General features: G+C 34.2%; 1 protein-coding gene and 1 long non-coding RNA gene across 4 annotated transcripts; one reads left to right on the forward strand and one right to left on the reverse strand.

Annotated features, from left to right (window-relative positions):
• Positions 1-5756: 5756 nt before the first annotated feature.
• Positions 5757-48130, reverse strand: LOC149786102 (uncharacterized). Of its 2 annotated transcripts, none has more exons than XM_089976419.1 (12): positions 47857-48130; positions 43680-44292; positions 39749-39828; positions 37288-37418; positions 35306-35465; positions 34455-34525; positions 30896-30980; positions 29167-29310; positions 28224-28295; positions 24129-24197; positions 22048-22281; positions 5757-13070 (listed from the first exon to the last, which is right to left on the reverse strand). In XM_089976419.1, exons 2-12 carry the CDS (start codon positions 44288-44290, stop codon positions 11554-11556), a joined length of 3174 nt encoding a protein of 1057 aa, XP_089832545.1. In that variant the 5' UTR covers positions 44291-44292; positions 47857-48130; the 3' UTR covers positions 5757-11553. The 2 variants fall into 2 exon arrangements, with proteins under 2 accessions (XP_089832545.1, XP_089832544.1); XM_089976418.1 differs by lacking the exon at positions 47857-48130 and adding an exon at positions 47099-47193.
• Positions 48131-48242: 112 nt separating this feature from the next.
• Positions 48243-70013, forward strand: LOC149786103 (uncharacterized). 2 transcript variants are annotated; one of them, XR_016424877.1, is made up of 3 exons: positions 48243-48328; positions 50749-50867; positions 62527-70013. It is a non-coding gene; the product is annotated as an uncharacterized LOC149786103 (long non-coding RNA). The 2 variants fall into 2 exon arrangements; XR_016424876.1 differs by lacking the exon at positions 48243-48328 and adding an exon at positions 48531-48708.
• Positions 70014-144179: the final 74166 nt, after the last annotated feature.

Here is a 144179-nt window from a genome sequence, read left to right on the forward strand (position 1 = left end):
CATGATCTTGCATCAGATCATCTCTGCATTATATGCCATCTTGACGTATCAGTCCCTAACCCTCCACCTTTATCTGCCACTAAGAGAAACCTCCGTATGATAAATAGAACCAAACTAATGCACGACATCCAAGCTAACTTAATAACTTGCTTATCTCCTACCGCAGAACAACTCGATAACTGTCTGCGTTCATTGCTTGACAAACATGCACCAGCTACCAAGTGCTGAGTATCAATTCAAAAGTGTTCTCCATGGTATAGCAGTGTTAGGGACCAGCTTCGCACTGCTAAAAGAGGCTGACGTAAAGCTGAGAGGCTTTGGCTTTCCACCAGACTCACTATTCATAAGTAAATCTATGAAGCCTCTAAGACGAATGTCACAAATATAGTCCATGCAGTGAAATTGGCCCACTACACTACTAAGATCATGGAAAGTTCCAACTGCAAAGAGCTCTTCGAGATTACTAACAAGCTAATGTCAAGGAACAAATCAGCAACACTTCCAACTACCTTCTCTCCAGTCGACCTTCCGGACATGTTTGCAAATTTCTTCCTTAACAAAGTACAAACCATTAGAGATAAACTTGACACCACAATTTCAATTGACTCGTCGTCACCATACAGTTGGGATACATAATTTGAGCGGCAACCATTAGCAGCATTTGAATTTGTCTCTGTGGATTTCGTACGTACAATCGTGATGAAGAGTGCACCAAAGTCATGTGAACTTGATTCAATTCCAACATCACTGCTACTTGAGTGCTTAGATCCAGTATTGCTTTCACTAACTGATGTTATTAATACCTCTCTCTCATCAGGGGAATTCCCATCATTTTTCAAAACTGCCATTGTAAAGCCTCTGCTGAAGAAACCAACACTAGACCATAACAATTTAAAAGAACTACCGCCCAGTTTCTAATCTCCCATTCATATAAAAAAGATCTTAGAAACGGTTGTTGTATCTCATCTGAATTCAAACAGTCTTTTAGCAATGTACAATCTGCATATCGCCCTTGCAACAGTACTGAAACTACTCTTCTAAAAGTAGTTAATGACATTCTCTCTGCTTTGGATAGCGGAAAGATTACAGTCCTCACGATCCTTGATTTGTCTACAGCATTTGACACAATAGACCATGATATATTACTTCACCGTCTCCAGCATGTATTTGGTATTCATGATACAGTCTTACTGTGGTTCAAGTCCTACTTGGTAAACAGGACACAAATTGTATCTGCAAATGGAATACACTCCAGCCCAGTTGATATATGTTGTGGTTTTCCAGAGGGGTCTGTTCTTGGACCTGTTCTCTTCATTCTGTACACTCAGTCGCTCTCAAGTGTCATAGATCATCATCCAGTGTCTCACTAACTGTACGCTGATGACACCCAAATATACAAATCTAGCCACCCAACTGAAGTTGATGCTACCATCCAAGGTATAGAGAGGTGCATTTCTGATGTGAAATCATGGATGACATGTAACAAGCTGCAGACGAACAAACTTTAAGACATAATAATGTTTCCTACCGTAAACATTCTCAGCATATTTTTTAATGTTTTCTAATTTCATGGTGTTTGTTTTTGCAATGTCATTATGTTTTTTTTTTATCTTATCGGTGTTGTCTAAAGTTGTAAAGCGCTTAGAGCTTCTAAAGATTAGGCGCTATAAAAAGTCCTCATTATTATTATTATTATTATTATTATTAACAATACTTCAGTTTCTGTCTTGCTTGTATGGATTTAATAACAATACTCCAGTTTCTTGCTTAGAATTCTGAACTTGTTAACAGTGCTCCAGTTTCTGTCTTGGTAGTATGATTTAATAACAAAACTCCATTTTCTTGCTTGGATTTTTTATTTTAATTACAATTTTTTAGTTTCTGTCTTGGTAGTAGGATTTTAATAACAATACTCGAGTTTCTTACTTGGAATTTGAACTAATTAATAATACTCCAGTTTCTGTATTGGTAGTATGAATTTAATAACAATACTTCAGTTTTTTGCTTTGAATTTTGAACTTAATAACGATACTTTAGTTTCTGTCTTGGTGGTATGATTTTAAAAACAATACTCCAGTCTCTTGCTTGGAATTTTGAACTTAATAACAATACTCGTTTCTTGCTTGGAAGTACGATTACTCCAGTTTCTTGATTGGTAGTATGAATTTAACAGCAATATTCGTTTCTTGCTTAGTATTTTGAATTTAATAACAATACTCCGGTTTCTTGTTTGGTAGTTTTGCTTTACAATATCATTAATTGATTATCCTGTTATTTAAAAGTATGTGGTAAAAGATTTGTAATTTGCATTTTGCCATGATTTAGTAATTTTGGATGTTAAGGAACAATATTTTTCAAACAAAATCATTCCATCAAGCTTTATCTATTCAAATGGTATTAAATGTTCCTGATCACTAGAATTTATATGCCATCTTCTTCCAGACTTGTATTGATAGAATAGTATGGGAGGACACTATAACTGGATAAATATTTATGCGAAGATTGTGGTCCCTCTTTCCAATAAAATACTACCAAAATGACATTTACCAAAAAATTAATTTTGATGAGCTAGCCAAATCCATATGATCTCATTTTCTCTAAATTCGAAATGTCCTTATTTGAAGAAAAAAAAATAGTTGTATTAACTAAAATATGAATGCAATCCGTCTTTTAATCTAAGTTATATTACTGATCAAATGAATCAATAAATGTGAATACTTTTTTATCTCCCTCTCATAAAAAGGAGATACAAGTAGCTCAAATGTAATATTCTTAGGTTTACCGCCCCAACAAATTGACATAGAACACGAAGAAGTTGTTTCTATTCCTGCAGCTTGATTTACAAGTGCTAACAAAGATTCCTGACTATGCCTTATTTGACCAGACAACATATACACGATAGCCAGTGAAAACAGAACAAAAGATAACAAGATCCCCTCGATGAAAAAGTTTTCAGCAAATTTGAAAAAGCTGAATCATTTGAGATGGTAACCGTTATCAAGGACGACATTTGGAACCGTATTCCAATGGTATTATCTGCTTTATGTTTGTCAACATGCATGATAGATAGACGCTCGTAAAATTAGAGTTGTCACAACAACACATGTTGGAAGTCCCAATACATCAACATGTACACATTGATTAAAAGTCGGATACGTCTTGTGCTATGCAGTGTTCACCATTCTGTCTTGCCTACGATGTTGTTGCTTGCATCAGAAGAATTAAATGGTCTAATTATCATCCCTAACACCTCGAGGCTTTGCAAAATGTAGCTTTCAACGTTTTAAGTCAATTGACGGAACAAGTTTTCAATGATGTATGTGAATGTTAACCATCTACATTATTAAGTCAACTGATGGAACACCGATTATTTTTTAATCTGTATGTTAGTTGATATCAAACGTTTTTTGCAGACCACTTGGACATTGATGAGGGGCGTGGGGTGTTTCTAACACACCGTCTTAACAAATTACATTAAAATTTGGAGAAATAGGCAATAAAAGGAAGTACGCTGAACATCCAACTTATACATTGTGTAATCTGAGGGGAGAATATGTTATTCTCCATATGAATATAAACCTATCCTCCTAACTGCGAGCAATACAACCGGACATACTTGTTTTATGTCTGGAAAAAATAATGAGTTTTTCTTACCACAGAAAATTTACAGGCGAATCCAGAGAAAGATGTGCAGTGTGCTTTTCCGGAGGTTGTGCTGATATCAACTGGGTCTGTTAGCAGCTTGTGTGATTGCAACTGCGAACAGGCCTCTCAGTCCCAAAGTGTGTCGTTGTGGATAGAAGTATCGTAGATAAGAACTTGAGAAGGTTGATTATGCATGTCAACCTACTGCATCGACAAAATCTTTGACAGACATTACGGTCCACAGCATAGATTGCTCTATTTTTGTGAACGGAGATCTTCATGAGGCGAATCTGATATGGAGATATTTTAAGACGAGAAGGCTTGATGGTGTATGTCCTCCTTTAATTGGGAGGGAGAGACATCTTCGAGCTTCTATAATGGCCTCAATCCCCTTCTGATAGTCTGAGCGCACGTACCTGTTCCTTTTTGAAAGCCTCTTGGGATATGTCAGTATGGGAGATCAATCCAGCGCTGTTTTAAAATGAGTCTGGAGCCTACCAGTCAACAGCGAGAGAGCGGAGGTTTGGGTATTAGAGAAACTTCGTTTCCTATCCCTGTGAAATGACTGTTTCGGAGGCTGATCAGCGGATGGTACTTTTGAGATTGAGAAGCGAACGATCCGACATCCCCTCGTCGTCTGTCATCAGGTCTTCGAGGACGAGTCAGAGATGATTGATAAGGTGACTATTGGATGGAGATGGAGAGGCAGATGATGGGCTGCATGTCTCTATAATTCTGTGTTGCCACCGAACAGTAGAGGCGATCCGAAGGGTAAAAGTAAAACATGCATTCCACTGCACAAGATCAAGGTTGGAGGAAGCTGTTAAAGCGATCACCATTGCATGGTGTCCCACCAGGTTAATCTCCATTGGTATCATGTTGAATCTATAGATCCCGAGCATTTTCATTGCCGGCTTTGTAGTTCCATAACAAAGACGTGGCCAAGAATTTGCAGACGAGCTACGAAGAGGCGTACAGAATGCCTTTATCCATCTTTTAGTATGAAGGCGAAGTCATACTAACCACAACATAGTTGTTGCCTAACGCAGGGTGTGTGTGTGTCTGTAGAGAAGGCGTCAGAATAAGTATCATACCTGTGACACACAAAAGGCACTGATATTGACTTTCCGAGAAAAAGTTTTGCCTTGGGTCACTGATTGATATAAGATTAATATGTCCAAATGTAACATCCTCAAAGGATAGAATGAAAATAGCACAAATATCCACTTGGTTTCGGGAGGTAAAGTGAACTACTTTGTCAGTTCACATACGAAAACTGATCATAAGATTGCTTGGCCATTTCTATCAGGTCGTGAAATAACATCAGAAGTAGTTGTATGAATAACATCAATTGTATGTGTTTGATCTATTGGAGTGCACCGCATGTTACAAAAGCAATGGCCTAAGTTATTCTGATTGTGATTGTCTCCTTCCACTGCCATGTTCCATTTTAACGAACGTAGTTCAAAATATAGTTCTCGATGGCGACCAATTACATCCAAGGTTTATTTCACAACCTAAAGGAAATGGCCTAGCAATGTTCTGATCATAGCCAGAGCTTAAATATAGTGCCACCTGTGGGTGGCAATGGTAAGTAATGGGTATGAGTTTGCCTGTCTATATATTAAAGACAAATTTTTGTCTTTGGGAGGGCTGGATTCAGGAGGTAGTATGGTTTATATTCCTAATGTTAATTTGATTGGGGAACGTATTCAATGCAGAAACCGTATCAGACCATCCTAAGGATGGTTTATCTGAATTGTCCAATATAAACAATGACATGATCCTTGTCATAATATTGTGTAGAAAAAGGAGCAAATAAAACGTCAAGTTCAGCTAGGTATGAGATCCTGGGTTTGCATATTAATAGCCTGAGTGTAGTTGAGACACAGGTTGATTTACAAATTGTTCTGATTAAATGACATTGTTTCTATTACTGTATGCCATAAGTACAGCAAGATCTTGAATCATGAAATACAACAACAAAAAAACAAGAAAGACACAGTCTTGATGAATGCATTTCAAGAATGCATTTACCAGACATTTTAAACTGATCTTGGTAAAGAATGTAATAACAATAATTATTTGACAAATGAAGACAAATACATATATAAAAATAAGTTACATTTATTCTACTATACAAATTGATGATTTATGTACAATTGCAATATTTTTCTGGGCACCAAGGATATCATAGCATCTACAATACATTTTGACTGGCTCCCATAATAAAAAAAAAACCAACAACTTAACATGCAACAATACACAAGTACACTGTAACAGGGGTTACTATCAACAAAAACAATGAGTAATGTTTTGGAAATAAATTGCTGCCTCGAGTAAAAATGGTGTTTTACTACAACCAAATTTAAAAGAAAGACCCATTCAACACATTTCATTCATCAAATACAGTCACTTGAAATTTTCATAATAACAATGTCTGAGAAATTTTCATACTAAACAATGACCGTGCTTGGTAATCTGTACACAAAGGAAGGAGGCAGATGGATACCAGTCCTGCATTTGTAATCTTGGAAGTGCAAAACCCAAGCGAAATATCAACAAAATAATTCAAGTCTGTTTCATTACTTTGAATAAATACAAGTCTTAAACCTTTAAGATTTTGTAAGCAATGTTTACTTTTCTCAAATGCCACAATTTTGATGAAATGAATATTATTTAAGTGTCAGACCTATTTTTGTCGGTCCACATTAGAAACCTTTATATATGAAAAGTTAGAGAACCAGGAAACAAATATTTTATTACAAAAGAAAAAGAACCAGATATTTTATTCATTGTTTGACTTGAGTTCCTAAGATGCAAGGTACAACCGTTATCTAATCCATATGAAGTTGTGATCAAAATTTGCTTAAAGAATTAAATTATATATGCTTTTCAGAACATGATTTTTTTTCTCTCTACATTTTGTGATTTAAAGAATCTTTTAGATCTGAAAGTTTAATTTTTTGTTATTAAGACCAAGATGACTAGTTATTTTCCCAAACCACATACTCCAATCAACTTCAAGCAGTTCTAAAGATGAATTATTAGGAAAGCTTAGTATTTTCTTTAAACAAACGTCTTAATTTCTTCACATAAAAGGTTATCTTATTATGCTGTCAAAATGCTGTAATGTAACAGAATCATTTTTTTTGTTTCAATCTTTAAAATGCATGTTCTGCATAAATCAAAAGATTCATATTTTTAACACACATAGAACTAATTGTTTTGTGGCATAGTGTTTCCACACTAATAAAGTTTGATTTTAAAAATAATGAATATCTGAGCTAAATAAATGGCCAGAAAAGACAATGGTTGTTTATACAACTATATCCCTAAAATGTTTTCAAATAAATTAAAACTAATATCTACCTTTCATGTCATCCTAAATTTATTGACTAATCAAATACTGTGGTTTTAAATGTAAATAGCACTGTCATTATATAAATATTAAGGAATTTTGGTATCTTATGATGATGAACAAGCCGAATACCACAATTTAGAAAAAAATAAAATAAAAATGGTTAGACATTAGACACATTTCCCCCAAACTCTCTTTGCATATCAAAGCATCATCTGAACATTGTAGACACCATAAGGTGGCCAGTATATTCGGTGGAGGAAGAAACCCAGAAAACCCATGGACCTAGCTACTGGCAAATGTCCTCACTAATGCATCGTAAGCTGTGCTTTGGGTACAATATGAACTGTTGATAACCATTTGAAAAAATACACACAAAATCAAAAACAACCAACTACAAGCCCAATTCATATCAAAACTATTGAGATATAAACAGTATTGTATACTTCTCACCAACTAGATATATAACTTGTTGTAACCAATATAAATACACAATATCTATATGCAGAATCTGGTAGGAATCCTATACCATTTTTATCCGTTAAAGATGCAAGAAAATCGCCATAGCTTCTTTGCAACTATTATGTACATTTATTAAACAGTAAATGTCAATTTCTCCATGCTTTCTGAAGGAACTTTGGAGACAATGCCTTCTACATTTTAATTAACATTTCCTTTCACGAAAAGAAAGGAATTTCAAATTCTGGGACACAATTCATAATGGTTGGAATCTTGATTTTTTTCCAAGGTTTTCACTTATGTGTTGGAGATTTAGTGGTGGGTCAAAACAGGTTTTTGTTGATTTTTCAACAATTTTGTTAATTTAAATGCCAAGTTCATAGTCAAGAACCTAAAATAACCAACTTGGCTCAATTTCTTTCATCAGACCTAACTGGTTAAACTTAAATATTATTCACTCCAACTGATGATTGTAAGTTGCATCCAAACAACTATGCTAGTGATCAATGTAGTCATAAAGTCACAATGTTTATTTTCTGTCCTTCCTATGTACTACTTTAATGCTTTGTAATGCCATAATTTTGCAAACACAAAACAATAATTCTTATCTCTATTTTTAATATACGCTAATCTAAATCCTAAATCAAACACGCATTCACACACATAATTAAATGTCTGCATATTTCTTGTACAAAGACACACAGGTGCACCAAATCTAAGAACTTGTACATCTATAATTGAGAAATAATTTAATATATATATAAAAAAATCGTAAAAATTTTCACTCGTTTCACTCCATTTGTCATAAATATTACAGATAATCATAAATATGCAGTCCATTTATTTTCTAACATCAAAGCTCAGATATAAACTGCTTTAGACTGCATAGTCATGCACATCTGCAACAGTCACTTCAAAGTTGAAAGATATGAACAAAATATTACTGAAATTGTATTTCTGAGCAAATGAAAACAATTACAGAATATTCTAAACTCAATATGTCCCCTAATTACGATTGGCATGCTGAAGAAACTAGATTAAAATGAAATGGAAACATCTTGATCTATGGCAAAAAGAAAAAGAAAAAAAAAAAAAAAGAATCAAAATTCATTATACATATTTTAAAGAGAATAAAACTACTCCGAATGCAAAGTAGTTAATAAATAAATAAATATATAAAGAAAATAAAATATAATAGGAAAATAGCTGAAGAATAAATACATCTCACACTTCACTATGTAAATAATATTGCTTATAAACATAAATGAAATGACTGGAAAAATACCAATAATTACAGGGACAATAGTAAATTACATTCCAGCATTTGCCACTGATATTTGGAACCCAGTACATATTGTGATTTCACTAAATTATTTTCTTCCCCAGACATTATAAACTTCTAATCATTCAAAATCAAAATCATATATGAGGCATCTGTTAAAAACACTGCCGTACAAATGACAGCCATGTGCCTACAAAAAGGAAAAAACTTCAGAACAAAAAGCTTTGAGAGGAATGCATGCAGAAATTGAAGACACAATATAAAACCTGGACACAAGCAAATGTATTATGAGTAGCTTCAATGGCAGCTTGCTAAAAATATCTTAGCATAATCAGGGTAATTTTCTATACCAAGTGTCATGTAGATCACCGTAGTCATTTTTGGCATGTACATTTGGAAAACAATATCCTCATGCTATCTTACTTGAATTAATGACCTTGGACATTCTTTTTTTTGTGGAATTTTCTTCAAAAATCTGATTTATCTGATCATGTATTCCAGTGCAAATTAGTAAGTCCTTCTTATTGAAGTTCCACTTCAATACAATTAAGGGAAACGTTTAAACTGCAATTACTTTGTAATCTTTGGCAGCAGTTGTATAGATATTTTTTCTCTCTCACTTCTGCTATAACTACTGATTTAGCATATCAAACAACTTTTCTAAAACAGGACTGCAACAATATAATTACAGGAAAGCACTTGATATCTGATTTTATTTGCTAACTAAATGCTTACATCTTATATTACTCAGACAACTATGTGACGACTGCTAGACACCACATAAAAAATTCTTTACAAAGAAATGACTTTGCTTCTTACATATATCCACTATACAATTGCATTAACTTTTTACAAATTCAGCCCATTGTCTTCATGTAAAGTACACCTGTCAAAGAAAACTTTCACTTCATGAGCAAATATTTTTGGAAGATGTGAAAACAAGTTGATTACAATGCTGCAGAAGTATTGAATCTCTATAGACTTTAAAAATATCAGCCTGACATTATGTACATGCCAGCTATTCCTTTCATTATCAATTTGTAAGAGGGCTTCCTACTGACAATGTGTACCTTACACAAGCTGGTCAATATCTTCATTTTCTTTCTTTATGGTAAAAATTATATTACACACAGACATGAAACTTTCAGCTTCACTACCATATTTTTAACTGTACATGTGAAATTTTAAACTCAAATTTTTTTATACTAAATCAGTCTCACAAAAAAATCCCAATATCTTTTAGAGACTAATAAATTTCATGCCATACAGTAAATATCAAAATACTTTAATGATGAAAGCCCACTGAACTATTAATGTAAATAACCAAGTTTGTTGAGTATCCCGAGCAAGTAACAGAGAGGCACATTTATGGACACAAACTCTATACTCTTGATTGGAATTGTCAACTTGACTAGTATTGTTAAAGTGGAAAATCTGCAACAATATTCAGTCAATACTTTGAAAACAAACCTTAACAAAATGTGATACCACTACCTTATAAACTTTAACAAGTAACATGATATATATTGACTCTCTAACAAATAGCACATATACAGAGTTAGGATACCTATTCTGGCATGAATTTCAACCAGGATTTCATGGCAATAAAAATAATCAATTGAATTGTAACAGCTTAAACCCCTTTAGCACAATGTTCTGTGTGCCTGAGCTACAATGGGAGAACTGGACTTCATTCTATTTTTACAGATAGGTAAGACGGTGCCTTTTCATTTTCATCAATGAAGATCATGGATTTTATCTTTTTCCCTGGGGGAGAATAATCTCTAAAATTACAACACAACTATTATATTAAAAAATTGCAAATTATAAGCCATTACAGCCAAATATAATCCCTGTTTACAATGGTGAGAATTTAGATGAAAATTGTGCGTACAACGCAATACCATCACACTCCCACTCGAATCATTTGTCTGCACCAAAATCTGAATTGCATGAAATGAAAGACTTCATTGGTTTATTATGGACTGCCAACAACAACACGGGAAGCCCAATCCAATATGAGCACTTGACAAGTTGAAACTGCTAACCGGCTAGCAAAATGTAAGTATTTTCTTCTAAAATATACTTTTTAAAAACATTAGGATTAAAAAGTAAGAACATCCGGATAAATAACATTCTGATACTGCATAAAATAAGTAAATCTTTGTTCTTATTTATGAATGCAAACAGAGTAAAATCTAAAAGTTACAGCAAGTCTCTTAAGATTGTTCAAAAGAAATTGCATCGATTACTAATTAAACCTAAAAGCAAGATTTGTGAGTGTAGTATCCAAATATTCCAAAATGTAAACAAACAGGAAATAATTGCATGAAAATCTGATCAGGTCATATACATATGCATACAAACATGCAAATTAAATTTCATTTGTCTATCTGAGTAGGTTGTGCTTAATCCAAACCGTCAAAACGTGTTTGAAAACAACAACAAAAAGTAAATAATTCAGCATTGGCATGAAAAGGTTATCAGGTCATATATATTTATGTAAAAAAAAATTATTTACATAAAGTGATTTTTGCTTCATCATGATAACAAGGTTTTTGTCACAAAAGTCCACGACCTAAAAAATTCAAACATGTTTGGAGAAGAAAAAAAAAAAATGAAAATTTAGTAATGGCTTAAAATCAAATCTGGTATTCCAAATGTGCATACAAAATAAAGAAAATTTCACTTATTCAAATTGCAGTCTTGCTAACAAACTTCTCTAGATGGACAGTCACATAAACAGGACCAAACATTATGCAAGTAGGCATAAACAGAATGGAGGAAGAAAAAAAACAAGCTTGCACTAAGTGCTGATGTCAGAAAGGTTAAGCTTCCTTGCTGTTAGCAGTCCAACCTCCTTATTGATTGAATTTTTTACATTTACCCGTACATTTGATATTGAGCTATTGATTGGAACAAAACTCCCTGAACTTCCCAACACTGATGTGGGGTAGGGGACGGAAGTGGATGCTAATAGTTTTGGAGGAACGATCTGAGGTGTTTGGTTAGGTGGTGACACTGCCTTTGTTGCTATTGGCCTGATGATGGTGGTATTAGTGGCAGGGGACAACAATGCTGTCTTGGATGACTGGAGGAGGGGCACATTTGTGAATGTTATGTTGGATTGTGATGAGGGAAAGGTAAACATTGCTGCATTGGGTTTGGTTTCATTTGGGGTCAGTGGCGGACTAAAGGTGAGTGGGACCATGATCTGATTTAGATGCTGTGCTTTAAGCTGATGTGAGCTTGTAATGAGCTGTACATTTGGTGCAAAGGAAACTGTTGTATTGGGTATGTTCACAATGGGAAGCTGAATTATTGTTTGAGGCTGATTTTGCAGCTGAACAGCAATGGTCTGTGATGTGGAAGGAAAGTTCAAAACAGTCTTGACTTCATTTCCTGGAGTTCCAAATATTTTGATTCCATCTGAGGTCTCTTCAATTCTGAATGTCGCTTGTTCGCCAGACCCCTCATTCAGTTGTTTGACCAGGTCAATATCCTGACTACTTTTGTCTGGTGACACAAAAAGATTATTATGTTTTGATGTCATAGAGAATTCAGGAGTTAGGTGTAATGCTCTTTGTGGGGACGGTTTTTCTTTTGTTTCCATGACTCTTTTCAACTGCTGTGCACTTAGTTTTGTCTCCTGTCCACTGGCATTAGGGGATTTGTCATCCTCAGATGAAGAGGGAGAAGGAAAATCAAGCCGTACTCTTTTCTCTGGTGGAATTTCATCTGATACCGGGCCTAATCTTTTTTTAATGGTTGGATCATTGACAGTAATTACTGGCGTCGTCTCATTGATCTCTTTGGGTATAACATGCTCCATAACATGTGGTTCTTGCTTGATCTGTGTTACAAGAGAGGGTGAAAGTTGAGTTGGGCTAGTTGAAGTGCTAACTTGAGTTATAGAGATTGGGGATGCCTGGGTAGCAGTATCCACTAATTTTGTGTTAACTGGCACTGGTACTTTGAGGGACTTAAGAACTGCATTAATTTGCTCTTTACTAAGAGGGATCATGGTTGGCTGCTTGTTATTGCCTGGCATTTTCTTGACAATAATTGTCTCTGTTGGTGCAGAGGTAGTGATGACATGACTGTCAGAGCTAGCTGACACTGTTGAAGAGGTAATGGTTTGTATTCTGGGCTTCTTACGAACAAACCCTTTGGTAGGTAACTTAAGTTCTTGGTCAGGTCCATCAATGATATGAAACTTTCCACCTGAATGCATCAATATGTAGTGTTTAGCACTGTTCCCTTTCTGCTTAATGGCCACTCTTGACTTGTTATTCATATCCTTGTCCGTTTCCACAGACTGGTCTGAAATACAGATGTAGACATAAAATAAATAATATTATCTACTGAAAGTAATGTAAAAGCATACATTGGCTAGGTACCAAGATTCTACAAATCATGGTTGAATGTATATTTGGTCATTCATGCCAAATTACCCAGAGATCCACAAGTGATCATCTCAGATTTCCACGAAATTTTTCCCAGATGTATATCTATGTACATGATGGCTGCATGGAAACTTTCCATAATAAATTCCACTTATGAAATAAAGTTATGGCCAACCAAAGTGGGGAGTGGGTAGCATAGTTGTTTCACTCACAAATTCGTCTGTTTACAATGTTTCTTTTTCCAATATAATAACTTTATTAATCATAGAGCTATCAGGCTAAAATTGATATTGCATTTTTGTAACCTTGGAAATCTGAATCTGAGCTCAAATTTTCACTAACTCTGATATTTGCTGGGATAAACACCCGTAAAGTTTTTCTTTTCATAATGGATTTTTTCTTCTGATTTTAATGTAGCACTACTACAAGGTCATCTGTCACAAACACCAAATATGATTTTATTTGAAAACTATACATGTAGGGCATTGTACCAAATTAATCACATTCAAATCAAGTTCATTGCTGTACCCAAGACTCAAACAGAAGACAACTCACCAAATGCGAAAACTGTGCCCTCATAAGAGTGGTGGTTTGACCATGTGGGTAGTTACCTAACATATTGAATTCATTTATTTTAATATAATAAAAATGCATTATTAGCTGTAGTCATGCTAAATTTCCACTGCTTTCCAGGTTCTTTTTCCACTAGCTATTCTAGCCACCATGTATAGCCTATCATGAGCTTAAAATTGGTGCTAAACCCCAAAAAACAACAACGGTCCAGATTGATCAGCAAACTGAAGGAAGATCTTGCTCAGGAGGAAACCATTTTCTTACTGGACTTTGCTGAAAAGTAACGCTTTACTGTCCCTGATGTGGTTTTAGGTCTTTGGCTGGAACAACTCACAAGCAGCACCCCACACATTTGTGGTATATGACAGCATGGAGCTTCATTGTCCAAAGTGCAGTTCAAGGCCATCACCTCAAACAACACTCCACCGATTTGTTGTATATTACAGCATAGAGGGTGAGATAAAAAGCCAGAATGTTTCTATTATTTCAGAGTACCTCAAGCATGACAGTTGCTGTTTAATTCATTAATTTCAACCCTGATACCCGATCTCAGAAACATGTCACCATCCCTCAAGAAGATCGTATATTTCAGTGATGGGGTAAGTAGCCAACATAAACACTACAAGAATGTTACAAAAATGGTCATGGATTTGAAGCAGAATGACATTTTATTTCATCACAAACCATGGCTAGTGCAGCTGTGCTGATATCAGTGGTACAGCAAAGTGTCTATTTGCTTCAGCCAGCTTGCAAGCTACAGTAGAATATCACATTCTGACAGCAACTCAGATGTTCAACTGGGTAGCCAGCTGAAAACAATCATGGAGTGAAATTTTATTCTGTAGCTGCTCATGATGTCATAAGCAGTGCAGCAAAAGTTTCATTTATCTAAGTGCTTTGCTGAAGTAAAGCTTGTTGCAAGCACCTGTTCTCATCACTGCTTTATTCAAATCTCTCAGAAGAATTTTAGATGAAGTGGATCTATGAAGACTCATTTTACCATTTCAAGTCAGAAACAGACAACAGTGATTCCCAGTGCACTGCATAATTTCACACACCATGGCAATTTGCAGCCTGGAAAATATGTTGCATGTGTTTATGACATGGAATGGTATATTGCTTGCATATGAAAAACACTCCATGAATAAATTATGCTACCCCTGCTAACTTAAACTGGCCATAACCTTGTAAATTTGTGGCAAAGAGAGATGTTCACCCAAGAAGATTTTTGGATTCGGGTCATTTGGTATGGAATGACCATATTACTTGACTGGAAAATTGTAATGCAAAACTGAACCAGTGACAGTGCCATTATTGGCAGAAAAGCGACAACTTAATGGCACAATGGTTTCTTATGCAAAGAAGACAGAAGTGTTGAATGCGCAAAATGTAGGTAACAATAAAAAATCCAGTAAATTTATTTTAACAGGTTTGCCACAAAATAACCTATGTTGTTATGTACTTAAATTCATAGAATGGAACAGAGTCATATATTATAGATACATTGACCATGAAAGCCATACATATATATATATATATATATATATATATATATATATATATATATATATATATATAAGGGTATGAAACTTCATGGTCTTGGAACCAATGACAGCTAAAGATGAATGCTGGGCAAGCATTTTTTTGCTGTCCAGTGTGAAAGCATGGTCAGACAACCAAAAGTGAACCCTTCAAGGAACAAGATCTGTACATTTTTGTCTTTTGACAACACACCAACATATGTCAACAATATCTTCTTTGGCTTGACACTTAGTGATGGGTCTGTTTAAGAAATGGACCTCACTGTAAAGCAGTGGTTCCCAACATCTTTCAGTGTGACCCTAAATCGGCCACCTTCTAAAAAGCAGAGGACACGGTAGAAATAAGGAAATTGTTTTATTATCATTTATTACTTGATCTCGGACAGATTAAGTATGTGTGTAAACTTGCATAATACTTTCTATTAGCACAGCTGATGGGTTGAGTTACAAGTCTTGTGTGCAATTAGGACTAGTTTGAAAACTATCTCTCAATTTGCTTGATTTGTTTTCTGTGTAAAACCGGCTTGGTGTATAATTTTAAAAGTTCTACTGAGTGCGGCCACCACCATCACCATTTAAAATAGAATAAAGGAACAGGAAAACAAGAACAAAGAAATAATACCAAGAAAAGGAAACGATTAGCAAACCGCCAAGCCATGAACAAAGGAACTGAACAGAACAAAGGAACTATCAAACAAAGGAACGATAGGAACACGTAACAGAAAACAAAGGAGAGACTTCTAACAGAGGAGCAGACTGGGTTAGGACAAAAACAAAAGATAAGTCATCATTCAATGATATACGCAATTTAAGTAGAATATGCAAACTAGGTCCAAATAAATGGCTCTATTCAATCCAAACACGCAAACACACAAACCATCAAACAACCCTATCAATAAATCAGTAAAAATATTGGATGTATCACAACTCCAAACAGCACCAATAAAGCATGTAAAACAAGCAAGATTAACGCAAGTAGTACCAACCACAGCAAACTCGAATGCAACCAACATCACACTGGGACCCCAAATTCTGGCCTCAAACACAGACCAAACAAACCACAAACCAGCAGACATAATTAAAAATGGTTGAAAAATGGATAACTGAGAACAATCTGGTCATCTTAAATGACGGGTCGAACACTAGATTAAACCCTGAGGATGGCACTCTCTCAGCCATAGACTTAACCATCACTACCCCAAAATTGGCTCAAATCACAAATTGGTGGGTGGATCAGGAAGATACATTAGGAAGTGACCATTTTCCCATCACAATCAATATTCAAACAAAAACTCAACACATTCCTAATGAAACCCCACCTAAATGGAGGTACCAACAGGCAGACTGGGACCAATTCCAATTATTACTAGCTAGAGTAAATCCAGATAACTTAGAAAGCCCAAGTATTGACATGTATTATGATAACATAACAGACACAATTATAGAAGCAGCTAGCCGGTGCATACCAAAGACAACTAATATCCAAAATAAAAACCCTGTACCATGGTGGACTAAACAGTGCACTATAGCACATAAAGACAAAGAAAGGGCCTTAAATAAATATAAACGCACCAAAAATTCTATCTACTTCCAGCAATATAAAGATAAAGAAAAAGCACTAAAACAAACTATAAAAACTGCTAAAATTAATCTATGGCAAACCTTTTGCTCTAAACTGAGTCTAAAATCAAACTCAAAACAAATATGGGACAAGATAAAAGCCATAAAAGGGAAAGCAACTACCTCAGCCCCAAAAATTAAAAATGCCATAACAAATAAAGATAAGGCAGACCTCCTAGCGAAGCATTTTTCGAACATGAGTAGCAACAATAATGACACCAAAAACTTTCAAGAACACAAAAAACTAATGGAGGGAACCCAACCTCAAATGTTTCAAGACCAAGGAACAAAAGAATCTCACCTAAATAGCGACATCACAGTACATGAATGGAAGATAGCCCTATGATCCAAAAACGAAACATCCCCTGGTAAGGATCAGTTAGGTTATATTATCTACAAAAAACTACCTATCAATATAACAATAGCCATAATCAAACTCTTTAATAGGATATGGGATAAAGGCCAACTACCCACCAAATGGAAACAGGCCATAGTAATACCAATCCCCAAGCTAGGTAAAGATCACAACAACATAAATTCATACCGACCCATCTCCCTTACAAACAATATTTGCAAAATAATGGAGACAATAATCGCAAATAGGTTAAAACACCACCTAGAAACCAATAACCTACTCTCCATAAATCAATGTGGCTTTCGGAACAAACAGTCCACAACTGACCAACTTCTCAGATTGGAAACAGACATCAAACTCGCTTTTAACGCACATAGGAAAACCAATCGCAACCTCATAGTGGTTTTTTTAGACCTAGAAAAAGCGTTCAACCTAGTATGGACCAATGGACTAATGGCCAAATTAAACCAATTTGGAATTACTGGACGCTTGTTCAACTGGATTGGCGATTTCCTCACAGGCCGGAAAATTATCACAAGAATAGGCAACACCCATTCGGAAGAATTTTCACTTGAAAATGGAACACCACAAGGCAGTGTAATAAGTCCGTTACTATTTAACCTAATGGTAAATGACCTTGACCTCAATGTAGCCTCCACAAAAATAAACTTGTCACAATTTGCAGATGATAGTGGCATACGGAGGAATGGAAATCCTGCCAATAACACAGTAGTTAAAGAAATCCAGCAGAGCCTAGACAACATAGGGAGATGGGCGGACAAATGGGGTTTCAAAATATCTCATGAAAAAACTGTGGCAATCATATTCACCCCCAAACGAAATAACAACCTAGTCTATCCAAACTTCTATATACAAAATCAATTAATCAAATACGTAACAGTAGTAAAATTCCTAGGAATGTTCTTTGACAACCACCTCACATGGAAACAGCACATTGAACAACTCACCCAGAATTGTAACAAAGATCTCAATTTACTCAGGAACATCACAGGGACTGACTGGGGATCCAACCAGGAAACCCTCCTCACAATATATAAAAGCCTAATTAGATCAAAACTGGATTACGGTTGCCAAGCATATAACTCGGCTAAGCAGCCTGTACTACAAAAACTTGACACTATCCAGAGAAAAGCCTTGCTATTATGCACAGGAACACTCCCCTCAACATTAGAAGAACTACAAACACTAACAGGAGAACTACCCTTAAAATTACATAGGCAAGAACTGCTTCTCCGATACTCCATTCGATTAGATACCCACCCAGACAACCATCCCACCAAAATAGCTATAAATAAGTGTAAAGTTGTCTTCAAACCCAAAACCATACCTATCACACCAAGTGGCAAAGTAATCCTTGAACTAAGAGAAAAGATACCTCTACTAAAAAAACAGGTAACAAACAATACAGACCAGAACAAATCACCATGGTTACAAAAACCACCAAGGATTAACACTGAAGCTACCAAATTAGGCAATAAAGAAGGACAAGAAAACTTACTAAAACCTGTACTGGTAAACGAAATCAACCAAAAATACCCGGACTATGTAAAAATATATACCGATGGATCAAAAACAAACAACCCACCAAGAACAGCAGCAGCAATAGTCATCCCTGAATTCAATATACAAACGGGATCCAGATTACCTGACTATTGCTCCATTTACACCACTGAATTCTGGGCTATACTTGAATCACTACAATGGATCAAAAACAACCAAATACCTAAAGCAGTCATTATAAGTGATTCCCTAAGCGTTATCAAATCGATCCAAAATCGCAATACACACTCTAGGGAACAATTCCTCGACAGAGCATGCCAATTAATCGACGATATCATCACAGCACATCAATTAGTCGAGCTCATGTGGATACCGTCGCACAATGGAATCTCTGGCAATGAAACAGCAAACAAAGTTGCAAAAACCAAACTAGGAGATCAAAACTCTATCAAGCTTAACTATAGCTCTACAGAAGCAATAAGCTTCGCACAAACATATATAGACCAAACATGGCAAGATTTTTGGAACTCCTCCACAAAAGGGAAAAATCACCATGAAACCCAAAAAAACGTAGATAGGAACATACAGCTACCTAAGGGTACCTATTTAGAACAGAAAATCATAAACAGGATAATAACTGGAAAAACTAAACTAGCAAGCAGTTTTGGAAGGTTTATGGGACCCAAACCAGCAACCATTAACTGCTTTAACTGCCACACCACCGAAGATCTAAACCACGTATTCAATATATGCCCAAAATATCAACCCACTCGGAAAATATTTATCAAAAACCAAAAAGAGATTGGATCACCACACACATACCCAGAGATACTTATGGACTCTAAAAATAAACAATCAGCATATAAAAATATAAATCAATTCATAGACTCAGCAGGACTTAGGAACAAAATATAATTACTATCCCCACAAAACCAAAAGACCCAGTAACTAGCTAAATAAATTTAGAAGCCACTACATAAAAACCCATAACATATCATTCAGTTTTACAAAAGTATTAATAAATAATTCACTTATGAAGCACCTATAAAAAACTAAGGAAACCGCAAAATCGGATGTCCTAGATGTCCTTAACGAACCGAGTAATCAGCTAGGATTCCTGTCCTAGATGTCCTTAACGAACCGTGTAATTGGCTAGGACTCCGGTCTCTTGCCAAATAAAGTATAAATAACATTCAATCTCTAAAAACATCAATTAATAAATAACTTAAAGAGGTAATATCTAAAAACTTATAAATAACATAACGTAGGAAACACACCCTAAACACCTCGACTAGTAATACCATAATAACCTTGAAAATCTCTCTTCATACATGATATCTACTAAGAACCTCTATAAACAGCACAGAACATCCCCCCTCCTTTTAGAACATTTTGAAGAAGAAGAAAAAAAAAACACAAAAAAAAAACAAACAAACAAAACAAAAAAACATCAGGCAAATGCAACAAGAAACCAGCGAGGTAAAGCAAGCAGGACTGTTCCCGAGCTCTCCTTCCCACTAATGACAGCCAACCATTCAACTGTAGGGACCTTTATGGACCCACAGATTGAGGCCAAACTATCAGGGTTCCTTGAATTCATAAAAGCCTGGGGGAAGTGGCACCATCCCTTTCCCCAGGAACAACTAGCAGGCTGCGGTGCAGTCCGAAAAAAGTGGCACATGCACAATTGTGCGAACGCTACTATAATTAAACTCAACAACAAAAAATGGCCATCATGAAGGCAATTTAAGTAATTTACTGGGCATCCACAGATTTTCTAAATTTGTCTAACCTTGATGTGTGTATACGTCGGTGTGTATGAATAGGTTAATATTGTTATACTATGTTGTGTATATTATCACTCATAATCATATTTTGTAAGTGTTATTTAGTTAAAAGATTTTAAATGCTGAATTTCTTTTCAACAGTATGAGTCATGTATCAAGTTCAAAGGTTGAAATGCATTAAAACACGTAAACATCACATGATCTAACTCTAGTACATGAGTTCTGATGGGCCAAGCTGACCTAATTTTTTATTAGTGTTAGAACAGCTGAGTTCTTTACTTGCACAGCAATTTAGAAATACCAAGATGATTCATTCAAGCTTTAAATTGCATTCTCTCTAATGTGCATTGGAATAGTTATGCTGAAAAGAATGATCCAGTTCTTTAATTCAATCATTCATTGGCAAAGTGCTCTAACTTTCATTTAAAGACTATCTGGAAATATAATAGCTCTATGAAATTATTGTGAATTCATTTGAGGACATTTGGATTTATAGTTGCATGGAATTACTGTCAATTAATTTAAAGATTTCGATTTATAATTGTCAAAGGAATACTGTGAATTCATTTAAAGACATTTTGAGATTAGAACACAGTGATTCTTCTGTATTGCTGAAACATTACAATATAGGCTATCATATGGAATACCTTTGGAACTTATTTGAATTCTTGAAACTTTAGCAACTGATAAACATTTAGGACTTGAGGAATTCATTCACCATAATGTAAGTTATTTTTCATTCTATCACTCTGTATTTTAGGGAAATAAATTATATTGATCAATTATACAAAACTTCTTGGCTCTGATTATTCTTTTGACTCATTTTATGACCATATAACAATAGAACTGTGCAGCACACAAGCCTAATAATAGGTTTGAAGTGTGAAGAAAATGATAGTTATAAAGTAAAGGTTAAAACAGCTATAATCTGTTGGAACATAACCCTTTTGTATAAAAGAAAAACTATTCCTACAAGGTAAAAGATAATGAAACTAAATTCAAAGACCCTGCATGGATGGAGAACAAAATACCATCCAAAATGCAAGTATTAACCAGCACATGATGGACTTTGGACATTATGAACATGACTCTAATGATGTTTTTTTGGGGAGATTTGGGATCTTTCAAAGCATTACATGCTACAATAGCTTCATAAAACTCTAAAGAAATTTTACTTTGGGGTTTTTGAAGCAAAGCAGAGACACAAGACACAAAAATGACTGGGCTGTAGTCAGTTCTCTGTGCAGAAATAAAGTTGTCATGCAAGAGTTTTTCTGTGCAATCCTGGTAATTATAACATACTGAGCTAGATTTTTTTTGTTGAGATTATGTTCTCAACCAATCAAAGCACTTCTCAAAAAAATCATTCTCAATGGATGACACAGAATCTCAAGTTAAACAATTTTACAATTCGAGAAAAGTGAAAGCAAGCAAGTTAAGTTAGTAAAACATGTGTACACAAAAACAAACAAGAAACAGTTGTTTCTCAAATCTCACCTTTTGTTTGAACTGTAGCAGTAGGTGCTGCTAATACAGCAGCTGTGGCCTGTACCTCTTTATCAACTGGAGTCCTACCAACAGGACTTGTTGGCAATGACTGGGAGGCATATAGCTTTAGTCTTTCATGTTCAGCCACAACACAAATCTGCTCAAATGAGGAGTGGCGACCAATTTTCAGTTTGTTCTTATCAGGTTTTATGTCAGGTCCATTTGGGACTGAGTTGCTCTCCCCTGAAATGACAGGTTATTGAAAATCAATATAGTTAGGTAAATAATAAAGATCAATATAGTTAGGTAAATAATAAAGACTTGGTTAGATAAATAGATCTTAGATAATTTGTGGTTAAAAGGTTTCCCATCAATTAAAGCAGGTTTAGTTTTAATTTCTATCAAGTATGATTATAATTTACACCCCCATTGTCAATGTCTTCTGCTGTACTCTGAGAAGTAAAACAAAACTTTTTCTTGAAACAATAAGTTTTAAGGCAAGAGGCTATAAAAAAAATTTTTAAAAAAATTGCAGATGTTGCCAGCATTGCTGCTGTTGGAAACTGATGTGCTGTTTCACTATCCATAAAACAAAGCAAGGCATAAATCAAGAGGAAGAAGCAGCTGCTTTAGCAATTCTTGAACTTTGACATTAGTTTATAATATCTGTCGTTATCGTATATATATATAAAGTACTGCCAATCAAAAAATTAAGAACCCAGTACTTTTATATTTCTCAAAATACCCAGTGCAGGAAGTGCACATGACAGCCTTTTCTGGATTGTACTTAAGTCTTCTGTATTCATCTGCCCAGCATTTCTGGTACTTTTTAGTCTCTTCTTTTGATCATTATCTATTTTCTGCAGTTTCGATGGTGTCTGTATATCTTGCAAATATTTCCATATGTTTACACTTGTCAACAACAAATGTATTGAACGTTGAGTGTTTACTAAAACAAAATGTGACCTTTTCTGTTATCATCAAGAATGTTTGTTTTTTTCAGGCAGTACACCAGGTTACTTCTGTGTGCACTTAGACTTTTGAGAATAATCACACCAATTTATTTGATGAGTGGTTTAAAACCTGTCCATTTGTGCTGCAAGTATTTATTGTACCTTGTCAGATGCAAGGTACTCAATACAACCACATCAATTAATCATTAAAGCAAATGCCAACTCAGGACCGTTTGTAAAGTTCATAGCTTATGATAGATGACCAATGGTAATATCCACTACTCTGTGGATTTGTGACTACAAGGTTTTACTTATGCCATGGCAAACAAAACCATGTTAGCATATTAGCACTAATTAAAAGCCTTATATATGTATCAGTATTTTTGAAAGGCAACTGCCATGAAATCTGGGACAATAGTAAACATCTGGAAATCTTCATTTTGAACAATAAGACATGGGACAGCAACTGATCGCTCTCCTGCAAGTAATTTAATGAATGTGAGGGAGTGCAACAACGATCACACTTCTCAAAACATGCTACACGTCTTCTAGTGATGGCAAATACAAAACTTTCATTCCTTAATCTGGAATGGCTTAAAAGCAGCAAAGCAAGTATGTGAAGGAAATGAAATTTTTTTTTTACCAATGACCCTGATATAAAAACCTATATGTACACAGTCTAGAATGATAGATTGCCATATCTTGACAGACATGAGCTAATGAAGTGTAAATGAATTTTAAAAAGCCACATATGGTAACATTTGTTCCAAATCATCTATTAATTATTTGTTCCAGCCATATGAACATTTCAACAGTTCAGCTGACAAAAATGTGCTAACATTTGTCCCAACCATGTAAACTGTAAACATGAGATCACTTTTTAATGTGATGTGCAAACTTCTTTAGTTTCAAATTATGCTGCTTGTGCTGGTGGCTTATCTTGAGATGGTTATACATTTTAAAAGCTGATGGGAAAGATAAGCAGGAATATATAATAAAATTGTGATAAGTGATATCAAAAGTGTACTGCAGCATACCAAAGATAATTGTATGTATTATGGGACAAATTAAAATTGCTAGGTATAGATGGGTATGCAGAAGAGAACTACAATATGCAAATTTCACTTATTTTCCTACCTGATTCAACTACTCTCATTGCTTTATCTCCAGCCTGAATTGGTTGATAGCTACCCATAATATTAGCAACTGAAAAAAAAAAGCCTTGGTTACTACTTCTATCACATGATTTTGGTCTTCCACTTAAAAAAAGCTGAAAAATGTTTAAGGGGGGTCTGGGGGTATCAAGGGGCAGTTCCCCTGATCAGGAGATCTAGTGGCCAAAAACACATTTTACAATCATAAAAAAAACTGCTCCTGGTGCAACTTATGATCATAATATAAAATAATCATCTGAAAATGTAATAAACTTACCAAAAATGTTCAACTTGACTTGAATAATTTCACAATATTTATCCTCACATGAATTTGTTCTCCAATACTATTGATGCTGAAGTTATCTCATGTGCATGTCAGTGTTTACATCGTAATTAAGGCACAATAATTTGTCAATTTTTGCAGCAAACATACTTCACTCTTTTCATAACAAATCTGTAAAACAAACACCCAAGCACATCAACTATATACAAATAATCCCATACATTCACTTGTCTTTTTCTCCACTGGAAACAACCTGTTGATATGCCAGTTGAGCTCTTTTTGTGGCTTTGGCAAAGATTTCTTTAGCCTTCCTTTTTGTCATCACTGACTTTTTTGGCTCAATGTGCAATCGTTCCTTTTCCTTCCAAGCTGGTGCTTGTATTGGCAACATGCAGTACGCATATTCTGACAGAGGGCTACATCTGTTCTATCATGCAATAAATCTTTCTTCTCACAGTAATTAAATGCACTTTTTCCAGATGTCTTCTGAGCTTCAATTTTTCTGTATACAGCTTCTCTTGTAGGTGTTGTTCCAAACTCTTCCAACCAAGACTACCGTAATTCAGATCTTTCTTTAGAGGTCACAAAACGCCAATCCTCTAGCATTCAGTTTTCTTATAAACTGACCAATTAAATGTCCGTCAAATTTTTGTTCCAGCCATTCTCATTTCCATATGTTTTTTTAAAAACTTTTATCTAAACTTTTCGTGTCATGGTTTCTTCCAACAACTCCGGATGCCATGCTTTGCATGCATGCTGCTTCTTTCCATTGCCATCAGTTTCCATTACACGAAGATTCAATGGATGAATTTAAACTTTTGAACAATCAGAATAGTCTTTACAAGTCTCTTGTGGTAACTAATATATGGAATGAATACTTTAAAAGGGTTGTTGCAAAATGGGACAGGACAGACTGTTTTTTTATATTATTAAAAAACCCTGATCGGAGATGATATAAAAAAACGGACTATATCAAGAAAAATTGATTAAGTCAGGAGAAAAAGGAATTCTGCTTTAAAACAGGAAAATCATGTCTGTTGTCTGCATGGCTTTACAAACTGAAAATCAGCTTGCCCTGGTTAACTGAAATAACCCTGTGGAGATTTGATAATGTCCCAAAATACAACAACATAACAGCATAGCTAAAGTAAAAGAAATAAGGAAAAATATGGGCTTTATTGAGGCATTTATGTTATATATATATTTCTTTTTATGATTGTTTTTATCTTAAAATAATGTGCTGACAATTGAAGTTATGTGGCCATTGCTAGAGACAAGTGTCGTGTCTTTTAAGATAAAGAAATCTCACAAGCGATATTAAAAGAGACCATTAAATCCCCTTACATGCATAAAAAATGGCTAGATTAGGACTTGAAAGTTGGTCAATCACTGGACAGACACAAATATTATAATCAAGTCCAAAAACTCAAAAATATTTTCCTATTTGACAAAACTTGCTTTAAATAGTAAATCATCACATTATCATTAAACGAGTCTGACCTTTTACTGATTACACAAGTTGAATGACAGATTCTGACAGCATACAGTGTCACATAAAGGATCAATAGATCAAAAGAAACAGTGACCAATAATGTAACAGAACAATGCAGTACATATAAATGTTAAATAAAAAGCTGGTGATATATCTTCCATGGTGAACTCAGAGTATGAAACTTGCAGAGTATAAAGTACCTCTCTTTCAGAGCATCAAGTACATCCCTCTGGATTTGCCTGCGAGCAAATACTTTGCAAAATGGAGCATGCTCAAGCATAATTTTATTTTGTCCTGACTAGTGGTTTTGTGAAGCTATACTTCTGTTATTCTCTTTGTGAATTCTGAATTATATCCAAAGTGTATGTACATGTTCAGTCAAAACTGCACTTTTAGTGTTTCTTTTGTTCTGGTGTGTTATGTCCTGTTTATATTCCACATAGTACAGAATTTTGGCAGTCCCTTGTTTAAATTTTTTCACTAGTTTCTAGACAGCATAGGTAAAATAATACTATTCATTTAAAGATATAAAATTTTGAGCAATTTGCTGCTTCCTTGATGAAAAGATGACCTTTCTTTATGATTTCATCACTGATAAACATGCAGATATAAAATGGTAAAAGCCCCCATAAATAAATTTCAACCAGTGAGTCTGCCCTGTCAAAGCACATTTCCAAATTAGCAATTATATAATTTTCCATAACAGGGTACGGTGCAAGTGATCAAAGCATACAATTTTTTACTTGTCAGACTTGATTTAAAATAGGAAATATGCACTTTTCTCTGGATGGGCACCTTGCAAAAGTGTACTTGTCTGACTTCAAAGATTAATAGTCTGTGATGTCAAGCAATGGGATTTAATCAACCCTAACTTGGCACTCTGACTAGTTCGAGTGTCAGGGGTTGCCATTTTATCTCTATCAACAATAGTTACATAAGTCACGTGAAAATGACTTAGATTTTAATATCTGAAGCGGGTTTTTTTTTTATAAAAATTTTTACATCATGTATAGTCGTTATTTAACACATTAACCCTTGGAGGTTTCCTGAAATGCGAGTAGGAAACAGATTTAGAAAGCTGTTCCTGAATATATACCACTACATCAACTTCCAGGTGGTTTTCCAAAAACTTAATGCCTAGTTGTGTTAGAAACATAGTTTTTCATTGGCTATTTGGTTCGCGCATGAGCAGAAGGATAAAAGTTGGAGTTCTTTTCTTTTTTGTTTGCTTAACGGACACATTATTTGCGTATCAAGACCACTCTTTATTTCAAATGCCCATCTTATCCTACTTTTTGCAAAGGTTCATCTGTCTGTTTGCAGTTCATACCAGTCTGCCTTTGATCTGAGACCAAAAAGTCTTAAATCCAGACACAAAATTGGATTCCGACCACAGGCAAATTTTGGGTGGAAAAAAAAAAAAAAATCGGGTCCAGAAAATGAGATTTTTCCCTCCGTGTTTTTTATAGTAGAACTTCCAGTTTATTTGGTATCACTGTAGAGCTACATCTGTCTACCTTTCTATAATACCACCCATTTTAGTGTATTGCACATGACCTTGATGCTACAGAGCTTGGCAGTAGGCTACTACCTCCTGCCACGTAAACTTGTTGCCAGGGGTTAACGTGTTAACACAGATTAATGGATATGATAAAAAAAATCTGTCTCGGTTTTGTTTCGAGATTATAGTTTCAGAGCAGATAAAGCACAATCTTTTCTGAAAAGATTAATTAGGTATGCATTAACTTAAATTCCTGACATCATTTGAATCTATACCATGCAAGCCATGTTTTGACTCATTTTAAAACAGACTGTCATCACAAGTCACATTGCTAATGCCCAACTTTAATCATAAAATGACATATAAATATACACTGAACATATTAATCCAATTATCTTAACAGATGCATGTTTAGTAGATTACTAAATTTGCATAACAATTGCATATACTCCAAACTGAGAATATTTAAAAATCCTGTTCTAACTGGTCAAGTTAATATGCCACTTGCCTGAACTTCATGCAAACGATTCTGATCTTGTGTTGCCACAGCCTGTTTTTGGATGCTGTAGTCTGTGATATACTAGGGGGAGAGGTGTAAATAACTGTGCCGCCATAGTGTGTACTTGAATGTCCCACCATAATGCATACTTGTGCAAGGAAGGCATCATACTCTTGACACTGGTATTCTAGGGAAGCTCATTTAGTTTTATCAGAATTCTAACACCTGCATTTTTGATTTAATACAAATTTTCATTTAGTTTTAAGAAGTAATTAAAAATTACCTAAAATTTTCATCACTTACCATTTTGGTTCTGAACACAGTCTAACATAGAATGTCTGGAGCTGGGTCGATGACAACCATCTGAACAACATCCTGCAATGTAGAAAACATTATAAATACATGCATATAGGAAGAATGGTTGTTAAAACTGCATTTATCACAACCCGGAAACAAATGCTTATAACACAAATGAGTAACACATTTTAAATTAATAACACATATTTTTATACTAATAACAGGATGCACTAAAATATTGCTTTAAAACTATTCATCAACGCATGATTTGAGTAAATCCATCATGATATGTCATCTGTCATTTTCAATCCTTTGCTTAAAGTAATAATAATAATAATAATAATAATAATAATAATAATAATAATAATAAATGGTTAAAAAAGGAAATCGTTCTTTCATTCCAAGCCTAGAATAAATGCTTGCTGAACCAATTAAAGAAATGCAAAGATGATGACGTTAGTGACGTTAACTTTATTGTAATAAAGGTTATTTTCCTGAACTTACTCTGTGACCATTTTAGCACCAGTTATAATTATAAATTAAGACTAGTCTGCACTACCTCTGGAAAGTGTTGAGAAAGAGAGAATATTGTATGAGCTTGGTCAAAATGAATGGAACAAGAACTTCTTGTAGAAAGTAGGAACTTTTAATGAACAAAGTTGGAATATTCTCTATATGACATCTGTTCACCTAAGAGCAACAGTGTTTAGTTAGGGTGAAAAGTTTCACACAACTCTCAGCTGGGCAAGTGATTTTTTTAACCCATTAATGACTTGTCAAACAGATTTGCTTGAGGTTCTCCCATACAAAAAATAAAAATACTGGGTTATAAGAGATTTTTGAAAAATTACAGGAATAAAAGATTCCACAGGAATTGTAAAAAATAAAAGATGTCTGATAGGCATGCATTTTAATAAGCATGCATGTTTAAATGGTTACTTTTACTTACTGTGAATATCCACCACATTATCTACATCGGGCCCAATATATTTGAAGGCTGGCTTCCTGCCACGGATCTCTGTGACATGGACTTTCCTAATGAGATCAAGGCTGGTCAGAATGTTTGCAATATCATACAATCGTCGGATCTTTGCTACAAATAAAGAAAGACAGTTATTATGAAGTAAGGTTTTCCAATTTTTGTTGGGACATTTACTTCTTCCCTGCAAATGATGCACATAACAGGAAAGCAGACCCCAAAAAGTAAGAGTAAAATAATGCAAATATAAAGTTCATTGCTGAAATGACTTTCAACGTGTTATCACTGAATCTTTCATGACATAACTATTGACTCATTTTGGGTACAAATAACAATAACCAAAAGCACCCCCCTCCCATACATCAAACTATTTCCAACATTTATTTTACTGCATATACCAAGTTTTCATTATGCACTGAGAAATGAGCTCATCTTCAAAAGTAAGCTTTAATAAACCCTCAATGGGTTTACTTGCTCTATGGAAAGCAAAAGGTACGGCCAGACATTAGCAGACCATACCATTTACATATCTGCCTAGTACAGACCCAAACTACAGTAATCTCCCATGAAAAGTATAATGGGATTATGAGATTCCTGTGAGGACACTGACATAAGCATGCAAACATATCTTCACCATACATATGTTTAATGTAACCATCTTTGCAATAAAATTATTTTTAAAAGCATAATTTTCATTGACCAAAACAATGAAACATTTAAGATGTCAACAGATATTATTCTCTTCTTCTCCGTAGTCTGTTGCACAAATTAGAGAAGAATAATTGGATAATTAATTCTGGGTAACCAAGTTGAGAATTTTTTATATATATGTTATTGTATTATTAAAACTACTAGACCGACTTTAACAAAGCAATTATGTTTCTAAAGTTTTGATAAGTAACTGTATAGGAAACATTCCTTTCTAAGGTAATACTATGTCATTGTCTTGTTCTAAACATTTATTATTCTTGCAAACACCAGAAAAATTTTCAGGACTTAAATTGTTCTCTCAACTTTGACAGGGTGTGGAGATCTTGATTTTGCCTATCAATGATTTCCATCATATAAATTTATTTCAGCACAAGATCATTTCATTTTGAAGCATTAATATAGTACCATGTGACCAGTTAATACGAAGTGGCCACTTTCATCCATAGTGAGGCATGATGAAAGCACTCAATACATTTGAACTTTTTAAAGTAAACACCAACATATTTTTAAAAGGTACTTGAAAGGAAATAATTCTTTTAACTGGTAAAAGTAAAATTAAAAATAAAAAAATTGCATCCCTGGCATTGTGTGTGTGCATAATAAATGCAATGAAAGGTAGTACATTTCAGGTCATGAAATTATCCATGTTTTGGCTACATGCCTAAGTTGATCCATCTTTTTTTTTTTTAAATTTAAAATTAACAAATTGGTTGTTGTTGTAGAGTTTAGCACACGATAGGCTATACATCATGGCTAGTATTAATGGTGGAGGAAGAACCCTGAAAAGAACCACCGATCCACAAGATATTACTGGCAATCCAAGACTCGAACCCACTCAGACAGGAGAGATGGCAGTGATCCGTAACAGAGAGCGCTTTAGACCACTCGACTACCCAGGGCCCCTTAACAAATTGGATGGATAAAATTTCTTCAATAACATGCTTCAGTCATATACATTTTACTTGTACCAGCTTGTGTCATTACTTACTTTTGAATTTGGCACTCTCGGTTTTATCAACATTGGCATCACCAATCAAAATCTTGGCTGACAAGTCAAGGTTTACTGTTTTTGGCTAATAAAAATAAATAAAGAAATAATCATTACATAGATATTCTTGATGATCTATGGTGCAAATTTAAAAGAATCAAGTTATTGTGCAACACCAATAATCCTAGAAATATCTAATTAAAATGTATTAGATTTAGTTAGCAGATGCATGCAGTATTACTTCAATCTGAACCATTATGACTAAATATACCCATAATGCCAAGAGAGAGGATTAAGGATAACCTACTTGGCAAAAAGCATAATATGAGCATATCAAATGAAAATTACATGCAATAGTTACAATAAACTGTATGAGAAATGTACATTTACATTTGCTAACCTGGATCTGCAGCTGGTTAAAATTTGTTAAGGTTTGTTCATCCTTTATTTGATCTGACTCGTTCTGAAATTTAAAAAGATCTCTTTCCTCTAACATTGCCAGTGGTCATGCTAAAAGGTGAAATGGGAGACTAAATCGCCAAAAAATGTCCTTTTCTGTCAGGAAAGCGAAAACAACTTTGCCATGTGATTTTTTTTAAATGTACAATAAGTTACAGTAGTTTAAGACCTTTGAGATGTCCCCCTCGATGTAGCCAGAAGTTCAGACTAGTGTCACAGCCCAAGGCCAAATGTACTGTATCAATAGCTTCCAACCCAGAGTACACAAATACTGATTTTTAAAGCTTTAATGCATATATAACTATATACAATATCTACAACCATCAGTAAAGTAGGACAGTAACTTACATAGTTATTTAATGTCAAAGATGCATTTGTTGCACTCTTCCACCTTCATAATGGGGACACTGTTCCATTCAGATGCCCTTCAGAAGATTCAAGAAGCAACACAAACTCAGGAACAGGAGCCTTTTCCACACCTTGTCCTCCTGCCCCATTATTATCAAATCCAATGTACCATCTTTTCTTGATGATCAGAATTTTGTGCAATTTTTTACTGAACTGTTTACCTTCTAGCACACAAGTAATTCTTTGATTTTACTGTCTCAAAAAAGTGTGAATGGTTCATTTCTGAAAGACATTTAGTAAATCAAACTTCAATCGAATTACATCAAGGTTCTCTGACATTTATAAATGTTGGAAGTTCTAGCTGAGTTGTTCATCATGAAGCAGCAAGCTGATGTTTATTAGCTTTTTTTATGCTGTTATGTCATGTGCACCTCCATGCCCAATAGTGAGATCACAATTACACAATTTGAAAAATGCAAATTCATCTCTTTTATTAGATGGTTTCACAAATCTAAAGAGGATGGCATAATTGTCCTTCAAGTTCTGAATTTTCTGCTTTCCTTTTAGACATGACAAGAAATTAAATATTACGAAGATGAGATACAGTGATAGTGGCAACTCCTTTGCACAATGTAAAATGGTGGTTAAATACTGGCATCTTTTATAACTCTATATCCCTAAATACATGCAATACATTTACTCTCAGAACGGAACTGAGTGCCTGCTCTGAACAGAAAATTGCCAGGAAATTTGTTAATTTAAAAAAAAATACTATAAAATGGATTTTTAACAAGAAAATATACATCTGTGCTCAGGTCTAAAATATAGGATAAATACAGAAAAAATGGCACTCTTGACATCTTTGTGTACAGAGTGTTGACACCAACTGCGCCAGCAAAGAAACTATTGCACATTCATTTTAACAGATCAATGATCATTAACCCTTTCCTGAGCAAGTTATTATCGCACGATTTCTACAAGTTATGCCTACTATTTGATGATGAAAACCTACCAACTTCAGTTTCATACCTAAACATCAATATGTAAATAGCAATTTGTTTTAAGAATATAACTGGTTAAGAACATTAATTGAAATTTTTGAAATAACAATTTTAATCTGCCATGTTTGCATTCTATTCCTTATAAAATCTGTTTGAAACTGTAAGTGAACAAATAATGGTGGACATACTGTGTCTCTACTTCATTAAATGGTCAGCAAATAGCGAAATGTGCTGCAATTTTGAAAGGTCAAGGTTGTTTAATGAAATTCAATTTTGTGAAATATGAAAGAAGCAGTGACGTAAATACTATTTAACCAATGCATGACGCTACTACAAGTATGTAGGCAAATAATAAAACACTACATTTGCAATCCTATAATTGGGTGTTGCAACAGAGCTAGAAAGTGAGTGGTTATATTAAGAAATCCCTCTTTCTAAAAATAAAAGCACTCACATGTTATACATGGAGCCATATGTGTTCTTGGTGGTGTCAATTCAGTTGGAAAGAAGAGTCTACTTCGTATCATATATCGACATTAATGCTTCATTGTGTTGTCTATGAATAGTTAAGAGTAGAGTTTAATTGTCAACAATGCAATTAGGATGAACAGTATGGTATTAAGTTACACATGCCTTTGCTCAATTTTACACGTTACAGGGGTTGTTTCAAAGTAATTTGGGAATCTTTCTTTTATTGCCATTATATACAGAACTTACAGAAAGTAAAAAAGAATCAAGTGGTAGTTGATTAAGCAATTTACTAATGTATAAGACCATAATCTCATTACTCCTATTAGTTAAAATTAATTTACAATGAGCTCTTTTAAAGTCATGACCAAAATACACTGCATGCATATCCATCCAAATGAACACTTTCAAGTATAAATACAATGGGCAAGAAAATAAAGTATTGTTTAAAACTATTGTCAAATGGATACTGCGAAAAAGAGGACATAATAAAACATAAGAGAAAGAATATATATATATATATATATATATATATATATATATATATATATATATATATATATATATATATATATATATAATTCTTGCTTTGCATCCACTTCTGCCTGTTCAGCTGACACTACTCCCTACTCTGTCCAAAGAAGGAAGTCACTTCTCCCTAAAATTCAAGCCTAGCTTTACCCCTGATCGTTAAGCCATATAACATCCACAAGTCAAATTGATAAAGCCTCTTTTGCTTAACATCTGGTGCCATTTTTAAAAAGTATACACTGACCTGCTACCTAAATCAATCAATCTAAATATAACAAATCTGAGAAAAAATTTCAAATTGACACAAGCTTTCTTGTAAATGTGTCATATACTGCTGCTATAAACAGAAAACAAGGAAAATAGATGGTGTAATGATTATGATAAAAGTGCTATGGCTGGCACACATGTATATGGTTTCATCAAATCGCTGCTTCTACTTTTAAACAGGCTTCCACATTTGGAAATTATCTGGATTTAACACATAAATAAGCCAATATTAGTGTACTGAAATAATAATTTCAACACACAAATCAATACTGCCACCTCTTCTGTTCCAATTGGAACTGAGCACAGAATAGCTGAATGTCCTTTTAGTCTGTGCTTCTCCAGAAAATATATACAGGGATTTAAATATATGGGCAAAATATGGGGATTTAAACAGGATGCAAGTGTGGTTGAAAGGTCTGTGTTTAAATAAATTCTGGTGATAATAAATAGGTCCCTATATATTGAGAAGCATTTCGATTACTTACCCTAGATACTAAAAACAGCATCAGGAATTTCTGGCTCATAATACCAAGGGATTTATCTTTCCTAAGGGCAGCTACAAATAAAAAAAAAATCAGGCTTAAGCAATAGATAATTCCTCAATATACAAACAATACATTTAACAAAGAAGAACAAACGAAAACAAATAAATGCATTAGTATTACATTTTCTGCACCCTATTCACTAAAGTTAGCTGTAAACCTTTGTCCACGAAGCAACTCTAATACACACATATCCAACATTCGTAGTGGTCAAATCAGACATTAAAAAGAAATATGACCATATTCGGCCAAATAGACATTTTAAAGTCTCAACCCAAGCCATACATAAAACTCAACCAATCAGACTGCTGGATATAAACCCAGACCCAAGTCTAGACTTGAGCTGTATGGGTTAAATTTGGGCCAGAACAGTGAAATTAATGTATATAAAACTAAAATCTTCAAAGTGTAGACTTGTGATGCAGCTGCAGTCAGTGCAAAGAAACAGGGCTTGATTTCCCCAAGCTGATCTCTACCAAATTTTCAAGGTTTGTCATTAAGATTTGTGTTAAGTTTTTCAATAGAAATTAATAAAGTGACCATTTGCTTGCGCTTGATTCATGCATACTCAACAGTTTTTTTTGTCTTGGTGATTGATGATAAAGTCATGTACCCTCAAAAAACTTGCAATGAATTCTGAAGCACAGTAAAGATTTCAAAAATCGATAATTTGAATAAATATATGTTAAAACTATTAACCTTTTCGAGACGCTGAACAAGCACCCACAGATTTTTCACCCATGCCTTGATACAGAATTGTATTGAAAATTTCTGAGGAAGGAACATGCACTAACCATGACTAAAAAGTTTGGACTCTCCGAACATGCAGAAGTCTGGAGGAGATTTTGGCGCATTAGAGTTCCCAGCTCCAAGCTGTTCCTCCAGCTCCCTGTTAAATTCATAATCCTTTAGCTTTTGGATTTTTTCAGCAAACCCCTCTGAATCGCCCAAGGCCTAAAAAAGAAAGAAAGATGTAGTATGGTATCGGATGTGCTCACATGAGAAATTGCTGAAACCTGTCAGTTAGACAAGACATCAATTGTTTTCACTGATTTTTACAATTCGCTGCACAAACATTTTAAATTCTGAAAGTAATAATTTGTGTACTATATACTGTACTAGATCCAGTAATTGTGCAATCTATTCAAGGTTGCAAATGAATACATGTCAGTTGTGCGGCAAGATCAGATAACCACCATGTTACTTGCCACTGAAACAAGCTAGCACCTCAAAGTATTGTCATGTGGGAAAACAAGCTATGGGATTACGATCAACTTGTATATGGTAAATGGGTACCCATGGCTCATTTTATTACCTGGGTTATCATCAACGGGCAGGTACCTGACTACTTGTTGGCATCTTTATACCTCCCCTGGTTTGCTAATTCACATGCTGACTTCCCATGGCATACTGGAAATGAATTTCACCAAGCAAAAGCATATTGTCCTGATGACACATTTTGTATCAGTCATCATATACAATAGGAAAGCATTGTCCTATAAAAAGCCCACCCTTTTTCCCCCAATGAATTTATAAGACTGGGACAAAAATGGGCTCCACCTCCCATGGAGTTAACCGCATGTCATCTTTTATTTAACCTTTCTAAATGAAAAATGATGATTGTGTGACACATGGTTCATAGATATTTCATCAGGCAATTCAAGTCCTTTTCAAGGACAAGCACAAGCACAAAAACGGACTGCATATAAACTTAGGAAGGATGTTGATTAATGTATACAAAGTCCATGACATTTCAGAATTAGGTATTTCCTTCTCTAGCAAAAATGGCAAAATATTTTCTATTATTCTAACTATTCCTAGCTCAAATGTTCAAGGGGTTTGGGGCATATGAGTAGAGGTACAGTCATCTCATTTAGCAGCCTTATCTACCAGTTTCTAACTCTTATAGTTTTTCCTATGTAAGCAAAAAAATGATGGGAACTTGTATCTTGTTTATGGCAATTATGTTTAAAAATACACTCCGTATTACAAGGCACTTGAATGACTTCTTTAAATTGTACATTTTCCTCAAGTATTGTTAACAATAATTGGGTATCTATTGCTTTATGTTACTGCATGGTGACTCATCTTAACTCCGCCTCACCCCCACCCTTCTGACTACATAGGAATGAATAATCCAATAATAAACAAGTTAACTTGTCTGACTAGCACCAAACAATGAACACCACAATTGGTACATCACACATTAAGCGATTAATTTATCAAAAATTTGCCTTTGAGTTAAACAATTCAATGGGAATAAATGTAAACCTCAAAAAAACATGCAGTCTTTCTTTGCCAACTCCTTGAATAAACATGGATAATGACGATGAGTTAACTCATCCGAACATACAGGTGCAATGGCCAGTTACTACAGAACTATCTGCTCTGTAACACATTTGGCTTCTCTCATAGGGCTTGGGATCTGATTGCATTGGCATTGATGCTGTGTTCATCTGTGTTTTTTGACGTAACAAGTATGCATCCAATATGAAATAAACTATATCCTTCAAAGAGATTTGTAATCTTTAAAGATTTTGCCAGTATATAGTCCTGAAGAGTCAACACAATACACATAGATTGTACAAAATTAATAAACTTACCAAAAATGTTCAACTTGACTTCAATAATTTCACAATATTTATTGTCACATGAATTTGTTCTCCTTAGTCATACTGAAGTTATTTCATGCCCATGTCAGTGTTTACATTGTAATTAAGGCTTAAATAATAAGTTCTTAATATCTGCCTTATAAATGACACATGAAATTACTCACCTTTAATTTTGCAAGTGTTGTATATAAATTGGTCTTTCCATGCCAGGCATATTTATTCTTGGCCACACGACTGACTATTTCTACACTTTCTAATACATTGACTATATCGTATATTCTCCTGCGCTCCACATCTGAAATTAGATAAATATAAACAATGACAAGGCAAAGCAGGAATTGCCAAAAGAACTAAACATGTGTTAAAGTAAAGGTGCAACAACACTGAACCTGTAATGACCAAATGCACACCCTAACCAAGATGCACCAGAAATATGTGTATGGATAAGATTTACACCATATGCCTTTACCACCATTAAACTGGGGCAAATAAAACCAGATTTAACCCTTTCAACACTGCAGACCAGTGAGTCCAGGAACAACAACTCCTCAACAATGCAGACCAGTATACCTGTCCCGAGAACATGTCTCGTTTTGACAATGCATTCTGATTTGTCACTATTGGGGATACCCAATTTGTAAACAATAATGTTGTTGAATGATTCATTTGCATACCATTTAGATACAATCAAACTTTAAGATAGGTTTTTAACAAGAAAGATAACAATAATAATAATGAGGACTTTGTATAATGCCTAATCTTTAGAAGCTCTATGCGCTTTACAACATTAAAGAACACCTATAACATAAAAAACATATGATATGATTACAAAAAAACGAACACCATGAAATTAGAAAACAAAAAACATGCTGAAAATATTTAAGGTGGGAAACATTATTAGATCTTTAAGAGCACTCTTGAATGGGATCACTATCTTTGTGTCTAAGTTCAGTGGGCAATTCATTCCATGTTGCTGGGATCTGGTATGCAAAAGAACGTTGTCCATATGAGTTTGAATAGTCCGTGAAAGAAATATTTGAACATAACAGGAATGCTACTCAGGTAAATATGCATGAGTAAGAAAGGGAGCATTTGCAAAAAGAATGGCTGGATATTGTTGGCAATATCGATGACAATTAGTACTTTGAAGTCTTTGAACTTGCTGCTGTGTACTATACCTACATTTTGCCAATGAATTAAATCTCATTTGGATAAAAATATTCACTCAATTTCGGAATGTACAGGCCAGGTATGAGCATCTGATGGATCTTGAACGTCTCTTGAATATTTTAGATATTTTACAGTTAATATGTAATTGGGAAATGGCAAGACTTTCAAAAAGAATGCGCACCAGAAATGAGAGACTGACCCAAATCAACACAAAAGTGTTTGGATTTGTATGATTTGATAGCCAAAAACTGTTTTGAACTTTTGTTAAATTAGTGAACAGTCAAAGCATGTGTTTTTATGCATATTTAATACCATAAAAATAGAACATGGAAAATTCAAGTCTTTTAACACTTGTAAAAATCTTGTTACCCATGTGATTTCCAAAATGTGATGATATTGCAATTATTCAAACCATGACTTGTGCGAACCTGATATGGACCAAAGAGACCACATATTACTCTTTCAATGCTTCATTTCACCGTTTTGATTGAATATCCCAAAACTGACCTTTAACTTGCCTTTTCATTTACCTGTATAATCGGTGGCCCCAAGTGGCGGAGTGCTCACTGTTATGAATCGGCCAAAGTGTGCTTGTAAGCAAGCATGTCAGTAGCTTCTAGTGGGTTGGTGATTCTTTCTGGGGTTTTCCCAGGTTCTTCCTCCACCATTTATACTAGCCAAGCATGTGCTGAAAAAAAATGGCATTAAACCCATACAACAACAACAACAACCTTTATAATCACCTGCGTGCAACTAAACTTGCTTATAAGCATATTTCAGACTTGAATTTGTCTTCTTTACACTGATACCATCAGACATGATTTTGGTCTTCCATAAAAAAGGTGAAAAAATTATAAGGGAGTTGGCAATTTCTGAGAAAATAAATAATTTTCATATAGATTTAACAGCATTTAAGTTTGCTAGCCATCTGCTAAGCGGCTATGCTTTAAAGCCACGATGATGGCCTCTTGTGATGCATGACTTTTTTTCATACCTTGCATAAAATTTTTAAAAAATATGGATATCGAGCTGTAAAACAAAAAGTCTACTAGATGAATCCAATCCACAGAGCATTTGGATTGTCTAAACAAATATATTTATGGCAAGCACCCAAATGATCCATACTGCAACCTCCTAATATTCTGGTTAGAACTCGATAAATTTAACTCACGATCAGTTCAGTTACAACTCAATTACGTAATTGTTTTGAACATCAAGTTGTGAAGAAAAATTTCCAGGTTTCCCAGACTTTTGTCAATATTTGCACAATTAAAGGACTTTTCACAGTCGAGAAAAAAGTTATAATTTCTACCGACTTTTTCCCGGTAATGTGGGAACTCTGGACTGAAATTACTTAATACTGAAAGACTTAAATTCATGTCATTTCCCCCCAAATTTATATGGTGCTGAAATAAAACAGATGATCAAGTTGAATGAAGAGTATATACTACTTACGCAATTCCTTGGCAACTTCATCAAGGCAGATTTCAACCGGATCTGAGTTAACTGGGCATTCAGGATATTTCTGAAGAAATCTGAAATCCAAATAAAAAAAGAAAGCATGTGATAACTATTTAAAACCTAAATCATCCATCCCTTTCTAAAGTATCAACTGCTTTAACTTTTTAAAAGACTGGTTTCCTTTAGTTTTAAAGTATTGATAAACATTCAAAGGCGTAATGGAGTAACAATGTAAATCCATGAACACTTTACTTGGTTTATTTTTGGTCATAGTGGTGGAAAGAGTTCCACAGTCCCAATTATTTGTAAACTCACTTATAATGCTGATGCAGATGTGGAACCCATTTTTACAAACAAAAATAGGAAGGTAAAAAACAAGCGTTTACCATTTATAGATTACAAAGCTTGTAACGACAGCTTAATGTTCCAGCCTTTTTATTGTCTAAAGCACTGGTTTGAATTGGCACAATGAGAATTTTAATAAGAAATAATATTTCATATTTAACAAGAATATTCTAAATGAATAATACAGCAAAAAATGAAACAATGATCGTTAAAAAGTTGGAAAATACCAACTGAAAGCAATACTGTACAAAATAAACAACAAATCAAAGAGATCTTGTCAAGTGAAATTCAGGTTCAAGTTTGTTTTTTTTTTAAATTTTGTTTCCTGGTCATTATAAATCATAAATGTGACATGTACTCTTTTATTCAAATGTCAAAAGAATCCACACCTGTTACTATCATGCCAGCAAGCGCTTCTGATGGAACTTAAATGTTTATGCTGTGGCTAAGCTGTTGTTTTTTTTAATTTTTTAAAAACTAATTTTCAAAGTTATTTGCTCTTTTGTCAGCAAAACACATGCTGATTTAACTGATTATTTCTGGAAAATCCATGATCCATATTTTCTGCTTAATTTTTGACAATTTCTAAGGTGTTGCTTTTTACCTTATTTGGATTGTTCCTAAAAAAATTGCACTGATACACTGAAAAATTAGCATTCAAGCTCAAAAACGTATTTTTTAAAAAATAAAACATTTTGTTATTGGAAGTTTTTTTATAAAAAAAATTTTCCTATGTGAATGTAGTGTTCTAGGACCAAGCAGTTGCCATGCACTATCAGTCAAGTGACATTGTAAATTGTTTTCTAAGGAATCAACCAGTTTAAACATATTGATGGCTTTGGCTCCAGCAGTGTATGGGTAATTCTAGCTATGAAGCTTTTAGCTCAGTGGTGCTTGCTTATCTTGGATACACGTTTTCTGACCTTAACGTTACTGATGAATAAACATGTAACTACTGTATGTCGGTTTGATCTACATTAACATATGCCATCAATTTACTGACTTTTTATTGCAAAGAACTAAAATCTATAAATATTAAAATCAATTAGATGAAAAATTTTGCTGGAAAATGGAAATTATAATTCTCATGAATCAACGAAAATTATCAGCACACAAACACCAATGAATCAAAATTTTAGTCTCCATCCATGTATTGTGCCCTTGTGATGCAGTGGTATATATTTTACAACTCTGTCACTTGCAAGTTATAAAGATGCATATTAGTTTCTAAAGCTTCATCATGTAGGTTTATTAATGTGAGTGGAAATTCATTATGCTTTATGACTCCTTCCTTCAGCAATAATTTGAACTTGCTCAACGATACAGGGTAAAATGTCAACAGGTACCTGGGTAATTAGGAACCTGCCTGTTAATAGTAACCCAGGTAATTAAAAAAAACTTGGTACCCATACAAAAGTGGATTAGAAATTCAGATCAAGACAAAAGAATAATGATTACAGTTTGCGGCTCATATTTGTGTGCACACTTATTCATCATCATAGGGGCTTGTATTGTTGCTTACAATTTACTGGTCATACATGTACTATATAATAATACAGGAAAAGAGGATGGCTCTCTCCTTTCTCATGCAACCTATTTAAGACTCAACGCTTATGTTTAAAGCTAGACTGTCCTAACATTGTGCCTGTCCATGGTACATGTGCCATTTTTCTTGCAACTTAAATATGCTTGTTTTGAGATCCTGATGACATTAACTAGGTCAATACCTTTCATCGACAGCAACAGTAAGTATTGATTAAGAAATATTGGATGAATAAAATTAAAATATGTACTACAATTCAAATAAAAGAAAGCACAACATAGATGTCTGGTTTAACTAATCTAGTTTGTGGCCCTGGAACAAGTATTAGCTGCTCATGTCAGGGCCGCTGTTCACATGTTTGTTTACTGGACTATTTTCTTTATTAGTGGGAAACCCAAGATATATAGTTCTGTCACGGCAAAGGCAACACAAAAACTTGGTTACCGTAAGATGCACTTCATATACCATGTTAGGAAAATATTAACAAAATGGGCAACTACACAGAATGAAATTTTTCGCTGAAATATTTAAATATAAGGGAAATCTTTGTTATTTAATAACATGAAAAAAAAATCTAGTAAAATTTGTCCACGGATGTAAATATGGTAATTTGTGCATTAATTTTACATGAAACAGTTTCGCATGTTGCTTACAATTTACTTGTCATACATCTACTATATAATAATACAAGGAAGGAACTTCTCTCCTTTCTCGTGCGACCTTATTTAAGAATCAACGCTAATATTTAAAGCTAGATTGTCCCGACTTCGTGCCTGTCCATGGTTCGTGTGCCATTTTTCTCCCGACTTAAATGTGCTTGTTTTGAGATCCTGACAACATTAACTAGGTCAATACCTTTTGTTGACAGTGACAGAAAGTACTGATTATGAAATATTTGACAAAATAAAATTACTAATTAAGTACTTCAATTCAAATAAAAGCACAACATTAATGTCCAGTTTAACTGAAAGTATTTTTGCCTCAAGTTTGTGGCCCTAGAGTGAATATTAGCTGTTCAAGTCCGGGCCAATGTACACGTTTGTTTATTAGACTCCTTTATATTAGCGGAAAACCCAAGACATATTTTTGTCAAGGCAAAGGCAACACAAAAATTTGGTTACCATAATATGCAATTTTTCAATGAAATATTTAAATACAAGGAAATCTTGGTAATTTAATAACACTGGGTAAAAAAATCTATAAAAAAATGACCACGTGTGTAAATATGGCAATGTTTGCATTAATTTTACATAAACAGTAGCAAGAAAACATACAGGATTCTTGAATGTGAAACAAATTGTCATAGACTCGTTCTTTTTTCTATACTATATACAAAGTAGATCAGTCTAAATTTAAAATAAATGGCATCAGATATTATATAGGAAATGGGGCTGTATCGATGTAACTGTTGGATGTTATATAACTGAATAATGTTAGAGAGGGAATTTTGTTAAACTTAAAAATATGTTGTACAGGACCATCATTAAAGGAATGAACCATGGCAGGGTAAGGATACCACAACAATCATCATTTGTGGACTTTACGACTATTCACGGAAGTTTCTGTACTGTAGATACTTAGACTAGTTAAAGTGAGTGTTATGCATAAATAATTTCTTTTGTGTCTATACTATTATATCAACTACTAATACACATGGATTTAGCTGATTTGTGACAGAAATTTTAATTGCAGATCTAGCTAAGTAGCCAAAATAAATGTATGTTAAAATTTTTTATGCTTTTCATATAGTTTTCTGTAATTATGGCATGTAATAAATAGATTGCTCTTCTTATGCTCAGATTCCACATTTTTGCCTCTTGTATAAGTAATAAATTATGCTTATACCACTTTTGGGGTTCACATGTATGAACCAACAACAAAGGAGTTCAGATTCACATTTAATATAATTTCCCTTCAATCGAGAAACCGATCGTTAGGATGGACGGACATCCAGCAGAAATTTCCAAAAATGTTGACATCTAGATACAGGAGAATCTTAATAAATGAAGAAAACCATAAAGATATGTGAAGACTCACTTTTGGCACAATAAACCTAGGGATTTCTCTTTTCTGCATCCATATTTTGGACCACCCTGGGAGGGTAGAAGGTCATCATTGTCCACATCCAATGCTTCTGACTGACTGTTGCTATCATTGTTGGAATCTTCCTCCTGTTCATCATCAGATGAAGAAGATCTTTTTTCTGATTCCCGATTACGCAGCTCTGGACTTACAGCACTAAAGAGCATTTTAAGATTCGCTGTGGGGGTGAGCGGAGCTCCTGGAATAACCCCATTCTGGTTGCTAGGGGTTAATGGCCTCACGTCACCATCTGAGGTACTACTATGATTTCTATCTTGGAACTCGGTAAACCGGCTGGACGAATTTTCAACCTTTTGCTTCGAACCTGGCCGCATTGTAGACCTGTCCTTATTTTCTTTATTTCGCCTCCTAGTTGACCTTGTGTTGGAACAGTCAGTCAGTGGGGCAGGTGTAGGGGTAGAATCCTTAACAGTCTTGCACTGTGTTTTGTTTTTGCTGTATGAAATTTTTTCTACATTTCCATCAGAGTCGTCGTCATGCTCCTCTGCATCCAAAGAACACAACCCATTGCAAACCAATGGCTGGGCTGCTTCTATATCGGTCATACCTGTAACAGAAATGATATGTGATGAAAATGCACTCACCCAACGCCAAATGGTCAGTGCTTGTTCAGGACTGACTTGCATTTCTCTTTAATGAAAAGGATGTTAAGGTGAAAATACTGCAGACTTTTTCCATGAGAAAATTAAAAGATGGCTTTAACATTTAAGTGACTAGAGTAGCAACAACCTTTAGATCTCATTAGCCGAGATACTGACATGTATCTGAACCCACAGAACCGTAGCAGTGTTATCTGTTACATCTACTGACGGGAAATTTTGTGTATTTAGGGTCGTCATTTTTAAAACACTAATATTATCAAATCAAACCAGTGACACATGATTTTATCTAGTAGACCAAAATGACTGATTTTCTTTAATAAAAAGTCAGTGACAATTAGTACTGACATGATTTCCAGCTTCTTTCAAACCACGTCATGTTTGATTTGTTTGAACAGACTATTGAATTTGCAAATGATTTTATGACAAACACAAAAATATAACTTTCTTGTGTAAATGTACCAGCCCTATAAGCATTATGAAAGCTTGTCATAAAATTTACTTGGATATTAAATACAAGACATTTTGTATGATGGCATCTTTTGCAAAAATTCATATTAAAGTGGAAACAACATAAACCAGCACCTAAGTAATTTTGATCCTTGGTGACCAGGATCAAAATAATGGCTGTACTTTGGCCTCCTTATCATGTATTAGCCAATGGCTATTCTAGTTTAGTGACCAGTGTAATAATGTTGTACCACCAGTGACTGGTTTACATAAATTTCATTTAGTGGTTCTGTAATATATGAATATGCACATACATTGGTTAGCTGATTCCAAACTAATTAAATACCGTACAAAAGAGTAATATAGAGAAAGCAGGCATGACCTCATATTTCTTTCCTGTAATACCCCTATTTGAATGGTAAAGACTTGTCTGTAAAAATGGTTACAAGCAACCTGACATGCATTTACGGCATCAGTGATTATATTAAGAACACACTGGTTCTTCCAATGATGAAATGGTTAAGAAAGATTCTTTCAAAGGACACAGAAAATGTAACCATCAAGAATAGCCAAATAGAGCTACAAATCAAGGAGTGAAAACAGATGTGAATTTCAGTGTCTCAAGTGGATGATTACTCATTTGGAGCATGATCTAATTTGATAACCCTCTTTTAGATGAAAGATAATGGCAAAGCACATTTACTAATGCATTTACAACAGACTGTAAACTAGGTCCAAGATGCTTTCACCTGAATTGAAAAAAGACATTGTAGAAACCAAGAAGTTGGTCCTCTGTATGGAGTATCATTGCTCTTTCCAACATACTGACTGTATGTATTGCCAATTTACAACCCACAGTGCACTGACACAGACAATAAGAATAAAAAAATAGTTACTAAATGTCAACTTAAAATATGGTTCCCATGAGGCAAATAATAGTCAAGCAGCTTTTATTTCTTATTTCAGCACATGTACAATTCTAAATATAATTTGTCCTGTTTTGTCTATCTTAAATGATGACATGCTGAGCAATGATATATGAATGATTATTTTACAAGATCATGTTTTTTCTTCATGCACAAGAAAATGGGCAGTGTGGTTAAACAATAACAGCTTATCAGCACAAATGAAAACATAATTTCCTACCTTAAACTGGCCTACTACTAGTCGATACTTTCTGAAACTTGTTTCATGCAGTATCTTTCTTACAAAATTCAATGTTCATAAGAAACAAATCTGAATATATACATATAATTTGTTCCGGTATTATCTATTTTTGTTCAGTATTTTAGTTTGTTCCCTTCTTATATCAAAGTATGAAAAAAGAATAAAATAACCAATGTCAGTATAAAATTAACTGAAACTAATGGAATCAAAAGTACAACTAGTTACAGAAGTATAATTAGTTGTTTTTTTTAACTTTTGTTCCATCTTGTTCCAGTTTATTCTGGTATATAGAATGACCCATCAGATAGTGTTATTTGATTGGTTCAATGCCAGTGAGGATGTCAGTTCAAAATTATAAATAATGTTCTATTTTACATACGAGGCAGGTAGGTTCAAACAATTTTTTATTATTTAAAAAAGTAGAAAATATGTGTCATTCGTAACCTAATTTAACTTTGACATCTCTTTATTCAACCCTATCCTAAGTAGGGCCACAAGGAAAATCGAGGATTGTTCTGGTTACCATAATCATATCTACTTCTTTATCTGGCCTTATTTATATATTGCTTGCTCATGCGGGTTAAAATGTTAGCTCTGCCAATGTGGCTATATGCGAAAGATTGCCAACAGCTTCCTGTGGGTAAGTGGTTCTTCCCAGGTTCTTCGTACACCAAATATATCGGTAACATGCATAACGTATTTTATGTCCTGAAAAATGAAATTAAACGCAAAAACCAAACCAATCAAGTAAATGCTATCTAAATAATATTTTTTTCCGATTTAAAAATCTCATACAAATCTGTGAAGCAAAATTCATGATTATCTTTTCAATCTATATGATTATATATGATTTCGTATCGTAAGCTCGTTTTGCTCCGACCACAAATATTGACATTTCAACAAGTATTATTAACATCGTTATAAAATAAATTCATAAAAATACAAATATCAAATATATATTAATAAAATAAACATGCTCATGCTTGTTGTAATAGCATTACATGTATGCATATCTTGATTCGGTTACCTTCCTAAGTAAAGAAGGAAAAAATTCATTCGTTCGTGTTATCAAAGATCAGGCAGACCCACCCATCAAGGAAAGAATATGGAAGCACGTCAATTAATAGACAAACTTACCAAAAGAATACATTTTGACACGGTGAGAAATCTTACGAAAAATCTTTATAAATAATCTGTACCATTCCCAGTACCGGGAAAATATTCAAACTGAGGACTACTGTATGAAACAGGCGTTCGACGGTGTTGTCGTAGTTTGTCTCATCGCGTTCAAAATTGGCGCGTGATTGTATGCTTTGCGGCCCCGATCAAGTATATGCATATCGCATATCTCAAACAAAGGATTAGCAAACGGTTCTTTTCATTCTTTCTCTGGTAGTAAATTGTCACTGATTTATTAAGAAAATGTCTTCGTTATCATCTCGGAGTTAAGAATAACATTGCTAAAGAATACGGTAAAATACTGTCGTCGCGTTCGATATTCAGGTCCTAGGGGCATGACCAAGCAGTCGGCATATCATAGTAGACCTAGTGAATTTCGCGGAAAAAAATCCCCCTTGATTAACGATTTATACGACCGATAATTCCGCATAACCTTGAATAACCGCAAGATATATATATATCAGTGTTACGAATTGTTGATATATAGACTATACAAAATCCATGATACTGCCACAATCTATGTAGGCCTATAATAGGGAATATTTAGTTTGAACCATCCTCTGCCACATTGAAATTAGGTCAGCATATCAATGGCCAAGAACTACACTATTTGTAGGTTTCAAACTGGTTATATGCCACGAAATTCCGCTAAATTGGTTTGCTATACTTCATACTGGTGAAATGTGTAACAAATAAACATCGGATGTCAAACTTACTTGGTATACAAAGGTATATCTAGACAGCAATCCAGTGGGTAAATTGTCCATCTACGTCAGGATTCTTATCCGGGATAGTTGACCGACTTTTTCGAAAAAATTTCTGGAGCACTTATTTCTCGTTAATGTAGACGACCTCCTTACACACAAATATAAATTCGGCTTCTAAATTATTAAAACTAATAGATTTTTAGTCCGAACTGGATTTCCTTATTCCTCACATCAACATTCTGCTATCGTCGGTATATTTGGCGCGAGATGGTGTAGCTTGTGTTACCGGTGACCCGCCCACTTTTGTCCGACCAATAAAAAGATGCAACTAATTTACGATAACGGTAGAACACCAATCAAATCCAAGCTTTCATGATCATCGTCTGAGTTGAAAGGTCATGGGGACTAGACATGTCTATACCTCACAGAAGGCTCTAAAAGTACGGGAAAACATGTTTCTACGGGTTGACATTTTGTACATGTAAGTGACCACGGTTCTATGTATCCGTTAAGCTTGTAATTTTTCACGCAAAAATAAGCCCATGCAAATGTAATTATTCATTAGTCTCTTAAGACAGAATGGAAAAGTAGCTAAAGCATGAAATGAAACGGTACTTTTGCAATGCACACAAAAATCGATGACGTAGTACTCTAGTAGTTATAGAAAAGGTGAAAGGGTATTTGAAGCTGGGATGACATCATTTTGAGATGTTACATGTAAATATAACGTACAATCGTGATGAGTGCAATTTGTTTTGAATGATTCATGAGAGAAGAGGATTATATGGAACCTTCGTTTAGCATAGTTTGAGTAACATGTAGTCAGTTCCACTGCGTAGAGATAACGAAGTGGATAGCAAGGTGAATAAATTTATGTATTAAGTAAAAGGTTGTCATGTGCAAAACATACCATTCTTTAACAATGGTTTCTTGTGTATTCAGCGGGAAAAATTTTCTTGTTACAGTAACATAAAAATAAATGGTGTTCAATAATTTATGAATTCATCCCTTGCACTTTTGACCATTGGTAGCGTGTGAACAGCTAAACAAATCACTGCGTTATTTTTTGTAAAAGAAATTTTTGTTGATGCAGTGCCTACTTATTTTGTTTACAATTTTCATGTTGAGGTTATTCAAGATCATTACAATATTCGGCCTGGAACAACTTGTACTTAATACTGGACAATGTACTTAACGTCAAAGCCCAGCCAGACAACCAGCTTTTGGTGGAAATGTTTTAAAATAAGCTTGTTATGATTTAAAGTCGTGAAAGGGCTGTCTGATGAAATGATAGATGAAAGGCTGTCTGATAAAATGATAGATGAAAAAAATACCGTTTGGCACTCATTTTCACTTAAGTTATAAAACTCAAAATGATATATTTTCTGTAACCAAGTAGATTTGTTTCTCAAGATTTGTAGTTTGTCAACTTGACATTTTTGCTCGGCAACTAAATTGGTTGGGTAACCATTTCGTTTTAAAAGGTTTCAAGCCGAGATTGTACAGAACATATTGTGTACTAGAGACACAATTATTAGTTTTAGTAGGACTGAAATTCATTTGAACTGCAGAGAATTTTGTGAGTGCATTTTAGAGATACATGTTGGAATCAACTTAATGGATGACCATTATGTCCAAGAGTTAGGGTTTAGAAATTCTTCAGAGTTTAGATGTCATTCATTTGGGTAAACAGATTAAATTTGGAAATGAGTTTTTCAGTTACATACTGAAATAGTGCAGATGTTGAGTTATATTGTGTACAAGATTGTGCCATATTGAGAAAAAAATACACTAATTTTTCAAATCTTGTGTCTATTTTATAATCTTTTGAGTATTTTCAAATGGATATTCCATGAATATTTAAGCCAGGTGACTTCTTCCCAATCATGCGATGACATTTTTTACATCAGAGAATAAGGTATAGATTGGTAATGTATTAGTTCATTTGTACGTTCTTTGTTCATATGTTTGTGTACTACACAGTCAGTATCTCAGACCCTTATTTGCCTGCACTCATAAATATTGGTAGATGAATGCTACTCGGGGAGGGTGATTCAACAATAACAAAACTATGACCTATTTTTCACCTGTGAGTGATTTTTTTGTTCTTCAGCAGTTCATTTGTAACATCCTCATTATCTTGGATTCTAGTGTACCTCAGATAGAGTAACTCAACTATAATAAAATTGGGGCAATAAGTCAAAACATTTTTTTTTAACCTGTGTGTTCATTACACCTCTGTATCTTGTACTCAGTATCACCTTTACATGAAAATATATGTGAGTGCATCTCTAGGATACCAAAACTAGTTCATTGCGACCTAGGTTTCAAATCTGAGTGACCTCTTTATTTTCAGCATTTTATTGGTCACAAATTTAATATCATATATCTATTCCATCTGGAAATTGGTATGTGGATATCTTCTGCCTTATTAACTGACAGGATGCATATCAAGGAGGTTGATTCTGCTATAGCAAAATAGGTCACTGTAACCTAATTTTAATGTTTGCATGGCAATTTATATTTAGCAAAATATTAAACCATCATAATTTTGGACCAATTTCACCTACATATCAAAACTATGTCACTAACATAATTTTCACATTTGAGTGACAGTTGTATTTTCAGCCATGTGTTTCTCAAAAAAAATGGTATTCTATGAAGAATAGTAAAATCATAGGAAGTGAAAAAATATATTGATGTATACCTGAATGTCACAGATTTCAGTTATGGCTACAGTTGCTGACTATTTCGTCTTAGAATCATGGGTTATTGCAAATATTTGATAAATAAAATGCCATTGTTTAGGTTATATATTAGTGTTGAATTACTTTAGGTTATATATTAGTGTTGAATTACTTTAGGTTATATATTAATGTTGAATTACTTTCCCCTCCTCAGTCATACTGAAATAGGATATGGTGGATGAATGAACATGTCAATGCAGACAGCATGTACTGAAGATGGCCACAGCAAGTACTAGCAAAGCTCTAAACAATTCCATTGAAGAAACGGTCAAGGTAGGTTGCTTTCTCTATTACCTGCCCAGTACACTACTATAATAAAATATTGACTCTCTGAATACCTTTGCAGTATTATCAGTATCAAATGCTAAACTAAGTTTTCTTTCCTCATTTGGCATATTGCAAAAAAAGAAAATGAAATGGTTTTAGTTGGATTCATGTATTCAGGATAATTAATAACTGTCTTAATAACCTGAAGTCTGTTACAGTGGTATTCAAATGATTGGCACTTTAATAATCCTGAAGTCTGTTACAGTGGTATTCAAATGATTGGCACTTTAATAATCCTGAAGTCTGTTACATCGGTATTCGAATGATTGGCACTTTAATAATCCTGAAGTCTGTTACAGTGGTATTCAAATGATTGGCACTTTAATAATCCTGAAGTCTGTTACAGTGGTATTCAAATGATTGGCACTTTAATAATCCTGAAGTCTGTTACAGTGGTATTCAAATGATTGGCACTTTAATAATCCTGAAGTCTGTTACAGTGGTATTCAAATGATTGGCACTTTAATAATCCTGAAATCTGTTACATTGGTATTCAAATGATTGGCACTTTAATAACCCTGAAGTCTGTTACAGTGGTATTCGAATGATTGGCACTTTAATAATCCTGAAGTCTGTTACAGTGGTATTCAAATGATTGGCACTTTATTAACCCTGAAGTCTGTTACAGTGGTATTCAAATGATTGGCACTTTAATAACCCTGAAGTCTGTTACAGTGGTATTCAAATGATTGGCACTTTATTGTTACCATCCAGAAACAGCTTCTCATCAGAAAAGTCTCTTTTTCCGTTTCAATTTAACCATTTTAGTGTAATATTCCTGAGAGCAGTTACAACATATATACCAGGCATCTTTTTGTAGCTTGTATGCTGGTATCAGGTGATCAGATAGGAAACTAAGGACCATAAGAAATCACTAATTATCAATCTCTAACTGCTGGTCTGTCTTTGGGCAACATGTCTACAAATTTTCATCCAAATGCCAAGCATATTCTTGGATGCTACTGGTCGCATTTGCCCCTAGAACTTGAATGAATCTGCGAGCAACAAACATGGTCCATCATCTGAAACCTATTTTCCCATCTGTGATCTCATCCAATCCCACAAACAGAGGTGGTGTAAGTTCACAGACACAGAGTGACATTCATTGAAAAAGAGGGGAACATAGTTTGCATGTCACGAATTGTCTTCCCCAAAGATGCATGTGGTCTTGTGTTTGCTGGTATAGAATACTTTTTACATCCGGGTATTTTTGGGTTATTCCATATTGGGCTGTGGTGGGAACCTGGTCTTGATCAACCATACCTTCATCAAACTTCAGACCTTATTTTTATACAGTTTTATTATTTACTTAAAAAAATGATGGCCTATCATGACAGATCATAAAGCTGTATAATCATTGAAGGTCTGTCATGACAGATCACAATGCTATATAATCAGTGAGGGTCTATCATGACAGATCATACTGCTGTATAATCATTGAAGGTCTGTCATGACAGATGACAATGTTATATAATCAATGAGGGTCTATCGTAACAGATTATAATGCTGTATAATCAATAAATCTTTTCATTGAGAATCAGTTCTCTGGTAGCAGTGATTTTTCAAGACAGATTCTTATATATTACAGCAGGTCTTTTGTCAATACACATTAATTTGCTTGTGGACATTCATTAAGTATAATGGCTTGAATTTTCTATCTAAATCATGGGGCATTTAACAGTAAAGACCTAGTCATTCACCACACTGGCACTGGATGGGTCACTTCTTGTAAGGGAGATAGCAATAGTAGTTCATTGTGTCAGGAAAAACCTACCATTAAAGGAACCAAGTATGTGTATTTAAATTAATATCTCTTTATTTTTACATGTAATTGTGTGTTAGATTGAATTTTGACCAGTCCAGCTGCTTATAAATCTAAAATAAAAGGTTGGAGAAGATTTCTTTAATGGTTTTTATGCCTTAATGGAGGAAGTGTCAAAGCTTGGGTAATTGTTCTGTTAAAAAGTACTCGTACTTAAGCCATGACTTGCTATGAATCACTGGCTGGCTACATTTATTTCAGAATTGTCTTCTTTTCATCCAGTGTATTTATTTTGAGGTTTAAACTAGCACCACCTTTGTTAGAAAAATTTGTGAGCAGTGTTCTTGAGCATTTGCAAAACAAATATCAGTTTGTTTTTTTAAACTTAGAATTTTCCAGATTTTATGATCAAGTGAATCAACAAACTTAAGATTGTCAGGAGTTCCAATGGTCATTTTCATTGATTTACTTGTTTGTTTTATACCATGTTTTGTTTTAAAGCTGAACTATTCCAATATACACATGAAAGTCCATATTGTTCTGATGTTTTTACATTCATGTTTTTCATATTTCGTATTTGTGTTAGCTTTAAAAAAATCACTGCAGCACATAATAAAACTGCTATCTCAATTGCTCCTATTCGAAACAAGTACCTTTATTTGGTCTTGTACTTCTGTCATTCTGTGTGTCCATATGTCTTTCCTGAGTTTGGTGGCAAGATTGTGAAACACCCTGTGTAGTTGACTATTGTATATTGACAGTAATTATGATGATAAAGATGTTCAAACAGAAAATTTTGTGGTACTGGTATACCTAGAATTGGCAATCGAGTATGCATATATATTTAATACTGGGTGCTGGTTAATGCCATCGACTTTACAGGAGTTAATTAGGACATGATTTCATGTATTTATTTCATGTTATTTAAATGACATGTCATTTCTTGCTTAAATAAATGGAAAAGATATTTTTACTCGTATTAGCAATATCATTCAGAAGTTTCTCATGCCTCATTTTACAGTAATTTTTCTAATCAACAGAAAAAAAATGACAGAAATTCTGTTATGAGCCTATGCTCTTAGAATAAGTAACAGAAAAGAGTGAAGACAACAAGCTTTGTAAAATTTAAAAAGTAATTTATTTCCCTAGAATACCAAGTGAAAATGAGAAAAATGAACTTAGTCTTGTGAATTTTATCCAAAAATAATCCAAGAATCAAAGACACAAGTCCTAGTAATAAAAAGTCCTGAATAAAGCTCAGTTTACGTACCAAAGAGATCCATTATTGAAGGCCTGTGAAGTACTGATGTATCAACAGTCTCTTGTTGTATCACATAAATATTATTCCAGGTTTGAATTGAGTATAAATTCCAATGAATGTCTTTATCCAAGAATTTTTATCAGGGCACTTTTCTATTTCCAGAGAAAATAATCACTTGAATTCAGTAATTTGAAGCAAATAAAATTCAGCCCAAACTGGTCACAACATAATACAACTTAAAGTGCTAGATGTTAAAGCACAAATGGTAAAATCCTCACATTCACAAGATAATATAGTTCTCTGCTTGACCTAAGGTCACAATTAGCGTTTTCTAAAAAAAAACTCATTGCCTAATGAAAAATAACTTTCTAGAATGATCTAATGACCCTTGTTTACTTACAACACAATAGCCTATAAAATTCACTTAGGAATCTCCAAAGCCCTGACCCTGGTCAACATATTTACTCCTTGTTTACCTGAATAATAATCCTTATAATAAGCTCATACACATAGGGAATAATAAATCTATTATTAGTTGTTTACATAACCGAAATAAAAAAAAAATTAAAAACAAGTCAATCTGGTCAAGCAGAAATGAACTCTATTTTGGACAATGTCATGTCCAGCAAAGTTACATTACAATAACATGTAATAATTTTTTAAAAAATGAATGGACAAACAATTAAATTAAATATACATAACAATTCCCATAAAATTGTGGCTATTCTGATTGTATAGTACACAGTACTTGTGTCCTCACTCTTTACTTTAAATATTGTTTGTTTTATTAAGTGATAACTTGAAGTAGTTCCAGTCTAATTAATTAATTTCTTATTATTACTTCCCTGGTTAATTTCGAGAATAATATTGACTGTCAGAATTTTGTTTTAGACCAAGCAGTTTTTGTGTTAGTAAAAGACCATATAATGGGATAGATGTGGGCTTTATTTTTCCCACAGTTTAATCTACAGATTAGAAATATTGGAGATTACATAAAAATTCATTAAATTGGAGAATACCCTGCATAAAAAAGATTACTGAGTGATTTCATTTTGAAGGTGATGTATTAAAAAAAATCAGTCAGTCACTAATGAGGTGTAGATATTGTATGGTATACTAATTATGACTTAGACTTAGTAAGGAGGTTGCATATAGTTACCTAATAATATAAAACTGGATGTAATAAGACAAGACATATTGGTTAAACTTATTCACATGGTTTACTGAACAGAAAACTAATTAGCTATCCTGTATAGCAAATTAAAATTGACAGGTTGTCAATTAAGTGATAAGTGTCATTTGTCAGTCACAGTGTCTGATTGTTTGAAATATCTGATAGCCAATCAATATATAAAAGGTGTGAGTTTTCTCAATGACATCTAAGCTGATACCAAAGGAAATGGGTAGCTCAGTTTCTATTGTTGTGGGGCCTCGTTTCAAGAAAAGGGGTAGCTCGTTTTCTATTGTTGTGGGGCCTCAGTTTCAAGAAAAGGGGTAGCTCATTTTCTATTGTTGTGGGGCCTCATTTACAAGAAAAGGGGTAGCTCATTTTCTATTGTTCTGGGGCCACAGAGTTTCAAGTAGCTGAACATTTTTTCTTCTGATCTTTCAAATAACATGCTTACTAATGACATCAAGATTCCGGTATAAATTTATATATAGTTTGTCACATTATTGTGATGATGAGTAAGCCTTAGTAAGGTGATGATACTGAAATTTGGAAATCTTACTGTTGGATGTATGAAAGTGTGGTGGAGTAGATTCTGTGATTTTCTTTTTAGAATTAAAGTTGTTTATTACCATATGTACTTATTTATATGTTCAGTAAAATTGCAAACAACAATGATCCTGTTCTGTCATATCATAATGTGCCTGCAGATTACAGTTTATATTGTTTTTTCTACTGATTATTCCTAACAAACTACACAGAACCAGATCTACTGGTACTTTATGCAATGGACAATCTGGATCTGGGCAGTTTATAGTTGGAGTTGTCCTATAAGCAAGTACATGTGGTAATTACCTGGTTTGCCTGTTGGTGCTAATAATAACCTTATATCATGTTTTATGTTAGATGGTCTCACAATAATAAAATAAGTATCTCTATAAAGTCAGACATTTATTTACATGTCTGTCACTTCACCTACTTTTTTACCTGTTCACTTACACCTCTGTCATTAGCACCAGTTAGTGCTCAGGTGTTCTGTACAAGTTGCAAGGCTGATTTTGAACAGATTTCTACGACCCAATCAATTCCAACAAAGTCAACCTTACACTTTTAAGCTGTAGTACTAAGTGGTTTTTGTTGATTGCCAGAGAGATGTCTTGAGGCATAATTTGGTTTAAAAAAGTTATTTATTCAACATTATGTCAGCCTTGTCAAATAATTAACAAGTGGTTGTATCCTTAGGGATTGTTGTTTATAATGCAGAAATTTCATCCTAATTTGTTGATTCATTAACAAACTAGAGATTAGTGGTTAATGGCATTGTAAGGGATTAGTGTCATGACCATAAGATGTGCCCACAAAGCAATCTTAATCACACATTCTTCCGTATCAAATATATTAAATAAATTGTGGCAAAGAAATAGTGCTATCTGGAATAACTCACTTTTAAGCATGTCATTGAATCTTCTTTCTGCATCAGGCGCAGGAATAGAACAGAACCTTTTTTTATATTGAAATTTCCTGGCACAAACAGGTGGCATATGAGCTGGTGTAGAGAGTTACTCATCCTTTTCAGGTACAAAGAGATATATGACAAAATGGGGTATGCATTACTATTGTATGATGTATACTTAATGTAAACAGTATAGTATAAAGAATAAATTTTGCAGTGTCTTACATGTATACACTGTACTTGTATACATGTAGCTGTGACCGCTTCAGTGATTAGAGCAGGAAGTCGTGGGTTCGAACCATTGCCGAGTCATACCAAAGACTTCTAAAAAAGGTACTAACAGCTGCTTCGCTAGGCTCTCAGCATTAAGAGGTTAGTGTTAGGACTGGTTGGCCTAGTTTCAGAATAATGTGACTGGGTGGGACATCATGCTGCATGTCTGCGACGTAATGCCCCAGTGCTAGACATCACTTTAAACTGCCACACTGCAGACATCGTAGCAATATGACTGGAAAATGATTAAAGCTATGTTAAAAATCTAAATCACACACACACACATGTACCTGTACCCATATGCATACCTGTTCCTAATTTAATGATTCTGCAACTTTCAGAGCTTGATGGTTATCTTTTGATGCATGGTACTACAGATCAGATCCGTCATTTAAAATAAATATGTTTCTAATATGTTCAAACCATTTATAAATAATGCCTGAATGTATATCACTCAGCATGAGTTTGTATCATTTTTGGGAAATTTTGTAGTAATACAAAATTATACATGTATTTATTATTGAGCTCAAACACCAATCATGTAACATTTGATATAATTGTCATTTGGTTTCCTTCTTTGTTCTAAATACAGAAAACTAACCTATGTGCTCTTTCTAAGTTTGTTATATATCACAGGAATTCAAGGTGAACATTTTCACTAAGCTGTGTATTTTTTAAACCCTCAAACTTTACATCCCATACAGCAATATAGATAAAACTGATTGATTGAACAGTTGTAACTGTAAATCGATTCAAATCTGCAAGTTGTGTCTTCCACAAAGATACTTGACTTTTGCATGTTCAACATTGTGGTTTATGGCTTTCAAAAATTGTCAGTTTGTGGAAAAAATAGTACCTAGGTATTTCAATTCCTCATAAATTATAATGGTACTAAAGCCCAATTTAAATTTTAACCGAGTACAATCACACAATCCAAAATTGAATAATTTTTCAATTGTCATTCAGCTTCCAAAATTTTTGTTCACTTAAAGAAACATTAAGATTTTCTTTGAATGAGTCTGCATCAGCTCCAAATGTGACATTGCCTTTTCCATGTAGTGTCAGGACCTTCTCCATGTAGTGTTAGGACCTTCTCCATGTAGTGTTAGGATCTTCTCCATGTGGTGTTAGAACCTTCCCCATGTAGTGTTAGGACCTTCCCCATGTAGTGTTAGGACCAGACCTTCTCCATGTAGTGTTAGGATCTTCTCCATGTAGTGTTAGGACCTTCCCCATGTAGTGTTAGGACCAGACCTTTTCCATGTAGTACCTTCTCCACGTAGTGTCAGGACCTTCTCCATGTAGTGTTAGGACCTTCCCCATGTAGTGTTAGGACCTTCTCCATGTAGTGTCAGGACCTTCTCCATGTAGTGTTAGGACCTTCTCCATGTAGTGTTAGGATCTTCTCCATGTGGTGTTAGAACCTTCCCCATGTAGTGTTAGGACCTTCCCCATGTAGTGTTAGGACCAGACCTTCTCCATGTAGTGTTAGGATCTTCTCCATGTAGTGTTAGGACCTTCCCCATGTAGTGTTGGGACCAGACCTTCTCCATGTAGTACCTTCTCCACGTAGTGTCAGGACCTTCTCCATGTAGTGTTAGGACCTTCCCCATGTAGTGTTAGGACCTTCCCCATGTAGTGTTAGGATCTTCTCCATGTGGTGTTAGAACATTCCCCATGTAGTGTTAGGAACGAGACCTTCTCCATGTAGTGTTAGGACCAGACCTTCTCCATGTAGTGTTAGGACCAGACCTTCTCCATGTAGTGTTAGGACCAGACCTTCTCCATGTAGTGTTAGGACCTTCTCCGTGTAGTGTTAGGACCTTCTCCATGTAGTGTTAGAACCTTCTCCATGTAGTGTTAGGACCTTCTCCATGTAGTGTTAGGACCTTTTCCATGTAGTGTTAGAACCTTCTCCGTGTAGTGTTAGGACCTTCTTCATGTAGTGTTAGAACCTTCTCCGTGTAGTGTTAGGACCTTCTGCATGTAGTGTCAGGACCTTCTCCATGTAGTGTTAGAACCTTTTCCATGTAGTGTTAGGACCTTCTCCGTGTAGTGTTAGGACCTTTTGGTCTTAAATTAAGTATGAAATGTAGAAAAGCAACAAGTTTTGTTAAAATTAACAAATAATTTATTTCTTTAAGTCACAAAGTGAAAATTTGAGAGGAACTTGACGTATTGTGAATTAAATACCAAATAATTCTAAAACGTCTATCACAAGTCCAAAAATGTAGTGTTCAAATGAATTACATTCCTGAATGTGTTGATGTACCACTAGTCTTGAAATGAGCTTGTGTACCAATAGTATTAATGTATCGCAGCGATGTGATAATATGTGATTTAATATTGAGTACTCAGCATGAAATCCATCTTGGTTTTTTTTTATACTATTTTGTGATGGTTTATAAAATTTTGATTCATGAGTACATGTTAATGGTTGTTGTTGTTGTTGTTCTAGGGTTTAACGCCATTTTTCAGCACAAGATAGGCTATACATGGCGGCCAGTATAACTGGTGGAGGAAGAACCCTGGAAAACCCAGGGAAGAACCACCGACCCACGAGAAGCTACTGACAGGCTTTCCCATGTACCCACCATGTTAGTGGTAAATGACTTACTAAAACAGCTAAGGATAGTAAGGAGATTGTGTCAGTACCTTGTGCCTTCTTGAGATTCACTTTCTTCTGTGTAGCAGAATCTCTTTGTACCTTTAAGTTCCGAGTCCCTCAGCTTACAGATATGTGTACCTTGGACAGTTTATAACAAGAGAATACTTGCAATTCTCTGGAACTAACTTCTTGCCTTCCAACATAAACTTTGACTAAACTTTCAAGAGAAAATATGCAAAACATTGAATTTCATCAGGGAAAAACACACCCTTTATTTAGCTTGCTGTAGTAAATCAGGATTAAATTTATCTAACTGCTGAAAGTTAACACACCCATTAAAGTTAGAATAATTTTCTCTATTCTACCTTTATTAATAACTCTTTCTTGAAAATCTCATTTTATGACACTAGTTATAAATGGCACAAAATTGTCTTAGGATCAACTATGACATTTTTCCGCTACTTATAGTCCAGTTCCCTAGCCTGTCCATCTGTCGCACCATTATCCCAATGGTTTCTAATTAAAAATCAATCATTCCCCAGATATGGGAGGTTAAATCATTGCAGTTTAGTTATTTGTTACACTATCTAGACCATTAGTGGATTTAATTTACTTTGTGTCACACTGACCACAGCAAGATTCACACTATTACAGCAAAATTCACACAGATTCACACTATTACAGCAAAATTCACACTATTACAGTAATGTTTCCAATTTTTATATCACACACACACACGTATTGACATTTTCTGTTTATCAAATTTATATCTAAATTTTTCTTTATACTGCATGGATTTTCTTGTTATTCTGAAATTCATTATTTTTTCCAAGAGAGAGAATTAAGATTTTCCAGAATACATGCTTTTCTTTACTGTGTGTGCAGCAACATAATATGTGTGTAAATAATACAAATAATAGAGGGACAAAGAATAATTTCCATACAGCTAATTGTGTTGCCTCTTTAAATAAAGTCATTATTATTATTATCTCATTTAGTTTTGGTATTGTTTGTAATTTTGTACGTCACTGAGTAAGTAACTGCAGCGGCATACTGGGTGTAGTTTTGAATCCTACCATTGGATCATCTCAGGTCAGCTACCATGGTGTGTACTTGGGCAAGGCACTTTTTCAGATTGCCTTGGCACTAAATAACCTACTTGGATTGCTGGGTAATAAATCACCAAACCAATCATCATTGATCATCTTATGAACACATCGACATGTACATGTAACTGTGAATTTTAACCAGACTTTGAACTGATTTTATTGTCCATGGTCTGGATTTGAGCTGTGTTGGCTTTTGAGCATGATAAGAAAAGTATGAATGGATATTTTATTAGATTGAGTTTGTGGATATATCTGAAGAACATCTTGAGTTACGCCACTTAAATAACTTTGTTATTTAAAAACAATTTAAAACTCAACTTAGCATATTGATATTTTTTGACAATGTCTGAGGTCAGCAGTCTTGTGTCCACGATATCAGATTCATTCTAAAGTCCATGACAGAGAATTTGATGCTGCACTTGCAAGCATTATGTGAAATGCTAACACAAGAATGTAAAAAAATATTTTTGTTAGCAAATGGTATGTTGAAGTTTATCAAGAATATTAGAATGGTTTGAATACACAGCAGTAAAAATGAATAAAAGACATCAAAATGGATTTTTTTCTGGATTCCTGGAGATTCTTCATGGCTAGTAGACCATGAGTTCCTTTGAGACGCTCTTGTTCTGAGCCTTACCATTGGATGAATCATGTATTAGACTGGTTACCTGTAGGCTGCAAACCAATACATATCACAGACTGGTATCTTGCAAGATCTTAATCTCCTGACAATTTAGTCATTGATGCCATTCATGCACAAGTGATTTCATTTTGATTTATAATTAGTTGGGAAACTTCCCTCAAAACACAAATGAGGTTGGTAGCTTCATATGGCATGGTCCATAATGGGGAAACAAATATCGAATGTGATGGAACCAAACCTGGCACATATAAAGATGACAGCATAATACAGGGAGCAGACATGTCGCAATTGAAAATGGATTATATCATCAATTAAATTGCATCTGCCAAATGTTTTTAGTATTAAATTTTGTATACAATTGTAAATTAGAAACTTAAGTTATTGCCTTATGATTTTGAAGGTTTTAAGATATTAAACAGTTTGCATTTTTCACTTGCTGGTTCTGAATTTTTTGTTACAAATGTGATCATTGTAGTTGCAATTTGGAGTCCTATTTTGCATTAGGCAATAAAGAAAAATGTGTTTTCTGTTAGCCGACCATTCCTGTTTGTATTTTTTTATGACCCAAGTACTTTTTCCTGTAGGGAATATTGAAAAAATTTAAAGCCATGAAATTGATTAGTGCATCTAACTGAGCCAGTTTTACCCAGTACTTGAAGTGCTTATTACATTAAATATACTAATCATTATAATATAGATAATGTTTATAAAAAAATTACCTACCTACCTACCCAAACTTTCTAACCAGTGCAATAGGAAACATGCATATTTTTTGGGTGGTGGTGGGGGCCTTATGTTACTCATGAGTAAACAAATTTGACAACTAGTTTGATAAAATTATTAGCAAAGGTTAGTGATATACATTGCCAACATAATTATCAACTGAGAGGTGCATTGCTTGCATTGCCAAGATAATCATCAGTTGAGATCTGTCTTGTGGCTATTGCCCAAAATAATCATCAGTTGAGATCTGTCTTGTAGCTATTGCCCAAAATTGGCAGTATTTTGATTATATAAATTACATAAACGGAAGACATTGCATCGTTTAAAGTTGTGACTTTGATATGTATTGTATAATGAAGGATTTAATGATGTAAAGCTTTCTTGTTAATCAGTGTGAACTTTATATGGGAAAATTTACTATGACATGAAGAACAAAGATAAAGGGACATTTTGTCACTGAATGGGTTAAAAGTCTGGCAGGCAAAGTCTACTTTTGAGCAAATAAACCTTGATTTTATCAATTTTAGAAGAAATTGCACAATAAGTTATCAAGCGTCTTTATGTTGTCTTTTTTAATTCATTTTTTGTTTCATTTTGTTTTTCAGATTCTGCATGACTGCAGCATGTCAGATTGTTTACATTTTGGAGATGTCAAATTTGTTTTCTTTTTTTATGTTATTGAAGATTAACATTAGACATTATGCCTTGTTTGTTGAACATTTTATGTTTTTATCAGTAATGCTCATTTTGAACAATTTATTAGTTTTTTTGTCAATAATGTTTATTTTTGAACATTTACTTTGTTTTTATCAATAATGCTGGCTTTGCTTGAACTCTTGTCATGAATGAAATCAATAAAATTTGAATGTTATTCTGTCATATGTAATGAAAATCATCCTTGTTTATTTCAAGATTTCTTTATTGTTATATAGTAGTTTGTGTGTGCAGCTGCAATTTCCAGTGTATAAGTTCTATACAGTTTCACCTATTGACCATGTGTAGTATTTGCATTTAGTGTGCATCTTGGAATAATTCCAGTAATTTTACAGTTACTGCCACCAAATGCATATTGAGTATCAAACTTAGGATAGCTGTATAAAATGCACCAAGACTGGACTGATGTGACCTAATTTCTAAGATTTATTCAAATTTTCAAAAAATATTGTGCCCATCCTTTGATTACAGGCTATAACTCATATAATATTGAATCCATTGATATAAAATTTGAATGGTGTTTTCATCAATTCATCTGTGGTGTGTGCCCAAACTGGGTCACATTGACTTACTTCCAGGATTGTTAAAAAATGATAAATTGTGTCCCATGCTGTAATTTCAAATCCTTTTTACTAATTGCATAAAATTCACAGCATGGGTTCATCATGGGGATGGACATGTCATGTACCACAAACAAGTTGACTGTAACCATCTTTTTAGGCTTTAATATTTCACAAGGTAGTAGATTGATGTTTGAGATACCCCAGGAAGCTTTGTTTATCATTATCTAGAAGGTGATCGACCATGGTGTTGCCTGGATTGAGTAAATATTAAAATAAAATGTGAAATTAATAGGTGGAACAAGAGAGATCTGAGCAGGGATATAGAATAAAATAACATGAGATAAAATATAACAATTTAATCCATTACATGAATAATATGAAATTGAACATGACATATGAATGATTCACTTTTTCTCAGAAAAAGAGTTTCAAAAATATATGCAAATATCATTTAGCCGTTCTGTTACACCAATAAAACAAATTTCATTGTATACTTGAGTGTCCGATTGAACTCAAATTGCTGCATGTCAGCATCACCTGGTCGCTTTCAGTCTTTTCCAAATCACTGTTGGTGTAGCTGTATGTGTTCTCTCTCTCTCTCCATTCCTTGTGTCACCAATCATCTAGGTTGAAGACTGCACTCATTTCCGCTGTCAGTACAGGTATGGAGCTAATTTTTCCTTCAAATAAAAATATAATACCCAGCCTAAATACATGTCAGATTGTTTTCTTTTCCTGGGATCAAACAATATTCTCACTTTCTTTTATGTCAGATATAGTCTTTTGAAACTCTATAAAACTAAGCTATGGTCATTTTACAATCTGAGACTGATACACACACCCTACCCTAATAAATTAATGTCTTTTTAGCGTCTTTTCACATTTTTAACTGGAAAGTAGACAAACATCACATCCTGCTGTAGGCTGTACATTACTAGGTGACTGTGTAAGTCAGTACACATTCCTAGTGCTAACACCTTCAATTCTCAGTGTAACTTAATTAAACAAGCAAATTAATGGAATTCACTCCTGGTCCAAACTACACTACTTTGCTGATTAGCTGTTCATTGACATAGGCATAGATAAATCAATTCATAGCATACGTGTTTCAAATCATTGAAGACAGATAATTTACTTCTCATAATTCATATCAGAAGAAATGCATGAAATTTATACAACACATCATTTGTGTTATATGTGAACAAAGTAATTCAAACAAATTCATATCATACATGAGTCATATAACATTTGAGATAAAGGCATGTAAACCCTTAACTTCTGAAGTATGAATTTAAAATGAATAAATTCAACAAATAATTACAGTCTTACATCAGCAAACAAATTGAATGGAATTGAGACACTACCTTTTTATGCCTTCCCAAACCCTTGCTTGCTTATTATTAATAATAATAATAATGAGGACTTTGTATAGTGCCTAATCTTTAGAAGCTCTAAGCACTGTACAACATTAGACAACACCTATAAGATAAAAAACATATATAATGATATGATCACAAACACAATGAAATTAGAAAACATAGAAAAAAAACATGCTGAGAATATTTAAGGTAGGAAACATTATTAGGTCTTTACGTTTGTTCTTGCAGTCGAAATAAGTAAGTATTGAGAGCACTTTTGAATGCGATCACTGTGCCTTTGTGTCTGAGTTCAGTGGGCAATTCATTCCATGTTGCTGGGCCCTGGTATGTGAAAGAGCGCTGTCCATATGACTTGTTTTCATAGTGGGAATAATGAGTATACGATTGTCAGAAGAGGAGCGTAAGTATCTTGCTGGTGTGTACACATGGGTGAGGTCAGATATGTATGTTGGACTAGAGTCCGACAGTGAAACATAGCACAGAGAACAAATTTTGTGTTTGATTAGAGAATTCCATCTGTCTCTTCTTTGGTTCCAGGTGTCCCAAATTTCCAGACCCATGTCCCTTGGATGATTTATTTAATGAGAATAGTACTTGTTACTGAGCTTGTAGCCACCTTCCCCTTTTAGCAGAAAAACTCAGACTGGCTAATATTGCAAGGGAGATAACTTTAAAACCTTGAATTTTGTCTGGAAAACAGTCATCCTCTTGTTTGGTTTAGCCAATCAGGATCACTTTCTCTAACCACCAAAATTGTAACACTCCATGGAAATCAGAATAATCCTCTCTAGTATGGTTTTATTAGGAACTATTCTGGAAAATACAATTTAATGACACCTGTTTCAAATGGCCCACTGTTTCCTAGAATTTTTGCTCTGTTTTTTTTTTAACCTTGTCATTCCCCACACTTAACCCTACATTGATATATCTGTCAGACCATTATCAAATGGACTCAAATTAAAATTCAGTTCATGCACCCAAACAGATGAGATCTCATCCCTCACAGTCAGCTTATTTTTTATTGTGAGTCTAGCCCATGCATCAGGCATAATGTTTACATGTCATGCTGACCACAACTGAATGTAATGTGAAATTATCTTCGCAAAATTTTGCAACATTATATAATAAAATTTGCATGTACAGTCTGCAACTTCGATACTGCTTAATTATGGTGTGTGTGATCAAAGGCAGACATACATTTTTAAATTAGCAATTAATGAACAATTACAACAATTAGCAAAAGAGTGCCATTTCCTTAATGTGCATGACATTGTTCTCCCAGATTGAACAAGAAATAGGTCATAGAGGACAATGAGGGATTCACGGTCATTTAAAAAGTGGATTAACAGACTTAAAAGATAAATTAAACTAACTGTTACTGACCCTTCTGATTACCTCTGTTCCCTGCTAATACAATTACACTCCTCATTTTGGGGCCCCGAGTGGCCGAGTGGTCTAAAGCGCTCTCTGTCACGGATCACTGCCATCTCACCTCTGTCTGCTTGTGTTCGAGTCTCGGGCTCGGCCAATGTGGATATGTGAGAAAGCTTGCCGGTAGCTTCTCGTGGGTCGGTGGTTCTTTCTGGGGTTTTCCCAGGTTCTTCCTCCACCATTAATACTGGCCGCCATGTATAGCCTATCTTGTGCTGAAAAAGGGCGTTAAACCATATAACAACAACAACAACAACAACACTCCTCATTTTGGAATTTACCATGCTGAGCAATGCTCATTAATACAAAATGGTTAATTACCAAGGATGGTATTCCCAAGTCGTTCAGGGAATGCTTGTTTTACATGCACTATTTCATGTTGCTGATTGTAATTACTTTGAAGACTGTCTATAGTTTTGCTTGCTTGGTTTCCCCGTACCAGTTTAATTGTTTGGGTAGTTTATTTTGTGCCCGAACGAACCCTTCCAAAATAATATTGCAACTAAATATGTGTATGTTCTTATTTGTTTATTGCAGCTACTTTTAACCAACAAATATGCTTTTTAGGTGGATTAAGATGTTACACACCCTCAGATTAGGTTGCTATTACCTTGTGTTTATGGGTAATTGAATGCTCGTAAAAATACTGAGTTGATCCACAGGAATGGGGCACTCATGTGAGGCCTTTGTCACTAAAAACTCATTTCACAGCTGATTTAATAATACAAATTCGCATACCCAGAAAATACTTTAAGAAATATATCTTGAGATTTACAATTTATTTTTGAATATTTTATATTATTTTTATCATGTTTATCGCCTTTGCTCAATGTTCAACTAAATAGCAAAAGTCTGTGAACATAACATGACCAGAATCCTTGAAAGAACATACACAATTCAAAATACCTGTGCCTTAATGAAGACTAGGTATAATTTGTTCCTTTTTTTTAAATTTGACCTGATTTCACTGTGTAGGCTGTTGATGTGTATGGAGTAAGATGCAGATGTTTACATTTGAATAAGATTGGTAGTTACATGGCTTGTCATTTTATCTGGGGAGGGTCAAACTTCATGGGGTTTATCAGTGATTTTGGTTGATGTTCTTCCAGACTAGGTAGGTATAAGTGTCAAAACTATATAGATGTACCATATATACTAGCATATAAACTGAGTCCTCTGCAAACAACATGACCTTGATCTGCTATTGCATAATGTGTCTGCAGATCAGGGTCTGTGTTCCTTGTTCTAATCATTATTCAAAATAATTGCATAGGCCCAGATATGTTGGCACACAATGCAGTCTGGGTCTGTGCAGTTTGTAGTTGTACAAGCAAGTATATATAACATTTATTATGACTAGGTAGGGATAGTGGAAGGTTTAGTTAAGTACTGTTATATACTGCATGTAGTCTACCCAAAAGTAAAACAAAGTCTTTCCACATGTGTGTACTTCATTTTTTTTGACAAATTTTTGACTTTTAGAAAGAGTCAATTTCCATTCACCATTACAGCCACTTTAAAAGACATATTTAAAGTTCCTCACATCCATAAATTGTGGTCATAAGAAATGTTAAATCAGCTTTTGGTGCATTTCTGACCAGTGTCCAGTCATTGCCTAAGGATGTTTGATAAATAATGGGCCAAGTTTATGTCCTTTTTTTTTTAGTAAAAGCTAAAACAACAATGATCTCTTTTCCATTCCTTTCAAAAGTTGTTCACATCTGGGTTTTTTTATTATATAAAAGAAAACATTTTATGTAGAATACACAATTTCTCTTTTATAAATAAGTGTTGTTAAGAGGTTTTTTTACATTTTTCTTATGTATTATTGTATATAATTTCAAGAATGTAGATAATTTTGACGTTGCACCCTGGTATTGAAATTTACATTTCTTACTGGACCGTTAACAGATAGATCCAATTTGTGTCACATGACTACTGTGTTATTTAGGTTAATACAACACTATTGTAATTGTTCCATTGATAACATCAAATATAACTCCTGATGTCAGAAATCATGTCAAGACAATACAAAAGGCAAGAGCTTGACAACAGTGGCATTTGAGAGTACGAAAGAGTTATTGAACGATACTTTTTGTATGATTTCATCAGATAAAACCAATATCTTGTTTAATGATATAAAATCTTAGATATGTGCTCATTTCAAATGAAATATTTAAAACTTGTCTTAAAAGTTTTACATTTTTTAACCTTTTGCTTGCTGATGTGGATATAAACTTTTACAATTCTGCCATGATGCCCAATCTTTAAGATCACCTTGATGTAAAATAATTGAGGTTTAATTGTGCACTGTATCCATCTTATTACATATGTGGAGCATCATGTTTTGTGTTGTCTGTCCGAATTAACCATATTAAAGTTCTACTAAAAGACCAATCTGAGCAAAATTTGACAGACCATTCTGGTATAAAGACCAGTCTGAGAAAAATTTGACAGACCATTCTGGTATAAAGAACATTCTGAGCATAATTTGACAGACTATTCTGGTATAAAGACCAGTCTGAGCAAAATTTGACAGACCATTCTGGTATAAAGATCATGGCTGCCGTTGCTATATAAAAAATACAACGTTTAAAAAACTTCTAAAAACAACTCCACTCAAGAGAATTGACTAAATTTGATGAAAAGCATGAAGGCCTTTTCAGTTTTTTTTGGTGTAATTTAGGCCCATCAATTTGATTCAGTTGCTGCTTTTTTTCCATCAAATTTGGCAGAAAATATTCTTTCATAAATGTGTTTATATTTCAAAAAGTGCTCAAGAGATTTTAACAGAAAGCATATTAACATGAATGTCTTTCAGTTTTACACAAATAATGGTAATCCTTTGTTCTTTATGGTCATTGTTACTAAAAATATAAAAACCTATAAAATATTTCTTCTTAAAAGCCAATCAGAGGAAGTTGACCAAATTTAAGAGAAAGCTTTCTGGCTTAAGGTCTTTTAAGTTGGCACTAGTGATGCTGGTCTACCATCTACTATGGCTGGTAACTTTAAATAACCGGAAAGCATCGTATCAATCCATATTACTTTGCCATACAATAGGTAGATGACAGTCAGGTTAACAATCTCAGGCCCACCTGAGCCTATTTGTGTCCTGAATATCTATCACAGCTGAAAATATTGCAAGCTGAGAGATTAATTATGGTAAAACACAATCAGTTATTGGGTACATAATTATAAGGGCAGTATTTTGCTAATGTACTTACCCAGTTTCTTTATGCCAATTGTATTTCTTAAATGTGGAGATAAATACTAATATTTTTCCAATTAATTGTGTGGCCACCCTGTCAGTGGAATTTAAAATGCTGTGTGTTTCATTCAAAGGGCTTTTTCTATGGTGAGCTTATAAAAAGTAGAAATAAAAGAAGTACAGTTTCATTGTATTAAGTTTACATTCATATTCTAAGGATAGATGAGTATAGTTGGATAATAGTATGGTGCTTCCTTCTTATCTAGGATCTCATTAGACCCTTAGGGGCCATAACTAAGTTTAACAAATTTACATCACACTGTAAGTTATATGTAACCTTGACAGTCACTTGCTATGGGGAATGGTTTGATTGGCAGCAATGATCAGTTTGATCTATCTGGCCAAGTCAAATTTCCCTCCAATTTCTTTCATGTACAGTTTTAGGGATAATATTGACCTTTGTTCCAAAATATAAAGACCCCATGGGGCTTGTTTTGTGTATGGGTTCATTAGTCATAATGACTAACATAGTCACAGGTGAATGATTTTTACAGGTAAATCACCTAATAGTGGAGAGGGCCATGAACAGGGTTGTGAGACTGGGAATATGTTTAAAATAACGTGCATTACATTGGGATAGTCAATAATAATTTCATTGTTATTTTCTATCACTTAGTTATTTTTTTAATAATGCTTGCTGTATTTGCATTATTTGTTACATTTAAGACCATGTTAAAATGTGGCCATAATAATTGTTTGGAGAGCTTTTAAGAATAAATAAAACAATTTACATAAAAATTCATAACAGTATTTTGTTATTATTCAACATATATATATGTGTGTGTGTGTGTGTGTGTGTGTGTGTGCACTTTTTAATTTTTATTTTACCTTTTGTCATTTATCTTTTAGGAATACACTATATTTTCCTTAGAAATGCTTATGTCTCTGAGGACGTTAAAAGTTGTTACTTTTGCCATTTTTACTACGAAACTTTAACTTGGCACTATATATCCATGAATGCTCTTAAACTCTAAACATACATGTATGCATACACAAAGAGATCTCCCGTGTTCAGAAAACCAGTAGGTTTTTTGATGAGGTATGGATTGGTTTTCTATAAAAAAAGCAATGCAGAATTAAGAAAATGACTGGAACCACAAAGAAATTTTGATGGACTGAGCATGTCTTATATTACCATTGGAAACACTAAGAAAATATGATGGACTGAGTATCTCTTAATAGTATTATTGGAACAAATAAGAAACTATGATGACCTGCATATATCTTAATATTGCTATAGGAACCACTAAAATATGATGGACTAAGTATCTCTTACTATTGGAACCACTAAGAAAATATGATGGACTGAGTCTCTCTTACTATTGGAACCACTAAGAAAATATGATGGACTGAGTCTCTCTTACTATTGGAACCACTAAGAAAATATGATGGACTGAGTCTCTCTTACTATTGGAACCACTAAGAAAATATGACGGACTGAGTCTCTCTTACTATTGGAACCACTAAGAAAATATGATGGACTGAGTCTCTCTTACTATTGGAACCACTAAGAAAATATGACGGACTGAGTCTCTCTTACTATTGGAACCACTAAGAAAATATGATTGACTGAGTCTCTGTTACTATTGGAACCACTAAGAAACTATATAGGACTGAGTATATGTTAATATTACAGTTGGAGCAAAGCAAATACCGAAGATGAAACACTATTACTATGTTGTACATAATGGATGTCATATGTATTAATTCAAGACAGAAAGTACAATCTTCATGCAGAAGTCTAATGACAGTATATTAATAAAAATGAATGTAATCTCATTTATGTAGGAAATACAGTCACACACACACACAAAACATGGATGCATAATGTTACAACTCTGGTCATAAATTATTAAGAGAAAGAAGCAAAACCAAGTTTTGTAAAACTTAACAAATAATTTAATTATCAAAGTTATAAATGAAAAGGTGATAGGAACTTACAGTATTATGAAGTGAATCCAAAATAATCTTGAGAAAGTTCTTTTTAAGTCCAAAAGAATTAAAAGTTCCATGTAAATTACAGTACCAGCAATGTACATGTCCGCCAAGAATTGTGACGTGAAAATGTCATTGTCCAGAACTCCTTTGATTAATTCACAAAGTTTCAAGATAATATTATAGTCCAGTGAGAACTAACTTTCTATTTCCACTGAATAATCCTAACAAATGTTTTTCCTCTCGAATAAATGCAATATAAAACATGGCTGCAGACTTGATATTACAACAAAAACAAGAAAAAAGAAAAAGAAAACTGCCTAGTCTGAGTTACATGTATTTAAGCAAAACGTTTAAACAATTATTGTCACTACTGCTTATGTGACAAATTGTAAATTTTTAGCATTGTGAAAGAACTCGCATGATTTAACCTACCCAATGGGAACTAACTTAATTCTTCCTAAATACCATCTTTCCAATCTGAAAAAGGCAGAATCTTGTCATCATATTTACTAATAATTTTATTACCAGGTATTAGTAACTAGAAACACGTATGTAAGAATCTATTTATAGATTCTATGCAAGTTTTATTCTTTAATATCTTAAAATAGATCCTATGCATGTATGCCAAAACCAGCCATAGATGGACACTACAATTTACAGTCATGAATAAAAATTACATAAATTAGACAAAACCATGCACAGGAGTTACACAAATATAGATATACATAATAATACACACACACACATTTTGTAATTATTTATATATTTAACTGTGTTCAGAATTTACTTGTAAGATGCTGCTTGAGCTCATTCCAGTAGATTTTGAAACAGAAAAGTTGCTTGTTTGCTTTAACGCTTACTAATTTCTGGACAGGAAGTGATTGTGAACACTGCTACTTTTGATGAACATCTTATATCTTTTCTGGTTTAGTTAATAATAAAATTTTTCATTTCCTTGCCTCTTCTATTAACGTTAAGTAATTATTTTGTGCACATGTGTACTAGACTTTTTACAACAAAATGTTGTAATATTTATCTTTTCATTGTCAGAATTTATTTAGACTTGAAAGTTGTAAATTTCCAAGCTAGTTACTTTATGCTGTTTGTAGTAAAGGCAGTAGTGTTCATATTTGGGTGTTTAATTGGCAGTAAGTAACCAACATGTGTTGCTCTGCTGTACAACACCAAATCCAGTTAAATGTTTCATCACCACTAAATAACCACCATGTGTTGCTGTGGTGTAAAACACTGAATCCAGTCAAATGTTTCATCATCACTAAATAAACACCATGTATTGCTGTGGTGTAAAACACCAAATCCAGTCAAATGTTTCATCATCACTAAATAACCACCATGTATTGCTGTGGTGTAAAACACCAAATCCAGCCAAATGTTTCGTTGTCACTAAATAACCACCATGTATTGCTGTGGTGTAAAGCATTAAATCCAGTCAAACGTTTCATTGTCACTAAATAACCACCATGTATTGCTGTGGTGTACAACACTAAATCCAGTCAAAAGCTCCATCGTCACTAAATAAACACCATGTATTGCTGTGGTGTAAAGACCTAAATCCAGTTGAATATTTCATCCTCACTAAATAAATTCCATGTGTTGCTGTGCTGTAAAACATCAAATCCAGTTGAATGTTTCATCATCACTAAATAACCTTGGTATTGCTGTGCTGTAAAACACCAAATCCAGTCAAATGATTCATCACTACTAAATAACCTCCATGTGTTGCTGTGCTGTAAAACACCAAATCCAGTCAAATGTTTCATTGTCACTAAATAACCATAGTGTTGCTTTGCTTTAAAACACCAAACACAATTGGCTGTATCACTGGCACATAAAGCTTGGTATTGCTGAGCTGTAAAACACAAAATGACATTGGTGTTGCTGTGCTGTGGAACACAAAATAACCTTGGTTATATAATGTAAAACAAATATAACCATGGTGTTTCTGTGCTGTAAAACACAAAAATAACCATGGTGTTTCTGTGCTGTAAAACACAAAATAACCTTGATGTTGCTGTGATGTAAAACACAAAACCCAGTCACATATTTTTAATACAAACAAGAAGTTTTAACTGCATGTCTCAGTAGGACTTGATGCCCCCACCCTCCACATATATATACACATGCAGAATTGAGTAACATTTTCCCTTGGTTAACTTTGGTATCTTTTTTTGGGGGGGGTACTGTTTTCATTTTCTCCACTACTCTTGATACTAAAGCATACTTTATAAATAGCTAAATATAAACTTGCAGTAATTAATGTTTAATGCACGACTTGTAAGAAGAAAAAAACAGAAAGTATAAGAATAGTTTGCTTTCTTTCTCTCCATTCACACTTATGTAATTATTCAATGATTACAAATAGTCAAAGTCAGTATGTGACAGCAATAACACTATGTCACTACTTGGAGTCTACTTCTGAACCTGAGTCTGCATGAAACACACTGTGCACAACAATGATGATACGCTGATCCCAGCATAGGTGTATTTTGGGTTGAACCCAGACTGAATAGAATCTGTTTTAGGCTGATCCAGCATGTATCTGTATTTTGAGTTGATCCCAGATCATATAGAATCTGCTTGGCTGATCCAGCATGTATCTGTATTTTGAGTTGATCCCAGATCATATAGAATCTGCTTGGCTGATTCCAGCAATAGAGTGTATTCTGGACTGTTTCTATATTAATTATAATCTGCTTCAGGCTGATCCGAGGATTAAATTTGTATTCTGGACTGTTCCTAGATTGTTTAGAATTTGTTCCAGGCTAATCCCATCATTAAAATGTATTCTGGACTGTTCTTAGATTATTTAGAATCTTTTCCAGGCTGATCCCAGGAATAAAGTGTATTCTGGACTGTTCCTAGATTAATTAGAATTTTTTCAGGGTGATTACTGGATCAAATTGTGTTCTGGACTGTTCCTAGATTAATTAGAATTTTTCAGGGTGATTACTGGATCAAATTGTGTTCTGGACTGTTCCTAGATTAATTAGAATTTTTTCAGGGGGATTGCTGGATCAAATTGTGTTCTGGACTGTTCCTAGATTAATTAGAATTTTTTCGGGGGATTGCTGGATCAAATTGTGTTCTGGACTGTTCCTAGATTAATTAGAATTTTTTCAGGGGGATTACTGGATCAAATTGTGTTCTGGACTCTTCCTAGATTAATTAGAATTTTTTCAGGGGGATTACTGGATCAAATTGTGTTCTGGACTCTTCCTAGATTAATTAGAATCTGTTCCAGGCTAATCCTATCATTAAAGTATATTCTGGTCTGTTCCTAGATTAATTAGAATCTGTTCATACTGATCACATGATTAAATTGTATTCTGGACTGTTCCTACATTAATTAAAATCTGTTCGAGGGTGATTTCAGGATTAAATTGTATTTTGGACTGTTCCTAGATTAATTAGAATTTGTTCCAGGGTGATCACAGGATTAAAGTTTATTCTGGGCTGTTCCTAGAGTAATTAGAATCTGTTCCAGGCTGATTGCAGGATTAAATGGTATTTTGGACTGTTCCTAGATTAATTAGAATTTGTTCTAGGCTAAACCCAGGATTAAAGTCTATTCTGGACTGTTCCTAGAGTAATTAGATTCTGTTCCAGGCTGATCCCAGGGTTAAACTGTATTCTGGGCTGATGCCAGAACTACATAAAGCTGTGCTAGGCTGATCTCGGTATAAGAATGCATTCTGGGTTGAAACCAAATTTAGTAGAATTTTACTAGACTGATAAAGAAGACAATACATGTACCATAGTTAGTTTATCCTTTTCTTTAGTTTCATTGGTTTATGTATGATTTTTGTTTTCTCCATGATTTTTTTAATACTAATACTTAATAAATAAAATATGAAACCTCGTTGTTTTCCTTTCATTGAAATATTTTGGTTTGAATCTGGATCATTTTGTAATTCACATTTTTTGCAGGTTGGAGTGATATTAACAATGATCTCAAGGCATTCCTATTTAAGCACCAGTTGTTTCAAATGCCTGCCATAATGCATCTATTTTGTTTCCATGCAGTAATTCAAGCTCTACACCATCTACCATTAACAGTTGTTTCACATGTCTAACACAAGACATCTATTTTGTTTCCATACTGCAATTCAGGTTCCACACCATCTATCATTATCATTAGCTCCAAGTGGCTGAGTGGTCTAAACCACTTGCCTTTACCAATTACTGCCATCTCACCTCTATCCATGTGGGCTTAATGCTTGGGCTCACCAATGTGGGTATGTGAGAAAGCTTGCCAGTAGCTTCCTATATGTTGGTGGTTCGTACTGGCCTTTTCCTTGGTTCTTCCTCCTCTGGTTATACTGGCTGCCATGTGTAGCCAATCATGCACTGAGAAATGGCGTTAAACCCCCAAACCAACAATAATCTACCATTACCCAGCTTTGTAAGTAGCTTACATTTTGGGGCAGTAAAGAATCTTATTGATTTTGGACTTCAAAGTTCAAAGGTGAAGACTATAGGGACTGAAAAAAGGAAAACTTTCCACATAATATATTGACATTCATACCAGATATATTGACAAAGTTTATAAATGGTCTCCATTTGTGAGAAGAAAGACTCTATTTTATTTGGGGTCAAAGGTCAAGGTAACAATTAACCAAAGAAGAAATATGGTTGTCAGTTCATATATCAATTTCTTTTTATCTGCTTTGTTTAAATTGAATTGATGGCTTAAATTTAAGAAAGGGGAGACATCTATTCATTTTGTTCTCAAAGGGTAAAAGGTAATGGTAATAGGGACTGAGAGAAAAATAAAATGATTGCCACAAAACGGATTCTGTTCCATACCATAAGCACAGGCTAAACTTTGTAGCTGTTGCATTCGAGGTGAGTAAGACACTTATTGATTTGGTAAAAGGTTACGGTCAGAGTTAATCCAAGAAGGATCCCCCCACACACACACGCACAAAATAGCTAAAGTCCTATGCCAAGTCATGATCCAACTTTGGATGGCTTGCATTTGAGACATAAATAGTAGCAATGAATATAAGGGTCAGTAGGTCAAAGGTCAAATGTCACTGAGACTGAAAGAAGAAAACTGATTTCTGCAAAAAGAACTTGAAATAAATCATGAAAATTAGAATCACACATATGTATAGGAAGATTGCAGAGTTTTCTGTTAGTTCATTAATGACCTTGATTCCAGTCTATGATAGTATGTAACTGTCAGAATGCCCACAGATGTCATCAACCAGTGAACTTATTCTTGCTTCATTTAGAACTCCCAGGCATTGGCATAGTGCTCAAGTTAAACAGGTATTGTGCTATTTATTACCAGGGCATCCAGTCAATGATAGAGGTTGTTGGCAGGTGTATCATGTACCAAGTTAAACAGGTATTGTGTCATTTAGTACCAGGGCATCCAGTCAATGATAGAGGTTGTTGGCAGGTGTATCATGTACCAAGTTAAACTGGTATTGTGCCATTTAGTACCAGGGTATCCAGTCAATAATAGAGGTTGTTGGCAGGTGTATCATGTACCAAGTTAAACAGGTATTGTGTCATTTAGTGCCATGGTATCCAGTCAGTGATAGAGGTTGTTGGCAGGTGTTATCATGTACCAAGTTAAACAGGTATTGTGCCAGTTAGTACCAGGGTATCCAGTCAATGATAGAGGTTGTTGGCAGGTGTATCATGTACTAAGTTAAACAGGTATTGTGTCATTTAGTACCAGGGTATCCAGTCATTGATAGAGGTTGTTAACAGGTGTATCATGTACCAAGTTAAACAGGTATTGTGTCATTTAGTACTAGGGTATCCAGTCAGTGATAGAGGTTGTTGGCAGGTGTATCATGTACCATTTATCACACTCTTTGATTTATTCATTGCAACAACAAAGGAACATGTAAACAAATTTCTTGCAGTTCTGTCCATGCTGCTACCTTTCTATCCATTAACAATAAACTGGAATCTGCTGTAGCATATACCTCTAAGAAAGGAGTACCATCTCATATTGAACAAAAATAAATTTTAATTACATATTCTATTTACTCTCATACTAAGGTATGCCAACTGCATAGACCCAGATTTGCTATTGCATAATGCACTGTCAGATCTCAGTCTTTGCACATTGCTTGGAGTAATCAGTAAAAAATAATACAACATAAACCCTTATCTGTGACAGATCAAGGTCTGTGTTGTTTGCAGTTGACACAACTTACAGGCGAGTATATATGGTATTTAACCTCTGTATATTATGATAAAGGTTAGAGAAATTTTAATTTGTACTCTACCCATAATCCATGAAAAGTAATATCCCCCCTCCTTAAAGATGCTACATACACCTGCTTATCAACCTAGTAATTCTTATCCAAATACACATTGTTATGTGTATTTCATTTACATTGTTTGCTAGTTTTTTTAAAGTTTTTTTTATATATATTTCATTACATGCTATTGTAATGTAACATTGTATGTTGAACTTGACCTTGCCCAGAATAGAGTTAATTTCAGCTTGACCTGAATTGACTTTATTCTGTAAACAACTAATACATACCTAAATTATCCTCTATGTGTATGTGTTTAAAATCAGTATTATTATTAACACATTAACCCCTGCAGCTTTTTGTCATTTTCACCTGAAAATTGAGTAGGAAACACATTTTGAAAGCTGTTTCTGAATAGATTCGAAAACACCAAATCCCTGATGATCTTTTAATAACATACTGCCTAGTTGTGTTAGAAACATTGTTTTTCATTGGCTATTTGACTCATGCACGAGCAGAAGGGTAAAAGTTGTATTTTTTTTTTTTAAAATTGTTGCTAAACGAATCCATTAATTTTGTATGGAGACCACTCTATTCCAAATACCTATCTTATCCTACTTTTTGCAAAGGCTTATCTGTCTGTTTGCAGTTCATACCAGTTTGCTTTACATCTGAGACCAAAAAGTCTAAAATCCGGACACAAAATCGGATTCCGACCACGGGCGAATTTTGGGTAGAAAAAAGCCGGGTAAAAAAAAAAGATTTTTTTTTATCTGTATTTTGAAGTGCAACTAGATATTCCAGATTATTTGGTATCATTGTAGAGCTACATCTGTCTACCTTTCTATAATACCACCCACTTTAGTGTATGATGCATTACCATGATGCTACGGAGTTTGGCAGTTGGCTACTACCTCCTTCCCCGTTAAGTCGTCGCTAGGGGTTAATTTGTTAATAGAAGTAAATATGTTTATTAGGGTCTAGGTCTAGGTTTTGGAATTTCCTAAGCGTATTTTACATGGTCCAGGTTGTGGTTTTTATTTTGTAAACATCAAGATCATTCTAGATGGTTATATTCCATCTGGTTATATATATATATATATATATATATATATATATATATATATATATATATATATATATATATATATATATATATATAAAATGCTAATTGTGATCTGAGGTCAAGAAGAAAACTATATAATTTTGTAACCGAGAGGATTTTTGAGTCATGCTTTAAGATCTAGCACTTTCAAGTTGTACTATATGTTGTGTCCAGTATTTCTTTTTTGGGCTGGAAATTTAATTTCTTCAAATTACTGAATTCAAGTGATTATTTTCTTTAGAAATACAAAGTGCTCTGATAAAATTCTTGAATAGAAACATTCACTGGAATTTATAGTGAATTCGAACCTGGAATTATATTACTGTGATTCAACAAAAGACTGTTGACACATGAACACTCTATAAGCTACCTTAGATACATCATTGCCTTCAGTTTTTTTATTTATTCTGAACTTCTGCTAATTTTATTCAGGACTTTAACTTACATGGGCTTGTGTCCGTAATTCTTGGATTATTTTGGCATTTAATTCGCATTACCATACATTCTTTTTCTTTCATTTCACTTTGTATTCTAGGGAAATGAATTATTTGCTGAATTTTTACAAAGTTTGTTGCTTTTCACTCTTTTCTGTTACTTATTTTGTGAGCAAGCATAGACTTGTAACAACACTCACTCTGTATTCCTATGACAGAAATCGATTTATACAGAGGGTAATAGGGTAAATTAAAAATATACAACAAAATTCTGCTGTGTTATGTACATTTGTAACTCGTATATTGACTACAGTTACAAAAGCTTGTATTGTAAGAGAAGTAAAGAATGGTGAATTTAATTGTACTTAAAATAGTCATTCTGGAGTTATATCCCTTTACTTGCAGAGTGCAACAATGAAGTATTGACTGATTTAAGGCACATCATCACAGTCTCATCTAATACTTATACTGCCATGATATAAGTATTCTGTAATAAGTTCTCCAAATACTAATGAGCAAATATTCTCTTAAACCAAAGATTTTCTTTTATTGGAAATATTTATTGGAAATTTTACTGACATTGGGGCAAAAATACTGAGCTGTAACAACAGGAATCTGTATATATGTTAGGTCTGTTTCTGATTGGTCAGATCAATAACAGAGATGATATCAAATGAGGTACACAAGGTTTGCAGTTTGACAGGTCAGTTGTTCTCTTGAAACACTCATAAGCTCTAATAGTTGTTGATAGGTCAATCACAGTACTTTCATTTTAAAAAAATCTTGATTTTATTTAGAGTCATACATATATTATACTGGCTGCAGTGTATTGCTATCTAGTGCTGAGAAATGTGTTAAATAAAAAACAACAACAACATACTTATGCTAACATATACATAGATAATCCTCACACAGAAACATTTAGCACACACACACACACACATACATACACACACACACACACACACCACACAAGAGACACAGTACACAGAATATAGATTAAAGTAAGTGGAATATTAGAACATGCATATAACTCATAAATACCTTATATTCCCTAATTAATGCCCCTAAGGCAGGGTCACCATTTTGCAAATGGGGGGGGGGGTAAGCTGAAGTTGTTCTTTTGATGTATTCTTTTAATTACATCTGGGCCTCTTTCTGCCCCTGAATTTAGTCATTGATCAATCGATCAACACATTTTCCAAGGTACCCAGTCAAAAAGAAAATTGTAATGCCTAACCTGAAACCACAGTAATTGTTAAGATAAAACCTAAAGCTAATGGCTGAGAACAAATTGGCAACAAAACTAAAGCAATTTTAATTTGAAACTAGTGTTTACATTAAGGAAACAAGCAAAATAAAATAGTGGAATTTCACAGCCATCATTAGCTTTGCAGAAGTCAAGCTAAACAGAAATCCATCATCCAACAACAATAGCTAACTCTTCATTTTATGATCTATTCATCCATCTATCAATCTGTCTGGATGTCTGTCATTTTAGAAATGACAAGGTTTAATAGTTAGCTTGCTAGTTCATGACAGGAGGATGCGGGTTTGAATTCTGCCCAGAGTCCTCCATCATACTGTTCTGTAACAATGCTTGAGTTGGGACTAAAAGTACCTCAGATTTTTTAAAATATGCCAGTGATGTGGTTGGGGGGGGGGGGATTTGGGAGTAATAGGTTATGTGACAAACCGTGACATTAAAGGGATGTAACAAGGTTCAATCTACTCAGTGTTTTTGCACCAGTTTTGCAAGAAAAAACTGGTTGATTGTCCACTTGAATATGAAAGACTTGTCTATAGTATTTAAAACTTGTCACATGATAAAAGACCTGTCCATAGTATTTAAAACTTGTCACATGATGAAAGACTTGACAGCACTCTGAAAGACTTTTCCACACAGCACTATCAAAATAATTGGTCTCATCAACTGTCATGCTTCTAATTCAAACCTTTTCTTCAACCAACATACAAAATTGGACAAATTTGTCAATGATGGAGGGTGATATATAATATAGGGTTGAAATTACAACAAGAGGATAGAAAATACAGCTTTTGCTGGTGACTCATGCCTCCATGATAAACTACAGATTTCTATTCTCTGTTGTCATTTTTGCACCTCATGATATTGCAGTATTCACTCCAGTACACTATCCTTCATTGAGAATTGAAGTGATTTGGTATGCAAGGTGTGTTCACCAGCATTTTGTAGATTGCTTTTTGGCTGATGGTGACTGAGGGTTAAGCTAGACTGGTAAGCTAGAATTGGTAATCAAATAGTCATGACTTGCTTAGACCAAGGTAAAATATAGATAGATACATCTGAAGTTATTTGCATTGGCATGTAAAACAGATTCAGCTTCCTTTTCTCAATTTAACACACACACACACACACACACACACACACTATTAACATAACTGGCTGGCACAAGAGTAGAGATCACTAAGACACAGCAGTGGATGCTAGCTGGAACAAGAGTGGATCATTCTAAAACACATCTGTAATGATTATACTGGATGTTGCTAGAGTAAAGGACCCTATAACACTGCAGTGAGCATACTGGCTGCCACAAGAATGAGGCACCCTATAACATGTCAGCTATGAGCATACTAGCAGTCACAAAAGTACAGTGTACTATAACACATTAGCAGTAAGAATACTAGCTGGTAGATGAGTCAGATACATGAAAAGACATAAACAGTGAGCATATTGATTAGTTGAAGAGTGGAACACTGTAGAACACATCAGCAGTAAGCATACTGGCTTGCACAATAGTAAAGTACACTAAAACACATCAACAGTGGGCATACTAGTTGGTAGAGTAGTAAAGTACACTTGAACACAGCAGTGAGCATACTGGCTGACACAAGATTAAAGCACACTTTAACACATCAGCAGTGAGAATACTGGTTGGCACAAGAATTGATAAAACTAATACATCAGCAGTGGCTGGCACAAGAATTGATAACTATAACACATCAGCATTGAGCATACTGGCTGGCACAAGCATAGTGCACCATGTAACACTGTAGTGAGCATACTGGCAGACACAATAGTAAAGTACTATGGAACACATCATCAGTAAGCATGCTGGCTGGCACAAGAATAGAACACCCTATAACACATCAGCAGTAAGCATACTAGCTGGCACAAGCATAGTACACAATGTAACACTGCAGTGAGCATACTGGCTGACACAATAATAAAGTACATTTGAACACATCAGCAGTGACCATGCTAGTTAGTACCAGAGTAAAGTACCCAGAAACACATAAAAAGTGAGCATACCAGCTGGCACAAGAGTAAAGTTTCCTTAGAAAATTGAAATTAGTATAACATTTGTCTCCATTAACCTGACTATCTACTTTTCATGGGCAGTCCATTGTAAACATCTAATGTTGCTGCAAATGAAATGGTGGATGCATCATTTCATTGAATATATGAAGAGTGCAGATAATATCAGTTAGCTCAAATGAAAAAGAATTTTTAATGTTAATGTATCAAGCTTAAGTAGTATAAGTCACATTATATGAATTTACTAAGCAAAGAAAATGATACTTTTATAGAAAAAAGGGAAACAAATGAATATTCATTGATCTGTCAAAAATCTGATTTTGCCCCTTAAGAAAACATACTGGTAATGGGGCAGTTTGTTTGAAATCTACATTGAATTCTGTATAACCATTAATAACCAACCTGTCAATCAGTGTCTTCCAATGTTGCCATAGTTTTGGATATCTGTATCATCTTCTAAATTATATATATAGTTTTATTATAAGTCATTTGGGTCTGTGACATTTATATTTAATTCTTTAAATTGAGTGGCTGGCTAGGAATCTCATTTATAAGCCATGGCCAATCGCTAAGGTTAAGTCAGTAACTATTTAGGTCAGTTCAACTTATAAATTTGAATGGAGGTTAGATAAACATCACATAAAAGTAGGAGTGCATTTGCATAATTTATTTATCAAGTACTGAGATAGTATTAATAAACATGGAAAAAGTGCAAAGTACAGAGATACTACTAATAAGCATGGAAACAGCATAGAGTACAGAGATACTGCTAATAAACATGGAAATAGTGCACAATACAGAATATTACTAATAAATATGGAAACAGCATAGGGTACAGAATATTACTAATAAATATGGAAACAGTGTAGAGTACAGAATATTATTAATAAACATGGAAATAGTGCACAATACAGAATATTACTGATAAACATGGAAACAGTGTAGAGTACAGAATATTACTAATAAACATGGAAATAGTGTAAAGAGACGCTGCTAATAAATATGGAATCATGGTAGGTTACAGAATATTAATAATAAACAACTGGAAAGATTGTAGAGTACAAAATTTTACTTAAACAAATATGGAAACAGGGTAGAGTACAGGGATATTGCTAATAATCATGGAAACAGTGTAGAAATATGGAAATAGTTTAGAGTACAGAATATTACTAATAAATATGGAAACAGTGTAGGGTAAGGAATATTACTAATACACATGGAAACAGTGTAGAATACAGAATATTACTGATAAACATGGAAACAATGTAGAGTACAGAATATTACTAATAAACATGGAAATAGTGTAAAGAGACACTGCTAATAAATATGAAATCATGGTAGATTACAGAATATTAATAATAAACAACTGGAAAGATTGTAGAGTACAGAATTTTACTTAAACAAATATGGAAACAAGGTAGAGTACAGGATATTACTAATAATCATGGAAACAGTGTAGAGTACATGGATATTACTAATAAACATGGAAACAATGTAGAGTACAGAATATTACTAATAAACATGGAAATAGTGTAGAGTAAAGAGACACTGCTAATATATATGGAATCATGGTTAATTACAGAATATTAATAATAAACAACTGGAAAGATTGTAGAGTACAGAATTTTCTTAAATATGGAAACAGGGTAGAGTACAGGGATATTACTAATAATGATGGAAACAGTGTATATTACATGGTTATTAGTAATACACATTGAAACAGTGTAGGGTACAGAATATTACTAATAAACATAGAAATAGTGCAGAGTACAGAATATTACTAATAAATATAGAAATAGTGTAGGGTACAGAATATTACTAATAAACATGGAAATAGTGTATAGTAAAGAAACACTGCTAATAAATATGGAATCATGGTAGATTACAGAATATTAATAATAAAAAACTGGAAACATTGTAGAGTACAGAATTTTACTCAAACAAATATGGAAACAGTGTAGAGTACAGGGATATTACTAATAATGATGGAAACAGTGTAGATTACATGGTTATTAGTAATACACATTGAAACAGTGTAGGGTACAGAATATTACTAATAAACATAGAAATAGTCTAGAGCACAGAATATTACTAATAAATATAGAAATAGTGTAGAGTACAGGGATATTACTAATAATCATGGAAACAGTGTAGATTACAGAATATTACTAATAAACATGGAAACAGTGTAGATTACAGAATATTACTAATAAACATGGAAACAGTGTAGAGTACAGGGATATTACTAATAATCATGGAAACAGTGTAGATTACATGGTTATTAGTAATAAACATAGAAACAGTGTAGAGTACAGGGATATACTAATAAACATGACACAGTGTATAGTACATGTGAAGTGTCAAATTTTGAATTGTGTTGAACCTTACAGTATAATGCATTGAGCATTAAAATGTTATCGCATTTACACCAGAAAAGTCTTTGTGAAGGGTCACTTCGACCTTTCTTCTTTTCTTCCCCCCCACCCCGTGTCAGTATTAAAACTTGAAAGGCTAAAATTTATGATTCAGGGAGATCAACCAAGGGCATTGCTATGCTATCCTGAGAATGTAAACATTTGAGCTACCAACCATAACCGCTTGATAGGAACCCATGTCAAATTATCATTTTCAAAGGGAAATTGATATACCCCATAGTTCATAGATTCTATGCTGTCTAAATCTGTTGGAAGAAATTATTATCTTGGGGAAAATTTAGGAACCACTGCCTACGATTGGGCAGAATATAACAAGGCATAAACTTTAGAAGCAATGAGAATTTAAAGTGATGACCTTAGTTGGAATTCTTTAGTCTTAAAATTTCTAAAAGGGGAGTAGTTTTGGCTCCGGGGGAAGCCTAAAGAGAATAGTGCTTTCTTCATTAAACAAGAACGGGACCAGGTGGGTGTCTTGTGAGAAAAGACAGGGTTTAGTGCTAGGACACACAAGTTCTGAAAGGTAACAGCATTAAGGAACAGCTTTCTGGGAGAGAGATGGGACAGTCCGAAGATGGAAGTCCAAAGAAAAAGGAGTGATGAGTCCAGAATAAAGGACTGGGAAGTCTAGGAAGGGGTGGAGCATAGAGAATAGGAAGGCTCAAGGAAACAGGAAGACGTTGATACATGATTAAGGGGAGGAAGGTGATGCAAATCAGTCATGGACATTGCGATCTTTCCACCACTCGTTATTGTGAATGAATAAATCCAAATTGGACACTGCTGTTAAATTCTGTTGACATATATTACATTAAATTGGAATTGCCGCTATTAATTTGTTTTGTTTAAATTTGTTATTTTTTTCTTGTCTAAGGTGGCTCATATTGTATTATTTCTTCCTAGTATTCTTGCTTAGTTCTCTGTTGAAATTCTATTCTTTTTTCACTCCCACCAGGCTATAACATCGAGGGAGGTCATCCTCTAGATAATGCCAGCCAAATCCAATTAACCATCCCTCTTACTAACAGGGTGACGTTACAGTACAGAATACTAACAATGTTCATGAAAACAGTGCCAAGTACAGAGTTACTACTAATAAGCATGAAAACAGTGTAGAATACAGAATATTACTAATAAGCATGGAAACAGCATAGATTACAGACATATAAGTGCTAATAAGCATGGAAACAGCATAGAGTACAGAGATAGTGCTAATAAGCATGGAAACAGCATAGATTACAGACATATAAGTGCTAATAAGCATGGAAACAGCATAGAGTACAGAGATAGTGCTAATAAACATGGAAACAGTGTAGAATACAGAATATTACTAATAAACATGGAAACAGTGTAGGGTACAAACTATTACTAATAAACATGGAAACAGTGTAGGGTACATAATATTACTAATAACCATTAAACAGTGTAGAGTACAGAATGTTACTGATAAACATTGAAACAGTATAGGGTACAGAATGTTACTGATAAACATTGAAACAGTGTAGGATACAGAAATACACAGATGGAAACAGTGTAGGGTACAGAAATATGCACATGGAAATTGTGTAGAGTACAGAAATACACACATGGAAACAGTGTAGGGTACAGAAATACACACACGGAAACAGTGTAGGGTACAGAAATACACACATGGAAACAGTGTAGAGTACAGAATGTTACTGATAAACATTGAAACAGTGTAAGGTACATAAATACACACATGGAAACAGTGTAGAGTACAGAATGTTACTGATAAACATTAAAACAGTGTAGGGTACATAAATAAAAAAATGAAAACTGTGGGGTACAGAAATGCACACATGACCACTGGAGAATCGAGCAAGTGCAATTACATGCCCACCAAGAATCTACAGATTACACTACTGTGAAAGAATATCATGAAAAACTGATATCGTGAAAATGTCAATGGTACTGTTGGTCAGTGTTCCACTTGCGTGACATCAAATTTGCTATCTTAACGATTGTGTTTCACAGTTTCTTTCTAGACTGTGGTGATACATATGTGCCCACATGTATAGCAACAAGGTAATTCTGCCTCTACCAGCACAGATCCAGGAAGCAAAACACCTTTGTATGAAACCATCAACGTGGTCCATGATGAAGCCATTGCCACAGTTAATGGCAGTGTTGGCAATTTTCTGCAATATGAGAGCAATTGGCAAGATTAGTACAACCTTGAAGTCTGTTAGTGGATTGTATGAAGTCAATCACACCAACCAACATAGTTGCCAGCGAAGTTAAACTACCACAAACCACTGACATTCCCATGGGGATGAAAAAAATAATGCAGCATGAGAATGGTTTCAGGCACTCATACCTGACAATAGTGCCCTAATTACCAAGACAGCATAACTGTGAATGAAATTGTGGGTAGTGTTATGCCTTGCTTTAAACAAATGTACATGTGCGTATAAAACAAATTCAAATTGTATTCTATCATGCATTTGACAACCCAGTGCTTAACGACAAGTTAGCATGTAATTATCAGAATTATTCTTATGAAGCTTGCATTCTAAATGATTGTGAGCAGATGAAACTGCAGGTTCAAGACAGAAGCAGATACTTTCTGCTGGACTCTGCTTCTATTGTTGAAGCTGAAGAATGAATTATGACCATGACTGATCCCCCATGGCACACCCATCAGGGACCAGGGTTGGTTTTGGCAACAAGGGAATAATGGCCCATTTCAGCAATGTCTGATACATAATTGGTGACAAGGAAATCTAAGTCAACCAGTACAATGTTTACGTGGTCTCAACAATACTGGGCTTGGTACAATACAGTGGTGATTACACTTGCAGTGGGGGCCTGTCATGATGTTCTCAGATGAGCTCGGTCAGGTACAGTATAATATTGGGATATGAGGTGGTACTAATCTTGGTGATCTCGACGGGGTTGTAGATGCCAACCATTTCATTAAATGTCAGCGTGGAAATTAATGATTGATGATGAAGGTGAATTTTCATGTGTGTTTCCACTTCCACACATCTTTGGATTCTTCAGGGGAGTCAAAAAAGTAATTTTCAGAGCAGACAGTTGTGCTGACTTGATGTGGTACAGACAATACAATTTGGCAACCTGTGGGTGAGTGTACAGATACAGAAAAATAAATGTCATACACAAACGGTGCAGTAACACTGTTGTAGAGTCAACTTGATAAATTAAGATAAGCCATAAGGAATAACACTGGGGTATATTAGAAACTGACCTGTATGGCACTTGGAGGAGGTGGGCCAAATAATTGCCACTGAAGGCTACACAAGTGACCCCAGTCAATGTGGCATGGAAAGTCTACCATGGAATTACAAAAGGGCTGTCCATGGTGGAAGTTTCCTCAGTGGCAAAACAAGGAGGAATCTATCCTCTTCTGGCAAAAATACTCATGTTAAGCGCCACTGCCACACCCATGGTCACTAAAGTAGCTACACTGGGAGCTGTTGAAATTGCTACTAGATAATGGCACTCAAAAAGGCAACAGGGGTCACATGGGGCAAAAGAAGTCAGGAACTTTGATTAACTCGACATGGTGCCAGTTTTAGATTGGTAACGGTATAAGTCAGTAGCCATCGTCTAAATTTAATTACTTGAGTTTCAAGATAGTGACATTTTCCAGAAGTTTTCATGCATGATGAATTACTGTGAATGAAACGAAACATGTGAGACTGGAATCATCAGCTTAGATTGATGCGAATGTCCAGGTACACATTGGGTATTATATGCAATAATGCTGCAGAACAACATTTACTTTGATTCATGTGGGCCCACTTGACACCACATGAATTTCTCAGGTATGTTGTGACTCCATCAGTCACATACACCATTATGGTATTTGGCACTGCCAGCACAAATACATAATGATCCACCCATATGTGGATTGAAAGCTATACTGGTACTTGATGCGAGGTCAGATGATCCTGCCATGGTCATACAGGCATGTACATTGTTGTATTACAAGCAACAATCATGAACAGTTAGTTGATCACTTGCATAAACAATAAAATGTCTATGGATATCTATGGGAGATAAGCACAGCAATGTGGCAAACCTGCCATCGACACATCCAATATATCACTGAGGATGAAATTGACCAGGCTGATAGAACTTGCCAGAGTCAATAAAGATGAAGTCAAGTTTCAGGATCAGTATGGGCAACTGAAAACCAGCAATGTGAGGTTGTAAGACCTGATCATGATTGTACCTGGACCTCTTGAGAGAAATCTTGTGGAACTTGATGATCAGAGAGGGAATCTTGTGGAAATTGGTGATCAGAGAGGGACTCTTGTGAAACTTGATGATCAGAGGGAGAAATCTTGTGGAACTTGATGATCAGAGGGGGAAATCTTGTGGAACTTGATGATCAGAGGGAGAAATCTTGTGGAACTTGATGATCAGAGAGGTAATCTTGTAGAACTTGATAATCAGAGAGGGAATCTTGTGGAACTTGATGATCAGAGGGGAAAATCTTGTGGAACTTGATGATCAGAGGGGGAAATCTTGTAGAACTTGATGATCAGAGAGGGAATCTTGTGGAACTTGATGATCAGAGGGGGAAATCTTGTGGAACTTGATGATCAGAGGGGGAAATCTTGTGGAACTTGATGATCAGATAGGGAAATCTTGTAGAACTTGATGATCAGAGGGGGGAATCTTGTGGAACTTGATGATCAGAGGGGGAAATCTTGTGGAACTTGATGATCAGATAGGGAAATCTTGTAGAACTTGACGATCAGAGGGGGGAATCTTGTGGAACTTGATGATCAGAAGTACTGGTTTAGACCATTCATTGTGACTTGATGCAGTGGTCTGTGATAAAGACCAGCAACACAATAACAGTGGAACTCAATGTGTTTACTTGGTTGTTCAGCTGCAGGTTTGCTTGATTTATAATAATGATGTTTTCTTTGCACAGATTTGCCATTGCTGGTTAAAATAAACTCATCTGCATGCTCACACTGCAGCTTGAGTTAATTTTTTGGGCATGGATTTTTTATACTCATGTCTGAGTTATAGAATAGACACTTTTCAGATGCATTTAGTTGAACTGACTAGAAGTAATGAAGGGGGATAACTCTTGATTGCTTGTTCCACTAAAGTCTGTGATTATCTAAAAAATGGACATGTGGTTAATTTAAATTGTGTACGTTGATTGAGATCAAAAGGCTTTGCTGACATTGATATGACAAACCCTGTTCTATGTATGTATGTAGTAGTGTTCTATGTATGTAAGTAGTAGTGTTCTATGTATGTAGTAGTGTTCTATGTATGTATGTATGTATGTATGTATGTATGTATGTATGTATGTATGTATGTATGTATGTATGTATGTATGCATGCATGTATGTATGTATGTATGTAGTAGTGTTCTATGTATGTATGTATGTAGTAGTGTTCTATGTATGTATGTAGTAGTGTTCTATGTATGTAGTAGTGTTCTATGTATGTATGTAGTAGTGTTCTATGTATGCATGTAGTAGTGTTCAATGTATATATATATATACTAGTGTTCTATGTATGTATGTAGTAGTGTTCTATGTATGTATGTAGTAGTGTTCTATGTATGTATGTAGTAGTGTTCTATGTATGTATGTATGTATGTACTAGTGTTCTATGTATGTAGTAGTGTTCTATGTATGTAGTAGTGTTCTATGTATGTATGTACTAGTGTTCTATGTATGTATGTAGTAGTGTTCTATGTATGTATGTACTAGTGTTCTATGTATGTATGTAGTAGTGTTCTATGTATGTAGTAGTGTTCTATGTATGTATGTAGTAGTGTTCTATGTATGTATGTGGTAGTGTTCTATGTATGTATGTAGTAGTGTTCTATGTATGTAGTAGTGTTCTATGTATGTATGTAGTAGTGTTCTATGTATGTATGTAGTAGTGTGTATGTATGTATGTAGTAGTGTTCTATGTATGTAGTAGTGTTCTATGTATGTATATACTAGTGTTCTATATATGTATGGAGTAGTGTTCTATGTATGTATGTAGTAGTGTTCTATGTATGTATGTAGTAGTGTTCTATGTATGTATGTAGTAGTGTTTTATGGCATAACAGCATATTAGTGGCAACAAAGGTAAAGTTTGACAAATGTAAAAAATGAAGAATAGCACAATATTTTTTTTATAAGATAAACCCTTATAACAAATGTTAATATGAAGGACAATAATATAAAATATTAAAGGTAAAGATGCTAAAATTCTTTAAAAGGAATGTAAAATAAAATATAAAGGTAACATTTGTAAAATCCCTAGAACATTTGATGACATTTTGATATATATTCCATGTTCTAAAAAGTACAAAATATTTTCTCATGTGGTACATCATTGTAAGTTCTTTAATTGATTTGACATCAAAATACCTGTCTCACAGACTGCACTTTAATTAATTTGACATCAAAACACCTGTCTCTCAGGCTGTTTTTTTAAATTTATTTCACATCAAAATACCTGTCTCACAGGCTGCTTGATACCTAAACTGAAAGGCTTTGTTGACTTTGATATGATGACCTGTCATTTAAAGTGATCTTTATCAACTTAATTATCTTTTATTACTGGTCATCTTTTATTACTTGTAATCTTATATTCCTTGTTATCTTTTATTACTGGTCATCTTTTATTACTGGTCATCTTTTATTACTGGTCATCTTTTATTACTTATCTTTCCAAGAATGTTTAAATGACAATGAATAGAAATTAGGAAGTGATTCAGAATTTTGATGTTATGATTTTCTTGGGAATTCGAATTTCAGGTTATAAAGCAGATTTGAAATTGTTCCCTTCTAAACTGATGCATATATTGCTTTTTGCCATGTTTTTTTTTCTTCTGCTTAACTCATTAGGTAAACAAAGGAATATTCACATTCTAATGTTAGATTATTTGGTTCAGCTCTACAGGATTTGAAGGTTGAAGGTCATGACTCCACTTTTTGCCTGTAATAGCTTACACAGATGACAATACCAACAATTGTTCTTGTATCTGTATGAAACTTGGTTGTGGATTTATCTAAAGATTATTTTAAATGACTTCCAGGTCAGTTATCATGACATGGGCTTTTGAATAAAAATGGCTTGTGATACAACAGTTCAAATAAATATTAATTATGGATTTTAATCAAACTTAGAATGAACATGAGGGTATCTTGAAAATATCTGAGAGGTCAAGGTTAAGCTTCTTGTCTTGGATATTTGAGCTGTCATTTCAAACATTAAATCAAGCATACATAGGAGAGAAATATTTTTCTCAGTTAATTTGGTTTGAGACATGGCATCAACATTCAAATTTGGTTTGAGTTTAGTCATGGCATCAACATTCAGATTTGGTTTGAGTTTAGTTATGGCATCAACATTCAGATTTGGTTTGAGTTTAGTCATGGCATCAATATTCAGATTTGGTTTGAGTTTAGACATGGCATCAACATTCAGATTTGATTAGAGTTTAGACATGGCATCAACATTCAAATTTGATTAGAGTTTAGACATGGCATCAACATTCAAATTTGGTTTGAGTTTATACATGGCATCAACATTCAGATTTGGTTTGAGTTTAGTCATGGCATCAACATTCAAATTTGGTTTGAGTTTAGACATGGCATCAACATTCACATTTGGTTTGAGTTTAGTCATGGCATCAACATTCACATTTGGTTTGAGTTTAGTCATGGCATCAACATTCAAATTTGGTTTGAGTTTAGACATGGCATCAACATTCAAATTTGGTTAGATTTTAGACATGGCATCAACATTCAGATTTGGTTTGAGTTTAGTCATGGCATCAACATTCGAATTTGATTAGAGTTTAGACATGGCATCAACATTCAAATTTGGTTTGAGTTTATACATGGCATCAACATTCAGATTTGGTTTGAGTTTAGTCATGGCATCAACATTCAAATTTGGTTTGAGTTTAGACATGGCATCAACATTCAAATTTGGTTTGAGTTTAGTCATGGCATCAACATTCACATTTGGTTTGAGTTTAGACATGGCATCAGCATTCAGATTTGGTTTGAGTTTAGTCATGGCATCAGCATTCAAATTTGGTTAGAGGAATATACTGTCACGATTTAGGAACATATATTTCATATGATTTTTTAGCAGACAACATAAAACATAGTGTGTTTAAACCCTAAGACATGGCAAATGCTATGGTAAACCTTGCCTGTATCAAAATATCAATAATTTTGGAATGCTATCGGTTGACTGACTTAAAAATAACAACTGAGTACAGGTAATATATAATCAGTATATCATGGTAAGACAGGTAGCAGGACTACATGGGGGAGACCTCATGTGGGTAATGGATGGCAGGGTAAATAGTCCAGCAGGAGAATCTGCCAGACCTTGGGGAGTAATAGGTGGGTGGGTGGGAAAATAGAATAGTTCTGAAATGGGAGATTTGGTATCAAGTTTTAGGCATACACACACCCACACACACACCAAGGCTACACTCCATGGACCATGCCCTCCCCCCCCATCAAAAAAAACTCTGACAGGAAATAATTTTTACTGCATCAGGATGTGAGTGTGTAATTTTGAACATTCAGGTACCCTTTCTGATATGGAATTAGGTGCCTATGCATGAGAACAGCTGAAATATGAAGAAGATAAAACTCAGCATTTTGATGCAGAGCAATTAGTTGGAATGAATATATTCAGATAACATGTGCATGTTTTGTCTCCACACTCCATAGTAACATGTTTAAAATTTAATTGTGGAGACACTGTCATTTGCATTGTTTTAATACCTTTAGCTTTTCTTGTTAGGTTACTAAACTTGATTCATGTTGAAAGGAAGTTGGACCAGATGAATTGCTCCTTCTAGATTTAGAATTGATGAAGTGTCATAAGGCACCTGGCCTGAGTAACTTTTAAGGAGGAGGCAAGCTTGGCAGCAAAATGGTAATCAATAACTGAATTGTGCAGCTGTAAATAGACTGCAGGATGTATAATTAGGCTCAAGTTTGAAGTTTTCAGTACTTGCAACTGGAATGTAAAGCAAATGTTTTCAAAAAATAAATGAAGTCTCAACTGTGGGATTGGGGAGGGCACCTATGCAGAATATAATTATGCATGAAATGAGGCTAGATGTTTATGTTTTGGGTACTTGGGCTGAGGTTTTGTTGAAGCATTTATTTTGTATATGAAAAACTGTTCAGTATCTCTACCCAGAGAACTTTCAGATCAGCTAGGGGTTTTGAAATCTTTCAAAATGGATGATTCCTGAAAAGAGCATCTGCACTGCATTTAAGATATTGGAGCAGTCTGATTAAAATCACATATCCACTGTCCCTGTGTGAAGATCTGATGTTGACCATTTAGGGGTCACATTCTGATGACCTATATTATTACCATAATTGGTAATTTTATCAACCAATCAAATCTATACCTTCACATTTGGGAGACTGAGCAGTATGGTTGAAGAGCATCAATGTGTGACAAACGATTTGATTCACTTTCAAATTTCTGAAAGCTGCATTTCCATTGTCTAACTCATAGGTCACCAGAACATGACCCCTAAGTGGTTGCTGTCAGATCTTCACCTAGGACAGTGGAGATATGATTTTAATCAGATTGGATATTGGAGTAAATTTTCAGGCATTTTTTAATCATTAAATGAACAATCTGCATGCAGAAAGGATCAGAACTACATTATCTGGTAATAATATACAATTTTGTTACTTGCTGATGATAAAAGCAGACATGAAACACAGGTCAGGCAAATCTTGTGCCTGGAGCCTAAGGGCTAGCAGAATCTTGGTTAAGGGCTACCATATGTTGAGTCAAATATCTCAATGGCAACCATAATATCAGGTTTGGGCTGCCATTTATTGAAGTCAGATAGTCTGGTTGCTACCAGAATGTTGAGCCTTTGCTACCACATATTGAAGTCAGGTAGCCCAGTGGCTAACAGAATGTATAGTCTAGACTACCACATATTGAAGTCAGGTAGCCCAGTGGCTAACAGAATGTATAGTCTAGACTACCACATATTGAAGTCAGGTAGCCCAGTGGCTAACAGAATGTATAGCCTAGACTACCACATATTGAAATCGATTAACCCACTGGCTAACTGTTACAAGTCTATGCTCTTAAAATAAATAACAGAAAAGAGTGAAGACAACAAGCTTTGTAAAATTTAACAAATAATTTATTTCCCTAGAATACAAAAGTGAAAAATGAGAATATGAACCTTAGGTTTTACAAATTAAATCCAAAAATATTCCAAGAATTAAAAAACACAAGCCCTATCAATGAAAAGTTCTAAGTGAATCTCAGTTCAAATCCTGATGAAATTCAAGATGGAAGGTGATGATGTCAGTAATTGTCAGCGTTGTGCTGATGTGTCAACAGTCTCTTGTTGAATCACAGAAAATATTGTTCCAGTTTTGAATTCCATATAAATTCCAGTGAATGTCTTGTCCAAGAATTATGTCAAAGCACTTTTGTATTTCCAAAGAAAATAATCACTTCAGTTTAATAATCTGAAGAAAATAAAACTCAGCCCAAAATTGGTCACAACATAATACAACTAAATGTGTCAGATGTTGAAGCATGACTGATAGAACATTTATCAGAACATGTTATACACCTAATTCAGATGCAAAACAGATTCCCAGATGGGGGTCAAATGTTCATCGTTCTGGGAAAAAAAAGAAGTTTGTTTATCAATTGACACATGCTTAATGACACGTAGTCCAGGTATGACCTTGACTCAACTTACTGATTCTTACTCTGAGAAAGATAATAGTGACTAGTTACGATGTTTCAATTCTGGACAATGTCAAATCCAGTAAACAATGTTACATTACAATAGCATGTAATGGAATTAAAAAAAATTAAAATCTAACAAACAAACATTTAAATTAAGTATACATAACACTAACATAATGTTGGATCTGGGCTGCCATTTTTGAATTTGTGTAGCTCAGGGGCATTCAGAATTTTGGTTCTTGGCTATGATATATTGAACTTAGGTAGCCCAGTGCACTACTGCATGATCTCATGGCTTGTTTTGTACTTTTGAAAACATTCTTATACAAAAGCAGAACTCAGGATGATAATAATAAATTTAGTAGTTTATTCACTGATTTGTGACTTAATAAAATTTTGAATTACTTGGGGTATTTTGTGAACACTGCATATCACAAACTTACTTCAGAAGTCTTTGCTTCAATCATTTAGAGCTTAATGATGTCTCATCGAATGCTTAAATTGCATTTGAGTTTTAATTGGGCTGTATTTGAGTGTTTTCACAGTCATTCAAGCACTGTCATTTTAATTGTACACAGAACATCTTGAACTTGTCTTGATATCACAATTTATATTGATTGAATACACCATATGAAGACATAGATTGTGTTTATGGCAGGAGCAATACGCTGACAGCCCTTGACTCAATTCTTAAAATGTAAATGTTTTTCCTAATCTAAATGCATTAGCAAGGTTAATTTTATGATTTCAGTAAATTTGTATGAAATGTGCAAATATGTTGCTTCTCGTGAGCTCTGAGAAGCACTTTGCAGAGGATAATACTTGTTAATGACAAACAGATCTTGAAGGTAGTAGTTTCATGTATACATGACAAACAGATCTTGAAGGTAGTAGTTTCATGTATACATGACAAACAGATCTTGAAGGTAGTAGTTTCATGTACAAGTGACAAACAGATCTTGAAGGTAGTAGTTTTATACATAAGTGACAAACAGATCTTGAAGGTAGTAGTTTCATGTACAAGTGACAAACAGATCTTGAAGGTAGTAGTTTCATGTATAACTGACAAACAGATCTTGAAGGTAGTAGTTTCATGTATACATGACAAACAGATCTTGAAGGTAGTAGTTCCATGTATAAGTAACAAACAGATCTTGGAGGTAGTAGTTTCATGTATAAGTGACAACAGATCTTGAAGGTAGTAGTTTCATGTACAAGTGACAAACAGATCTTGAAGGTAGTAGTTTCATGTATAAGTGACAAACAGATCTTGAAGGTAGTAGTTTCATGTATAAGTGACAACAGATCTTGAAGGTAGTAGTTTCATGTATAAGTGACAAACAGATCTTGAAGGTAGTAGTTTCATGTATAAATGACAAACAGATCTTAAAGGTAGTAGTTTCATGTATAAATGACAAACAGATCTTAAAGGTAGTAGTTTCATGTATAAATAACAAACAGATCTTGTAGGTAGTAGTTTCATGTACAAGTGACAAACAGATCTTGAAGGTAGTAGTTTCATGTACAAGTGACAAACAGATCTTGAAGGTAGTAGTTTCATGTACAAGTGACAAAGAGATCTTGAAGGTAGTAGTTTCATGTATAAGTGACAACAGATCTTGAAGGTAGTAGTTTCATGTATAAGTGACAAACAGATCTTGAAGGTAGTAGTTTCATGTATAAATGACAAACAGATCTTAAAGGTAGTAGTTTCATGTATAAATGACAAACAGATCTTAAAGGTAGTAGTTTCATGTATAAGTAACAAACAGATCTTGGAGGTAGTAGTTTCATGTATAAGTGACAAACAGATCTTGAAGGTAGTAGTTTCATGTATAAATGACAAACAGATCTTAAAGGTAGTAGTTTCATGTACAAGTGACACACAGATCTTGAAGGTAGTAATTTCATGTATAAGTGACAAACAGATCTTAAAGGTAGTAGTTTCATGTATAAATGACAAACAGATCTTAAAGGTAGTAATTTCATGTATAAGTGACAAACAGATCTTAAAGGTAGTAGTTTCATGTATAAATGACAAACAGATCTTAAAGATAGTAGTTTCATGTATAAGTGACAAACAGATCTTCAAGGTAGTAGTTTCATGTATAAGTGACAACCGATCTTGAAGGTAGTAATTTCATGTATAAGTGACAAAGAGATCTTGAAGGTAGTAGTTTCATGTACAAGTGACAAACAGATCTTGAAGGTAGTAATTTCATGTCTAAGTGACAAAGAGATCTTGAAGGTAGTAGTTTCATGTATAAATGACAAACAGATCTTAAAGGTAGTAGTTTCATGTATACATGACAAACAGATCTTAAAGGTAGTAGTTTCATGTATAAGTAACAAACAGATCTTGGAGGTAGTAGTTTCATGTATAAGTGACAAACAGATCTTGAAGGTAGTAGTTTCATGTATAAGTGACAAACAGATCTTGAAGGTAGTAGTTTCATGTATAAATGACAAACAGATCTTAAAGGTAGTAGTTTCATGTATAAATGACAAACAGATCTTAAAGGTAGTAGTTTCATGTATAAGTAACAAACAGATCTTGGAGGTAGTAGTTTCATGTATAAGTGACAACAGATCTTGAAGGTAGTAGTTTCATGTACAAGTGACAAACAAATCTTGAAGGTAGTAGTTTCATGTATAAGTGACAAACAGATCTTGAAGGTAGTAGTTTCATGTATAAATGACAAACAGATCTTAAAGGTAGTAGTTTCATGTATAAGTAACAAACAGATCTTGGAGGTAGTAGTTTCATGTATAAGTGACAAACAGATCTTGAAGGTAGTAGTTTCATGTATAAATGACAAACAGATCTTGAAGGTAGTAATTTCATGTATAAATGACAAACAGATCTTGAAGGTAGTAATTTCATGTATAAATGACAAACAGATCTTAAAGGCAGTAGTTTCATGTATAAGTGACAAACAGATCTTGAAGGTAGTAGTTTCATGTATAAGTGACAACAGATCTTGAAGGTAGTAGTTTCATGTACAAGTGACAAACAGATCTTGAAGGTAGTAATTTCATGTATAAGTGACAAAGAGATCTTGAAGGTAGTAGTTTCATGTACAAGTGACAAACAGATCTTGAAGGTAGTAGTTTCATGTATAAGTGACAACAGATCTTGAAGGTAGTAGTTTCATGTATAAGTGACAAAAAGATCTTAAAGATAGTAGTTTCATGTATAAGTGACAACAGATCTTGAAGGTAGTAGTTTCATGTATAAGTGACAAACAGATCTTGAAGGTAGTAGTTTCATGTATAAGTGACAACATATCTTGAAGGTAGTAATTTCATGTATAAGTGACAAAGAGATCTTGAAGGTAGTAGTTTTATGTACAAGTGACAAACAGATCTTGAAGGTAGTAGTTTCATGTATAAGTGACAACAGATCTTGAAGGTAGTAGTTTCATGTATAAGTGACAACAGATCTTGAAGGTAGTAGTTTCATGTATAAGTGACAACAGATCTTGAAGGTAGTAGTTTCATGTACAAGTGACAAACAGATCTTGAAGGTAGTAGTTTCATGTACAACTGACAAACATATCTTGAAGGTAGTAGTTTCATGTATAAGTGACAAACAGATCTTGAAGGTAGTAGTTTCATGTGCAAGTGACAAACAGATCTTGAAGGTAGTAGTTTCATGTACAAGTGACAACAGATCTTGGAGGTAGTAGTTTCATGTACAAGTGACAACAGATCTTGAAGGTAGTAGTTTCATGTATAAGTGACAACAGATCTTCAAGGTAGTAGTTTCATGTACAAGTGACAAACAGATCTTGGAGGTAGTAGTTTCATGTATAAGTGACAACAGATCTTGGAGGTAGTAGTTTCATGTATAAGTGACAAACAGATCTTGAAGGTAGTAGTTTCATGTATAAATGACAAACAGATCTTAAAGATAGTAGTTTCATGTATAAGTGACAAAGAGATCTTGAAGGTAGTAGTTTCATGTACAAGTGACAAAGAGATCTTGAAGGTAGTAATTTCATGTATAAGTGACAACAGATCTTGAAGGTAGTAGTTTCATGTACAAGTGACAAACAGATCTTGAAGGTAGTAGTTTCATGTATAAGTGACAAACAGATCTTGAAGGTAGTAGTTTCATGTATAAGTGACAAACAGATCTTGAAGGTAGTAGTTTCATGTATAAATGACAAACAGATCTTAAAGATAGTAGTTTCATGTATAAGTGACAAAGAGATCTTGAAGGTAGTAATTTCATGTATAAGTGACAAAGAGATCTTGAAGGTAGTAGTTTCATGTACAAGTAACAAACAGATCTTGGAGGTAGTAGTTTCATGTATAAGTGACAAACAGATCTTGAGGGTAGTAGTTTCATGTATAAGTGACAAACAGATCTTGAAGGTAGTAGTTTCATGTATAAATCACAAACAGATCTTAAAGATAGTAGTTTCATGTATAAGTGACAAAGAGATCTTGAAGGTAGTAGTTTCATGTATAAATGACAAACAGATCTTAAAGGTAGTAGTTTCATGTATAAGTAACAAACAGATCTTGGAGGTAGTAGTTTCATGTATCAGTGACAACAGATCTTGAAGGTAGTAGTTTCATGTACAAGTGACAAACAGATCTTGAAGGTAGTAGTTTCATGTATAAGTGACAAACAGATCTTTGAAGGTAGTAGTTTCATGTATAAATGACAAACAGATCTTAAAGGTAGTAGTTTCATGTATAAATGACAAACAGATCTTAAAGGTAGTAGTTTCATGTATAAATGACAAACAGATCTTAAAGGTAGTAGTTTCATGTATAAGTAACAAACAGATCTTGGAGGTAGTAGTTTCGTGTATAAGTGACAACAGATCTTGAAGGTAGTAGTTTCATGTATAAGTGACAAACAGATCTTGAAGGTAGTACTTTCATGTATAAGTGACAACAGATCTTGAAGGTAGTAGTTTCATGTATAAGTGACAAACAGATCTTGAAGATAGTAGTTTCATGTATACATGACAAACAGATCTTAAAGGTAGTAGTTTCATGTATAAGTGACAACAGATCTTGAAGGTAGTAGTTTCTTGTATAAGTGACAAACAGATCTTGGAGGTAGTAGTTTCATGTATAAGTGACAACAGATCTTGAAGGTAGTAGTTTCATGTACAAGTGACAAACAGATCTTGAAGGTAGTAGTTTCATGTATAAGTGACAAACAGATCTTGAAGGTAGTAGTTTCATGTATAAATGACAAACAGATCTTAAAGATAGTAGTTTCATGTATAAGTGACAAACAGATCTTGAAGGTAGTAGTTTCATGTACAAGTGACAAAGAGATCTTGAAGGTAGTAATTTCATGTATAAGTGACAAAGAGATCTTGAAGGTAGTAGTTTCATGTACAAGTGACAAACAGATCTTGAAGGTAGTAATTTCATGTATAAGTGACAAAGAGATCTTGAAGGTAGTAGTTTCATGTATAAATGACAAACAGATCTTAAAGGTAGTAGTTTCATGTATACATGACAAACAGATCTTAAAGGTAGTAGTTTCATGTATAAGTAACAAACAGATCTTGGAGGTAGTAGTTTCATGTATAAGTGACAACAGATCTTGAAGGTAGTAGTTTCATGTATAAATGACAAACAGATCTTAAAGATAGTAGTTTCATGTATAAGTGACAAAGAGATCTTGAAGGTAGTAGTTTCATGTACAAGTGACAAAGAGATCTTGAAGGTAGTATTTTCATGTATAAGTGACAACAGATCTTCAAGGTAGTAGTTTCATGTACAAGTGACAAACAGATCTTGAAGGTAGTAGTTTCATGTATAAGTGACAAACAGATCTTGAAGGTAGTAGTTTCATGTATAAGTGACAAACAGATCTTGAAGGTAGTAGTTTCATGTATAAATGACAAACAGATCTTGAAGGTAGTAGTTTCATGTATACATGACAAACAGATCTTGAAGGTAGTAGTTTCATGTATAAATGACAAACAGATCTTGAAGGTAGTAGTTTCATGTATACATGACAAACAGATCTTAAAGGTAGTAGTTTCATGTATAAGTGACAACAGATCTTGAAGGTAGTAGTTTCATGTATAAGTGACAAACAGATCTTGGAGGTAGTAGTTTCATGTATAAGTGACAACAGATCTTGAAGGTAGTAGTTTCATGTACAAGTGACAAACAGATCTTGAAGGTAGTAGTTTCATGTATAAGTGACAAAGAGATCTTGAAGGTAGTAGTTTCATGTATAAATGACAAACAGATCTTAAAGATAGTAGTTTCATGTATAAGTGACAAACAGATCTTGAAGGTAGTAGTTTCATGTACAAGTGACAAACAGATCTTGAAGGTAGTAATTTCATGTATAAGTGACAAAGAGATCTTGAAGGTAGTAGTTTCATGTACAAGTGACAAACAGATCTTGAAGGTAGTAATTTCATGTATAAGTGACAAAGAGATCTTGAAGGTAGTAGTTTCATGTATAAATGACAAACAGATCTTAAAGGTAGTAGTTTCATGTATACATGACAAACAGATCTTAAAGGTAGTAGTTTCATGTATAAGTAACAAACAGATCTTGGAGGTAGTAGTTTCATGTATAAGTGACAACAGATCTTGAAGGTAGTAGTTTCATGTATAAGTGACAAACAGATCTTGAAGGTAGTAGTTTCATGTATAAATGACAAACAGATCTTAAAGGTAGTAGTTTCATGTATAAGTAACAAACAGATCTTGGAGGTAGTAGTTTCATGTATAAGTGACAACAGATCTTGAAGGTAGTAGTTTCATGTACAAGTGGCAAACAGATCTTGAAGGTAGTAGTTTCATGTATAAGTGACAAACAGATCTTAAAGGTAGTAGTTTCATGCATACATGACAAACAGATCTTAAAGATAGTAGTTTCATGTATAAGTGACAAACAGATCTTGAAGGTAGTAGTTTCATGTATAAGTGACAAACAGATCTTGAAGGTAGTAATTTCATGTATAAGTGACAAACAGATGTTAAAGATAGTAGTTTCATGTACAAGTGACAAACAGATCTTGAAGGTAGTAGTTTCATGTATACATGACAAACAGATCTTAAAGATAGTAGTTTCATGTATAAGTGACAAACAGATCTTGAAGGTAGTAGTTTCATGTACAAGTGACAACAGATCTTGAAGGTAGTAATTTCATGTATAAGTGACAAAGAGATCTTGAAGGTAGTAGTTTCATGTACAAGTGACAAACAGATCTTGAAGGTAGTAATTTCATGTATAAGTGACAAAGAGATCTTGAAGGTAGTAGTTTCATGTACAAGTGACAAACAGATCTTGAAGGTAGTAGTTTCATGTATAAGTGACAACAGATCTTGAAGGTAGTAGTTTCATGTATAAGTGACAAACAGATCTTAAAGATAGTGGTTTCATGTATAAGTGACAGCAGATCTTGAAGGTAGTAGTTTCATGTATAAGTGACAACAGATCTTGAAGGTAGTAGTTTCATGTATAAGTGACAAACAGATCTTGAAGGTAGTAGTTTCATGTATAAGTGACAACAGATCTTGAAGGTAGTAGTTTCATGTATAAGTGACAACAGATCTTGAAGGTAGTAGTTTCATGTACAAGTGACAAACAGATCTTGAAGGTAGTAGTTTCATGTATATATGACAAACAGATCTTAAAGATAGTAGTTTCATGTATAAGTGACAAAGAGATCTTGAAGGTAGTAGTTTCATGTACAAGTGACAAACAGATCTTGAAGGTAGTAATTTCATGTATAAGTGACAAAGAGATCTTGAAGGTAGTAGTTTCATGTACAAGTGACAAACAGATCTTGAAGGTAGTAGTTTCATGTATAAGTGACAACAGATCTTGAAGGTAGTAGTTTCATGTATAAGTGACAAACAGATCTTAAAGATAGTGGTTTCATGTATAAGTGACAGTAGATCTTGAAGGTAGTAGTTTCATGTATAAGTGACAACAGATCTTGAAGGTAGTAGTTTCATGTACAAGTGACAAACAGATCTTGAAGGTAGTAGTTTCATGTATAAGTGACAAACAGATCTTGAAGGTAGTAGTTTCATGTATAAGTGACAACAGATCTTGAAGGTAGTAGTTTCATGTATAAGTGACAAAGAGATCTTGAAGGTAGTAGTTTCATGTACAAGTGACAAACAGATCTTGAAGGTAGTAATTTCATGTATAAGTGACAACAGATCTTGAAGGTAATAGTTTCATGTACAAGTGACAAACAGATCTTGAAGGTAGTCGTTTCATGTATAAGTGACAAACAGATCTTGAAGGTAGTAGTTTCATGTATAAGTGACAACAGATCTTGAAGGTAGTAGTTTCATGTATAAGTGACAAACAGATCTTGAAGGTAGTAGTTTCATGTATAAGTGACAACAGATCTTGAAGGTAGTAGTTTCATGTATAAGTGACAACAGATCTTGAAGGTAGTAGTTTCATGTACAAGTGACAAACAGATCTTGAAGGTAGTAGTTTCATGTATATATGACAAACAGATCTTAAAGATAGTAGTTTCATGTATAAGTGACAAAGAGATCTTGAAGGTAGTAGTTTCATGTACAAGTGACAAACAGATCTTGAAGGTAGTAATTTCATGTATAAGTGACAAAGAGATCTTGAAGGTAGTAGTTTCATGTACAAGTGACAAACAGATCTTGAAGGTAGTAGTTTCATGTATAAGTGACAACAGATCTTGAAGGTAGTAGTTTCATGTATAAGTGACAAACAGATCTTAAAGATAGTGGTTTCATGTATAAGTGACAGCAGATCTTGAAGGTAGTAGTTTCATGTATAAGTGACAACAGATCTTGAAGGTAGTAGTTTCATGTATAAGTGACAAACAGATCTTGAAGGTAGTAGTTTCATGTATAAGTGACAAACAGATCTTGAAGGTAGTAGTTTCATGTATAAGTGACAACAGATCTTGAAGGTAGTAGTTTCATGTATAAGTGACAAAGAGATCTTGAAGGTAGTAGTTTCATGTACAAGTGACAAACAGATCTTGAAGGTAGTAATTTCATGTATAAGTGACAACAGATCTTGAAGGTAATAGTTTCATGTACAAGTGACAAACAGATCTTGAAGGTAGTAGTTTCATGTATAAGTGACAAACAGATCTTGAAGGTAGTAGTTTCATGTATAAGTGACAAACAGATCTTGAAGGTAGTAGTTTCATGTATAAATGACAAACAGATCTTAAAGGTAGTAGTTTCATGTATAAGTGACAAACAGATCTTGAAGGTAGTAATTTCATGTATAAGTGACAAAGAGATCTTGAAGGTAGTAGTTTATGTACAAGTAACAAACAGATCTTGGAGGTAGTAGTTTCATGTATAAGTGACAAACAGATCTTGAAGGTAGTAGTTTCATGTACAAGTGACAAACAGATCTTGAAGGTAGTAGTTTCATGTACAAGTGACAAACAGATCTTGAAGGTAGTATTTTCATGTGTAAGTGACAACAGATCTTGGAGGTAGTAGTTTCATGTATAAGTGACAAACAGATCTTGAAGGTAGTAGTTTCATGTACAAGTGACAAACAGATCTTGAAGGTAGTAGTTTCATGTATAAGTGACAACAGATCTTGGAGGTAGTAGTTTCATGTATAAGTGACAACAGATCTTGGAGGTAGTAGTTTCATGTATACATGACAAACAGATCTTAAAGATAGTAGTTTCATGTATAAGTGACAAAGAGATCTTGAAGGTAGTAGTTTCATGTACAAGTGACAAACAGATCTTGAAGGTAGTAATTTCATGTATAAGTGACAAGAGATCTTGAAGGTAATAGTTTCATGTACAAGTGACAACAGATCTTGAAGGTAGTAGTTTCATGTACAAGTGACAAACAGATCTTGAAGGTAGTAGTTTCATGTACAAGTGACAAACAGATCTTGAAGGTAGTAGTTTCATGTATAAGTGACAACAGATCTTGGAGGTAGTAGTTTCATGTATAAGTGACAAACAGATCTTGAAGGTAGTAGTTTCATGTATAAATGACAAACAGATCTTAAAGATAGTAGTTTCATGTATAAGTGACAAAGAGATCTTGAAGGTAGTAGTTTCATGTACAAGTGACAAACAGATCTTGAAGGTAGTAATTTCATGTATAAGTGACAACAGATCTTGAAGGTAGTAGTTTCATGTATAAGTGACAACAGATCTTGAAGGTAGTAGTTTCATGTATAAGTGACAAACAGATCTTGAAGGTAGTAATTTCATGTATAAGTGACAAACAGATCTTGAAGGTAGTAATTTCATGTATAAGTGACAAAGAGATCTTGAAGGTAGTAGTTTCATGTACAAGTGACAAAGAGATCTTGGAGGTAGTAGTTTCATGTACAAGTAACAAACAGATCTTGGAGGTAGTAGTTTCATGTATAAATGACAAACAGATCTTGAAGGTAGTAGTTTCATGTACAAGTGACAAACAGATCTTGAAGGTAGTAGTTTCATGTATAAGTGACAAACAGATCTTGAAGGTAGTAGTTTCATGTATAAATGACAAACAGATCTTGAAGATAGTAGTTTCATGTATAAATGACAAACAGATCTTGAAGGTAGTAGTTTCATGTATAAATGACAAGCAGATCTTAAAGGTAGTAGTTTCATGTATAAGTGACAACAGATCTTGAAGGTAGTAGTTTCATGTATAAATGACAAACAGATCTTAAAGATAGTAGTTTCATGTATAAATGACAAACAGATCTTAAAGGTAGTAGTTTCATGTATAAGTGACAACAGATCTTGAAGGTAGTAGTTTCATGTATAAATGACAAACAGATCTTGAAGGTAGTAGTTTCATGTATAAATGACAAACAGATCTTGAAGGTAGTAATTTCATGTATAAATGACAAACAGATCTTAAAGGTAGTAGTTTCATGTATAAATGACAAACAGATCTTGAAGGTAGTAGTTTCATGTATAAATGACAAACAGATCTTGAAGGTAGTAATTTCATGTATAAATGACAAACAGATCTTGGAGGTAGTAATTTCATGTATAAATGACAAACAGATCTTGGAGGTAGTAATTTCATGTATAAATGACAAACAGATCTTGGAGGTAGTAATTTCATGTATAAATGACAAACAGATCTTGAAGGTAGTAATTTCATGTATAAATGACAAACAGATCTTAAAGGTAGTAATTTCATGTATAAGTGCCTTCTTTTCCTTCTTTTGCCTACTGAATTAAAGTTGGGCTGCCGGAGTCTTCTTGTAACCTGCTGGGCTACTATCTGATTTTGAATTTTTGTAAATGTGTCAGACACCTATACAGTTTACAGACTTCTGATTCGTGTATAGAGAGCTATGGTCAGCACTCTGTTCCTGTTATTTTGAAATTTAATTTAGAATACAGCTTTTATTTCACATTGAAGAAACCCAGCTTTATAGAATTTGCATGTTCAGCAAATTAAATGGACTATTTTATTTCAGCAACATTTTGATGTTTACCAGATGTAACAAGGTGTTGGGGCTTGTGTTGAACAATATTCCCTGAAGATCAAGTGTTTATGCTGTATGATCTGTTTCATCTTTGCAACAGAGTGAATATTGTTGCTATGACAAATTTACCTACCATCCCAGAACAGTTCAGTAATGAGCTTGGTACAAATGAACCATCTCTCTTTAAGGACCATGCAAATAAAACCTATTTAAGAATGTTTTGTTTTATAGGGTTTGGTGAACATATATATTGATTAATGAGGTAGAAAATGCCAATTTGATTTGTGTCAGTACAAGATGATTACATGCCTATCAGCCAGCTGAACTGTTTTCCGTTGATATTAGGCAGGAAAATCTGCCTACTCAATGGCATTTAATATTTCTAGCCTAATTGGAGGTGAGTTAAGGAAACTTGAGGGAATTTAATTTTGTTGGATATCATTGATTCATTGATTCATTCATTCATTCATTCATTCACTAGTTTGTTCATTCATTCATTCGTTCATTCATTCATTCACTCGTTCGTTTGTTCATTCATTCATTCGTTCATTCATTCATTCGTTCATTCATTCATTCATTCGTTTATTCATTCATTTGTTTGTTCGTTCATTCATTCATTCATTCATTTGTTCATTCATTCATTCATTCATTCATTTCTTTCTTTAGTCTTATTCACATTGGCTGTTGCTCATCAGTAGTGTGGGTGACATAACCAGAGGTTGTTATAGTCCATCAAATACAAAATGGTATGAGATAAACCTAGACCACTACAAACTATCAACATAAATATTTAAAAATGGTATGAGATAGACTAAGACCACTGCAAAGTATCAACATAAATATTTAGAATGTTATGAGATAAACTAAGACCACTGCAAAGTGTCAACATAAATATTTAAAATGGTATGAGATAGACTAAGACCACTGCAAAGTATCAACATAAATATTTAAAATGGTGTGAGGTAGACTAAAACCACTGCAAAGTATCAACATAAATATTTAGAATGTTATGAGATAAACTAAGACCATTACAAAGTATCAACATAAATGTTTAAATATGGTATGAGATAGACTAAGACCACTGCAAAGTATCAACATAAATATTTAGAATGTTATGAGATAAACTAAGACCATTCCAAAGTATCAACATAAATATTTAAATATGGTATGAGATAGACTAAGACCACTGCAAAGTATCAACATAAATATTTAGAATGTTATGAGATAAACTAAGACCACTGCAAAGTGTCAACATAAATATTTAAAATGGTATGAGATAGACTAAAACCACTGCAAAGTATCAACATAAATATTTAGAATGGTGTGAGATAGAATAAGACCCAGGCCTGGCCCTTGGATGTGTGGGGTCCAACACAGCATGCAGGGCCCAAGGCGGCAAACGAAGAGCATGGCCCTAAGCAAAAAAATTGCATTGCGGAGTTGATTTCCTGAAAGCAGGGGGCCCAAGGCAGTTGCCTCGTTCACCTTGCCATAGGGCCAGGCCTTCTAAGACCACTTCAAAGTATCAAGATAAATATTTAGAATGTTATGAGATAAACTAAGACCACTGCAAAGTATCAACATAAATATTTAGAAAGGGGATTATATTTGCCCATGTGTGATTGTAGGCATGATATAGTCAGATTGTTTTGTTTTTTGTTTTTAATTTGTTTGGTATTCTTATACTAGAAAATGTTTATTACCAGAGCTCATCAGGAGACATGACTTTTGGATGTATTATTTAGTTTCAGAATTTCTGCAAAAAGTTCCAAATATGCCCCAAAAAATTATCATCAGCATAAATTTATGTTCTATAAATTGGGACCTTTCTGGTAAGTTGATATTAATCAGCCTGAAATATCGCTGTCATTTTTCTTTTGGATTACGAATAAATAGTTATCACTGAAAAATATATGCAAAAATATTTTTAGATAGAGTTTAATACCAATGCGTATAAGAAAAACCCAAGAAAAGCCAATGTACAAGTTGCAACACTGATACTGTGCTTGCATTGCAGTTTGGGAGATCAGTTACAAAATCACCTTTCTGTATTTATTGCTGTCAGTCCATCTGTTCACATTTGTTGTAACCAGAGATCTGAAACCCTTATACCTAACTGGATGCCAATTTGGTAGGTGAATTGCCTATTATGTGTTGATGTGTCCTTTAGAATTTTATCTATTCAGGTCAAATTTTGATTGACGTTTTGTCCTTTTTCCATCAGTTTTCAATTTTGATGGATGTTTTCCCCCTTCTTTTATACAGTTTTCAATTTGCATTGTATTAGATCCTTTTAACTGGTAAGAATGTAAAGAATCATTAATACATTATAGTCAAACAATTTGGACCTCATACCTTTGAGGTATTTTTGCCCCATACTGTAATGCTTCCAAAAAGAGAACAGAGCTTTATACAGTAAATTTTGTAAAGTCTTTAATTTATAATTAATCACTTGTATATTTCTAGCATTGCGTGTTAGCTGTTTGCAATCAAACCAAAATGCATAAGATAAGAAATAAAAGTTTTGTTTCCCTGATGAAGGTGTATACTAAAATCTGACTTTATGTCTTAGAGCATGGGGACAAATTTAAATGTTGATATGTACCATGAAGTTCAAAGTTCAGTTTTAAATATTTGCAAACAAAACTATTTCATTACAGTGTCATTACAGTATTAACAGCTCATAAAGTTTTGTGCTGTCTTATTCTTTTGGTTAAATATCATACAGCTTGCAAGTTTGCCTGCACTGCCATGTTCAATTGGTGGAAGATAATATAGCTTGTAAGTTTGCATACACTGTCATATTCTGTTGGTGAAAGATAATACAGCTTGTAAGTTTGCATTCACTGCCATGTTCAAAAAAGGCATTTGATACCGTGTGGCATGAAGGACTGCTTTTTAAATTATTCACGTTGGGAATTACGGGTAAATCCCTTTTGATATTTTTTAACATGTATACAAATTTACAGAGTAAAGTTCTTGTAAATGGGCAATTTTCAGATTGGTTCTCAATTGGCCAAGGAGTGAGACAAGGGGGTGTTTTGTCAACCTTGATGTACACAATATTTATAAATGACTTGCTGCTACAGTTAGAAAATAGTGGATTTGGAGCAAAGATTGGATCCTTAGCTGTGGGAAATCCAACCCTAGCTGATGATATTTCACTTTTGGCTATATATCCTAGCAATCTACAAAAGCTGTTAGATATAGCATACGACTACAGTAATAAGTGGCGATTTGAGCTTAGTGTTACAAAGTCATACATTATCATTTTCGGACCCCAATACAAGAATTTTATCAATATGAAATGGTATCTTGGCCCGTCATGTTTGCCGGTCACCGATTCGGCAACACACCTGGGTCACCGGATTAACTCAAAGCTGACGTCGCATGACGCAATACTCGATGCATGCAAGAAAGGGAAAAAATCTTTTCACAGTCTGTTTGGTATTGGCATTAAACCGAATGGTTTAAATCCTTTGGTTGCTGCAAATGTAATTAAAAAGGTAATTTTCCCTTCAATGTTTTATGGAAGTGAATTATGGTGTAACATTTCAAAAAGTGACCTCGCTTTATTGGATAAAACTCTGAGGTATTTTGCCAAACATTTACAAGGTTTTCCAATACATACAAGATCAGACATTGCCCTGGGAATGCTAGGATGGACATCAGCGCAGTCCGAAATTGATAGAAGAAAATTGATGTTTTTACACAGATTGTGTTTGATGCCTAACAATGTACATACTAAACGTGTGTTTAACGTTGCGTTTTTTCACTTCATTCTGAGCGGATGCATGTCAAGCTGCGGGTTAATTTCAAATTTATATTATACCTCAAAGAAGTTTGACTTGCTCGGGTATCTAACTGATTATTTACATCATTCTGAAATTCCAGATAAACATAATTGGAAAGAAATTGTAAGGTCAAAAATTGTTGGTCTTGAAAATAGCCTCTGGAGAGTTCGTATGTCTAATCAAGCAGATTTTGATAGATTCTCTTCGATACACGAATACTTACGACCTGCCTCAGTGTGGCAGTCGGCTAAAACTAGACAACACACTAAGGTATTTACATATGTAGCTAAACTATGGGCTGCTGTTCCACAAACACAGCTTGATATGTGTATTAGATGTGGGAATGTTTATACAGACTTGATACTTCATTGTTGTGTTAGTTGTCCTTATATGTCGAACTTTCGAAATTCTTTCTGGGATTTCCTTACTGATAAATTTCCCCTGAGCCTGCACATTACGTTATTTAATGCAGAAGATGAGCTGCAACTACAATATCTTTTAGGTAAAAGGTTACCATCAGGAGTAATCGACAAAGAAAACTCCAAGCTATTCGTCCTGTATGCAGCATACTTTGTCATGCAGTGTGCAGCTATCTTCTGTAAATAAGGTACTGAAACTTGCAACTTATGAGTTGACGAACACTTTGTTGATTGATGTTGTGTAAGAATTTGTATTCCAATATAGAACATTTTTTTTTTTTTTTTTTTTTTTTTATATTTATTGATTGTATTCAGATGATTTATTCTTATATCATGTAATCTTCCATGGAAGGAAATAAAGATGATGATGATGATGATGAAAGATAATACAGCTTGTAAGTTTGCATTCACTGCCATGTTCAATTAGTGGAAGATAATACAGCTTGTAAGTTTGCATACACTGTCATATTCTGTTGGTGGAAGATAATACAGCTTGTAAGTTTGCATACACTGTCATATTCTGTTGGTGGAAGATAATACAGCTTGTAAGTTTGCATACACTATCATGTTCAATTAGTGGAAGATAATACAGCTTGTAAGTTTGCATAGACTGTCATATTCTGTTGGTGAAATATACTAGTTTCAGGACCAGACAACACTGTTGAGTGTTACAGTCACTAACAATTTTAATAAGGCCAAATACAATAAGTGTGGTTTTGGTTACATTAAACAGAAATGTGCTGATAGTTTGGTCAGTGTAAACTTTTTTGTTTTAGGGGTCCAGACAGATTTAAATGAAGTATAATCTAGTAAATGAGCATCACTGAGATCCTGAATTTAAATTAGATCGTTATTAAATCACTACTTTTTTGTTAACATTTTTTCTTCCAAAATTTTATTTTATTTTTTCCAACCCCAAACCCCAAACGTAGGGTCAACAGGAAACAATATAGTTGGCCAGGTAAATACATACTTTTTGTTTGGCCTAATTAGGAATTTGTTTCTCAGATATTCATTACATTTAACAGTTCTAAGTATAGAACTGATTAAATGTCATTAAACTTAAAATTCTTTGAAATAGATTTGTTTTAGATAAATAGTAAGTTGACTCTTTTTCAGAGCATGTTTTCTTCGCATAATTGAACTTCACAATATCCTATACAGGGTCAGCAACATTGTAACTTGAATTTGTTTTTATGCATCGCATCATGACCTGCATGTTGCATTTATCGTATCATGACGTGCATGTTATATGTATTGTATCATGACCTGCATGTTGTATGTATCATATCATGACCTGCATGTTATATGTATCATATCATGACCTGCATGTTATATGTATCATATCATGATCTGCATGTTTTATGTATCATATCATGACCTGCATGTTATATGTATTGTATCATGATCTGCATATGTATCATATCATGATCTGCATGTTATATGTATCATATCATGACCTGCATGTTATATGTATTGTATCATGACCTGCATGGTACATGTATTGTATCATGACCTGCATGTTATATGTATCATATCATGACCTTTCTGATATATGTATCATAACCTGCGTGATATATGTATTGTATCATGACCTGCATGTTATATGTATTATAACCTGCATGATATATGTATCATAACCTGCATGATATATATATTGTATCATTATCTGCATGTTATATGTATCATATAATGACCTGCATGTTATGTGTATTGTATCATGACCTGCATGTTATATGTATTGTATCATGACCTGCATGTTATATGTATCATATCATGACCTGCATGTTATATGTATCATATCATGACCTGCATGTTATATGTATCATAACCTGCATGATATATGTATCATAACATGCATGATATATGTATCGTATCATTACCTGCATGTTATATGTATCATATAATGACCTGCATGTTATATGTATTGTATCATGACTTGCATGTTATATGTATTGTATCATGACTTGCATGTTATATGTATTGTATCATGACCTGCATGTTATATGTATCGTATCATGACCTGCATGTTATATGTATCGTATCATGACCTGCATGTTATATGTATCGTATCATGACCTGCATGTTATATGTATCATATCATGACCTGCATGTGATATGTATTGTATTATGACCTGCATGTTATATGTATCATATCATGACCTGCATGTTATATGTATCATAACCTGCATCATATATGTATCATAACATGCATGATATATGTATCGTATCATTACCTGCATGTTATATGTATCATATAATGACCTGCATGTTATATGTATTGTATCATGACCTGCATGTTATATGTATTGTATCATGACCTGCATGTTATATGCATCATATAATGACCTGCTTGTTATATGTATCATATCATGACCTGCGTGTTATATGTATCGTATCATGACCTGCATGTTATATGTATCGTATCATGACATGCATGTTATATGTATTGTATCATGACCTGCATGTTATACATGTATATATTGTGATTCTACACGCTATGTTACCGTAGATCAGGGACCATTTAACACATTTTAATACAATCTAATGTGTACATTTTCTCATAGAACTGGATGTACATTTGTATAGGCTTTTTCTCCTTAGCTTCATTTTGGCTAGAATTTTAGCCCATGACAATTAACTGGTCTTTGACTGGAGTTACAATCGATGACAATTAACGGCATATATTCACATGGCATTTTGATTGTTACCATCATAGCTCAAGAGACACTCAGCAGTTTTGTATGCACACTGATCTAAACTTGCCTTTTATGGGTTTAGTCTCATCTGTTTCATTTTTTATATACATTATTTACTCGCTTATAAGTCAAGTCAAACTGCAAACAACAAAGATCCTGATCTGCTATAACATAATGCACATGTAGATCAGGGTCTATAGTATTTGTTCTACTGATTACTCCCAAGAAACTGCACAGACCCAGATCTGCCAATGCTTTACATGACAGCAGATCTGGGCCTGTGCAGTTTGCAATCGGACTCATCTTTTAAGTGAGTACATACAGTAGATATGCCCTTGAAGTTGCCTTATTTTCAGATGAAAACTTGGAATGTTGGATGCAATCAACAAGAACCATTCAACATATTCTGATGGAATTTGATTGGAAAATTGCCTCTATGACTTAGATGTGCCTTTTATTGGTATTGTCTCATCGATGCCATTTTGGACAGAGTTATGGTCCTTGTTAATAAACTTCATATCTGTACATGTGATGTTGCTTGCAATCAGTATGGCTCAAGAAATGTTCAACATTTCCTGATGCAAATTCATGTAAACATTGTTCTTAATAGACTTGGCTATTGGTTATACTACACAGTTTTCACAAAATTTCACTTCCCTACTTGTATATCATCTGCATTGTTAACTCTTTGCAGTGAAAATTTCTCCATTGTTGGGTCATTCTTATCTCCTACAGTCAAAAATAAATTCTTCATTTGATTAGTTATAGTTATACCATATTTTTAAGTCAGAATTGTTTTTCACCCATTTAAATCCAGCTTGTTTACTAGCAAAATGCTTCCAAAATGGCTGAAATTGGGTATTTTTGTCTTCCAAAATGGCACAAATGGGGTATTTTTGTCTTCCAAAATGGCAGAAATTGGGTATTTTTGTCTTCCAAAATGGCAGAAATGGGGTATTTTTGTCTTCCAGAATGGCAGAAATTGGGTATTTTTGTCTTCCAGAATGGCAGAAATTGGGTATTTTATGTCTTCCAAAATGGCAGAAATGGGGTATTTTTTTGTCTTTTCCCAATGAATGAATTTCCTGGAACTGCACTGATATAGAGATGGAAGTATCGGAATTTACCTTACAGAATGAGAAGAAAAGCTGACTGTCCACACTTGTTAATTTCATTTCAAACATTAAATAAACATTTTTAAAACTATTGCATCACTTTGAGAAAATAGTGTCATATCAAATACTTTTTAAAACTAGGCCTTTAATTCTGAGTAGTGAGCAGGGACTTTGGGATCCTGTTATAAAATTGGTTTACTACGATACATTCTTGGGCATTATGTACAACATTTTGAAATTGATGCTACTGTGGCCTAGTAGTTAGAGCATCTGCCTCGGTTGCAGAAGGTTGAAGGTTCGAACCCCAGCCAAGTCATACCAAAGACTTATTAAAATATGGTACTAAAAGCTGCCTCGCTGTCATTGAAAACTTGTTAAAGTTAACGTTAAAAATCCAAATCACGTGCACACACACTCTCGAATTTGATGCTGAGTATTATTTGGGTTCAGATATTACTGAATGCAAGACTCACAGAGATCCAAGTTCATTCAGTTATTGAATTTATGAATTTCTTATACTATACTTTACAATCATGATTTTAAATTTGCAAAGCACTGATCATTACATAATTAAAACGTTCAGAGTTATAAATGCTTGAGAACAGTATTCCACTTGAAGGTCTAGATTCAGACAGTGCTCGCAATATGCAAATTATATACCTACCCGTCAAGCAATTTGCACTGTGCTTGTGATAAAATTAAGCTGGACAGTGATGGATCATATACATGTATATATATATATATATATATATATATATATATATATATATATATATATATATATATATATATATATATATATATATATGTGTGTGTGTATTGACCTATATATGTTACAAAAATGGTGTTTTTGTCTCTCTGTGACTCATACTGCAATATTTTAATGCTGATGCTATCAAATTTAATGAGACTATTTTGAGACTGGTTCTGCTTGTGTAGTTGGAAATCATATCTGAAGTCTTCATTGCACAAAACACATTTAGGATATTCTCAGTCCAGCCTGCAGAATCAAGCAATACTATTTGCTTGGATCCAAAATCTAATATCCTGGAAGGTTGACAACGATGAATGAGAATAGAGGGACTATTTCAGAATACTTTTGTAAATTTGGCAGTGACTAATTATACATATAATTATATCTTGCAGTCATCAGACACAAAGTTGGCAAAATCCTGACAGTTCTCTTAGACAAACTTTACTTCTGACAAACTTACAGTATGTCAAAATAATTCTGACCTTGTGTCAGAGAGAGTTCTGTGAGAATAAATCTTTTAGTCAAACTGCACCCGTGAAAAGTTACTGTTTTCTGACTCTGGGTCAGATTGAGAGTTTTGTGCCTTACAAAGTTTGGAAGATTATTATAGGTCAGGTCACATGACTCCATCCAGACCTCCTTAGTTGTCCTACTCCATATGTGATAATAGGTCCATGCTTAATGATACATCAGTCCTGACTTGTACAAAGCTGTGGATGATTTTTGTGCACGAAAGTCTTGCATAGTGAAGAAACCTCTTTGTATATTGCTGACTTTTCAGTCAATATAAGATTGTACACCTAAGTTGATCTTCAGACATATGGATTTTTTTACAGGTATTTTTTCTGGACATTGATGGGAAATATCTGTCAATGATGGATGAGTTCCAATAGAAATAGTGTTATCTATCAATTCTTCTTTGTGTGAAGTGGTTTGAAGGACATGTCAGAAAGACTATCTGGTTTAATTGAGATGTTCTGGTGTAGCAGAAAATCACAATTTTTTTGAAAGAAGCAGAAAAGATTTAGTTTTATTCATTATTAGCTGTCTTTCCATTTAAAGGAAATTTTAGCTTTGGAAAGAGTATAATCATTTTGTTGAGTCTTATAAAGTACAATTAATATGTTAAGAATTTTATCAAGAACAAATTAATATTTTAAAGCATTTTTTTTATCAAGAACATTTATCTTGATCTCACCTGGCTAAGGACCAAGTGAGACTGTGGTATAGTCCTGCTTATGTCATCTCTTCATTCATCAGTTTCATTTCTGAGTTTCATTATGAGTGAAATAAACATGTTATTTAGGTGATCTTGCATCTGATTGGCTGAAAACACGTTATTTAGGTGATCTTGCATCTGATTGGCTGAAAACACATGTTATTTAGGTGATCTTGCATCTGATTGGCTGAAAACACATGTTATTTAGGTGATCTTGCATCTGACAGGCTGAGTATTAGCATTCCAGAGGCCATAATTTCAATTATATATTGATTTGAGTTTGTATGTATTATGAAACGGGGGTTAGTCCCCAGGGCCAGGGAAAGATCCTGGGGACAATGATACAGTCCAGTAAAGGAGATAAAAGACACCAACATTACAAACGCAATGTTGCAGCTATGTCCTCCAAGCTTTTATTTAACCAATACTCTTTTTCAATACAGGTGCAAATTTGCATTTACAAGCTGACTTATTGTCAACCACCAGGTGAGTGATATAGAATACTTGGGCCTCTTGTTCTTACAAAAGTTGGGTATGCTATCCTTTTCTTTTGGGAAACTGGAGAAGCAAAGAAAAAGAACAAAAATATTATAAGCCAGATGGACTTTTTACATAAATAGAATGTTTGTTACAGGGTACATATGTGCAGAAATTGAAATTTTCTTTTAGTTTCATGAATGCATTTTTCCACTTCCATGAAATGACTGCCTGTTTCTCAATCTCAAGAGGCTTTTCATGCATAGGGGATGCATGCTCGTTTCCATCAAATAATAAATTCATGAGTGAAAGTAATAAATTTATTATCTCTGAAGTTTTCCATGATGAATCTGGCATTTATTTGGTATGTGTCTCGCCAGAAGATGTCATATGACAAGCATATTTTGTGTAATATGAGAGTTAGAGTGGAAGATAGCTCTTGACATAGTAGTGCCCCCAGGTACTGCTATTTGGATTATGTCAGTGGAGATTAGGTCTGAACAGTTTAGTGTGATTCATACGAAGATCAACCAGTTGTTTTATTTGCTGGCATATACTACAAAGGGTAACAATGGATAATTTTTACATATGGGTGACAATAAGATCGATGCCCGGTTCCAGTAGGTGAAAACATTTCCATTACTTGGTTCTTATCCTGTACAAATGTCTAATTTCATCATCATAGACTTACAAAAATGGTACTAACAGCTGCCTTGCTTGGCGCTCAGCATGATTAAGAGGTTAGTGTTAGGACTGGTTGGTCTGGTGTCAGGATAATGTGACTGGATGGGACATCATGCAACATGTCTGCGGCATGATGCCCCAGTGCTAGACGTCACTATAAACTGCCACACTGCAGACATCGTAGCAATATGACTGAAAAATTGTTAAATTTCTTTTGAAAAATCCAAATCACACATTTCATCATCATAGAATTTCTCACAATAGTATCTTCAGAAATCCTGGGTACACATCTCAACATGTTAGTGGCTATAAATATTTAGTTTTAAAACAAAATAGCAGGCTTGAAGGATTTTCTTTGTTATCAAAGACAAAAGTCTGAAAGGATAAAACTGTAAATCATTTACTCAAATGAGATAGCGGCATTTAACTGGCTGAAATGGCTGGGGATGATGTCATGTCAGAATTATCATATGATGGCAGAAATTACACATCAGGTGGCAAATTTCATAATTATTTGCCAGATCCAAATCAGTACTACCATTAATATGTTGGTGCTGCTTTGCTTGACACTGTACTGCCCAGATTGTGCTGATGTGCCGTTAAACTCTATACATATACCATACTTCATGTGACACCTAAATTTGGTTTTCTTAACCTTTCTCTTTAACGACTATCATTCATTCACTAAATGTCATGGATCAAAACTCATTAAATACGAAGATCAGTTTTTGTGTTGCCATATTTAGAACACAGGTAGAAAATAAAATTTTAGAACTATTCTTTATTTAAACCCCTGCTGCAGATGACTTTAAAAAAATAAATAATTTTTTGTTTATCCTCTCAGACAAAAGGTGACAGTGCCAGAGCTGAAGAGCGCTGGGCTTAGGTTAATTTTTCTGGTAAATGATAAACTTGCATACAAGTTGCATCCAGCTGCAATCAATAGGATCGGATCTGCTGTCACATTATGCAGTGTCCATATTGTTGTTTCTATTGATCACTCCTAATTGAAAAAAATAGACCCAAATATCTTGGCACATTATGCAAAGGCATATATGGCTCTGTGTACATTAGAGTGTTGCTAGGTACATTCTAACCTTTCGTAAGCAGGGAAGCATGAAAAGTGATCTCCTAAGATAGGCGGATTCTTAATTGAGATAAATACTATATTTTGGTTTAAGGGATCTAGCAAATGAATCTGTTTGAAATACAGAGGTAACCTTTAAGGCAGGTTTGATTGCAGTTAGAAGAGCAGAGTGCAGTAACATTCAATGATAGAAATGAAAACCATGTTTCAAGGCTTGGCATTTTTATGAAATCATTGTTATGAGTCAGAACAAACTCCAACAATTCAATTGGAAAATTGATCCCTTTTCTTCATTTTTTTTTTCTAACCCTTAATTGCAGCCACAAGTGTTAAATTTTACTGGCACAATCCCATTGTACTTTGTTAAAGGAAAATTCTAGTACAGAAGTATTACATTAGACAAAGAAGCATTTCAGTTAGTGTGCATCACAAATTATATCAAATGTGGCAAAACCCATGTTGCTAATTCTGTTCAGCATATGACCATTTACTCTGCAGAGTTAACAGAGGGAGATTTTAATGAAAAAGTTAAAAAAATCTTTTGATGTTGTGACATGTTAATCTGAAACATTTTTGGAATACTTTTTTTTAAGAAGTGTCATCTTCTGGTACATTACAGACAGTAATGAAACTTGTAATTTAAATTTTTTTTATCACTTTGGGATTGTTCTTTATATGTTGATCACCCACTCATTATAAGGCCCATCATTATAACACAGATCCAGTTATAAGGCAGATGTGGATCCCATTGCATTATGTTACAGTACAACTATATGTAGGATGTACTTCATTATAAGGTTTCTAGGGTCTGTAATATATTTATGACATCTGCTTTGAAGAATATCCAATTTTATTTATTTGAATTTAAAATTGAATTAATATTTTATATTTTATGGATGGCCAGCTGATGTTGGAATGATATTTTACGTTTTGAATCAGTTTGTTGACAATGGCCATTTTTTGTATTCAATGCACATTATTATTATTATTATTTATTATTATTATTATTATTTATTATTATTATTATTATTATTATTATTATTATTATTATTATTAAATCTTGATAATATTATATTGACTGGCTGTAACTAGTCAAGGACTGAACCCTAAAATATAGGTCACATTTACCTAGTTTTAGTAATGGCAAAAGTACTGTTGAAACAACTACAGTCTGAGTAATGCAACTCCACAGTGTACAAAAAAGAATTCGAATGTACTTCAAATTACATCCTAGATGTGAGCTTTTAGGATTGTTCGGCCAAATATTTATTTGCTAAGACATTCTTGAAAAATCGATGCATGGTTATTTTGAAGAGCAAAAAAGAAATGGATTTTTTTTGTTGCTTAAAAATACTTTGTTCCAAGATATTTTTCTTTCTAGACAAGATGATGGTTATCTCCATTTTATTTCATTTTTTGCAATAGTGGAGCAAAACTATTTTATACTGTGTATTTTTTAATCTGGTCCCAGTGCGAACTCCATATATCCAGATCTGACATAAGTACTCACCTATAAGTTGAGACCAACTGCAAATTGCATAGACCCAGATCTGCCATTGCATAATGCACTGGCAGATCTGGGTCTGTGCAATTTGTTTGGAGAAATCAGTAGAACAAATAATATAGATGCTGATCTGCATGCACATTATGTAATGGCAGATCAAGGTCTAAGTTGATTGAAGTTGGACTTGACTTGTCAGCAAATATATATATGGTAAATTTCATCACAATTGTTAACCAGGCAAAGATGGTTAAGTGTGCTAAGATAGTGTTTGATTTTCTGTGCTATTCATCACTTGTTTTTTACTAGTCACAAGTAACTGAGGTGTTTTGAACAGTACTATAACTGCTAGAGCACATTGGCTGGCTCTCTGCCCGTTGATTGTATACACTGTATGGCTTCATTGATTGATCATTGAAAACTCAGTGGTGTATATATTCCAACTGCAATTTGCAGATAATCCCAAGGCATTTGCATTGGATCATAGATCATTGGGACTATGTTTGGAAATAATCTTGTTTGAATTTTTCCAATTGAACAGAGAGACCTGTTCATGAATATGCAAATATGACAGTGGGTGTGTTGGTATTATAGATTCCAGACAACAGACATTAGTTCAACAGGATGTTGTGTATTGGCTTGTGGAATTATTTTTCTTCTTTTAAAAGATTCCTTTAGTTGGATTGAGATTTTATGGAAGAAAATACCATGAATTAGAAATTTTGTGCCAATATTTCTATATCTTTAGAGAAAGAAAAAATTTGGATTACAAAGATGATGCAGATCTTATTTCACAGAGTGAGGAGGGAAATTGTTTCACATAGTTTCACTGGCTTATAGCTAATGTCTGAGACAAGTTGAATTAAAAATGTTAATGATGCTTGATCAAAGGACTGCAGCGTGGTTTTTTATTTTTACCAAAGATATTAAAATGAGCAGTGGATATCCTGAAGGACCAGATTCAGGGCATCTTGCTTTGATCAGAATAGGTTGTATGGAAGTCTATTTAGATGACTTGTGTATTTTTAATCAATTATACAACAAAAGTTTACATTGTTTGAAAATCTGGTTCAATATTGATATTTGAAGTACAGTACTATGACAACAATAAAGACACAAAATGGCACATTGCAAACATTTTTTTTATCTTACCTGACCTACATTCTGGATGGATTCTGATTCAGTTTTATAATCTATTGATCTGAGGTGACATATTTTAATTGTCCTGCATTTGTTCAAATCAGGCACCTGCAGGGAAGGCATCCAGGTGCATGGAGGATGTTACAGAAGTAATGTGGGAATTAAGGAATGTGTTACGCAAATAATATCAACATCAAGGAAGTTGTTAGACAAATGTTAGCCATGACACATTGCTGTGGACCTTCATCAGATGGGTCAGCAAGAATGCGTTATTTTTCATTTAACTCCATCTTAAGAGTTTTGTAAAATGATCTTTTCAAAGAATTAGTGTCCTCAAGCAAAGTTTCCGAGCCTTGACCCTGTCTGAGATCAAACAGAAGTGACCACTCGGACAAAAGATCTGTGGAAGAATGTGATCATCCAAAAATTACATAGGTCATGGTAGGTGTCATTTTTTGTACCAGAATGAGTAGGCAGTTAATCTAGTGTTTCAATTTAATGCAAAAGGAAGAAGATATTAATTTCTTTTGAGTTTTAGATGATACCATTCCTGACAGAGATGGTGGTGTTTTTTTTTTGTAAATTTACCGTTATTAATAATTTAATTTAAATGATATGTTCACATAAATTATTACCCTAACAGTTTTTTCATTGAGAGTAAAATTGATCATATGAGGTTAACTTTATTGAAGTATGAATAATTTCATTAACCTTTCATTGATAGGAAATTATACATTTAATGCCTTTAGGAAATTATACATTTATTTAACACATAATGTGCTATGAATAGAAAACAGATGCAGTGTATGAATTTCCATGTTACAAAATTATTATCAGGAATTCTTAGTCAAAAGATCTGGAATTTTTTCATGAAAAATGTCAAATTTGTATATCTGTATATTGGCCTTCCTAATTGGTATCCACATAATGTTGTATATTTTATGCCTCCTCAATCTGTCTGTTACCAAGTTGATTTTTGCACAATAATTCAAGGTGCCCTTACTCTGCTGAATCTTGTCAATGGCTTGGACTTGGAGTATGTAAGTTAACATACTTTGCTGAATCTTGTCAATGGCTTGGACTTGGAGTATGTAAGTTAACATACTTTGCTGAATCTTGTCAATGGCTTGGACTTGGAGTAAGTAAGGTAACATACTTTGCTGAATCTTGTCAATGGCTTGGACTTGGAGTATGTAAGTTAACATACTTTGCTGAATCTTGTCAATGGCTTGGACTTGGAGTAAGTAAGGTAACATACTTTGCTGAATCTTGTCAATGGCTTGGACTTGGAGTAAGTAAGGTAACATACTTTGCTGAATCTTGTCAATGGCTTGGACTTGGAGTATGTAAGTTAACATACTTTGCTGAATCTTGTCAATGGCTTGGACTTGGAGTAAGTAAGGTAACATACTTTGCTGAATCTTGTCAATGGCTTGGACTTGGAGTATGTAAGTTAACATACTTTGCTGAATCTTGTCAATGGCTTGGACTTGGAGTAAGTAAGGTAACATACTTTGCTGAATCTTGTCAATGGCTTGGACTTGGAGTAAGTAAGGTAACATACTTTGCTGAATCTTGTCAATGGTTTGGACTTGGAGTAAGTAAGGTAACATACTTTGCTGAATCTTGTCAATGGCTTGGACTTGGAGTATGTAAGTTAACATACTTTGCTGAATCTTGTCAATGGCTTGGACTTGGAGTAAGTAAGTTAACATACTTTGCTGAATCTTGTCAATCGCTTGGACTTGGAGTAAGTTAACATACTTTGCTGAATCTTGTCAATCGCTTGGACTTGGAGTAGGTAAGTTAACACACTTTGCTAAATCTTGTCAATGGCTTGGACTTAGAGTAAGTAAGTAAACACACTTTGCTGAATTTTGTCAATCGCTTGGACTTGGAGTAAATAAGTTAACACACTTTGCTGAATTTTGTCCATGGCTTGCACTTGGAGTAAGTTAACATACTTTGCTGAATCTAGTCAATGGTTTGGACTTGGAGTAAGTAAGCTAACATACTTTGCAGAATATTTAGGTATGGGGTAAGTAAAACCCATTTTGATTTTGTGGTCTAAAGGTCTTCAGTAACCAAACTTCCTGAGAGTTTGCATTTGTGGTAAGGAAGACCCCGGTTGGTTTGGAGTTCAGTCTCAGGGTCAAAGTCATGGTCACTCTGAAGGAAAAGAAATGTTTTTTTTGTGCAGTAACTTTACTTTCAGACATAGTATCTTGGCCAAAGTTTCTGAAGGTTTTTCACATAAGGTTTGAAAGAGGCCTTTTAATGTTGGAGTTGAAAAGCAAATTAATTGTAACCAAAATAAAAAGATTTTGCAAAATAGTTAACATCAGTTTTTTGTGCAAATTTTGTGGATAGCTTGCATTTGGGGGTAGTACCAAAAAACACGTATATTCTATGATTCTGGAGTGAAAAGCTTACGGGTCAGTCATGACAAGTCTATTAAGACATAAGTGGTTTCTGGACATTGAATTTTGTGTGTTGAGCATGACCATGTGAGACTGTCAAGCACGAGGTGTGCATGTAACGTGGCAAGGAAGACCCCTGAATGGTTGATGGTCAAAAGGTCAAAGGTCTTGTATTTTAATAGCTGTCATTAGCAGACATTGTTAATTCTTTTCCTTACTTTACATTTTTTTGCATTGACATTCATTTCATTAATTGGTCAGGATGACCAGGATGTGTTATGTAGTGAATCAATACATTTATCCACCCCACCCCAATACAATTTTAACATCAGGATGACCAGGATGTGTTACAGAGTGAATCAATACATTTATCCACCCCACCCCAATACAATTTTAACATCTGGATGACCAGGATGTGTTATGTAGTGAATCAATTTATTTATCTCCCCCAATACAATTTTAACTTCAGGAATGATTTGTAAGAAGTGTTTATAAAAATGAAACCTAGAACAGCGTGTTTTAGTAAATTGTAGAGCCTCTATAAAGAAAGGAGTTTTAATCAAGAGACACACAGCACTCCCACACTATATGGCACTTTATCATAACAGTTACAAAGATCCTGTTCTAAGGTGGATACGGTCATGGATTTAATTTTATTAATAGGTAGTAAAATTACATGGCATGTTTACTCCATTATAAGGTGGTTTGACTCTATGTTGATTAATGATTCCTGTGAATAATCTATGATTAGATATATTTAGATTTGATTCCTGTGAATTTTGTTACAAGTAGATAAATCTGAACTGATTACTGTGAATGGTGTTATAATTAGATAAATCTGGACTGATTTCTGTGAATGGTGTTATAATTAGATAAATCTGGACTGATTTCTGTGAATGGTGTTATAATTAGATAAATCTGGACTGATTTCTGTGAATGGTGTTATAATTAGATAAATCTGGACTGATTTCTGTGAATGGTGTTATAATTGGATAAATCTGGACTGATTTCTGTGAATGGTGTTATAATTAGATAAATTTTGACTGATTTCTGTGAATGGTGTTATAATTGGATAAATCTGGATTGATTTCTGTGAATGGTGTTATAATTAGATAAATCTGGATTGATTTCTGTGAATGGTGTCTTAATTAGATAAATTTGCACTGATTTCTGTGAATGATGTTATAATTAGATAAATCTGGATTGATTTCTGTGAATGGTGTTATATATATATATATATAGATAAATCTAGACTGATTTCTGTGAATGGTGTAATATTAGATAAATCTGAATTGATTCCTATGAATGGTGTTACAATTTAGATAAATATGGACTGATTTCAGTGAATGGTGTTATAATTAGATAAATTTGCACTGATTTCTGTGAATGATGTTATAATTAGATAAACCTGGATTGATTTCTGTGAATGGTTTTATAATTAGACAAATCTGAACTGATTTCTGTGAATGGTGTTATAATTAGATAAATCTGGACTGATTTCTGAATGGTGTTATAATTAGATAAATCTGGACTGATTTCTGTGAATGGTGTTATAATTAGATAAATCTGGACTGATTACTGTGAATGGTGTTATAATTAGATAAATCTGGACTGATTTCTGTGAATGGTGTAATATTAGATAAATCTGGACTGATTTCTGTGAATGGTGTTATAATTAGATACATCTGGACTGATTTCTGTGAATGGTGTTATAATTAGATAAATCTGGACTGATTTCTGTGAATGGTGTTATAATTAGATAAATCTGGATTGATTCCTGTGAATGGTGTTATAATTAGATAAATCTGGATTGATTCCTGTGAATGGTGTTATAATTAGATAAATCTTGACTGATTTCTGTGAATGGTGTTATAATTAGATAAATCTGGACTGATTTCTGTGAATGGTGTTATAATTAGATAAATCTGGATTGATTCCTGTGAATGGTGTTATAATTAGATAAATCTGGATTGATTCCTGTGAATGGTGTTATAATTAGATAAATCTGGATTGATTCCTGTGAATGGTGTTATAATTAGATAAATCTGGATTGATTCCTGTGAATGGTGTTATAATTAGATAAATCTGGACTTCATAATTTAATGGTTTTTGAAATTCCTTCAAACATTTTTATGTAAAAGACCTTTAATAAAGGTAATAATGATTCAGTGTAGTTTTTAACTAAACTGGTCATTGACCAAACAAATTATGGAACTGGCCTGTTGTCCATTTTTTGTCATTTGTTATCCATTATTCCATTAATATGTAAGCACAGGCTTGTTGTTCTTGCTCCTCTTAAACTATTAGGAAGGTTGCTGTGAAATTTTGCACATCCATACACTCCATTGCCTAGTTGGTCCTAAATGGAAATGGTGTCACTTGAATTTGCAATATGGCCACCACAATGATTGTACTGATGTTATGTTTTCACCAAAGGTCTTCTTGTGATATCTAGCTGGTCCTATATGAAAATGTTACCAATCTGAAATACAGTATGGCCACCATGACAGCCATATTAATGATGCCAGTCTGACATCCTTATTGAAAATGCCATTGCTACTCCTCCTGAATGGATGGTCATATCAACATGGGGTTCTCACCAAAAGACTTCGGGTGATGTTCAATCTGATTAAAACCAGGTCTCCACTGACTTAAGTGAAGATTTGACAGTGACCACTTAGGAGTCATGTTCTGGTCATGTTCTGGTTACCAATGTTATTACCATAATCATTAATTTTATCAGCCAATCGGATGAAGTAGAGTATGATTTGATTCACTTTAAGATTTTTGAAAGCTGCATTTCCACTGGCTAATTCAAAGGCCACCAGAACATGACCCCTTACTGGTCACTGTCAGATCTTCATCTAGGACAGTGAAGAACTGATTTTAATGAGATTGGGTTATGTCTGTTTGGTCCTTAATGAAAATGGTACCATTCTTAATCAACAATATGACTGCCACAGTGGCCAATTTGAAAATCTTGTTATTGCTGGAGAATATTATAGATGGTTTCAACACTAGCCATTCAGAAAAGAAGGAACAGTTCTATCTTGGATACCTACACATTTCTTTTGGCCAGGAGAGAATCAGTCTCTTCAATGGACACTTGATGAAGAAAAATTTCTTCTTTTGTGGCATAGTTTTTCAGATTGTTTTTACAATGTTCCAATATTTATACTTCTAAGATGAAGTTATCAAAAGATGACGTTGACACCAGTTATCTCAACATGAGGTTGATACCACAGCTATCCCAGCATGAGGTTGATACTACAGTTACCCCAACATGAGGTTGATACCACAGCTACCCCAACATGAGATCGATACCACAGTTACCCCAACAAGAGGTTGATACCACAGTTACTCCAACAAGAGATTGATACCACAGTTACCCCAACACAAGACTGATACCACAGTGACCCCAACACGAGATTGATACCACAGCAGTAGAGAGTGAAATGGTTACTATAATATTGTGATTAAGTTGTGTTAACCTATTATGTCATGAATAATGTTGCAAAAAATATTTGATTGTGTTATTTTGCCAGAGCTATTAAAAATGATACAAGATCTTTACTGAGTGAAGTGGTGTGCCAGCTCAAATCAGCATGACATTGGATGCATTCTTTGCCATAATCGGATTACATTTTTAAGGATGGGCATTATATTCTCCTGAGACATGTTCAATAATAGGAGAGAGTTTCTGTTTACTTGCACTATTGGATTAGCCTTTATAATAGAAGACTAAAAGTATACCTATCTATAGGCTGCTGTAATACAGTACAAGTTATTATTGTGTCATTAAAAGTGTCCAACAGGATGTTGGTACAGTAAAGTACAGATTATTTGATTCACAAAAGTTTACAAAGGAATGTTATACCACTGCAGCACATGTTATTAGGTTGTCGCAAATAGTTTAAAAATGGAGGTTGGTACAGTATGGTACATGTTATTAGGTTGTCACAAATAGTTTACAAACGGAAGTTGGTACAGTATGGTACATGTTATTAGGTTGTCACAAATAGTTTACAAATGGAAGTTGGTACAGTATGCTACATGTTATTAGGTTGTCACAAATAGTTTACAAGTGGAGGTTGGTACAGTATGCTACATGTTATTAGGTTGTCATGAAGTTTACAAATGGAGGTTGGTACAGTATGCTGCATGTTATTATGTTGTCACTGAAGTCTATGATATTTGGTTGCTGCAGTATAGTAAAGGTTATAGTTGACAACAGGTGGCTTTAGTAATTCAGTGCAGGTTATTAGCTGTCACAAAAGTTTGTAACCAGAAATCTTACAACAGGAGGTTGTAGTGAAACAGAGCAAATTATAAGCTGTCAAACAAAGTTTGTTTCAGGTTACATTAATTCAGTGAAAATTATTAGGTTGTTTTAACAAGTTAATAACTAAAATATAGGTTGAAATATAAGTGAATGGCAAATATAGGCAGTAAAATTAGTTTTGTCAAGACTGTTTTATTTCTTGTTCAAGTTTATTAAGAAAGGGTAGAGAAAATTACAAGCTTTAGAGGGATTCAGACTAAAAATTATTGTTTGATGCAAGGCAGTTAATTCATTTGACATTGAAACAAGGGAATTAATCCATTTTGCCATTATTGGTCGGAGTAAAAAATTGCAGGGCTGAACAATCAGTATTGAATTACCTTGAAAAGGTTAAAATGTTCAGAATTTGTTTTCATCTCTTGAATTTGATGTTTTTAAATACAGAGTACTGAAATCCAATACATTCAATCTATCATACTAGCATGACAGATCAAAAGACAAAATTGCCCCTGACAGACTCCATTTTCAGCTGCATAGATTTAAAACAGGGCATTGTACAAAACACTTAGCTTCATTTCACATTCTGTTGTTTCATTTACTTTATTTTATATTTATTTTAGAGGTTTTGTACACTTTGACATTTTATATCAGCACACTGTTGAAATTCAGGGTATTCCTTTGACAGTGTCAGACATTTTTTGTATATTCTGTACATTATACATGAGTCAATGTTCACTGAGCCATAAGCTTATAGTTTGTAGCAGTTGCAAGAATTAAAGTGACATGCTATTATATTTCCATCTTGTGTCAAGATGTAAATTATCCTTTACTTTTCTCTTTCCAGTTTTCACAAGACTTTCTACTTTTGCACCTCAAAAATACCTGCTAACACTGCTCTTTTTTCATCTTTCTAAAGAAACTCAGGTTTCTGCCTAATGACACCCAGTTATTGAAGTAACGTGGCCCTGGACATGTATTTTTAAAATCCCAGTGCTTTATGTTATGAAGTTATGTCATCAGTTCTATACTGTGTAGAATTTGCAATGGAGATTACCTCCAAGCAGGGCTGGTGCAAGGCAATATGGTGTCTGTGCAAAACAGATATTACACACACACACACACACACACACACACACACACAATCTGTATTCAGACTTTGGAAACATGTAAAGAACAGTAAATCTTGCCAAATAAGATGATTTTCATGTGAAGAAAATAAAGGTTTTGTTTCATTTTAGTTTCCATTTCTGAATTTTGCACCCCTGTCCTCCAATTCAGCACCCCTCATATCATTCATTTTTCCTCCAAAACAGTCATATCAACAGTATGAGGTTTTCACCAGAAGACTTCTTATGGTCTCTAGCTGGTCATAAATTAAAATGGAGCCATTATGAGATCCATTATGGCCACCATTTGTTATAGAGATTGTCTGATTGACCTAAATGTCCCTTTTATGGGATTGGTCCCATTTACTCCATTTTGGATAGAATTATAGCCCTTGACAGTTAACTTCATATCTTCAGAGAGAATGTTGCTTGTAATAGCGAAAAGAAACATTCGGCGTATTCTGATGCAGTTTGGTGTGAACATTCTCTACTAGACAGGCATGTACCTTTTATGGGTTTATTCTTGTTCAGATTAGTTATGACACCTGATTGCTTTTTTTTCTCACCTTGGGCCACAAGATAACTTTGGCAAATGTGCTGGATTTTGACCAGAATGTGGCTTAATATCAGATTGATTAGAACTTGAATAGATCTGATTATTATCAGTGTGACATTAAATGAGTTTAATTTCAACATTATCAATTAGAATAGTTGTGGCTCCTGATTAACTTTCATCCAAACTTTGCTTCTGCAACATAGCTTAACATAGTAATGTTGGATTATCAAGTACTTTTATATTGATGAGACCTTGAAGGAGTTATATTTTAAGTAATCCATATCATCATTAGGAAGAATTATGGGCCCACAATACCCATCTTCCTCTGAACTTTGGGTTTAAACAGAAAATGGTAGTGTCAGTAGATTGTAGCGGGCAGGGCTCTTTGTGATTTATCCATCATTAATAACTCTTGTTCTGCTACGTCTTTACGATCAAGATTAGATATGGGACCAAATCATTATTTTCCTTTATGATAATGGACAGTAGGATAATGAAGATAATATTGAAGACTTTTAGCTGGGAAGGTGAACAGATGAACAAATAAAATTAGTTTCCTGATCTCTGTAGGAATTGAATACTGGGAAAGGGCAGTGAACCAGTCTGTGGATGATATAGACAAGGTGTGCTGTTTGACATTCATTTATCATATGTACTCGCTTATAAGTTGAGTTTAACTGCAAACCACACAGACCCAGATCTGCCGTTGCATATTATGCCAGCTGATATAGGTCTGTTCAGTTTGTCAGGAGTAATCAGCAGAACAAACAACATACACCCTGATCTGCAGATGTATTATGCTACCGCAGATCAGGATCTTTGTTGTTAGCAGTTTGCCTGAACTAATAAGCAAGTATAAATGGTAATTTCCCTGACATTGATAATGACCAACATGTACAATGCTTTCCTGTGCTTGATGTCTTTTAAAGCTGGTAGCAATGTCAGTATTAAGTAAGTTGGGCAAGGATAAAACAACTGATGGACTGCGCCTTATTTCTTTATTAACTTCCACCATTTTGTGCAGGAAATTGGGTAAATCTAAATCTTAAACTTGTTCTCATTGATTTATGGATCAGTTCCAAGATTCCAACCTATTATTGTGAAAGTGGAAATTGGAATTTTTGTGTCATTTCCTCCCTTTCCTTGAATCTTAATAGAGATCGTTGTGTATAATTACTGTCAATAAAATTTCAATCCATTCCATTTTCTTGGTTAGACATCAATATTCATCTTTATTTTATTTAATAATGTCAGATTTTGTTGGAATTACATTGTATGTAATATTTGATGTATTGGCAATCAATTAAATTGAATGGTATTTGAACACTGCATTTAATTGGTTTGTACAGACACTAAGGTGATCATTTCTTTCAATGAGGTCAAGGTAATTTGTCTTATAGATACAAGAAAGAATTTTAATAAATATGGAGTGAAGTACATACACAGAGTTATGTCATATTTATAATATTTGCATAGGGGCTATATACCTACCTTAAATATAAAAACTAAGCATTACACCCTTTTGGGGGTAGTTTCAGAATTTTCAATTCATCCACCAAGTAATGGACCCTAGTGGGATGGGGTGAGGTGGCATGACACTTTTGCATGTGTGTATAGTGATGGTGGGAGGGTATTAATCATTGAGAAAATCATTGTTTGGCTGGTTAGATCTCCTATTGATGTGAAATATCTATAATGAGAGACTAATTTAAATGTTGTTTTTCTTCACTACCACGGTTTTGTAGATAACAGTAGGAAAACAAACTGAGCTGGTCAAGGCACATTTAGCAGCAAATCAGGCAGAGTGGAAATCTCTGCAAGCAGGAGCTCATAAAAAATGGAGGAATGATCAGATAGAAATGGCATAGTCAGGTGTATGATTTATGAGGCATGTCAAGTCCAGGCAGTAATTACTGACTACTTGTTTGATATCCAGGAGTCTGTGTTCTATGGTCATTGATCCAATGCAACAAATCCAATCCTTGTAATGTCCAATTGAACATCCAGCAGTGATTTGGTACAGTGACCAGAAAATTGTTTCACCTGAAAGTTTTGTCTGAGTGTGTTTGTTACTTGGGTTATAATGAAAACAAAAGGATTTAAAATATGGTAGACAAAGCATATGAGTGCTGCTTTGCAAGAGCAGTCATCCAAAAAGAAGTTTTTTTCAACTTTTCTGAACTTCTTTGCGATGCTTTTTTTCATATAAATATATCTCCTCCTTCTCCCCCCAATTTTTCCCTTGTTTTTTTATAGAAAAAAATTATTTATTGCCACTTCTTCACAACAATTGCTGGAAAGACTGGAATGGCCAATAGACACCTGATTCAGATAACAAAGTGAATGTCATTTCTTCTATTCACAATTAAGAATGTTACAAATTTCATCCTTTCCAACTTCTTTAATGGACAGAATGCTGTGAAATGTAAATCAAGTATTTACTGTTAATTACATAATCCACATGTCTTTTCATATACTTGCAGTCATTGATAAATCTAAACTAAACTCCAGACTTCAAAATGTGAATGCCCTTGAAATTTTTTTGTTGAAGAAACAAATTGACTCTCAAATATAATTGCTTAAATTGCTAAACCCTCACAACAAATTGCAGCCAGGGGTGCAAAGGTGTGTGGGGGCATAATGATTTGGTCTTATACCAACAGCCATCTCTCCTGACACGCTTGATTGCACACATGAAGTATTTATAACTGATTGATAGCTCTATGACCTAAATAGATTTTGAGACTATTGCAGTAACTTTGTGTACATATTTTATTAATTGTTTGGACATGTACATTTTGATAAATATGAAAACTGCTTGAGGTCAACAAATTAAATTTGATTGACATAATTCATTCGTATGCAGATAAACTTATTACATTATCAAGTCTTGATATTTTTTTGAATTCCATTTTTTTATACACATTGTTTTAACTTTTGGATGTAGACAGTTTTGATAAAATTGCTGTTAGCACAATTAAACAAAAACCACTTGAGAATTAGACCAATGAAATTCAGTAGTCATATCAGTCTTTGTATGTGCTTGACCTGATTTGACTGTCAGGTCATTAAAAAAATCATTTAAAAAAACAACACATTTTTGACATTTTTACAAATTAAACTGTTTTGATTAAAATCTTGTTAGCATGATAAAGCCAATTAAAGTAAACAAATGAAATTTGGCAGTAATGTTTATAAGCATATTTAGATTGCCTGATTATGTTTTAATGCCATAATTGCATTTTTCTGCTTATTTTATTTATTTTTAACATTATGGTCTGGGGAACATTTGTTTACCTAACACGAATTAAGTTCAACACTGAAAACTATAGATATAGTGCAGATTTGCTGCAGCATTTTGTGCAATTGTTCTTTTCACATGTCCCTCAAATTCCTTCAACTCTTGTTTATTTTTAACTCTGTAATATAGATTCATTTGTTTTTCTTCTTAATTAAGTTTTTACTAATTACTAACCTTTTGCAGTAGAGGTGTGGTACAGACAGGTGTGTTTATGATTGTCTTGATTGTTTCACTGTTGATGTTTTAATGGAAACTCAGATAATGTCTGATTGCTCAGGAACTTTCTTGTCAGAGAGATTGTAAAGCTGTAAATCACAGATAAACCCTGGGCGGGGATTTGTTTTATTGATGCTGGTTTTTTTTATAATAGGCAGGGTTTTTGTGTGCATTCATTTGTATTTTTAATTGAGCACAAAAAAATCCAAGATCTACTATCAAATAATAAACTTTAATTTACTTGAAATTGGTGAAATAAAAAACATAACCCAGATGAGGGTAGTTGTTGTCTCTTGTTTGGACTTCTTCCAATTTAATATACTCCTTTCATTATTACTTTATTTATAGGTAAAATATTTAGTTTCTTGTTAATAATAATAATAATAATAATAATAATAATAATAATGTATTATATGTTGGGATACATGATTATATTAAATATATAATTGCCATCTGCCAGACCTAATCAGTGTACAAATATAAACAAAGATTACAGATCTCAAACATGTATGTTAATTGGAATGATTCAATGAATGATTTCATTGATTCACCAGTACAGGTGATTGATACAAATTGAACTTGATTAGGACTACTTATCTTGGCTGACTGCCTTGGAGACCATTGCAATACTAGCCAGTATAGCTTTATGTTTGCAACAGAGATCACAGCGACAAATTTTGAATAAAAGATGACACATTTTGAATAAAAGATGACACATTTTAAATAAAAGATGACACATTTTAAATAAAAGATGACACATTTTGAATAAAAGATGACACATTTTAAATAAAAGATGACACATTTTGAATAAAAGATGACACATTTTGAATAAAAGATGACACATTTTGAATAAAAGATGACACATTTTGAATAAAAGATGACACATTTTAAATAAAAGATGACACATTTTGAATAAAAGATGACACATTTTGAATAAAAGATGACACATTTTGTGATTCACTAAAGCCATAAATGTAATATATGAATGTTTGTACTTACTATCCTTCATTGTATATGGGAATGCAGGAGTTTATATTAAACTTTATCCAGATATATTTCACACACATTCTTTTATATTATATAAGTTACTGAAAGAAAAATGACAATGACAAAGTGTTTTCAGGATGATTACACCAGTTATCAAAAGGTCCCATCTTAATAGAACATAAACTTATACAATTTTGTTTATTTTGACATTTTTCCAGAAATTCTAAGAACTGCATACAAATGTAATGTCTGATTTCCTGATCTTCTAATGGCTCTTGCTGAACATACAAATCAATGTGACAGCCATATATCTTAATTAAAAAACATTCAAGTGAGATATAAAAAAGTTATGACCAGATAACAAAAGTATTGATATATCTAATTTATTAAATGTGCTGTATGTTTGAGATTTGCTGTTGCTTTGGTATTATAATAATAATAATAATAATAATAATAATAATAATAATAATAATAATAATAAAGACTTTATTTAGAGAAGGTAACTCAATTAGTTACAGAACTATTTTACCTTGAGGCCTTCTATCTGTTATGTACAATATAAACAGTATATACAACATGATGTGAAGAGTCTGGCTTGACACTAAATAATTAAGTAATTTAAAAATTCAAAGTATCAAGCCTGGAACACATTCACAGGCATCAGTGAAAACATAAACATATATAAAACATAAAATATAATCCTGCATTGAAAAATTCAGCTATGAAAATAATGTAAAATTACAGAAAAGCAGGTGGTATTTTTTGTACTAGAACTGTTCAGTTTTCTAAAGATTTCATCCATTTAAGACATTGATTGTGAAAAGATGAAATGCTAGGAGCCTGCCTTATGTCACTGGGAATGTTGTTCCATACCAGTGGACCAGTATATTGAAAACTTTTTTTTAAACAATTCCTTCTTTGGCCTTGGTATAATGTAATTTTTTCTTCTTATGGACCTTAAATTTGGAGTGCCATCAGCATCTCTTTGGTGAAAGATATTGCTTAGATAGACAGGAATGTCTTTTCTGGATACTTTATACATCAATTTGGCCTTTCTAAGAAATATTCTTTCATGTATTGTTAAAACCTTTATATTATTCATTGCATCCTGAAAATTGTCTATACTTTGATCTAGAATTAAATGGCAAGCCCTCTTTTAGAGTCTTAAAATTATTAGCATCATTCTTCAAAATTCACTGGTCTAATCTCTAACTAATTATTTAGAATTTTTTTTTTTTAAGCTCTACTTGTTATAGACGAGAAGGCCTTTTTGAGATAGTCTGTTGCCCATCATCTCTTGTTTGATGTCTATCTTCTGATGTCCGTCTTCAACTGTTAGCACAAGTTTGTTATTGCTACTTTTCCTAAGTTACTTGGAGGATTGCCATGAAACTTTACACACATTCATCCAAGGGCTAATTAGTCCCAAATGACAATCGTGCTTCTCAGACATCCAATGTGGCCACCACAGCAGTCATCTTAAAAATCTTGTTTTCCCTACTCCTCCTGAATGGATGATCATATCTTTATGGGGTTTTCACTAAATTACATCTTGAAAGTGTGCCAAAGTGACATCTATTGTGGCCTTGCAGACATCCAATTTGGCTCCCACAATGAACATATTTAAAATCTTGCAACTAAATCTCTTAAATGGATGGTCATATTTGCATGGGGTTTTCACAAAAGTCTTCTTATGATGTCTAGTTTGTTCTAAATAAAAATGTTGGTGTGGCAATCTTACATCCAGTGTGGCCACTGAAGTGGCTGATTTGAAAGTCTTATAGCTTGAGAATATCAGAAATAATTTCACCACATAGCAGTTAAAAAGAAGAAATGATGTTATCTTGAATTCCTTTAAATTATTTTCAGATAGTTAAGCATCTGTTACGTGTTTATGCTCGAATAAACAGTAACACAGAAAGAGTGAAAACAACAAGCTTTTTAAAATTTAACAAATAATTTATTTTCCTGGAAAATTCTGTAAAAATGAAAAAAGGAGAAGAACATACAATCAAATCCAAAAATAATCTAAGATTAATCCACAAATTAAATTGCAAAAGTCCTAGTAATAAATGTTCTAATAATTTCAAGTTTGAATCCTGATGGAGAATCCAAGATGGATGATGATGATGTATGCTGTAGTCAGTACTGTGCTTATCTACAATTCCTTGTAGAAATACAACTAATGGCACTCCAGTGTTGGAAATCCAAATTAAACTTGTAAGCATTGTCTTTCCAAAATTTCTGTTCGAGCACTCCTCAAAATATTTCCAGAGAATAAAGAATTAATCCTTTTGAAATCCAAATGATCTGAAGATAATTAACTCAAAATCTGGCAACAACAAAGAAAACAACTTGATACCAAGTGTAAAAGCCTGAAAACTGAGATCTCTGTCTCTAAAACAAAGGTTATATTGTATCATAAGACGCAGTTTCGAAATTCTCCCAAGTTGCGAAATCAGAAGGGGGGTCACGTGATCATGTTTATATCACTACACAGAATATGGCCTTGATTAGACCAGTAATTTTCTCTAAGAAATAAAAAAAATAACAAAAGTTGTTTACATCTTAACACATTAACCCCTAGCAACGAGTTAACGTGGCAGGAGGTAGTAGCCTACTGCCAAGCTCTGTAGTGTCATGGTCATTCATGATACACTAAAGTGGGTGGTATTATAGAAAGGTAGACAGATGTAGCTCTACAATTATACCAAATAATCTGGAATATCTAGTTGCACTATAAAATAAAGATAAAAAAACTCATTTTTTTTTACCTGATTTTTTTCTACCCAAAATTCACCCTTGGTCAGAATCCGATTTTGTGTCAGGATTTTAGACTTTTTGGTCTCAGATCTAAGGCAAATCAGTATCAACTGTAAACAGACAGATGAACCTTTGCAAAAGGTACAATAAGATTAGCATTTGGTATAAAGAGTGGTCTTGATACAAAAATAATGACTCCATTTAGCAAAAAAATAAATATTTAAAAATCCAACTTTTACCATTCTGCTCATGCGCGAGCCAAATAGCCAATGAAAAATGATGTTTCTAACACAACTAGGCAGTATGTTATTGAAAGATCACCTGGGATTTGGTGTTTTTGGATCTATTCAGAAATAGCTTTCAAAATGTGTTTCCTACTCGAATTTCAGGTGAAAATGACACAAACCTCCAGGGGTTAATGTGCTAAATGTAATCCCATCATGACCTTGCAAACAACCAATCATTTTAAAATAAAATAGAACTTTGTTTACTAATTTTGAATCAAGGTCAGAATTTAGATCAACACCTTATGAAAAGAATTATTCAGGTCAACCAATTTTCTGGAAAAATATCATCTCCAGTGAATAAATTTACATTATAATAGCATATAAGAGACTAAAAAAAATGGAAACTGACAAACAATTAAATTAAAATAAATATATATTAGATCAGATATACGTAACACATCAGTCCTTTCAAAGAACTATGGGTTCTTTCAAACAATATAGAATTTAACCCAATAACTGTTAAGTATTTTATTTCAATCTTCTGTTTCAAAAAATGGTTATTAATTGACAACAGATTTACTGAAGTTCTGAGATTTATGCTGTTTGCTCTTCTGCACTGCCTCTGCAATTCTCCATGCAGAGTTTTGGTAGTTCCAGTATGGATGAGACTTCCAGGTTAGAGGGTACTGTGTGAGATCTTCCTGGATCTCAGGGTTAAAGTTTAAGTATTTCAAAGTTGACTTCATCAATCTTTGAAGTGTCTCTTCTGACCACTTTCGCTCCTCCAGTTTGTGTAGTGGATCTTCAATGGCAGTTGCTTTTCTAATATCCTGGTGAAGTTACCTGCCCATCTTGACTCTGATATCATCAACAGAGTATGGATGCTTATAATGAATCCTTGTAAGAAAACCTCAGTGTATAGGACCTTGTTCTGCCATCTTATCCTCATTAGCACTCTTGCTTTAGGAATTCTGACATTGGTTTCAACATTGAGGTGGATTGCATATGACAATGTGCTGCTGAGACAGGTAAACTTGCTGACTGCCAGAAGGGTTTGTCCATTTACTGTGATGATATGCTTTAAAGTAAGGTTTTCTTGATGCAGGTTGGTTCATCACCCCTGTCAACTTGATACTAATTGTGAGACTGAAATTATCACAAGGTGAAGAGAAATAGTCCAAAATCTGTTGCATGTCAGCAGCATATTGGAGAACATGAACAGTCACTTCTTGCAACTTCATATTTGACTATATTCTTGCTGTCAATATGATATCTGATATTAGTCCAAGTGACATTGTCATGGAAAGCATCAGTAAGCATGGCAGAGAACATCATATTAAAGAGGGTTGGGCCAACATACAGCCTTGCTTGACTCAATTGATGATAGGGAAAGGTTCATATGATTGATGAAAGGGAAAGGTTCAGATGACTTGACATCATTCATGGAAGCAAGCATGCCATCATGGAATTACTGAACCATTTGAATTTCACTGTGCAACCAAGTTTTGCCATGATCTTCAAAGGTCTAAATGGCTGACTGCGTCAAAGGCTTTTGTTAGGTCAGTATATTATGTACAGATTGGAGTTCTGTTCTTGGCATTTCTTCTGGAGTCAACGAACTGCAAACACTATGTTTTTAGTTCCTTGTCTTTTCCTGAAGCCACTCTGACTGTTAGGCAGGAGTCTTGATCAGTGTGATGCCCAAAGCAATTCAGTACAATTCTGGTGATGATTTTGCAGGCTATTGACAGCAAGGAGATGCTCTAATGGTTGACACAGGATTTTTTGTTGCTTTTCCACTGGTACTAGTGGATGATGGTTGCATCCTTGTATTCCTGGGTTATAGTTCCCTGAGACCACATTGATTGGAAGAGTTCTGCTGGTATAGCATCTGCTCCAGGTGCTTCATCGTTTGACAGCATGTCAATTACTTTCATGGCTTTAGTCAGCATTGGAGGATCAGCACGTGATGTATTGATGTCCACCTAAGGCATTTGATCAGTTGCCTCCTCGCTGATAGATAACTATTGATTGCAGATGCTGTGGAAGTGTTCTGCCCATCTTTGAAGTATTTTTTTGTTGGCACTTAGCAGTGTGGTATTGTCAGCACTCAGTATTAGAAATTTTCCTAATGATTATGGCCTGTAGATTGTCTTAAAAGTTCTTAATGTCATTCCTGTCTGCGTAGGATTGATATCATGTGCCTTACTTCACAGGCATGAGTTTTGCAACTCTGAGTTTGCAATGGACAGTCCTCTTAATGTTATGTAATGAATTGCTGCTTTGTAAACATGCCTGCTATAACTGATGTTCATCATTCAGAAGTCTCATCAGACCAGTTTGATTACTTGTGGTGGGTGGAAGTGGTTTTATAGATTTAATGCCATTTCTCAGCAATTAATAGGCTAGACATGATGTTCATTATTTTTGGTGGAGGAAGAACCCAGAAAAATCAGAGGAAGCACCATTCACCCATTGGAAACTACTTGCAAACTTTCTTACCTAATCATGATGGCAGAGATGAGATTTGAACCCATATAGACAGAGGTGTCAGTGATTTGTAGGGGCAAGTACTTTAGACCACTTGGCCACCCAGGGCCCATTGCATGTGGTAGAACTGCGAGTTTGTAATGTCATTGAGTACACAGAGTTTCTGAAGGATACCCAATTTTCTTTGACATTCTCTGACTCTATGTTGATTGTATCTAGTTGGCTACTCATTTCTTTGACAAATGCATGTTTCACATTCTCCAGTTTCAGTTTGAAGACATTATACTTTTTGGGCACTTTTTTGTCCTGTATTCATCTGCTAGGATGAATCTGGATATTGAGCTTGGAGACTATGCGCCTGTGGTCAGTCCAGGATTCTGGATGTTGAGCTTGGAGACTATGAGCCTATGGTCAGTCCAGCATTCTGGATATTGAGCTTGGAGACTATGAGCCTGTGGTCAGTCCAGCATTCTGCACTTTTCATGGCCTTCATCGCTTGTACATTATGTGTGTCTCTGATCTTGACAATGACATGCTCAGTAAGTTGTCAGTGCTTGGAGCATGGTTGCATCCAAGATGTTTTATTGCAGTTTGGCATGCAGAAGACTGCTGGTGATAGGGGGGTTATGTTCAGTGGATTTCATTGGTAGGAGGAGTCAGCTATTGTTCCATTTGCCAAAACCATTGTTGCCAATGACACCTGGTCATATCTGGTGATCTGTGCCAACTCTAGCATTGAAGTCACCGAGGATGATGATCTTGTAGTGTCTTTGGTACATGCTCATTAAGAGACTCCAGGTCTTTGTAAAATTTGTCCTTGATCTCATCAGAGTTGGTCAAGGTGAGTGCACAGGCTCTGATGATTGCATGACTTTATTTCAGACAGTGGGAGTCTCATTTGCATCAGTCTGTCCTTCGTGTTCTTTGGGAGATTTGTGAATTTGCTAACTAGCTATGATTTGATGGCAAACCCAACACCAGTTTCACATTGCTCTTGTTTACATTGGCTACTCCAGAAGAAAGTGTAGCTGGCTCCGAATTTGGTGAGGTGTCTATAGGCAAGTTTCACTCATGCCTGCTGTTTTGGATGTTGAACCTGGCCAGTTCTCTACCAATTATAGCTGTTCTCTCTGGTCTGTCTGCTGATGTGCTGTCTATTACTGTATACATTCCAGGTGCTGATGCATCACCATTGTCCTCTTGCTAGGTTTTCAAACACTAAGGTGTTATCCCTGTGGGTATGCTGAGCAAAGTTAAGGAGAAGCAGGCAATTTTTGGGGCACCTTTTCTAACCCTTTCCACATGCTACAGAGGTGAACAATGTGATTCTTAAATGGGCTGCTTAGTCACCCAGTGGGCTGTCAAGTTCCACTTCTGCTTTGCTCCAGAGAAATATGACCCTGTACCCTGAGCCACCTGTGTGTATCCACACCTACTGCCTTTCCACTCACCCATCACCACAAGACTTGAAGAGTTCTGGTATGGGGGGGGGGATAATGTCATGAGTTGGATTTAAGAGAGGAAAAGTTGTGCAGAGTTGCCCTAACTCTCTTGTCCAGGTCTATCTGAATACAGTGGCACAACAATGTCAAGACATCTTGAGACAAGTATAGATGCAGTGGATGGCAATCAGTTCCATCTGCAGCTGAGCTGATGCCCTGTGCTGACTAGACGGTACTTGTCATCTGCCTTCAAATCCAAGGGATAAGCATATCTGCTTGGCTATATGATCCACCAGAAAGGACTTTCCATAGGGTTCCAGGTGTAGCTGTCCATGTTAGGTCCACAGTCACAGGTAGTACTCTGCCTACTGTTATTTTTGGCAGTGGGTGTAGCCTAACCTAACATCATTTATTATTTAATTTTACTGTCCTCCTTACTTTTGTTTCCACAGCATAACATTATCATAGTTTCTTTGATTGGTCCAAATTTGGCATACATGCAGTTTTGTATTGTTGAGACATTAAATGAGTTTAATTTGAATATTCCATGGCACCATTATTTGCAAGAGTTATATTCCCTCATAGCCTGTTCTCCTGACTTTGCTTTCTGCAACAATGCTTTACGAAGAATTGTTGATGTCAATTTGGCATGCAGCTTTACATTGATAAGACCAGAGATCATGACTTTGGTAACAAGTCTTCTATGACAGGAGTTATTCTCTGTTATTGTCCTTTCTGTTGATCATAGTTACTGAGGCATAACTTGACCAAGGTTTGCTGGATTTGAACCCGATTTGGCATGTAACTTTGTGCTGATGATACCTTGAATGAATTTAATTTGCTGCATTCCACCTTATTATTTGAGGAGTTAGAGTCCCTGATTTCCAATGTCCTAACTTTGTTTATGCAGCATTACTTACAAAGGAGATTTCAATTTCAACTAAATTTAGCATTCCCATGATATTGACAAGATCTCTGCCAGGAAGTGGTGAAGATGTGTGATCTCCCCCATTCTTTATGGTTTTTAGTTATCATTATCTAGAAGATGATCAGCTACATTGTTATAGCCTGGATCCAGTAAACAATAAAATAAAATATGAAATTAAGGCATGGAATAGCAGAGATATAGAATATCTCAAATGAGTCCCCAAATACAACATATTAATCAATTACATAAACAAAATGCAATCAAACATGACATTATAAATTATTCATTTTCCCTCTGGAATAGAGTTACACACTTTATATGAAATTGAATTAGCCATTCTGTTATACTGATGGATCAAATTTCATCATATGATCAAGTGACTGATCAAGCTGGCATGACAGCATCACCTGGTGCTTCTGTCATTTCCAAATCACTTCTGGTGATAGATAAGCATTTCCTTGTTTCTTTCCTTTTCCCTCTCACTCTCTCTCTGTCTCTCTCTCTCTCTCGCCTCTTTGAGTCATCCACCTCCTGGTTGCAGAGTGTGCTATCTTTTCAACTTACAATCAGGTATGGATTTATTTTCCTTGCTTTCCTGAGCCCTTGCTAGCTTATCATTAGAGAATTCCCTGTCTCTTTTCTGGTTTTGGGTTTCACAAATTTACAGACTCCCTTGGACAATTTATTAAATGAGAGAACTTATTAATTTTCCTTAGAGTCCCTCAGACGTTCCACCTTGGCAGAAAAACTTGGACTGACTAATATTACAAGCGAGATTATTTTACAACCTTGAATTTCATCTGGGAATAGACAACCCTACATTTAGCTTAGCCACTCAGGATTACTATTTTAAGCATCAAACATTTGTATCACTCCCATAGAAGTCAGAATAATCTTTTCTAGCCTGCCTTTATTGATAATTATTCCGGAAAATATCATTTTATGACACCTGTTTCAAATGGCCCACAACTTCCTAAACCTTTTGCCCTGGTTTGTGTCATCTCTTGTCATTTTACCACTATTGACCATGCATTAGCATTGCACTCTATCTCTAACTGCTAATTAAGTGAGTCCTAATTAAAATGCAACTCATGCCCCAGACAGAGCAGATTACTTCCCATACAATCAACAATTTATGGTGAGTCTAACCCATTCATCTAACTTAATGTTTACATGTCATGGAGACCCCAACAAAAGGTACAGCAAAAGTATATCTGGAAAATGTTGAACCCTTACAATCTCAAAATGGTTTGCTTTCAGCATTCAATGACATAATTTCCAAACATTGTGAGCAATGTTTGATCTAATTTTGGCATGTTGTTTTATATTTTAATTAATTTCTTTTCCAGCACTCAATATAACCATTTAGAAGAACTTTGTTCCCAGAATTCTCCTCCTTCTAACAATAGTTTCAATGGCACATTTTTTGTACTGAGGATTGCTGGATTTCAGAAAAACATTTCATGCACCTTTATGTTAATGACAAATTGAAAAAATGTTGTTTCCAGCTTTCCACATCATTATTTATAGAAGTTATGTCCATTAAATGAGTTGGCTTTACAGTTTTCTACATCAGTATTTAGAAGAGTTATGTCCCCTGAACAAGTTGAATTTCCAGCAATCTACATCATTAGTATTTAGAGGACTTGTACCATCTAAAATTGTACCATTTTGTA

This window comes from Sinohyriopsis cumingii, chromosome 12, assembly GCF_028554795.1.
Source record: "Sinohyriopsis cumingii isolate HCF-2022 chromosome 12, ASM2855479v2, whole genome shotgun sequence".
NCBI classification, from domain to species: Eukaryota; Metazoa; Mollusca; class Bivalvia; order Unionida; family Unionidae; genus Sinohyriopsis; species Sinohyriopsis cumingii.

Bases quoted from the DNA above. Each gene is read 5' to 3' on its own strand.
- LOC149786102 (XM_089976418.1), bottom strand. The intron at 37,419-39,748 runs GTAAGTAGTATA...ATCTAATTTCAG, and splicing joins TGAAGTTGCCAAGGAATTGC to ATGTGGAGCGCAGGAGAATA. The intron at 30,981-34,454 runs GTAAGTAATCGA...TATTTTTATTAG, and splicing joins TGCTGTTTTTAGTATCTAGG to CCAAAAACAGTAAACCTTGA.